Genomic DNA, 144,179 nt, shown 5'->3' on the forward strand with positions numbered 1-144,179 from the left:
TTCGATCTGGTCGAGCAACGCCCTAGAGTGAAGCCTAGGTTGCCCGGAACGTAGAAATGACCATAACTTCCACACTGGTTGCAATTATTCGCTTTATACGATGGAAAAGCTGTTGTATTTATATCGTATTTTATGCATCTGGCGTTGACTTCTAAGGACCTAACTATTCGATCTGGTGGAGCAACGCACTGGGGTGAAGCCTAGGTTGCGCGGAATGTAGAAATGACCATAACGTTCACACTGGTAGCAATTATTCGTTTTATACGATGGAAAAACAGTTTTATTTATTTTGTATTTTATGCTTCTGGCGTTGACTTCTAAGGCCCTAACTATTCGATCTGATGGAGCAACGCCCTAGAGTGAAGACTTGGTTGCCCGGAACGTAGAAATGACCATTACATTCACACTGGTTGCAATTATTCGTCTTATACGATGGAAATGCTGTTGTATTTATATCGTATTTTATGCTTCTGGCGTTGACTTCTTAGGCCCTAACTATTCCATCTGGTCGAACAACGCCCTTGGGTGAAGCCTAGGTTGCGTGGAACGTAGCAATGGCCATAACTTTCACACTGGTAGCAATTATTCGTTTTATACGATGGAAAAACAGTTTTATTTATTCTGTATTTTATGCTTCTGGCGTTGACTTCTAAGGCCCTAACTATTCGACCTGGTGGAGCAGCGCCCTAGAGTGAAGCCTTTGTTGCCCGGAACGGAGAAATGACCATAACTTTCACACCGGTAGCAATTATTCGTTTTATACGATGGAAAAACTGTTCTATTTATTTTGTATTTTATGCTTCGGGCGTTGATTTCTAAGGCCCTAACTATTCAATCTGTTGGTGCAACGAACAAAGGTGAAGCCTATGTTGCCCGGAAAGTAGAAATGACGTTAACTTTCATACTGGTTGCAATTATTCGTTTTATACGATGGAAATACTGTTTTATTTATTTTGTATTTTATGCTTCGGGCGTTGACTCCTAAGGCCCTAACTATTCGATCTGGTGGCGCAACGCCCTAGAGTGACGCCTAGGTTGCCCGGAACGTAGAAATGACCATTACTTTCACAATGTTTGCAATTATTCATTTTATACGATGGAAAAGCTTTTGTACTTATATTGTATTTTATTCTTCTGGCGTTGACTTCTTAGGCCCTAATTATTCGATCTGGTGGAACAACGCCCTAGAGTGAAGACTAGGTTGCCCGGAACAAGGAAATGACCATTACTTTCACACTGTTTGGAAATATACATTATATACGATGGAAAATCTGTTGTATTTATGTCGTATTTTTCGCTTCTGGCGTTGACTTCTTAGGCCCTAACCATTTGATCTGGTGGAGCACCGCCCTAGAGTGAAGCCTAGGTTGCCCGGAACGTAGAAAAGACCATTACCTTCACACTGGTTGCAATTATTCGTTTTATACGATGGAAAAGCTGTTCCATTTATTTTGTATTTTATGCTTCGGGCGTTGACTCTTAAGGCCCTAACTATTCCATCTGGTGGAACAACGCTCTAGGGTGAAGCCTAGGTTGCCTGGAACGTAGAAATGACCATCACTTTCACACGGGTTGCAATTATTCCTGTTATAGGATGGAAAGACTGTTGTATTTTTATTGTATTTTATACTTCAGGCGTTGACTTCTAAGGCCCTAGCTATTCGATCTGGTCGAGCAACGCCCTAGAGTGAAGCCTAGGTTGCCCGGAACGTAGAAATGACCATAACTTCCACACTGGTTGCAATTATTCGTCTTATACGATGGAAAAGCTGTTGTATTTATTTTGTATTTTATGCTTCTGGCGTTGACTTCTAAGGCCCTAACTATTCGATCTGGTGGAGCAACGCCCTAGAGTGAAGACTTGGTTGCCCGGAACGTAGAAATGACCATTACATTCACACTGGTTGCAATTATTCGTCTTATACGATGGAAAAGCTGTTGTATTTATATCGTATTTTATGCTTCTGGCGTTGACTTCTTAGGCCCTAATTATTCCATCTGGTCGAACAACGCCCTTGGGTGAAGCCTAGGTTGCGTGGAACGTAGCAATGGCCATAACTTTCACACTGGTAGCAATTATTCGTTTTATACGATGGAAAAACTGTTCTATTTATCTTGTATTTTATGCTTCGCGTGTTGTCTTCTAAGGCCCTAGCTATTCGATCTGGTCGAGCAACGCCCTAGAGTGAAGCCTAGGTTGCCCGGAACGTAGAAATGACCATAACTTCCACACTGGTTGCAATTATTCGCTTTATACGATGGAAAAGCTGTTGTATTTATATCGTATTTTATGCATCTGGCGTTGACTTCTAAGGACCTAACTATTCGATCTGGTGGAGCAACGCACTGGGGTGAAGCCTAGGTTGCGCAGAATGTAGAAATGACCATAACGTTCACACTGGTAGCAATTATTCGTTTTATACGATGGAAAAACAGTTTTATTTATTTTGTATTTTATGCTTCTGGCGTTGACTTCTAAGGCCCTAACTATTCGATCTGATGGAGCAACGCCCTAGAGTGAAGACTTGGTTGCCCGGAACGTAGAAATGACCATTACATTCACACTGGTTGCAATTATTCGTCTTATACGATGGAAAAGCTGTTGTATTTATATCGTATTTTATGCTTCTGGCGTTGACTTCTTAGGCCCTAACTATTCCATCTGGTCGAACAACGCCCTTGGGTGAAGCCTAGGTTGCGTGGAACGTAGCAATGGCCATAACTTTCACACTGGTAGCAATTATTCGTTTTATACGATGGAAAAACAGTTTTATTTATTCTGTATTTTATGCTTCTGGCGTTGACTTCTAAGGCCCTAACTATTCGACCTGGTGGAGCAGCGCCCTAGAGTGAAGCCTTTGTTGCCCGGAACGGAGAAATGACCATAACTTTCACACCGGTAGCAATTATTCGTTTTATACGATGGAAAAACTGTTCTATTTATTTTGTATTTTATGCTTCGGGCGTTGATTTCTAAGGCCCTAACTATTCAATCTGTTGGTGCAACGAACAAAGGTGAAGCCTATGTTGCCCGGAAAGTAGAAATGACGTTAACTTTCATACTGGTTGCAATTATTCGTTTTATACGATGGAAATACTGTTTTATTTATTTTGTATTTTATGCTTCGGGCGTTGACTTCTAAGGCCCTAACTATTCGATCTGGTGGCGCAACGCCCTAGAGTGACGCCTAGGTTGCCCGGAACGTAGAAATGACCATTACTTTCACAATGTTTGCAATTATTCATTTTATACGATGGAAAAGCTTTTGTACTTATATTGTATTTTATTCTTCTGGCGTTGACTTCTTAGGCCCTAATTATTCGATCTGGTGGAACAACGCCCTAGAGTGAAGACTAGGTTGCCCGGAACAAGGAAATGACCATTACTTTCACACTGTTTGGAAATATACATTATATACGATGGAAAATCTGTTGTATTTATGTCGTATTTTTCGCTTCTGGCGTTGACTTCTTAGGCCCTAACCATTTGATCTGGTGGAGCACCGCCCTAGAGTGAAGCCTAGGTTGCCCGGAACGTAGAAAAGACCATTACCTTCACACTGGTTGCAATTATTCGTTTTATACGATGGAAAAACTGTTCTATTTATTTTGTATTTTATGCTTCGGGCGTTGACTTCTAAGGCCCTAACTATTCAATCTGTTGGTCCAACGCCCAAGGGTGAAGCCTATGTTGCCCGGAAAGTAGAAATGACGTTAACTTTCATACTGGTTGCAATTATTCGTTTTATACGATGGAAAAACTGTTTTAGTTGTTTTGTATTTTGTGCTTCGGGCGTTGACTTCTAAGGCCCTAACTATTCGATCTGGTGGCGCAACGCACTAGAGTGAAGCTTAGGTTGCCCGGAACGTAGAAATGACCATAACTTTCACACTGGTTGCTATCATTCGTTTTATACGATGGAAAAACTGTTATATTTATATTGTATTTTATGCTTCTGGCATTGACTTCTTAGGCCCTAACTATTCCATCTGGTGGAACAACGCCCTAGGGTGAAGCCTAGGTTGCCTGGAGCGTAGAAATGACCATCACTTTCACACGGGTTGCAATTATTCCTGTTATAGGATGGAAAGACTGTTGTATTTTTATTGTATTTTATACTTCAGGCGTTGACTTCTAAGGCCCTAGCTATTCGATCTGGTCGAGCAACGCCCTAGAGTGAAGCCTAGGTTGCCCGGAACGTAGAAATGACCATAACTTCCACACTGATTGCAATTATTCGTTTTATACGATGGAAAAGCTGTTGTATTTATATCGTATTTTATGCTTCTGGCGTTGACCTCTTAGGTCCTAACTATTCCATCTGGTGGAACAACGCCGTCGGGTGAAGCCTAGGTTGCGTGGAACGTAGAAATGACCTTAACTTTCACACTGGTAGCAATTATACATTATATACGTTGGAAAATCTGTTGTATTTATGTTGTATTTTATGCTTCTGGCGTTGACTTCTTAGGCCCTAACTATTTGATCTGGTGGAGCACCGCCCTAGGGTGAAGCCTATGTTGCCCGGAATGTAGAAATGACGTTAACTTTCATACTGGTTCCAATTATTCGTTTTATTCGATGGAAAAGCTGTTTTATTTATTTTGTATTTTATGCTTCTGGCGTTGACTTCTTATGCCCTAACTATTCCCTCTGGCGGATCAACGCCCTAGAGTGAAGACTTGGTTGCCCGGAACGTAGAAATGACCATTACATTCACACTGGTTGCAATTATTCGTCTTATACGATGGAAAAGCTGTTGTATTTATATCGTATTTTATGCTTCTGGCGTTGACTTCTTAGGCCCTAACTATTCCATCTGGTCGAACAACGCCCTTGGGTGAAGCCTAGGTTGCGTGGAACGTAGCAATGGCCATAACTTTCACACTGGTAGCAATTATTCGTTTTATACGATGGAAAAACAGTTTTATTTATTCTGTATTTTATGCTTCTGGCGTTGACTTCTAAGGCCCTAACTATTCGACCTGGTGGAGCAGCGCCCTAGAGTGAAGCCTAGGTTGCCCGGAACGGAGAAATGACCATAACTTTCACACCGGTAGCAATTATTCGTTTTATACGATGGAAAAACTGTTCTATTTATTTTGTATTTTATGCTTCGGGCGTTGATTTCTAAGGCCCTAACTATTCAATCTGTTGGTGCAACGAACAAAGGTGAAGCCTATGTTGCCCGGAAAGTAGAAATGACGTTAACTTTCATACTGGTTGCAATTATTCGTTTTATACGATGGAAATACTGTTTTATTTATTTTGTATTTTATGCTTCGGGCGTTGACTTCTAAGGCCCTAACTATTCGACCTGGTGGAGCAGCGCCCTAGAGTGAAGCCTAGGTTGCCCGGAACGGAGAAATGACCATAACTTTCACACCGGTAGCAATTATTCGTTTTATACGATGGAAAAACTGTTCTATTTATTTTGTATTTTATGCTTCGGGCGTTGATTTCTAAGGCCCTAACTATTCAATCTGTTGGTGCAACGAACAAAGGTGAAGCCTATGTTGCCCGGAAAGTAGAAATGACGTTAACTTTCATACTGGTTGCAATTATTCGTTTTATACGATGGAAATACTGTTTTATTTATTTTGTATTTTATGCTTCGGGCGTTGACTTCTAAGGCCCTAACTATTCGATCTGGTGGCGCAACGCCCTAGAGTGAAGACTAGGTTGCCCGGAACAAGGAAATGACCATTACTTTCACACTGTTTGGAAATATACATTATATACGATGGAAAATCTGTTGTATTTATGTCGTATTTTTCGCTTCTGGCGTTGACTTCTTAGGCCCTAACCATTTGATCTGGTGGAGCACCGCCCTAGAGTGAAGCCTAGGTTGCCCGGAACGTAGAAAAGACCATTACCTTCACACTGGTTGCAATTATTCGTTTTATACGATGGAAAAACTGTTCTATTTATTTTGTATTTTATGCTTCGGGCGTTGACTTCTAAGGCCCTAACTATTCAATCTGTTGGTCCAACGCCCAAGGGTGAAGCCTATGTTGCCCGGAAAGTAGAAATGACGTTAACTTTCATACTGGTTGCAATTATTCGTTTTATACGATGGAAAAACTGTTTTAGTTGTTTTGTATTTTGTGCTGCGGGCGTTGACTTCTAAGGCCCTAACTATTCGATCTGGTGGCGCAACGCACTAGAGTGAAGCTTAGGTTGCCCGGAACGTAGAAATGTCCATAACTTTCACACTGGTTGCTATCATTCGTTTTATACGATGGAAAAACTGTTATATTTATATTGTATTTTATGCTTCTGGCATTGACTTCTTAGGCCCTAACTATTCCATCTGGTGGAACAACGCCCTAGGGTGAAGCCTAGGTTGCCTGGAGCGTAGAAATGACCATCACTTTCACACGGGTTGCAATTATTCCTGTTATAGGATGGAAAGACTGTTGTATTTTTATTGTATTTTATACTTCAGGCGTTGACTTCTAAGGCCCTAGCTATTCGATCTGGTCGAGCAACGCCCTAGAGTGAAGCCTAGGTTGCCCGGAACGTAGAAATGACCATAACTTCCACACTGATTACAATTATTCGTTTTATACGATGGAAAAGCTGTTGTATTTATATCGTATTTTATGCTTCTGGCGTTGACCTCTTAGGCCCTAACTATTCCATCTGGTGGAACAACGCCGTCGGGTGAAGGCTAGGTTGCGTGGAACGTAGAAATGACCTTAACTTTCACACTGGTAGCAATTATACATTATATACGTTGGAAAATCTGTTGTATTTATGTTGTATTTTATGCTTCTGGCGTTGACTTCTTAGGCCCTAACTATTTGATCTGGTGGAGCACCGCCCTAGGGTGAAGCCTATGTTGCCCGGAATGTAGAAATGACGTTAACTTTCATACTGGTTCCAATTATTCGTTTTATTCGATGGAAAAGCTGTTTTATTTATTTTGTATTTTATGCTTCTGGCGTTGACTTCTTATGCCCTAACTATTCCCTCTGGCGGATCAACGCCCTAGAGTGAAACCTACGTTGCCCGGAACGTAGAAATGACTACTACTTTCACACTGGTTGCAATTATTCGTTTTATACGATGGAAAAGCTGTTCCATTTATTTTGCGTTTTATGCATCGGGCGTTGACTTCTAAGGCCCTAACTATTCCATCTGGTGGAACAACGCCCTAGGGTGAAGCCTAGGTTGCCTGGAGCGTAGAAATGACCATCACTTTCACACGGGTTGCAATTATTCCTGTTATAGGATGGAAAGACTGTTGTATTTTTATTGTATTTTATACTTCAGGCGTTGACTTCTAAGGCCCTAGCTATTCGTTCTGGTCGAGCAACGCCCTAGAGTGAAGCCTAGGTTGCCCGGAACGTAGAAATGACCATAACTTCCACACTGATTGCAATTATTCGTTTTATACGATGGAAAAGCTGTTGTATTTATATCGTATTTTATGCTTCTGGCGTTGACCTCATAGGCCCTAACTATTCCATCTGGTGGAACAACGCCGTCGGGTGAAGCCTAGGTTGCGCGGAACGTAGAAAGGACCTTAACTTTCACACTGGTAGCAATTATTCGTTTTATACGATGGAAAAACTGTTCTATTTATATCGTATTTTATGCATCTGGCGTTGACTTCTAAGGACCTAACTATTCGATCTGGTTGAGCAACGCACTGGGGAGAAGCCTAGGTTGCGCGGAATGTAGAAATGACCAGAACGTTCACACTGGTAGCAATTATTCGTTTTATACGTTGGAAAAACTGTTCCATTTATTTTGTATTTTGTGCTTCTGGCGTTGACTTCTTAGGCCCTAACTATTCGATCTGGTGGAGCATCGCCCTAGAATGAAGCCTACGTTGCGCGGAACGTAGAAATGACCTTAGCCTTCACACTGGTAGCAATTATTCGTTCTATACGATGGAAAAACTGTTCTATTTATTTTGTATGTTATGCTACGGGCGTTGACTCCTAAGGCCATAACTATTCCATCTGGTGGAACAACGCCGTCGGGTGAAGCCTAGGTTGCGCGGAACGTAGAAATGACCTTAACTTTCACACTGGTAGCAATTATTCGTTTTATACGATGGAAAAACTGTTCTATTTATATCGTATTTTATGCATCTGGCGTTGACTTCTAAGGACCTAACTATTCGATCTGGTTGAGCAACGCACTGGGGAGAAGCCTAGGTTGCGCGGAACGTAGAAATGACCATAAGTTTCACACTGGTAGCAATTATTCGTTTAATACGATGGAAAAACTGTTCTATTTATTTTGTATTTTATGCTTCTGGCGTTGACTTCATATGCCCTAACTATTCCCTCTGGCGGATCAACGCCCTAGAGTGAAACCTACGTTGCCCGGAACGTAGAAATGACTATTACCTTCACACTGGTTGCAATTATTCGTTTTATACGATGGAAAAGCTGTTCCATTTATTTTGTATTTTATGCTTCGGGCGTTGACTCCTAAGGCCCTAACTATTCCATCTGGTGGAACAACGCTCTAGGGTGAAGCCTAGGTTGCCTGGAACGTAGAAATGACCATCACTTTCACACGGGTTGCAATTATTCCTGTTATAGGATGGAAAGACTGTTGTATTTTTGTTGTATTTTATACTTCAGGCGTTGACTTCTAAGGCCCTAGCTATTCGATCTGGTCGAGCAACGCCCTAGAGTGAAGCCTAGGTTGCCCGGAACGTAGAAATGACCATAACTTCCACACTGGTTGCAATTATTCGTCTTATACGATAGAAAAGCTGTTGTATTTATTCTGTATTTTATGCTTCTGGCGTTGACTTCTAAGGCCCTAACTATTCCATCTGGTAGAACAACGCCCTAGGGTGAAGCCTAGGTTGCCTGGAGCGTAGAAATGACTATCACTTTCACACGGGTTGCAATTATTCCTGTTATAGGATGGAAAGACTGTTGTATTTTTATTGTATTTTATACTTCAGGCGTTGACTTCTAAGGCCCTAGCTATTCGATCTGGTCGAGCAACGCCCTAGAGTGAAGCCTAGGTTGCCCGGAACGTAGAAATGACCATAACTTCCACACTGATTGCAATTATTCGTTTTATACGACGGAAAAGCTGTTGTATTTATATCGTATTTTATGCTTCTGGCGTTGACCTCTTAGGCCCTAACTGTTCCATCTGGCGGAACAACGCCGTCGGGTGAAGCCTAGGTTGCGCGGAACGTAGAAATGACCTTAACTTTCACACTGGTTGCTATCATTCGTTTTATACGATGGAAAAACTGTTATATTTATATTGTATTTTATGCTTCTGGCGTTGACTTCTTAGGCCCTAACTGTTCGATCTGGCGGAACAACGTCCTAGGGTGAAGCCTAGGTTGCCCGGAAGGTAGAAAAGACCATTGCCTTCACACTGGTTGCAATTATTCCTGTTATAGGATGGAAAGACTGTTGTATTTTTATTGTATTTTATACTTCAGGCGTTGACTTCTAAGGCCCTAGCTATTCGATCTGGTCGAGCAACGCCCTAGAGTGAAGCCTAGGTTGACCAGAGCGTAGAAATGACCATAACTTCCACACTGGTTGCAATTATTCGTTTTATACGATGGAATAGCTGGTCTATTTATATCGTATTTTATGCTTCTGGCGTTGACTTCTTAGGCACTAACTATTCTATCTGGTGGAACAACGCCCTCGGGTGAAGCCTTGGTTGCGGGGAACGTAGAAATGACCTTAACTTTCACACTGGTAGCAATTATTCGTTTTAAACGATGGAAAAACTGTTCTATTTATTTTGTATTTTCTGCTACGGGCATTGACTCCTAAGGCCATAGCTATTCAATCTGTTGGTGCAACGCCCAAGGGTGAAGCCTATGTTGCCCGGAATGTAGAAATGACGTTAACTTTCATACTGGTTCCAATTATTCGTTTTATACGATGGAAAAGCTGTTTTATTTATTTTGTATTTTATGCTTCTGGCGTTGACTTCTTATGCCCTAACTATTCCCTCTGGCGGATCAACGCCCTAGAGTGAAACCTACGTTGCCCGGAACGTAGAAATGACTATTACCTTCACACTGGTTGCAATTATTCGTTTTATACGATGGAAAAGCTGTTCCATTTATTTTGCATTTTATGCTTCGGGCGTTGACTCCTAAGGCCCTAACTATTCGATCTGGTGAAACAACGCCCTAGGGTCAAGCCTAGGTTGCGCGGAACGTAGAAATGACCATAAGTTTCACACTGGTAGCAATTACTCGTTTAATATGATGGAAAAACTGTTTTATTTATTTTGTATTTTATGCTTCTGGCGTTGACTTCTTATGCCCTAACTATTTCCTCTGGCGGATCAACGCCCTAGAGTGAAACCTACGTTGTCCGGAACGTAGAAATGACTATTACTTTCACACTGGTTGCAATTATTCGTTTTATACGATGGAAAAGCTGTTCCATTTACTTTGTATTTTATACTTCAGGCGTTGACTTCTAAGGCCCTAGCTATTCGATCTGGTCGAGCAACGCCCTAGAGTGAAGCCTAGGTTGCCCGGAACGTAGAAATGACCATAACTTCCACACTGGTTGCAATTATTCGTTTTATACGATGGAAAAGCTGTTGTATTTATATCGTATTTTATGCATCTGGCGTTGACTTCTAAGGACCTAACTATTCGATCTGGTGGAGCAACGCACTGGGGTGAAGCCTAGGTTGCGCGGAATGTAGAAATGACCATAACGTTCACACTGGTAGCAATTATTCGTTTTATACGATGGAAAAACAGTTTTATTTATTTTGTATTTTATGCTTCTGGCGTTGACTTCTAAGGCCCTAACCATTCGATCTGGTGGAGCAACGCCCTAGAGTGAAGACTTGGTTGCCCGGAACGTAGAAATGACCATTACATTCACACTGGTTGCAATTATTCGTCTTATACGATGGAAAAGCTGTTGTATTTATATCGTATTTTATGCTTCTGGCGTTGACTTCTTAGGCCCTAACTATTCCATCTGGTCGAACAACGCCCTTGGGTGAAGCCTAGGTTGCGTGGAACGTAGCAATGGCCATAACTTTCACACTGGTTGCAATTATTCGTTTTATACGATGGAAAAGCTGTTCCATTTATTTTGCGTTTTATGCATCGGGCGTTGACTTCTAAGGCCCTAACTATTCCATCTGGTAGAACAACGCCCTAGGGTGAAGCCTAGGTTGCCTGGAGCGTAGAAATGACCATCACTTTCACACGGGTTGCAATTATTCCTGTTATAGGATGGAAAGACTGTTGTATTTTTATTGTATTTTATACTTCAGGCGTTGACTTCTAAGGCCCTAGCTATTCGATCTGGTCGAGCAACGCCCTAGAGTGAAGCCTAGGTTGCCCGGAACGTAGAAATGACCATAACTTCCACACTGATTGCAATTATTCGTTTTATACGATGGAAAAGCTGATGTATTTATATCGTATTTTATGCTTCTGGCGTTGACCTCTTAGGCCCTAACTATTCCATCTGGTGGAACAACGCCGTCGGGTGAAGCCTAGGTTGCGCGGAACGTAGAAATGACCTTAACTTTCACACTGGTAGCAATTATACATTATATACGTTGGAAAATCTGTTGCATTTATGTTGTATTTTATGCTTCTGGCGTTGACTTCTTAGGCCCTAACTATTTGATCTGGTGCAGCACCGCCCTAGGGTCAAGCCTAGTGTGCGCGGAACGTAGAAATGACCATAAGTTCCACACTGGTAGCAATTATTCGTTTTATACGATGGAAAAACTGTTTTATTTATTTTGTATTTTATGCTTCAGGCGTTGACTTCTTATGCCCTAACTATTCCCTCTGGCGGATCAACGCCCTAGAGTGAAACCTACTTTGCCCGGAACGTAGAAATGACTATTACTTTCAAACTGGTTGCAATTAATCGTTTTATACGATGGAAAAGCTGTTCCATTTATTTTGCGTTTTATGCATCGGGCGCTGACTTCTAAGGCCCTAACTATTCCATCTGGTGGAACAACGCCCTAGGGTGAAGCCTAGGTTGCCTGGAGCGTAGAAATGACCATCACTTTCACACGGGTTGCAATTATTCCTGTTATAGGATGGAAAGACTGTTGTATTTTTATTGTATTTTATACTTCAGGCGTTGACTTCTAAGGCCCTAGCTATTCGTTCTGGTCGAGCAACGCCCTAGAGTGAAGCCTAGGTTGCCCGGAACGTAGAAATGACCATAACTTCCACACTGATTGCAATTATTCGTTTTATACGATGGAAAAGCTGTTCCATTTATTTTGTATTTTATGCTTCGGGCGTTGACTCCTAAGGCCCTAACTATTCGATCAGGTGAAACAACGCCCTAGGGTCAAGCCTAGGTTGCGCGGAACGTAGAAATGACCATAAGTTTCACACTGGTAGCAATTATTCGTTTAATACGAACGAAAAACTGTTTTATTTATTTTGTATTTTATGCTTCTGGCGTTGACTTCTTATGCCCTAACTATTCCCTCTGGCGGATCAACGCCCTAGAGTGAAACCTACGTTGTCCGGAACGTAGAAATGACTATTACTTTCACACTGGTTGCAATTACTCGTTTTATACGATGGAAAAGCTGTTCCATTTACTTTGTGTTTTATGCTTCGGGCGTTGACTTCTAAGGCCCTAACTATTCCATCTGGTGGAACAACGCCCTAGGGTGAAGCCTAGGTTGCCTGGAACGTAGAAATGACCATCACTTTCACACGGGTTGCAATTATTCCTGTTATAGGATGGAAAGACTGTTGTATTTTTATTGTATTTTATACTTCAGGCGTTGACTTCTAAGGCCCTAGCTATTCCATCTGGTGGAACAACGCCCTCGGGTGAAGCCTAGGTTGCGCGGAACGTAGCAATGACCATAACTTTCACACTGGTTGCAATTATTCGTTTTATACGATGGAAAAGCTGTTGTATTTATATCGTATTTTATGCATCTGGCGTTGACTTCTAAGGACCTAACTATTCGATCTGGTAGAGCAACGCACTGGGGTGAAGCCTAGGTTGCGCGGAATGTAGAAATGACCATAACGTTCACACTAGTAGCAATTATTCGTTTTATACGATGGAAAAACAGTTTTATTTATTTTGTATTTTATGCTTCTGGCGTTGACTTCTAAGGCCCTAACTATTCGATCTGGTGGAGCAACGCCCTAGAGTGAAGACTTGGTTGCCCGGAACGTAGAAATGACCATTACATTCACACTGGTTGCAATTATTCGTCTTATACGATGGAAAAGCTGTTGTATTTATATCGTATTTTATGCTTCTGGCGTTGACTTCTTAGGCCCTAACTATTCCATCTGGTCGAACAACGCCCTTGGGTGAAGCCTAGGTTGCGTGGAACGTAGCAATGGCCATAACTTTCACACTGGTAGCAATTATTCGTTTTATACGATGGAAAAACAGTTTTATTTATTTTGTATTTTATGCTTCTGGCGTTGACTTCTAAGGCCCTAACTATTCGACCTGGTGGAGCAGCGCCCTAGAGTGAAGCCTAGGTTGCCCGGAACGGAGAAATGACCATAACTTTCACACCGGTAGCAATTATTCGTTTTATACGATGGAAAAACTGTTCAATTTATTTTGTATTTTATGCTTCGGGCGTTGATTTCTAAGGCCCTAACTATTCAATCTGTTGGTGCAACGAACAAGGGTGAAGCCTATGTTGCCCGGAAAGTAGAAATGACGTTAACTTTCATACTGGTTGCAATTATTCGTTTTATACGATGGAAATACTGTTTTATTTATTTTGTATTTTATGCTTCGGGCGTTGACTTCTAAGGCCCTAACTATTCGATCTGGTGGCGCAACGCCCTAGAGTGACGCCTAGGTTGCCCGGAACGTAGAAATGACCATTACTTTCACAATGTTTGCAATTATTCATTTTATACGATGGAAAAGCTTTTGTACTTATATTGTATTTTATTCTTCTGGCGTTGACTTCTTAGGCCCTAATAATTCGATCTGGTGGAACAACGCCCTAGAGTGAAGACTAGGTTGCCCGGAACAAGGAAATGACCATTACTTTCACACTGTTTGGAAATATACATTATATACGATGGAAAATCTGTTGTATTTATGTCGTATTTTTCGCTCCTGGCGTTGAGTTCTTAGGCCCTAACCATTTGATCTGGTGGAGCACCGCCCTAGAGTGAAGCCTAGGTTGCCGGCAACGTAGAAAAGACCATTACCTTCACACTGGTTGCAATTATTCGTTTTATACGATGGAAAAACTGTTCTATTTATTTTGTATTTTATGCTCCGGGCGTTGACTTCTAAGGCCCTAACTCTTCAATCTGTTGGTCCAACGCCCAAGGGTGAAGCCTATGTTGCCCGGAAAGTAGAAATGACGTTAACTTTCATACTGGTTGCAATTATTCGTTTTATTCGATGGAAAAGCTGTTTTATTTATTTTGTATTTTATGCTTCAGGCGTTGACTTCTTATGCCCTAACTATTCCCTCTGGCGGATCAACGCCCTAGAGTGAAACCTACGATGCCCGGAACGTAGAAATGACTACTACTTTCACACTGGTTGCAATTATTCGTTTTATACGATGGAAAAGCTGTTCCATTTATTTTGCGTTTTATGCATCGGGCGTTGACTTCTAAGGCCCTAACTATTCCATCTGGTGGAACAACGCCCTAGGGTGAAGCCTAGGTTGCCTGGAGCGTAGAAATGACCATCACTTTCACACGGGTTGCAATTATTCCTGTTATAGGATGGAAAGACTGTTGTATTTTTATTGTATTTTATACTTCAGGCGTTGACTTCTAAGGCCCTAGCTATTCGTTCTGGTCGAGCAACGCCCTAGAGTGAAGCCTAGGTTGCCCGGAACGTAGAAATGACCATAACTTCCACACTGATTGCAATTATTCGTTTTATACGATGGAAAAGCTGTTGTATTTATATCGTATTTTATGCTTCTGGCGTTGACCTCTTAGGCCCTAACTATTCCATCTGGCGGAACAACGCCGTCGGGTGAAGCCTAGGTTGCGCGGAACGTAGAAATGACCTTAACTTTCACACTGGTTGCTATCATTCGTTTTATACGATGGAAAAACTGTTATATTTATATTGTATTTTATGCTTCTGGCGTTGACTTCTTAGGCCCTAACTGTTCGATCTGGCGGAACAACGTCCTAGGGTGAAGCCTAGGTTGCCCGGAAGGTAGAAAAGACCATTGCCTTCACACTGGTTGCAATTATTCCTGTTATAGGATGGAAAGACTGTTGTATTTTTATTGTATTTTATACTTCAGGCGTTGACTTCTAAGGCCCTAGCTATTCGATCTGGTCGAGCAACGCCCTAGAGTGAAGCCTAGGTTGACCAGAGCGTAGAAATGACCATAACTTCCACACTGGTTGCAATTATTCGTTTTATACGATGGAATAGCTGTTCTATTTATATCGTATTTTATGCTTCTGGCGTTGACTTCTTAGGCACTAACTATTCTATCTGGTGGAACAACGCCCTCGGGTGAAGCCTTGGTTGCGGGGAACGTAGAAATGACCTTAACTTTCACACTGGTAGCAATTATTCGTTTTAAACGATGGAAAAACTGTTCTATTTATTTTGTATTTTCTGCTACGGGCATTGACTCCTAAGGCCATAGCTATTCAATCTGTTGGTGCAACGCCCAAGGGTGAAGCCTATGTTGCCCGGAATGTAGAAATGACGTTAACTTTCATACTGGATCCAATTATTCGTTTTATACGATGGAAAAGCTGTTTTATTTATTTTGTATTTTATGCTTCTGGCGTTGACTTCTTATGCCCTAACTATTCCCTCTGGCGGATCAACGCCCTAGAGTGAAACCTACGTTGCCCGGAACGTAGAAATGACTATTACCTTCACACTGGTTGCAATTATTCGTTTTATACGATGGAAAAGCTGTTCCATTTATTTTGCATTTTATGCTTCGGGCGTTGACTCCTAAGGCCCTAACTATTCGATCTGGTGAAACAACGCCCTAGGGTCAAGCCTAGGTTGCGCGGAACGTAGAAATGACCATAAGTTTCACACTGGTAGCAATTACTCGTTTAATATGATGGAAAAACTGTTTTATTTATTTTGTATTTTATGCTTCTGGCGTTGACTTCTTATGCCCTAACTATTTCCTCTGGCGGATCAACGCCCTAGAGTGAAACCTACGTTGTCCGGAACGTAGAAATGACTATTACTTTCACACTGGTTGCAATTATTCGTTTTATACGATGGAAAAGCTGTTCCATTTACTTTGTGTTTTATGCTTCGGGCGTTGACTTCTAAGGCCCTAACTATTCCATCTGGTGGAACAACGCCCTAGGGTGAAGCCTAGGTTGCCTGGAACGTAGAAATGACCATCACTTTCACACGGGTTGCAATTATTCCTGCTATAGGATGGAAAGACTGTTGTATTTTTATTGTATTTTATACTTCAGGCGTTGACTTCTAAGGCCCTAGCTATTCGATCTGGTCGAGCAACGCCCTAGAGTGAAGCCTAGGTTGCCCGGAACGTAGAAATGACCATAACTTCCACACTGGTTGCAATTATCCGTTTTATACGATGGAAAAGCTGTTGTATTTATATCGTATTTTATGCTTCTGGCGTTGACCTCTTAGGCCCTAACTATTCCATCTGGTGGAACAACGCCCTCGGGTGAAGCCTAGGTTGCGCGGAACGTAGCAATGACCATAACTTTCACACTGGTAGCAATTATTCGTTTTATAGGATGGAAAAACTGTTCTATTTATTTTGTATTTTATGCTTCGCGCGTTGTCTTCTAAGGCCCTAGCTATTCGATCTGGTCGAGCAACGCCCTAGAGTGAAGCCTAGGTTGCCCGGAACGTAGAAATGACCATAACTTCCACACTGGTTGCAATTATTCGTTTTATACGATGGAAAAGCTGTTGTATTTATATCGTATTTTATGCATCTGGCGTTGACTTCTAAGGACCTAACTATTCGATCTGGTGGAGCAACGCACTGGGGTGAAGCCTAGGTTGCGCGGAATGTAGAAATGACCATAACGTTCACACTGGTAGCAATTATTCGTTTTATACGATGGAAAAACAGTTTTATTTATTTTGTATTTTATTTTTCTGGCGTTGACTTCTAAGGCCCTAACCATTCGATCTGGTGGAGCAACGCCCTAGAGTGAAGACTTGGTTGCCCGGAACGTAGAAATGACCATTACATTCACACTGGTTGCAATTATTCGTCTTATACGATGGAAAAGCTGTTGTATTTATATCGTATTTTATGCTTCTGGCGTTGACTTCTTAGGCCCTAACTATTCCATCTGGTCGAACAACGCCCTTGGGTGAAGCGTAGGTTGCGTGGAACGTAGCAATGGCCATAACTTTCACACTGGTAGCAATTATTCGTTTTATACGATGGAAAAACAGTTTTATTTATTTTGTATTTTATGCTTCTGGCGTTGACTTCTAAGGCCCTAACTATTCCACCTGGTGGAGCAGCGCCCTAGAGTGAAGCCTAGGTTGCCCGGAACGGAGAAATGACCATAACTTTCACACCGGTAGCAATTATTCGTTTTATACGATGGAAAAACTGTTTTATTTATTTTGTATTTTATGCTTCAGGCGTTGACTTCTTATGCCCTAACTATTCCCTCTGGCGGATCAACGCCCTAGAGTGAAACCTACGTTGCCCGGAACGTAGAAATGACTACTACTTTCACACTGGTTGCAATTATTCGTTTTATACGATGGAAAAGCTGTTCCATTTATTTTGCGTTTTATGCATCGGGCGTTGACTTCTAAGGCCCTAACTATTCCATCTGGTGGAACAACGCCCTAGGGTGAAGCCTAGGTTGCCTGGAGCGTAGAAATGACCATCACTTTCACACGGGTTGCAATTATTCCTGTTATAGGATGGAAAGACTGTTGTATTTTTATTGTATTTTATACTTCAGGCGTTGACTTCTAAGGCCCTAGCTATTCGATCTGGTCGATCAACGCCCTAGAGTGAAGCCTAGGTTGCCCGGAACGTAGAAATGACCATAATTTCCACACTGATTGCAATTATTCGTTTTATACGATGGAAAAGCTGTTGTATTTATATCGTATTTTATGCTTCTGGCGTTGACCTCTTAGGCCCTAACTATTCCATCTGGTGGAACAACGCCGTCGGGTGAAGCCTAGGTTGCGCGGAACGTAGAAATGACCTTAACTTTCACACTGGTAGCAATTATTCGTTTTATACGGTGGCAAAACTGTTCTATTTATTTTGTATTTTATGCTACGGGTGTTGACTCCTAAGGCCATAACTATTCAATCTGTTGGTGCATCGCCCATGGGTGAAGCCTATGTTGCCCGGAATGTAGAAATGACGTTAACTTTCATACTGGTTCCAATTATTCGTTTTATACGATGGAAAAGCTGTTTTATTTATTTTGTGTTTTATGCTTCTGGCGTTGACTTCTTATGCCCTAACTATTCCCTCTGGCGGATCAACGCCCTAGAGTGAAACCTACGTTGCCCGGAACGTAGAAATGACTATTACTTTCACACTGGTTGCAATTATTCGTTTTATACGATGGAAAAGCTGTTCCATTTATTTTGCGTTTTATGCTTCGGGCGTTGACTTCTAAGGCCCTAACTATTCCATCTGGTGAAACAACGCCCTAGGGTGAAGCCTAGGTTGCGTGGAACGTAGCAATGGCCATAACTTTCACACTGGTAGCAATTATTCGTTTTATACGATGGAAAAACAGTTTTATTTATTTTGTATTTTATGCTTCTGGCGCTGACTTCTAAGGCCCTAACTATTCGATCTGGTGGCGCAACGCCCTAGAGTGACGCCTAGGTTGCCCGGAAAGTAGAAATGACGTTAACTTTCATACTGGTTGCAATTATTCGTTTTATACGATGGAAATACTGTTTTATTTATTTTGTATTTTATGCTTCGGGCGTTGACTTCTAAGGCCCTAACTATTCGATCTGGTGGCGCAACGCCCTAGAGTGACGCCTAGGTTGCCCGGAACGTAGAAATGACCATTACTTTCACAATGTTTGCAATTATTCATTTTATACGATGGAAAAGCTTTTGTACTTATATTGTATTTTATTCTTCTGGCGTTGACTTCTTAGGCCCTAATAATTCGATCTGGTGGAACAACGCCCTAGAGTGAAGACTAGGTTGCCCGGAACAAGGAAATGACCATTACTTTCACACTGTTTGGAAATATACATTATATACGATGGAAAATCTGTTGTATTTATGTCGTATTTTTCGCTTCTGGCGTTGACTTCTTAGGCCCTAACCATTTGATCTGGTGGAGCACCGCCCTAGAGTGAAGCCTAGGTTGCCCGGAACGTAGAAAAGACCATTACCTTCACACTGGTTGCAATTATTCGTTTTATACGATGGAAAAACTGTTCTATTTATTTTGTATTTTATGCTTCGGGCGTTGACTTCTAAGGCCCTAACTCTTCAATCTGTTGGTCCAACGCCCAAGGGTGAAGCCTATGTTGCCCGGAAAGTAGAAATGACGTTAACTTTCATACTGGTTGCAATTATTCGTTTTATACGATGGAAAGGCTGTTCCATTTATTTTGTATTTTATGCTTCGGGCGTTGACTCCTAAGGCCCTAACTATTCGATCTGGTGGAACAACGCCCTAGGGTCAAGCCTAGGTTGCGCGGAACGTAGAAATGACCATAAGTTTCACACTGGTAGCAATTATTCGTTTAATACGATGGAAAAACTGTTTTATTTATTTTGTATTTTATGCTTCTGGCGTTGACTTCTTATGCCCTAACTATTCCCTCTGGCGGATCAACGCCCTAGAGTGAAGCCTACGTTGCCCGGAACGTAGAAATGACTTTTACCTTCACACTGGTTGCAATTATTCGTTTTATACGATGGAAAAGCTGTTCCATTTATTTTGTATTTTATGCTTCGGGCGTTGACTCCTAAGGCCCTAACTATTCCATCTGGTGGAACAACGCCCTAGGGTGAAGCCTAGGTTGCCTGGAACGTAGAAATGACCATCACTTTCACACGGGTTGCAATTATTCCTGTTATAGGATGGAAAGACTGTTGTATTTTTATTGTATTTTATACTTCAGGCGTTGACTTCTAAGGCCCTAGCTATTCGATCTGGTCGAGCAACGCCCTAGAGTGAAGCCTAGGTTGCCCGGAACGTAGAAATGACCATAACTTCCACACTGGTTGCAATTATTCGTTTTATACGATGGAAAAGCTGTTGTATTTATATCGTATTTTATGCTTCTGGCGTTGACCTCTTAGGCCCTAACTATTCCATCTGGTGGAACAACGCCCTCGGGTGAAGCCTAGGTTGTGCGGAACGTAGCAATGACCATAACTTTCACACTGGTAGCAATTATTCGTTTTATACGATGGAAAAACTGTTCTATTTATTTTGTATTTTATGCTTCGCGCGTTGTCTTCTAAGGCCCTAGCTATTCGATCTGGTCGAGCAACGCCCTAGAGTGAAGCCTAGGTTGCCCGGAACGTAGAAATGACCATAACTTCCACGCTGGTTGCAATTATTCGTTTTATACGATGGAAAAGCTGTTGTATTTATATCGTATTTTATGCATCTGGCGTTGACTTCTAAGGACCTAACTATTCGATCTGGTGGAGCAACGCACAGGGGTGAAGACTAGGTTGCGCGGAATGTAGAAATGACCATAACGTTCACACTGGTAGCAATTATTCGTTTTATACGATGGAAAAACAGTTTTATTTATTTTGTATTTTATGCTTCTGGCGTTGACTTCTTATGCCCTAACTATTCCCTCTGGCGGATCAACGCCCTAGAGTGAAACATACGTTGCCCGGAACGTAGAAATGACTATTACTTTCACACTGGTTGCAATTATTCGTTTTATACGATGGAAAAGCTGTTGCATCTTTATTGTATTTTATTCATCTGGGGTTGACTTCTAAGGCCGTAGCTATTAGATGTGGTGGAGCAACGCCCGAGAGTGGGGCCTAGGTTGCCCGGTACATAGAAATGACCATTACTTTCACACTGTTTGCAAATATACATTATATACGTTGGAAAATCTGTTGTATTTATGTTGTATTTTATGCTTCTGGCGTTGACTTCTTTGGCCCTAACTATTTGATCTGGTGGAGCACCGCCCTAGGGTCAAGCCTAGGGTGCGCGGAACGTAGAAATGACCATAAGTTTCACACTGGTAGCAATTATTCGTTTTATACGATGGAAAAACTGTTTTATTTATTTTTTACTTTATGCTTCAGGCGTTGACTTCTTATGCCCTAACTATTCCCTCCGGCGGATCAACGCCCTAGAGTGAAACCTACGTTGCCCGGAACGTAGAAATGACTACTACTTTCACACTGGTTGCAATTATTCGTTTTATACGATGGAAAAGCTGTTCCATTTATTTTGCGTTTTATGCATCGGGCGTTGACTTCTAAGGCCCTAACTATTCCATCTAGTGGAACAACGCCCTAGGGTGAAGCCTAGGTTGCCTGGAGCGTAGAAATGACCATCACTTTCACACGGGTTGCAATTATTCCTGTTATAGGATGGAAAGACTGTTGTATTTTTATTGTATTTTATACTTCAGGCGTTGACTTCTAAGGCCCTAGCTATTCGATCTGGTCGAGCAACGCCCTAGAGTGAAGCCTAGGTTGCCCGGAACGTAGAAATGACCATAACTTCCACACTGATTGCAATTATTCGTTTTATACGATGGAAAAGCTGTTGTATGTATATCGTATTTTATGCTTCTGGCGTTGACCTCTTAGGCCCTAACTATTCCATCTGGTGGAACAACGCCGTCGGGTGAAGCCTAGGTTGCGCGGAACGTACAAATGACCTTAACTTTCACACTGGTAGCAATTATACATTATATACGTTGGAAAATCTGTTGTATTTATGTTGTATTTTATGCTTCTGGCGTTGACTTCTTAGGCCCTAACTATTTGATCTGGTGGAGCACCGCCCTAGGGTGAAGCCTATGTTGCCCGGAATGTAGAAATGACGTTAACTTTCATACTGGTTCCAATTATTCGTTTTATTCGATGGAAAAGCTGTTTTATTTATTTTGTATTTTATGCTTCTGGCGTTGACTTCTTATGCCCTAACTATTCCCTCTGGCGGATCAACGCCCTAGAGTGAAACATACGTTGCCCGGAACGTAGAAATGACTATTACTTTCACACTGGTTGCAATTATTCGTTTTATACGATGGAAAGGCTGTTCCATTTATTTTGTATTTTATGCTTCGGGCCTTGACTCCTAAGGCCCTAACTATTCGATCTGGTGGAACAACGCCCTAGGGTCAAGCCTAGGGTGCGCGGAACGTAGAAATGACCATAAGTTTCACACTGGTAGCAATTATTCGTTTTATACGATGGAAAAACTGTTTTATTTATTTTGTATTTTATGCTTCAGGCGTTGACTTCTTATGCCCTAACTATTCCCTCTGGCGGATCAACGCCCTAGAGTGAAACCTACGATGCCCGGAACGTAGAAATGACTACTACTTTCACACTGGTTGCAATTATTCGTTTTATACGATGGAAAAGCTGTTCCATTTATTTTGCGTTTTATGCATCGGGCGTTGACTTCTAAGGCCCTAACTATTCCATCTGGTGGAACAACGCCCTAGGGTGAAGCCTAGGTTGCCTGGAGCGTAGAAATGACCATCATTTTCACACGGGTTGCAATTATTCCTGTTATAGGATGGAAAGACTGTTGTATTTTTATTGTATTTTATACTTCAGGCGTTGACTTCTAAGGCCCTAGCTATTCGTTCTGGTCGAGCAACGCCCTAGAGTGAAGCCTAGGTTGCCCGGAACATAGAAATGACCATAACTTCCACACTGATTGCAATTATTCGTTTTATACGATGGAAAAGCTGTTGTATTTATATCGTATTTTATGCTTCTGGCGTTGACCTCTTAGGCCCTAACTATTCCATCTGGTGGAACAACGCCGTCGGGTGAAGCCTAGGTTGCGCGGAACGTAGAAATGACCTTAACTTTCACACTGGTTGCTATCATTCGTTTTATACGATGGAAAAACTGTTATATTTATATTGTATTTTATGCTTCTGGCGTTGACTTCTTAGGCCCTAACTGTTCGATCTGGCGGAACAACGTCCTAGGGTGAAGCCTAGGTTGCCCGGAAGGTAGAAAAGACCATTACCTTCACACTGGTTGCAATTATTCCGGTTATAGGATGGAAAGACTGTTGTATTTTTATTGTATTTTATACTTCAGGCGTTGACTTCTAAGGCCCTAGCTATTCGATCTGGTCGAGCAACGCCCTAGAGTGAAGCCTAGGTTGACCAGAGCGTAGAAATGACCATAACTTCCACACTGGTTGCAATTATTCGTTTTATACGATGGAATAGCTGGTCTATTTATATCGTATTTTATGCTTCTGGCGTTGACTTCTTAGGCACTAACTATTCTATCTGGTGGAACAACGCCCTCGGGTGAAGCCTTGGTTGCGGGGAACGTAGAAATGACCTTAACTTTCACACTGGTAGCAATTATTCGTTTTAAACGATGGAAAAACTGTTCTATTTATTTTGTATTTTCTGCTACGGGCATTGACTCCTAAGGCCATAGCTATTCAATCTGTTGGTGCAACGCCCAAGGGTGAAGCCTATGTTGCCCGGAATGTAGAAATGACGTTAACTTTCATACTGGTTCCAATTATTCGTTTTATACGATGGAAAAGCTGTTTTATTTATTTTGTATTTTATGCTTCTGGCGTTGGCTTCTTATGCCCTAACTATTCCCTCTGGCGGGTCAACGCCCTAGAGTGAAGCCTAGGTTGCCCGGAACGTAGAAATGACCATAACTTCCACACTGGTTGCAATTATTCGTTTTATACGATGGAAAAGCTGTTGTATTTATATCGTATTTTATGCATCTGGCGTTGACTTCTAAGGACCTAACTATTCGATCTGGTGGAGCAACGCACTGGGGTGAAGCCTAGGTTGCGCGGAATGTAGAAATGACCATAACGTTCACACTGGTAGCAATTATTCGTTTAATACGATGGAAAAACAGTTTTATTTATTTTGTATTTTATGCTTCTGGCGTTGACTTCTAAGGCCCTAACTATTCGATCTGGTGGAGCAACGCCCTAGAGTGAAGACTTGGTTGCCCGGAACGTAGAAATGACCATCACTTTCACACGGGTTGCAATTATTCCTGTTATAGGATGGAAAGACTGTTGTATTTTTATTGTATTTTCTACTTCAGTCGTTGACTTCTAAGGCCCTAGCTATTCGATCTGGTCGAGCAACGCCCTAGAGTGAAGGCTAGGTTGCCCGGAACGTAGAAATGACCATAACTTCCACACTGGTTGCAATTATTCGTTTTATACGATGGAAAAGCTGTTGTATTTATATCGTATTTTATGCTTCTGGCGTTGACCTCTTAGGCCCTAACTATTCCATCTGGTGGAACAACGCCCTCGGGTGAAGCCTAGGTTGCGCGGAACGTAGCAATGACCATAACTTTCACACTGGTAGCAATTATTCGTTTTATACGATGGAAAAACAGTTCTATTTATTTTGTATTTTATGCTTCGCGCGTTGTCTTCTAAGGCCCTAGCTATTCGATCTGGTCGAGCAACGCCCTAGAGTGAAGCCTAGGTTGCCCGGAACGTAGAAATGACCATAACTTCCACACTGGTTGCAATTATTCGTTTTATACGATGGAAAAGCTGTTGTATTTATATCGTATTTTATGCATCTGGCGTTGACTTCTAAGGACCTAACTATTCGATCTGGTGGAGCAACGCACTGGGGTGAAGCCTAGGTTGCGCGGAATGTAGAAATGACCATAACGTTCACACTGGTAGCAATTATTCGTATTATACGATGGAAAAACAGTTTTATTTATTTTGTATTTTATGCTTCTGGCGTTGACTTCTAAGGCCCTAACCATTCGATCTGGTGGAGCAACGCCCTAGAGTGAAGACTTGGTTGACCGGAACGTAGAAATGACCATTACATTCACACTGGTTGCAATTATTCGTCTTATACGATGGAAAAGCTGTTGTATTTATATCGTATTTTATGCTTCTGGCGTTGACTTCTTAGGCCCTAACTATTCCATCTGGTCGAACAACGCCCTTGGGTGAAGCCTAGGTTGCGTGGAACGTAGCAATGGCCATAACTTTCACACTGGTAGCAATTATTCGTTTTATACGATGGAAAAACTGTTCTATTTATTTTGTATTTTATGCTACGGGTGTTGACTCCTAAGGCCATAACTATTCAATCTGTTGGTGCATCGCCCATGGGTGAGGCCTATGTTGCCCGGAATGTAGAAATGACGTTAACTTTCATACTGGTTCCAATTATTCGTTTTATACGATGCAAAAGCTGTTTTATTTATTTTGTGTTTTATGCTTCTGGCGTTGACTTCTTATGCCCTAACTATTCCCTCTGGCGGATCAACGCCCTAGAGTGAAACCTACGTTGCCCGGAACGTAGAAATGACTATTACTTTCACACTGGTTGCAATTATTCGTTTTATACGATGGAAAAGCTGATCCATTTATTTTGTATTTTATGCTTCGGGCGTTGACTCCTAAGGCCCTAACTATTCGATCTGGTGGAACAACGCCCTAGGGTCAAGCCTAGGGTGCGCGGAACGTAGAAATGACCATAAGTTTCACACTGGTAGCAATTATTCGTTTTATACGATGGAAAAACTGTTTTATTTATTTTGTATTTTATGCTTCTGGCGTTGACTTCTTATGCCCTAACTATTCCCTCTGGCGGATCAACGCCCTAGAGTGAAACCTACGTTGCCCGGAACGTAGAAATGACTATTACTTTCACACTGGTTGCAATTATTCGTTTTATACGATGGAAAAGCTGTTCCATTTATTTTGCGTTTTATGCTTCGGGCGTTGACTTCTAAGGCCCTAACTATTCCATCTGGTGGAACAACGCCCTAGGGTGAAGCCTAGGTTGCGTGGAACGTAGCAATGGCCATAACTTTCACACTGGTAGCAATTATTCGTTTTATACGATGGAAAAACAGTTTTATTTATTTTGTATTTTATGCTTCTGGCGCTGACTTCTAAGGCCCTAACTATTCGACCTGGTGGAGCAGCGCCCTAGAGTGAAGCCTAGGTTGCCCGGAACGGAGAAATGACCATAACTTTCACACCGGTAGCAATTATTCGTTTTATACGATGGAAAAACTGTTCTATTTATTTTGTATTTTATGCTTCGGGCGTTGATTTCTAAGGCCCTAACTATTCAATCTGTTGGTGCAACGAACAAGGGTGAAGCCTATGTTGCCCGGAAAGTAGAAATGACGTTAACTTTCATACTGGTTGCAATTATTCGTTTTATACGATGGAAAAACTGTTCTATTTATTTTGTATTTTATGCTTCGGGCGTTGACTTCTAAGGCCCTAGCTATTCGATCTGGTCGAGCAACGCCCTAGTGTGAAGCCTAGGTTGCCCGGAACGTAGAAATGACGATAACTTCCACACTGGTTGCAATTATTCGTTTTATACGATGGAAAAGCTGTTGTATTTATATCGCAAGTTAAGCTTCTGGCATTGACTTCTTAGTCCCTAACTATTCCATCTGTTGCAACAACGCCCTAGCGTGAAGCCTAGGTTGCGCGGAACGTAGAAATGACCATAACTTTCACAGTGGTAGCAATTATTCGTTTTATACGATGGAAAAGCTGTTTTATTTACTTTGTATTTTATGCTTCTGGCGTTGACTTCTTATGCCCTAACTATTCCCTCTGGCGGATCAACGCCCTAGAGTGAAACCTACGTTGCCCGGAACGTAGAAATGACTATTACTTTCACACTGGTTGCAATTATTCGTTTTATACGATGGAAAAGCTGTTCCATTTATTTTGTATTTTATGCTTCGGGCGTTGACTTCTTAGGCCCTAACTATTCCATCTGGTGGAACAACGCCGTCGGGTGAAGCCTAGGTTGCGCTGAACGTAGAAATGACCATAACTTTCACACTGGTAGCAATTATTCGTTTTATACGATGGTAAAACTGTTTTATTTATTTGGGATTTTATGCTTCCGGTGTTGACTTCTAAGGCCCTACCTATTTGATCTGGTGGAGCACCGCCCTAGAGTGAAGCCTAGGTTGCCCGGAACGTAGAAAAGACCATTACCTTTACACTGGTTGCAATTATTCGTTTTATACGATGGAAAAACTGATCTATTTATTTTGTATTTTATGCTTCTGGCGTTGACTTCTTAGGCCCTAACTGTTCGATCTGGTGGAACAACGCCCTAGAGCGAAGCCTAGGCTGCCCGGAAAGTAGAAATGACCATAACTTTCATCCTGGTTGCAATTATTCGTTTTATATGATGGAAAAACTGTTGTATTTATATAGGGTTTTATGCTTCTGGCGTTAACTTCTTAGGCCCTACCTATTCCATCTGGCGGATCAACGCCCTAGAGTGAAACATACGTTGCCCGGAACGTAGAAATGACTATTACTTTCACACTGGTTGCAATTATTCGTTTTATACGATGGAAAAGCTGTTCCATTTATTTTGTATTTTATGCTTCGGGCCTTGACTCCTAAGGCCCTAACTATTCGATCTGGTGGAACAACGCACTAGGGTCAAGCCTAGGGTGCGCGGAACGTAGAAATGACCATAAGTTTCACACTGGTAGCAATTATTCGTTTTATACGATGGAAAAACTGTTTTATTTATTTTGTATTTTATGCTTCAGGCGTTGACTTCTTATGCCCTAACTATTCCCTCTGGCGGATCAACGCCCTAGAGTGAAACCTACGTTGCCCGGAACGTAGAAGTGACTACTACTTTCACACTGGTTGCAATTATTCGTTTTATACGATGGAAAAGCTGTTCCATTTATTTTGCGTTTTATGCATCGGGCGTTGACTTCTAAGGCCCTAACTATTCCATCTGGTGGATCAACGCCCTAGAGTGAAGCCTAGGTTGCCCGGAACGTGGAAATGACCATAACTTTCACACTGGTTGCTATTATTCCTTTTATGCGATGGAAAAGCTGTTAAATTTATATTGCATTTTATGCTTCTGGCATTGAATTCTCAGTCCCTACCAATTCCATCTGGTGGAGCAACACCCTAGAGTGAAGCCTAGGTTGCCCGGAACGTAGAAGTGACCATTACTTCCACACTGTTTGCAAATATACATTATATACGATGGAAAAGCTGTTGTACTTATATTGTAATTTATGCTTCTGGCGTTGACTTCTTAGGCCCTAACTATTTGATCTGGTGGAGCACCGCCCTAGAGTGAAGCCGAGGTTGCCCGGAACATAGAACATACCATTACCTTCACACTGGTTGCAATTATTTCTGTTATACGATGGAAAAACTGTTGCACCTTTATTGTATTTTAGCTTCTGGCGTTGACTTCATAGGCCCTGACTATTCGATCTGGTGGATCAACGTCCTAGAGTGAAGCCTAGGTTGACCGGAACGTAGAAATGACCATAACTTTCCCACTGTTCACCATTATTCGTTTTATACGATGGAAAAGCTGTTGTACTTATATTGTAATTTATGCTTCTGGCGTTGACTTCTTAGGCCCTAACTATTTGATCTGGTGGAGCACCGCCCTAGAGTGAAGCCTAGGTTGTCCGGAACGTAGAACATACCATTACCTTCACACTGGTTGCAATTATTCCTGTTATACGATGGAAAAACTGTTGCACCTTTATTGTACTTTAGCTTCTGGCGTTGACTTCATAGGCCCTAACTATTCGATCTGGTGCAGCAACGTCCTAGAGTGAAGCCTAGATTGACCGGAACGTAGAAATGACCATAACTTTCACACTGGTTACCATTATTCGTTTTATACGATGGAAAAGCTGTTGTATTTATATCGTATTTTATGCTTCTGGCGTTGACTTCTTAGGCCCTAACTATTCCATCTGGTGGAACAACGCTCTATGGTGAAGCCTAGGTTGCCCGTATCGCAGAAATGACCAGTACTTTCACACTGGTTGCAGTTAATCGTTTTATACAATGGAAAAACTGTTCTATGTATTTTGCATTTTATGCTTCGGGCGTTGACTTCTAAGGCTCTAACTATTCGATCTGGTGGAGCAACGCCCTAGAGTGAAGCCTAGGTTGCCCGGGAAGCAGAAATGACCATAACTTTCACACTGGTTGCTATTATTCGTTTTATACGATGGAAAAGCTGTTATATTTATATTGCATATTATGCTTCTGGCATTGAATTCTAAGTCCCTAGCTATTCGACCTGGTGGAACAACGCCCTAGAGTGAAGCCTAGGTTGCTCGGTACGTAGAAATGACCATTACCTTCACACTGTTTGCAATTATTCATTTTATACGATGGCAAAGCTGTTGTATTTATATTGTATTTTATGCTTCCGGCGTTAACTTCTAAGGCCCTAGCTATCAGATGTGGAGCAGCAACGCCCTAGAGAGACGCGTAGGTTGCAGGCACGTAGAAATGACCATTACTTTCACAATGTTCGCAATCATTCATTTTATACGATGGAAAAACTGTTGTACTTATATTGTATTTTATGCTTCGGGCGTTGACTTCTAAGGCCCTACCTATTCCATCTGGCGGATCAACGCCCTAGAGTGAAACATACGTTGCCCGGAACGTAGAAATGACTATTACTTTCACACTGGTTGCAATTATTCGTTTTATACGATGGAAAAGCTGTTCCATTTATTTTGTATTTTATGCTTCGGGCCTTGACTCCTAAGGCCCTAACTATTCGATCTGGTGGAACAACGCACTAGGGTCAAGCCTAGGGTGCGCGGAACGTAGAAATGTCCATAAGTTTCACACTGGTAGCAATTATTCGTTTTATACGATGGAAAAACTGTTTTATTTATTTTGTATTTTATGCTTCAGGCGTTGACTTCTTATGCCCTAACTATTCCCTCTGGCGGATCAACGCCCTAGAGTGAAACCTACGTTGCCCGGAACGTAGAAATGACTACTACTTTCACACTGGTTGCAATTATTCGTTTTATACGATGGAAAAGCTGTTCCATTTATTTTGCGTTTTATGCATCGGGCGTTGACTTCTAAGGCCCTAACTATTCCATCTGGTGGATCAACGCCCTAGGGTGAAGCCTAGGTTGCCTGGAGCGTAGAAATGACCATCACTTTCACACGGGTTCCAATTATTCCTGTTATAGGATGGAAAGACTGTTGTATTTTTATTGTATTTTATACTTCAGGCGTTGACTTCTAAGGCCCTAGCTATTCGATTTGGTGGAGCAACGCCCGACAGAGAAGCCTAGGTTGCCAGGAACGTAGAAATGACCATTACATTCACACTGGTTGCAATTATTCGTCTTATACGATGGAAAAGCTGTTGTATTTATATCGTATTTTATGCTTCTCGCGATGACTTCGTAGGCCCTAACTATTCCATCTGGTGGAACAACGCCCTTGGGTGAAGCCTAGGTTGCGCGGAACGAAGAAATGACCTTAACTTTCACACTGGTAGCAATTATTCGTTTCATACGATGGAAAAACTGTTTCCTTTATTTTGTATTTTATGCTTCTGACGTTGACTTCTAGGGCCCTAACTATTCAATCTGTTGGTGCAACTCCCTAGGGTGAAGCCTAGGTTGCCCGGAAAGTAGAAATGACGTTAACTTTCTTACTGGTTGCAATTATTCGTTTTGCACGATGGAAAAACTGTTCTATTTATTTTGTATTTTATGCTTCGGGCGTTGACTTCTAAGGCCCTAGCTATTCGATCTGGTCGAGCAACGCCCTAGTGTGAAGCCTAGGTTGCCCGGAACGTAGAAATGACGATAACTTCCACACTGGTTGCAATTATTCGTTTTATACGATGGAAAAGCTGTTGTATTTATATCGCAAGTTAAGCTTCTGGCATTGACTTCTTAGTCCCTAACTATTCCATCTGTTGCAACAACGCCCTAGCGTGAAGCCTAGGTTGCGCGGAACGTAGAAATGACCATAACTTTCACAGTGGTAGCAATTATTCGTTTTATACGATGGAAAAGCTGTTTTATTTACTTTGTATTTTATGCTTCTGGCGTTGACTTCTTATGCCCTAACTATTCCCTCTGGCGGATCAACGCCCTAGAGTGAAACCTACGTTGCCCGGAACGTAGAAATGACTATTACTTTCACACTGGTTGCAATTATTCGTTTTATACGATGGAAAAGCTGTTCCATTTATTTTGTATTTTATGCTTCGGGCGTTGACTTCTTAGGCCCTAACTATTCCATCTGGTGGAACAACGCCGTCGGGTGAAGCCTAGGTTGCGCTGAACGTAGAAATGACCATAACTTTCACACTGGTAGCAATTATTCGTTTTATACGATGGTAAAACTGTTTTATTTATTTGGGATTTTATGCTTCCGGTGTTGACTTCTAAGGCCCTACCTATTTGATCTGGTGGAGCACCGCCCTAGAGTGAAGCCTAGGTTGCCCGGAACGTAGAAAAGACCATTACCTTTACACTGGTTGCAATTATTCGTTTTATACGATGGAAAAACTGATCTATTTATTTTGTATTTTATGCTTCTGGCGTTGACTTCTTAGGCCCTAACTGTTCGATCTGGTGGAACAACGCCCTAGAGCGAAGCCTAGGCTGCCCGGAAAGTAGAAATGACCATAACTTTCATCCTGGTTGCAATTATTCGTTTTATATGATGGAAAAACTGTTGTATTTATATAGGGTTTTATGCTTCTGGCGTTAACTTCTTAGGCCCTACCTATTCCATCTGGCGGATCAACGCCCTAGAGTGAAACATACGTTGCCCGGAACGTAGAAATGACTATTACTTTCACACTGGTTGCAATTATTCGTTTTATACGATGGAAAAGCTGTTCCATTTATTTTGTATTTTATGCTTCGGGCCTTGACTCCTAAGGCCCTAACTATTCGATCTGGTGGAACAACGCACTAGGGTCAAGCCTAGGGTGCGCGGAACGTAGAAATGACCATAAGTTTCACACTGGTAGCAATTATTCGTTTTATACGATGGAAAAACTGTTTTATTTATTTTGTATTTTATGCTTCAGGCGTTGACTTCTCATGCCCTAACTATTCCCTCTGGCGGATCAACGCCCTAGAGTGAAACCTACGTTGCCCGGAACGTAGAAGTGACTACTACTTTCACACTGGTTGCAATTATTCGTTTTATACGATGGAAAAGCTGTTCCATTTATTTTGCGTTTTATGCATCGGGCGTTGACTTCTAAGGCCCTAACTATTCCATCTGGTGGATCAACGCCCTAGAGTGAAGCCTAGGTTGCCCGGAACGTGGAAATGACCATAACTTTCACACTGGTTGCTATTATTCCTTTTATGCGATGGAAAAGCTGTTAAATTTATATTGCATTTTATGCTTCTGGCATTGAATTCTCAGTCCCTACCAATTCCATCTGGTGGAGCAACACCCTAGAGTGAAGCCTAGGTTGCCCGGAACGTAGAAGTGACCATTACTTCCACACTGTTTGCAAATATACATTATATACGATGGAAAAGCTGTTGTACTTATATTGTAATTTATGCTTCTGGCGTTGACTTCTTAGGCCCTAACTATTTGATCTGGTGGAGCACCGCCCTAGAGTGAAGCCTAGGTTGCCCGGAACATAGAACATACCATTACCTTCACACTGGTTGCAATTATTTCTGTTATACGATGGAAAAACTGTTGCACCTTTATTGTATTTTAGCTTCTGGCGTTGACTTCATAGGCCCTGACTATTCGATCTGGTGGATCAACGTCCTAGAGTGAAGCCTAGGTTGACCGGAACGTAGAAATGACCATAACTTTCCCACTGTTCACCATTATTCGTTTTATACGATGGAAAAGCTGTTGTACTTATATTGTAATTTATGCTTCTGGCGTTGACTTCTTAGGCCCTAACTATTTGATCTGGTGGAGCACCGCCCTAGAGTGAAGCCTAGGTTGTCCGGAACGTAGAACATACCATTACCTTCACACTGGTTGCAATTATTCCTGTTATACGATGGAAAAACTGTTGCACCTTTATTGTACTTTAGCTTCTGGCGTTGACTTCATAGGCCCTAACTATTCGATCTGGTGCAGCAACGTCCTAGAGTGAAGCCTAGATTGACCGGAACGTAGAAATGACCATAACTTTCACACTGGTTACCATTATTCGTTTTATACGATGGAAAAGCTGTTGTATTTATATCGTATTTTATGCTTCTGGCGTTGACTTCTTAGGCCCTAACTATTCCATCTGGTGGAACAACGCTCTATGGTGAAGCCTAGGTTGCCCGTATCGCAGAAATGACCAGTACTTTCACACTGGTTGCAGTTAATCGTTTTATACAATGGAAAAACTGTTCTATGTATTTTGCATTTTATGCTTCGGGCGTTGACTTCTAAGGCTCTAACTATTCGATCTGGTGGAGCAACGCCCTAGAGTGAAGCCTAGGTTGCCCGGGAAGCAGAAATGACCATAACTTTCACACTGGTTGCTATTATTCGTTTTATACGATGGAAAAGCTGTTATATTTATATTGCATATTATGCTTCTGGCATTGAATTCTAAGTCCCTAGCTATTCGACCTGGTGGAACAACGCCCTAGAGTGAAGCCTAGGTTGCTCGGTACGTAGAAATGACCATTACCTTCACACTGTTTGCAATTATTCATTTTATACGATGGCAAAGCTGTTGTATTTATATTGTATTTTATGCTTCCGGCGTTAACTTCTAAGGCCCTAGCTATCAGATGTGGAGCAGCAACGCCCTAGAGAGACGCGTAGGTTGCAGGCACGTAGAAATGACCATTACTTTCACAATGTTCGCAATCATTCATTTTATACGATGGAAAAACTGTTGTACTTATATTGTATTTTATGCTTCGGGCGTTGACTTCTAAGGCCCTACCTATTCCATCTGGCGGATCAACGCCCTAGAGTGAAACATACGTTGCCCGGAACGTAGAAATGACTATTACTTTCACACTGGTTGCAATTATTCGTTTTATACGATGGAAAAGCTGTTCCATTTATTTTGTATTTTATGCTTCGGGCCTTGACTCCTAAGGCCCTAACTATTCGATCTGGTGGAACAACGCACTAGGGTCAAGCCTAGGGTGCGCGGAACGTAGAAATGACCATAAGTTTCACACTGGTAGCAATTATTCGTTTTATACGATGGAAAAACTGTTTTATTTATTTTGTATTTTATGCTTCAGGCGTTGACTTCTTATGCCCTAACTATTCCCTCTGGCGGATCAACGCCCTAGAGTGAAACCTACGTTGCCCGGAACGTAGAAATGACTACTACTTTCACACTGGTTGCAATTATTCGTTTTATACGATGGAAAAGCTGTTCCATTTATTTTGCGTTTTATGCATCGGGCGTTGACTTCTAAGGCCCTAACTATTCCATCTGGTGGATCAACGCCCTAGGGTGAAGCCTAGGTTGCCTGGAGCGTAGAAATGACCATCACTTTCACACGGGTTCCAATTATTCCTGTTATAGGATGGAAAGACTGTTGTATTTTTATTGTATTTTATACTTCAGGCGTTGACTTCTAAGGCCCTAGCTATTCGATCTGGTCGAGCAACGCCCTAGACTGAAGCCTAGGTTGCCCGGAACGTAGAAATGACCATAACTTCCACACTGATTGCAATTATTCGTTTTATACGATGGAAAAGCTGTTGTATTTATATCGTATTTTATGCTTCTGGCGTTGACCTCTTAGGCCCTAACTATTCCATCTGGTGGAACAACGCCGTCGGGTGAAGCCTAGGTTGCGCGGAACGTAGAAATGACCTTAACTTTCACACTGGTAGCAATTATTCGTTTTATACGATGGAAAAACTGTTCTATTTATTTTGTATTTTATGCTACGGGTGTTGACTCCTAAGGCCATAACTATTCAATCTGTTGGTGCATCGCCCATGGGTGAAGCCTATGTTGCCCGGAATGTAGAAATGACGTTAACTTTCATACTGGTTCCAATTATTCGTTTTATACGATGGAAAAGCTGTTTTATTTATTTTGTGTTTTATGCTTCTGGCGTTGACTTCTTATGCCCTAACTATTCCCTCTGGCGGATCAACGCCCTAGAGTGAAATCTACGTTGCCCGGAACGTAGAAATGACTATTACTTTCACACTGGTTGCAATTATTCGTTTTATACGATGGAAAAGCTGATCCATTTATTTTGTATTTTATGCTTCGGGCGTTGACTCCTAAGGCCCTAACTATTCGATCTGGTGGAACAACGCCCTAGGGTCAAGCCTAGGGTGCGCGGAACGTAGAAATGACCATAAGTTTCACACTGGTAGCAATTATTCGTTTTATACGATGGAAAAACTATTTTATTTATTTTGTATTTTATGCTTCTGGCGTTGACTTCTTATGCCCTAACTATTCCCTCTGGCGGATCAACGCCCTAGAGTGAAACCTACGTTGCCCGGAACGTAGAAATGACTATTACTTTCACACTGGTTGCAATTATTCGTTTTATACGATGGAAAAGCTGTTCCATTTATTTTGCGTTTTATGCTTCGGGCGTTGACTTCTAAGGCCCTAACTATTCCATCTGGTGGAGCAACGCCCTAGGGTGAAGCCTAGGTTGCCTGGAACGTAGAAATGACCATCACTTTCACACGTGTTGCAATTATTCCTGTTATAGCATGGAAAGACTGTTGTATTTTTATTGTATTTTATACTTCAGGCGTTGACTTCTAAGGCCCTAGCTATTCGATCTGGTCGAGCAACGCCCTAGAGTGAAGCCTAGGTTGCCCGGAACGTAGAAATGACCATAACTTCCACACTGGTTGCAATGATTCGTTTTATACGATGGAAAAGCTGTTGTATTTATATCGTATTTTATGCTTCTGGCGTTGACCTCTTAGGCCCTAACTATTCCATCTGGTGGAACAACGCCGTCGGGTGAAGCCTAGGTTGCGCGGAACGTAGAAATGACCTTAACTTTCACACTGGTAGCAATTATTCGTTTTACACGATGGAAAAACTGTTCTATTTATTTTGTATTTTATGATACGGGCGTTGACTCCTAAGGCCATAACTATTCAATCTGTTGGTGCAACGCCCATGGGTGAAGCCTATGTTGCCCGGAACGTAGAAATGACTATTACTTTCACACTGGTTGCAATTATTCGTTTTATACGATGGAAAAGCTGATCCATTTATTTTGTATTTTATGCTTCGGGCGTTGACTCCTAAGGCCCTAACTATTCGATCTGGTGGAGCAACGCCCTAGGGTCAAGCCTAGGGTGCGCGGAACATAGAAATGACCATAAGTTTCACACTGGTAGCAATTATTCGTTTTATACGATGGAAAAACTGTTTTATTTATTTTGTATTTTATGCTTCTGGCGTTGACTTCTTATGCCCTAACTATTCCCTCCGGCGGATCAACGCCCTAGAGTGAAACCTACGTTGCCCGGAACGTAGAAATGACTATTACTTTCACACTGGTTGCAATTATTCGTTTTATAGGATGGAAAAGCTGTTCCATTTATTTTGCGTTTTATGCTTCGGGCGTTGACTTCTAAGGCCCTAACTATTCCATCTGGTGGAACAACGCCCTAGGGTGAAGCCTAGGTTGCCTGGAACGTAGAAATGACCATCACTTTCACACGGGTTGCAATTATTCCTGTTATAGGATGGAAAGACTGTTGTATTTTTATTGTACTTTATACTTCAGGCGTTGACTTCTAAGGCCCTAGCTATTCGATCTGGTCGAGCAACGCCCTAGAGCGAAGCCTAGGTTGCCCGGAACGTAGAAATGACCATAACTTCCACACTGGTTGCAATTATTCGTTTTATACGATGGAAAAGCTGTTGTATTTATATCGTATTTTATGCTTCTGGCGTTGACCTCATAGGCCCTAACTATTCCATCTGGTGGAACAACGCCGTCGGGTGAAGCCTAGGTTGCGCGGAACGTAGCAATGACCATAACTTTCACACTGGTAGCAATTATTCGTTTTATACGATGGAAAAACAGTTTTATTTATTTTGTATTTTATGCTTCTGGCGTTGACTTCTAAGGCCCTAACTATTCGATCTGGTGGAGCAACGCCCTAGAGTGAAGCCTAAGTTGCCCGGAACGGAGAAATGACCATAACTTTCACACCGGTAGCAATTATTCGTTTTATACGATGGAAAAACTGTTCTATTTATTTTGTATTTTGTGCTTCGGGCGTTGACTTCTAAGGCCCTAACTATTCAATCTGTTGGTGCAACGCCCAAGGGTGTAGCCTATGTTGCCCGGAAAGTAGAAATGACGTAAACTTTCATACTGGTTGCATTTATTCGTTTTATACGATGGAAAAACTGTTTTAGTTATTTTGTATTTTGTCCCTCGGGCGTTGACTTCTAAGGCCCTAACTATTCGATCTGGTGGCGCAACGCCCTAGAGTGAGGCCTAGGTTGCCCGGAACGTAGAAATGACCATAACTTTCACACTGGTTGCTATCATTCGTTTTATACGATGGAAAGACTGTTATATTTATATTGTATTTTATGCTTCTGGCGTTGACTTCCTAGGCCCTAACTGTTCAATCTGGTGGAACCACGTCCTACGGTGAAGCCTAGAATGCCCGGAAAGTAGAAATGACCATAGCTTTCACACTGGTTGCAATTATTCGTTTTATACGATGGAAAAGCTGTTGCATCTTAATTGTATTTTACTCATCTGGGGTTGACTTCTAAGGCCGTAGCTATTAGATGTGGTGGAGTAACGCCCTAGAGTGACGCCTAGGTTGCCCGGAACGTAGAAATGACCATTACATTCACACTGGTTGCAATTATTCGTCTTATACGATGGAAAAGCTGTTGTATTTATATCGTATTTTATGCTTCTGGCGTTGACTTCTTAGGCCCTAACTATTCCATCTGGTGGAACAACGCGCTTGGGTGAAGCCAAGGTAGCGGGGAACGTAGAAATGTCCATAACTTTCACACTGGTAGCAATTATTCGTTTTATACGATTGAAAGACTATTTTATTTATTTTGTATTTTATGCTTCTGGCGTTGACTTCTAGGGCCCTAACTATTCGATCTGGTGGAGCAACGCCCTAGAGTGAAGCCTAGGTTGCCCGGAACGCAGAAATGACCATAACTTTCACACCGGTAGCAATTATTCGTTTTATACGATGGTAAAACTGTTCTGTTTATTTTGTATTTTATGCTTCGGGCGTTGACTTCTAAGGCCCTAACTATTCAATCTGTTGGTGCAACGCCCTAGGGTGAAGCCTACGTTGCCCGGAAAGTAGAAACGATGTTAACTTTCATACTGGTTGCAATTATTCGTTTTATACGATGGAAAAGCTGTTGTATTTATATCGTATTTTATGCTTCTGGCGTTGACCTCTTAGGCCCTAACTATTCCATCTGGTGGAACAACGCCGTCGGGTGAAGCCTAGGTTGCGCGGAACGTAGAAATGACCATTACTTTCACAATGTTTGCAATTATTCATTTTATACGATGGAAAAGCTTTTGTACTTATATTGCATTTTATTCTCTGGAGTCGACTTCTTAGGCCCTAACTATTCGATCTAGTGGAACAACGCCCTAGAGTGAAGACTTGGTTTCCCGGAACATGGAAATGGCCATTACTTTCACACTGTTTGCAGTTATTCCTGTTATACGATGGAAAGACTTTTGCATCTTTATTGTATTTTATGCTTCTGGCGTTGACTTCTAAGGCCCTAGCTATTCGATTTGGTGGAGCAACGCCCGACAGAGAAGCCTAGGTTGCCCGGAACGTAGAAATGACCATTACATTCACACTGGTTGCAATTATTCGTCTTATATGATGGAAAAGCTGTTGTATTTATATCGTATTTTATGCTTCTCGCGATGACTTCGTAGGCCCTAACTATTCCATCTGGTGGAACAACGCCCTTGGGTGAAGCCTAGGTTGCGCGGAACGAAGAAATGACCTTAACTTTCACACTGGTAGCAATTATTCGTTTCATACGATGGAAAAACTGTTTCCTTTATTTTGTATTTTATGCTTTTGACGTTGACTTCTAGGGCCCTAACTATTCAATCTGTTGGTGCAACTCCCTAGGGTGAAGCCTAGGTTGCCCGGAAAGTAGAAATGACGTTAACTTTCTTACTGGTTGCAATTATTCGTTTTGCACGATGGAAAAACTGTTCTATTTATTTTGTATTTTATGCTTCGGGCGTTGACTTCTAAGGCCCTAGCTATTCGATCTGGTCGAGCAACGCCCTAGTGTGAAGCCTAGGTTGCCCGGAACGTAGAAATGACGATAACTTCCACACTGGTTGCAATTATTCGTTTTATACGATGGAAAAGCTGTTGTATTTATATCGCAAGTTAAGCTTCTGGCATTGACTTCTTAGTCCCTAACTATTCCATCTGTTGCAACAACGCCCTAGCGTGAAGCCTAGGTTGCGCGGAACGTAGAAATGACCATAACTTTCACAGTGGTAGCAATTATTCGTTTTATACGATGGAAAAGCTGTTTTATTTACTTTGTATTTTATGCTTCTGGCGTTGACTTCTTATGCCCTAACTATTCCCTCTGGCGGATCAACGCCCTAGAGTGAAACCTACGTTGCCCGGAACGTAGAAATGACTATTACTTTCACACTGGTTGCAATTATTCGTTTTATACGATGGAAAAGCTGTTCCATTTATTTTGCGTTTTATGCATCGGGCGTTGACTTCTAAGGCCCTAACTATTCCATCTGGTGGATCAACGCCCTAGAGTGAAGCCTAGGTTGCCCGGAACGTGGAAATGACCATAACTTTCACACTGGCTGCTATTATTCCTTTTATGCGATGGAAAAGCTGTTAAATTTATATTGCATTTTATGCTTCTGGCATTGAATTCTCAGTCCCTAGCAATTCCATCTGGTGGAGCAACACCCTAGAGTGAAGCCTAGGTTGCCCGGAACGTAGAAGTGACCATTACTTCCACACTGTTTGCAAATATACATTATATACGATGGAAAAGCTGTTGTACTTATATTGTAATTTATGCTTCTGGCGTTGACTTCTTAGGCCCTAACTATTTGATCTGGTGGAGCACCGCCCTAGAGTGAAGCCTAGGTTGCCCGGAACATAGAACATACCATTACCTTCACACTGGTTGCAATTATTTCTGTTATACGATGGAAAAACTGTTGCACCTTTATTGTATTTTAGCTTCTGGCGTTGACTTCATAGGCCCTGACTATTCGATCTGGTGGATCAACGTCCTAGAGTGAAGCCTAGGTTGACCGGAACGTAGAAATGACCATAACTTTCCCACTGTTCACCATTATTCGTTTTATACGATGGAAAAGCTGTTGTACTTATATTGTAATTTATGCTTCTGGCGTTGACTTCTTAGGCCCTAACTATTTGATCTGGTGGAGCACCGCCCTAGAGTGAAGCCTAGGTTGTCCGGAACGTAGAACATACCATTACCTTCACACTGGTTGCAATTATTCCTGTTATACGATGGAAAAACTGTTGCACCTTTATTGTACTTTAGCTTCTGGCGTTGACTTCATAGGCCCTAACTATTCGATCTGGTGCAGCAACGTCCTAGAGTGAAGCCTAGATTGACCGGAACGTAGAAATGACCATAACTTTCACACTGGTTACCATTATTCGTTTTATACGATGGAAAAGCTGTTGTATTTATATCGTATTTTATGCTTCTGGCGTTGACTTCTTAGGCCCTAACTATTCCATCTGGTGGAACAACGCTCTATGGTGAAGCCTAGGTTGCCCGTATCGCAGAAATGACCAGTACTTTCACACTGGTTGCAGTTAATCGTTTTATACAATGGAAAAACTGTTCTATGTATTTTGCATTTTATGCTTCGGGCGTTGACTTCTAAGGCTCTAACTATTCGATCTGGTGGAGCAACGCCCTAGAGTGAAGCCTAGGTTGCCCGGGAAGCAGAAATGACCATAACTTTCACACTGGTTGCTATTATTCGTTTTATACGATGGAAAAGCTGTTATATTTATATTGCATATTATGCTTCTGGCATTGAATTCTAAGTCCCTAGCTATTCGACCTGGTGGAACAACGCCCTAGAGTGAAGCCTAGGTTGCTCGGTACGTAGAAATGACCATTACCTTCACACTGTTTGCAATTATTCATTTTATACGATGGCAAAGCTGTTGTATTTATATTGTATTTTATGCTTCCGGCGTTAACTTCTAAGGCCCTAGCTATCAGATGTGGAGCAGCAACGCCCTAGAGAGACGCGTAGGTTGCAGGCACGTAGAAATGACCATTACTTTCACAATGTTCGCAATCATTCATTTTATACGATGGAAAAACTGTTGTACTTATATTGTATTTTATGCTTCGGGCGTTGACTTCTAAGGCCCTACCTATTCCATCTGGCGGATCAACGCCCTAGAGTGAAACATACGTTGCCCGGAACGTAGAAATGACTATTACTTTCACACTGGTTGCAATTATTCGTTTTATACGATGGAAAAGCTGTTCCATTTATTTTGTATTTTATGCTTCGGGCCTTGACTCCTAAGGCCCTAACTATTCGATCTGGTGGAACAACGCACTAGGGTCAAGCCTAGGGTGCGCGGAACGTAGAAATGACCATAAGTTTCACACTGGTAGCAATTATTCGTTTTATACGATGGAAAAACTGTTTTATTTATTTTGTATTTTATGCTTCAGGCGTTGACTTCTTATGCCCTAACTATTCCCTCTGGCGGATCAACGCCCTAGAGTGAAACCTACGTTGCCCGGAACGTAGAAATGACTACTACTTTCACACTGGTTGCAATTATTCGTTTTATACGATGGAAAAGCTGTTCCATTTATTTTGCGTTTTATGCATCGGGCGTTGACTTCTAAGGCCCTAACTATTCCATCTGGTGGATCAACGCCCTAGGGTGAAGCCTAGGTTGCCTGGAGCGTAGAAATGACCATCACTTTCACACGGGTTCCAATTATTCCTGTTATAGGATGGAAAGACTGTTGTATTTTTATTGTATTTTATACTTCAGGCGTTGACTTCTAAGGCCCTAGCTATTCGATCTGGTCGAGCAACGCCCTAGACTGAAGCCTAGGTTGCCCGGAACGTAGAAATGACCATAACTTCCACACTGATTGCAATTATTCGTTTGATACGATGGAAAAGCTGTTGTATTTATATCGTATTTTATGCTTCTGGCGTTGACCTCTTAGGCCCTAACTATTCCATCTGGTGGAACAACGCCGTCGGGTGAAGCCTAGGTTGCGCGGAACGTAGAAATGACCTTAACTTTCACACTGGTAGCAATTATTCGTTTTATACGATGGAAAAACTGTTCTATTTATTTTGTATTTTATGCTACGGGTGTTGACTCCTAAGGCCATAACTATTCAATCTGTTGGTGCATCGCCCATGGGTGAAGCCTATGTTGCCCGGAATGTAGAAATGACGTTAACTTTCATACTGGTTCCAATTATTCGTTTTATACGATGGAAAAGCTGTTTTATTTATTTTGTGTTTTATGCTTCTGGCGTTGACTTCTTATGCCCTAACTATTCCCTCTGGCGGATCAACGCCCTAGAGTGAAATCTACGTTGCCCGGAACGTAGAAATGACTATTACTTTCACACTGGTTGCAATTATTCGTTTTATACGATGGAAAAGCTGATCCATTTATTTTGTATTTTATGCTTCGGGCGTTGACTCCTAAGGCCCTAACTATTCGATCTGGTGGAACAACGCCCTAGGGTCAAGCCTAGGGTGCGCGGAACGTAGAAATGACCATAAGTTTCACACTGGTAGCAATTATTCGTTTTATACGATGGAAAAACTATTTTATTTATTTTGTATTTTATGCTTCTGGCGTTGACTTCTTATGCCCTAACTATTCCCTCTGGCGGATCAACGCCCTAGAGTGAAACTTACGTTGCCCGGAACGTAGAAATGACTATTACTTTCACACTGGTTGCAATTATTCGTTTTATACGATGGAAAAGCTGTTCCATTTATTTTGCGTTTTATGCTTCGGGCGTTGACTTCTAAGGCCCTAACTATTCCATCTGGTGGAGCAACGCCCTAGGGTGAAGCCTAGGTTGCCTGGAACGTAGAAATGACCATCACTTTCACACGGGTTGCAATTATTCCTGTCATAGCATGGAAAGACTGTTGTATTTTTATTGTATTTTATACTTCAGGCGTTGACTTCTAAGGCCCTAGCTATTCGATCTGGTCGAGCAACGCCCTAGAGTGAAGCCTAGGTTGCCCGGAACGTAGAAATGACCATAACTTCCACACTGGTTGCAATGATTCGTTTTATACGATGGAAAAGCTGTTGTATTTATATCGTATTTTATGCTTCTGGCGTTGACCTCTTAGGCCCTAACTATTCCATCTGGTGGAACAACGCCGTCGGGTGAAGCCTAGGTTGCGCGGAACGTAGAAATGACCTTAACTTTCACACTGGTAGCAATTATTCGTTTTACACGATGGAAAAACTGTTCTATTTATTTTGTATTTTATGATACGGGCGTTGACTCCTAAGGCCATAACTATTCAATCTGTTGGTGCAACGCCCATGGGTGAAGCCTATGTTGCCCGGAACGTAGAAATGACTATTACTTTCACACTGGTTGCAATTATTCGTTTTATACGATGGAAAAGCTGATCCATTTATTTTGTATTTTATGCTTCGGGCGTTGACTCCTAAGGCCCTAACTATTCGATCTGGTGGAGCAACGCCCTAGGGTCAAGCTTAGGGTGCGCGGAACATAGAAATGACCATAAGTTTCACACTGGTAGCAATTATTCGTTTTATACGATGGAAAAACTGTTTTATTTATTTTGTATTTTATGCTTCTGGCGTTGACTTCTTATGCCCTAACTATTCCCTCCGGCGGATCAACGCCCTAGAGTGAAACCTACGTTGCCCGGAACGTAGAAATGACTATTACTTTCACACTGGTTGCAATTATTCGTTTTATAGGATGGAAAAGCTGTTCCATTTATTTTGCGTTTTATGCTTCGGGCGTTGACTTCTAAGGCCCTAACTATTCCATCTGGTGGAACAACGCCCTAGGGTGAAGCCTAGGTTGCCTGGAACGTAGAAATGACCATCACTTTCACACGGGTTGCAATTATTCCTGTTATAGGATGGAAAGACTGTTGTATATTTATTGTACTTTATACTTCAGGCGTTGACTTCTAAGGCCCTAGCTATTCGATCTGGTCGAGCAACGCCCTAGAGCGAAGCCTAGGTTGCCCGGAACGTAGAAATGACCATAACTTCCACACTGGTTGCAATTATTCGTTTTATACGATGGAAAAGCTGTTGTATTTATATCGTATTTTATGCTTCTGGCGTTGACCTCATAGGCCCTAACTATTCCATCTGGTGGAACAACGCCGTCGGGTGAAGCCTAGGTTGCGCGGAACGTAGCAATGACCATAACTTTCACACTGGTAGCAATTATTCGTTTTATACGATGGAAAAACAGTTTTATTTATTTTGTATTTTATGCTTCTGGCGTTGACTTCTAAGGCCCTAACTATTCGATCTGGTGGAGCAACGCCCTAGAGTGAAGCCTAAGTTGCCCGGAACGGAGAAATGACCATAACTTTCACACCGGTAGCAATTATTCGTTTTATACGATGGAAAAACTGTTCTATTTATTTTGTATTTTATGCTTCGGGCGTTGATTTCTAAGGCCATAACTATTCAATCTGTTGGTGCAACGACCAAGGGTGAAGCCTATGTCGCCCGGAAAGTAGAAATGACGTTAACTTTCATACTGGTTGCAATTATTCGTTTTATACGATGGAAAAACTGTTTTATTTATTTTGTATTTTATGCTTCGGGCGTTGACTTCTAAGGCCCTAACTATTCGATCTGGTGGCGCAACGCCCTAGAGTGACGCCTAGGTTGCCCGGAACGTAGAAATGACCATTACTTTCACAATGTTTGCAATTATTCATTTTATACGATGGAAAAGCTTTTGTACTTATATTGTATTTTATTCTTCTGGCGTTGACTTCTTAGGCCCTAATTATTCGATCTGGTGGAACAACGCCCTAGAGTGAAGACTAGGTTGCCCGGAACAAGGAAATGACGATTACTTTCACACTGTTTGCAGTTATTCCTGTTATACGATGGAAAAACTTTTGCATCTTTATTGTATTTTATGCTTCTGGCGTTGACTTCTAAGGCCCTAGCTATTCGATTTGGTGGAGCAACGGCCGAGAGTGAAGCCTAGGTTGCCCGGAACGTAGAAAAGACCATTACCTTCACACTGGTTGCAATTATTCGTTTTATACGATGGAAAAACTGTTCTATTTATTTTGTATTTTATGCTTCGGGCGTTGACTTCTAAGGCCCTAACTATTCAATCTGTTGGTGCAACGCCCAAGGGTGAAGCCTATGTTTCCCGGAAAGTAGAAATGACGTTAACTTTCATACTGGTTGCAATTATTCGTTTTATACGATGGAAAAACTGTTTTAGTTGTTTTGTATTTTGTGCTTCGGGCGTTGACTTCTAAGGCCCTAACTATTCGATCTGGTGGCGCAACGCCCTAGAGTGAAGCCTAGGTTGCCCGGAACGTAGAAATGACCATAACTTTCACACCGGTTGCTATCATTCGTTTTATACGATGGAAAAGCTGTTATATTTATATTGTATTTTATGCTTCTGGCATTGACCTCTTAGGCCCTAACTATTCCATCTGGTGGAACAACGCCGTCGGGTGAAGCCTAGGTTGCGCGGAACGTAGAAATGACCTTAACTTTCACACTGGTAGCAATTATTCGTTTTATACGATGGAAAAACTGTTGCACCTTTATTGTATTTTATTCATCTGGGGTTGACTGCTAAGGCCGTAGCTATTAGATGTGGTGGAGCAACGCCCTAGAGTGACGCCTAGGTTGCCCGGGACGTAGAAATGACCATTACTTTCACAATGTTTGCAATTATTCATTTTATACGATGGAAAAGCTTTTGTACTTATATTGCATTTTATTCTCTGGAGTCGACTTCTTAGGCCCTAACTATTCGATCTAGTGGAACAACGCCCTAGAGTGAAGACTTGGTTTCCCGGAACATGGAAATGGCCATTACTTTCACACTGTTTGCAGTTATTCCTGTTATACGATGGTAAGACTTTTGCATCTTTATTGTATTTTATGCTTCTGGCGTTGACTTCTAAGGCCCTAGCTATTCGATTTGGTGGAGCAACGCCCGACAGAGAAGCCTAGGTTGCCCGGAACGTAGAAATGACCATTACATTCACACTGGTTGCAATTATTCGTCTTATACGATGGAAAAGCTGTTGTATTTATATCGTATTTTATGCTTCTGGCGTTGACTTCTTAGGCCCTAACTATTCCATCTGGTGGAGCAACGTCCTCGGGTGAAGCCTACGTTGCGCGGAACGTAGAAATGACCTTAACTTTCACACTGGTAGCAATTATTCGTTTTACACGATGGAAAAACTGTTCTATTTATTTTGTATTTTATGATACGGGCGTTGACTCCTAAGGCCATAACTATTCAATCTGTTGGTGCAACGCCCATGGGTGAAGCCTATGTTGCCCGGAACGTAGAAATGACTATTACTTTCACACTGGTTGCAATTATTCGTTTTATACGATGGAAAAGCTGATCCATTTATTTTGTATTTTATGCTTCGGGCGTTGACTCCTAAGGCCCTAACTATTCGATCTGGTGGAGCAACGCCCTAGGGTCAAGCCTAGGGTGCGCGGAACATAGAAATGACCATAAGTTTCACACTGGTAGCAATTATTCGTTTTATACGATGGAAAAACTGTTTTATTTATTTTGTATTTTATGCTTCTGGCGTTGACTTCTTATGCCCTAACTATTCCCTCCGGCGGATCAACGCCCTAGAGTGAAACCTACGTTGCCCGGAACGTAGAAATGACTATTACGTTCACACTGGTTGCAATTATTCGTTTTATAGGATGGAAAAGCTGTTCCATTTATTTTGCGTTTTATGCTTCGGGCGTTGACTTCTAAGGCCCTAACTATTCCATCAGGTGGAACAACGCCCTAGGGTGAAGCCTAGGTTGCCTGGAACGTAGAAATGACCATCACTTTCACACGGGTTGCAATTATTCCTGTTATAGGATGGAAAGACTGTTGTATTTTTATTGTACTTTATACTTCAGGCGTTGACTTCTAAGGCCCTAGCTATTCGATCTGGTCGAGCAACGCCCTAGAGCGAAGCCTAGGTTGCCCGGAACGTAGAAATGACCATAACTTCCACACTGGTTGCAATTATTCGTTTTATACGATGGAAAAACTGTTTTATTTATTTTGTATTTTATGCTTCGGGCGTTGACTTCTAAGGCCCTAACTATTCGATCTGGTGGCGCAACGCCCTAGAGTGACGCCTAGGTTGCCCGGAACGTAGAAATGACCATTACTTTCACAATGTTTGCAATTATTCATTTTATACGATGGAAAAGCTTTTGTACTTATATTGTATTTTATTCTTCTGGCGTTGACTTCTTAGGCCCTAATTATTCGATCTGGTGGAACAACGCCCTAGAGTGAAGACTAGGTTGCCCGGAACAAGGAAATGACGATTACTTTCACACTGTTTGCAGTTATTCCTGTTATACGATGGAAAAACTTTTGCATCTTTATTGTATTTTATGCTTCTGGCGTTGACTTCTAAGGCCCTAGCTATTCGATTTGGTGGAGCAACGGCCGAGAGTGAAGCCTAGGTTGCCCGGAACGTAGAAAAGACCATTACCTTCACACTGGTTGCAATTATTCGTTTTATACGATGGAAAAACTGTTCTATTTATTTTGTATTTTATGCTTCGGGCGTTGACTTCTAAGGCCCTAACTATTCAATCTGTTGGTGCAACGCCCAAGGGTGAAGCCTATGTTTCCCGGAAAGTAGAAATGACGTTAACTTTCATACTGGTTGCAATTATTCGTTTTATACGATGGAAAAACTGTTTTAGTTGTTTTGTATTTTGTGCTTCGGGCGTTGACTTCTAAGGCCCTAACTATTCGATCTGGTGGCGCAACGCCCTAGAGTGAAGCCTAGGTTGCCCGGAACGTAGAAATGACCATAACTTTCACACCGGTTGCTATCATTCGTTTTATACGATGGAAAAGCTGTTATATTTATATTGTATTTTATGCTTCTGGCATTGACCTCTTAGGCCCTAACTATTCCATCTGGTGGAACAACGCCGTCGGGTGAAGCCTAGGTTGCGCGGAACGTAGAAATGACCTTAACTTTCACACTGGTAGCAATTATTCGTTTTATACGATGGAAAAACTGTTGCACCTTTATTGTATTTTATTCATCTGGGGTTGACTGCTAAGGCCGTAGCTATTAGATGTGGTGGAGCAACGCCCTAGAGTGACGCCTAGGTTGCCCGGGACGTAGAAATGACCATTACTTTCACAATGTTTGCAATTATTCATTTTATACGATGGAAAAGCTTTTGTACTTATATTGCATTTTATTCTCTGGAGTCGACTTCTTAGGCCCTAACTATTCGATCTAGTGGAACAACGCCCTAGAGTGAAGACTTGGTTTCCCGGAACATGGAAATGGCCATTACTTTCACACTGTTTGCAGTTATTCCTGTTATACGATGGTAAGACTTTTGCATCTTTATTGTATTTTATGCTTCTGGCGTTGACTTCTAAGGCCCTAGCTATTCGATTTGGTGGAGCAACGCCCGACAGAGAAGCCTAGGTTGCCCGGAACGTAGAAATGACCATTACATTCACACTGGTTGCAATTATTCGTCTTATACGATGGAAAAGCTGTTGTATTTATATCGTATTTTATGCTTCTGGCGTTGACTTCTTAGGCCCTAACTATTCCATCTGGTGGAGCAACGTCCTCGGGTGAAGCCTACGTTGCGCGGAACGTAGAAATGACCTTAACTTTCACACTGGTAGCAATTATTCGTTTTACACGATGGAAAAACTGTTCTATTTATTTTGTATTTTATGATACGGGCGTTGACTCCTAAGGCCATAACTATTCAATCTGTTGGTGCAACGCCCATGGGTGAAGCCTATGTTGCCCGGAACGTAGAAATGACTATTACTTTCACACTGGTTGCAATTATTCGTTTTATACGATGGAAAAGCTGATCCATTTATTTTGTATTTTATGCTTCGGGCGTTGACTCCTAAGGCCCTAACTATTCGATCTGGTGGAGCAACGCCCTAGGGTCAAGCCTAGGGTGCGCGGAACATAGAAATGACCATAAGTTTCACACTGGTAGCAATTATTCGTTTTATACGATGGAAAAACTGTTTTATTTATTTTGTATTTTATGCTTCTGGCGTTGACTTCTTATGCCCTAACTATTCCCTCCGGCGGATCAACGCCCTAGAGTGAAACCTACGTTGCCCGGAACGTAGAAATGACTATTACGTTCACACTGGTTGCAATTATTCGTTTTATAGGATGGAAAAGCTGTTCCATTTATTTTGCGTTTTATGCTTCGGGCGTTGACTTCTAAGGCCCTAACTATTCCATCAGGTGGAACAACGCCCTAGGGTGAAGCCTAGGTTGCCTGGAACGTAGAAATGACCATCACTTTCACACGGGTTGCAATTATTCCTGTTATAGGATGGAAAGACTGTTGTATTTTTATTGTACTTTATACTTCAGGCGTTGACTTCTAAGGCCCTAGCTATTCGATCTGGTCGAGCAACGCCCTAGAGCGAAGCCTAGGTTGCCCGGAACGTAGAAATGACCATAACTTCCACACTGGTTGCAATTATTCGTTTTATACGATGGAAAAGCTGTTGTATTTATATCGTATTTTATGCTTCTGGCGTTGACCTCATAGGCCCTAACTATTCCATCTGGTGGAACAACGCCGTCGGGTGAAGCCTAGGTTGCGCGGAACGTAGCAATGACCATAACTTTCACACTGGTAGCAATTATTCGTTTTATACGATGGAAAAACAGTTTTATTTATTTTGTATTTTATGCTTCTGGCGTTGACTTCTAAGGCCCTAACTATTCGATCTGGTGGAGCAACGCCCTAGAGTGAAGCCTAAGTTGCCCGGAACGGAGAAATGACCATAACTTTCACACCGGTAGCAATTATTCGTTTTATACGATGGAAAAACTGTTCTATTTATTTTGTATTTTATGCTTCGGGCGTTGATTTCTAAGGCCATAACTATTCAATCTGTTGGTGCAACGACCAAGGGTGAAGCCTATGTTGCCCGGAAAGTAGAAATGACGTTAACTTTCATACTGGTTGCAATTATTCGTTTTATACGATGGAAAAACTGTTTTATTTATTTTGTATTTTATGCTTCGGGCGTTGACTTCTAAGGCCCTAACTATTCGATCTGGTGGCGCAACGCCCTAGAGTGACGCCTAGGTTGCCCGGAACGTAGAAATGACCATTACTTTCACAATGTTTGCAATTATTCATTTTATACGATGGAAAAGCTTTTGTACTTATATTGTATTTTATTCTTCTGGCGTTGACTTCTTAGGCCCTAGCTATTCGATTTGGTGGAGCAACGCCCGAGAGTGAAGCCTAGGTTGCCCGGAACGTAGAAAAGACCATTACCTTCACACTGGTTGCAATTATTCGTTTTATACGATGGAAAAACTGTTCTATTTATTTTGTATTTTATGCTTCGGGCGTTGACTTCTAAGGCCCTAACTATTCAATCTGTTGGTGCAACGCCCAAGGGTGAAGCCTATGTTTCCCGGAAAGTAGAAATGACGTTAACTTTCATACTGGTTGCAATTATTCGTTTTATACGATGGAAAAACTGTTTTAGTTGTTTTGTATTTTGTGCTTCGGGCGTTGACTTCTAAGGCCCTAACTATTCGATCTGGTGGCGCAACGCCCTAGAGTGAAGCCTAGGTTGCCCGGAACGTAGAAATGACCATAACTTTCACACCGGTTGCTATCATTCGTTTTATACGATGGAAAAGCTGTTATATTTATATTGTATTTTATGCTTCTGGCATTGACCTCTTAGGCCCTAACTATTCCATCTGGTGGAACAACGCCGTCGGGTGAAGCCTAGGTTGCGCGGAACGCAGAAATGACCTTAACTTTCACACTGGTAGCAATTATTCGTTTTATACGATGGAAAAACTGTTGCACCTTTATTGTATTTTATTCATCTGGGGTTGACTGCTAAGGCCGTAGCTATTAGATGTGGTGGAGCAACGCCCTAGAGTGACGCCTAGGTTGCCCGGGACGTAGAAATGACCATTACTTTCACAATGTTTGCAATTATTCATTTTATACGATGGAAAAGCTTTTGTACTTATATTGCATTTTATTCTCTGGAGTCGACTTCTTAGGCCCTAACTATTCGATCTAGTGGAACAACGCCCTAGAGTGAAGACTTGGTTTCCCGGAACATGGAAATGGCCATTACTTTCACACTGTTTGCAGTTATTCCTGTTATACGATGGTAAGACTTTTGCATCTTTATTGTATTTTATGCTTCTGGCGTTGACTTCTAAGGCCCTAGCTATTCGATTTGGTGGAGCAACGCCCGACAGAGAAGCCTAGGTTGCCCGGAACGTAGAAATGACCATTACATTCACACTGGTTGCAATTATTCGTCTTATACGATGGAAAAGCTGTTGTATTTATATCGTATTTTATGCTTCTGGCGTTGACTTCTTAGGCCCTAACTATTCCATCTGGTGGAGCAACGCCCTCGGGTGAAGCCTACGTTGCGCGGAACGTAGAAATGACCTTAACTTTCACACTGGTAGCAATTATTCGTTTTATACGATGGAAAACTGTTCTATTTATTTTGTATGTTATGCTACGGGCGTTGACTCCTAAGGCCATAACTATTCAATCTGTTGGTGCAACGCCCAAGGGTGAAGCCTATGTTGCCCGGAATGTAGAAATGACGTTAACTTTCATACTGGTTCCAATTATTCGTTTTATACGATGGAAAAGCTGTTTTATTTATTTTGTATTTTATGCTTCTGGCGTTGACTTCTTATGCCCTAACTATTCCCTCTGGCGGATCAACGCCCTAGAGTGAAACCTACGTTGCCCGGAACGTAGAAATGACTATTACTTTCACACTGGTTGCAATTATTCGTTTTATACGATGGAAAAGCTGTTCCATTTATTTTGTGTTTTATGCTTCGGGCGTTGACTTCTAAGGCCCTAAGTATTCCATCTGGTGGAACAGCGCCCTAGGGTGAAGCCTAGGTTGCCTGGAACGTAGAAATGACCATCACTTTCACACGGGTTGCAATTATTCCTGTTATAGGATGGAAAGACTGTTGTATTTTTATTGTATTTTATACTTCAGGCGTTGACTTCTAAGGCCCTAGCTATTCGATCTGGTCGAGCAACGCCCTAGAGTGAAGCCTAGGTTGCCCGGAACGTAGAAATGACCATAACTTCCACACTGGTTGCAATTATTCGTTTTATACGATGGAAAAACTGTTTTAGTTGTTTTGTATTTTGTGCTTCGGGCGTTGACTTCTAAGGCCCTAACTATTCGATATGGTGGCGCAACGCCCTAGAGTGAAGCCTAGGTTGCCCGGAACGTAGAAATGACCATAACTTTCACACTGGTTGCTATCATTCGTTTTATACGATGGAAAAACTGTTATATTTATATTGTATTTTATGCTTCTGGCATTGGCTTCTTAGGCCCTAACTGTTCGATCGGGTGGAACAACGTCCTAGGGTGAAGCCTAGGATGCCCGGAAAGTAGAAATGACCATAACTTTCACACTGGTTGCAATTATTCGTTTTATACGGTGGAAAAGCTGTTGCATCTTTATTGTATTTTATTCATCTGGGGTTGACTTCTAAGGCCGTAGCTATTAGATGTGGTGGAACAACGCCCGAGAGTGGGGCCTAGGTTGCCCGGTACATAGAAATGACCATTACTTTCACACTGTTTGCAAATATACATTATATACGATGGAAAATCTGTTGTATTTATGTTGTATTTTATGCTTCTGGCGTTGACTTCTTAGGCCCTAACTATTTGATCTGGTGGCGCACCGCCCTAGGGTGAAGCCTAGGTTGCCCGGAACGTAGAAAAGACCATTACCTTCACACTGGTTGCAATTATTCCGGTTATAGGATGGAAAGACTGTTGTATTTTTATTGTATTTTATACTTCAGGCGTTGACTTCTTATGCCCTACCTATTCCCTCTGGCGGATCAACGCCCTAGAGTGAAACCTACGTTGCCCGGAACGTAGAAATGACTATTACTTTCACACACGTTGCAATTATTCGTTTTATACGATGGAAAAGCTGTTCCATTTACTTTGTGTTTTATGCTTCGGGTGTTGACTTCTAAGGCCCTAACTATTCCATCTGGTGGAACAACGCCCTAGGGTGAAGCCTAGGTTGACGGAAAGTAGAAATGATGTTAACTTTCATACTGGTTGCAATTATTCGTTTTATACGATGGAAAGACTGTTGTACTTTTATTGTATTTTATACTTCAGGCGTTGGCTTCTAAGGCCCTAGCTATTCGATCTGGTCGGGCAACGCCCTAGAGTGAAGCCTAGGTAGCCCGGAACGTGGAAATGACCATAACTTTCACACTGGTTGCTATTATTCCTTTTATGCGATGGAAAAGCTGTTAAATTTATATTGCATTTTATGCTTCTGGCATTGAATTCTCAGTCCCTAGCAATTCCATCTGGTGGAGCAACGCCCTAGAGTGAAGCCTAGGTTGCCCGGAACGTAGAAGTGACCATTACTTCCACACTGTTTGCAAATATACATTATATACGATGGAAAAGCTGTTGTACTTATATTGTAATTTATGCTTCTGGCGTTGACTTCTTAGTCCCTAACTATTTGATCTGGTGGAGCACCGCCCTAGAGTGAAGCCTAGGTTGCCCGGAACATAGAACATACCATTACCTTCACACTGGTTGCAATTATTTCTGTTATACGATGGAAAAACTGTTGCACCTTTATTGTATTTTAGCTTCTGGCGTTGACTTCATAGGCCCTGACTATTCGATCTGGTGGATCAACGTCCTAGAGTGAAGCCTAGGTTGACCGGAACGTAGAAATGACCATAACTTTCACACTGTTCACCATTATTCGTTTTATACGATGGAAAAGCTGTTGTACTTATATTGTAATTTATGCTTCTGGCGTTGACTTCTTAGGCCCTAACTATTTGATCTGGTGGAGCACCGCCCTAGAGTGAAGCCTAGGTTGCCCGGAACGTAGAACATACCATTACCTTCACACTGGTTGCAATTATTCCTGTTATACGATGGAAAAACTGTTGCACCTTTATTGTACTTTAGCTTCTGGCGTTGACTTCATAGGCCCTAACTATTCGATCTGGTGGAGCAACGTCGTAGAGTGAAGCCTAGGTTGACCGGAACGTAGAAATGACCATAACTTTTACACTGGTTGCAATTATTCGTTTTATACGATGGAAAAGCTGTTGCATCTTAATTGTATTTTACTCATCTGGGGTTGACTTCTAAGGCCGTAGCTATTAGATGTGGTGGAGCAACGCCCTAGAGTGACGCCTAGGTTGCCCGGAACGTAGAAATGACCATTACATTCACACTGGTTGCAATTATTCGTCTTATACGATGGAAAAGCTGTTGTATTTATATCGTATTTTATGCTTCTGGCGTTGACTTCTTAGGCCCTAACTATTCCATCTGGTGGAACAACGCGCTTGGGTGAAGCCAAGGTAGCGGGGAACGTAGAAATGTCCATAACTTTCACACTGGTAGCAATTATTCGTTTTATACGATTGAAAGACTATTTTATTTATTTTGTATTTTATGCTTCTGGCGTTGACTTCTAGGGCCCTAACTATTCAATCTGGTGGAGCAACGCCCTAGAGTGAAGCCTAGGTTGCCCGGAACGCAGAAATGACCATAACTTTCACACCGGTAGCAATTATTCGTTTTATACGATGGTAAAACTGTTCTGTTTATGTTGTATTTTATGCTTCGGGCGTTGACTTCTAAGGCCCTAACTATTCAATCTGTTGGTGCAACGCCCTAGGGTGAAGCCTAGGTTGCCCGGAAAGTAGAAAGGATGTTAACTTTCATACTGGTTGCAATTATTCGTTTTATACGATGGAAAAGCTGTTGTATTTATATCGTATTTTATGCTTCTGGCGTTGACCTCTTAGGCCCTAACTATTCCATCTGGTGGAACAACGCCGTCGGATGAAGCCTAGGTTGCGCGGAACGTAGAAATGACCTTAACCTTCACACTGGTAGCAATTATTCGTTTTATACGATGGAAAAACTGTTGCACCTTTATTGTATTTTATTCATCTGGGGTTGACTGCTAAGGCCGTAGCTATTAGATGTGGTGGAGTAACGCCCTAGAGTGACGCCTAGGTTGCCCGGGACGTAGAAATGACCATTACTTTCACAATGTTTGCAATTATTCATTTTATACGATGGAAAAGCTTTTGTACTTATATTGCATTTTATTCTCTGGAGTCGACTTCTTAGGCCCTAACTATTCGATCTAGTGGAACAACGCCCTAGAGTGAAGACTTGGTTTCCCGGAACATGGAAATGGCCATTACTTTCACACTGTTTGCAGTTATTCCTGTTATACGATGGAAAGACTTTTGCATCTTTATTGTATTTTATGCTTCTGGCGTTGACTTCTAAGGCCCTAGCTATTCGATTTGGTGGAGCAACGCCCGACAGAGAAGCCTAGGTTGCCCGGAACGTAGAAATGACCATTACATTCACACTGGTTGCAATTATTCGTCTTATACGATGGAAAAGCTATTGTATTTATATCGTATTTTATGCTTCTCGCGATGACTTCGTAGGCCCTAACTATTCCATCTGGTGGAACAACGCCCTTGGGTGAAGCCTAGGTTGCGCGGAACGAAGAAATGACCTTAACTTTCACACTGGTAGCAATTATTCGTTTCATACGATGGAAAAACTGTTTCCTTTATTTTGTATTTTATGCTTCTGACGTTGACTTCTAGGGCCCTAACTATTCAATCTGTTGGTGCAACGCCCTAGGGTGAAGCCTAGGTTGCCCGGAAAGTAGAAATGACGTTAACTTTCTTACTGGTTGTAATTATTCGTTTTGCACGATGGAAAAACTGTTCTATTTATTTTGTATTTTATGCTTCGGGCGTTGACTTCTAAGGCCCTAGCTATTCGATCTGGTCGAGCAACGCCCTAGTGTGAAGCCTAGGTTGCCCGGAACGTAGAAGTGACCATTACTTCCACACTGTTTGCAAATATACATTATATACGATGGAAAAGCTGTTGTACTTATATTGTAATTTATGCTTCTGGCGTTGACTTCTTAGGCCCTAACTATTTGATCTGGTGGAGCACCGCCCTAGAGTGAAGCCTAGGTTGCCCGGAACATAGATCATACCAATACCTTCACACTGGTTGCAATTATTTCTGTTATACGATGGAAAAACTGTTGCACCTTTATTGTATTTTAGCTTCTGGCGTTGACTTCATAGGCCCTGACTATTCGATCTGGTGGATCAACGTCCTAGAGTGAAGCCTAGGTTGACCGGAACGTAGAAATGACCATAACTTTCACACTGTTCACCATTATTCGTTTTATACGATGGAAAAGCTGTTGTACTTATATTGTAATTTATGCTTCTGGCGTTGACTTCTTAGGCCCTAACTATTTGATCTGGTGGAGCACCGCCCTAGAGTGAAGCCTAGGTTGCCCGGAACGTAGAACATACCATTACCTTCACACTGGTTGCAATTATTCCTGTTATACGATGGAAAATCTGTTGCACCTTTATTGTACTTTAGCTTCTGGCGTTGACTTCATAGGCCCTAACTATTCGATCTGGTGGAGCAACGTCCTAGAGTGAAGCCTAGGTTGACCGGAACGTAGAAATGACCATTACTTTCACAATGTTTGCAATTATTCATTTTATACGATGGAAAAGCTTTTGTACTTATATTGTATTTTATTCTTCTGGCGTTGACTTCTTAGGCCCTCACTATTCCATCTGGTGGAACAACGCTCTATGGTGAAGCCTAGGTTGCCCGGATCGCAGAAATGACCAGTACTTTCACACTGGTTGCAGTTAATCGTTTTATACAATGGAAAAACTGTTCTATGTATTTTGCATTTTATGCTTCGGGCGTTGACTTCTAAGGCTCTAACTATTCGATCTGGTGGAGCAACGCCCTAGAGTGAAGCCTAGGTTGCCCGGGAAGCAGAAATGACCATAACTTTCACACTGGTTGCTATTATTCGTTTTATACGATGGAAAAGCTGTTATATTTATATTGTATTTTATGCTTCCGGCGTTAACTTCTAAGGCCCTAGCTATCAGATGTGGAGCAGCAACGCCCTAGAGAGACGCGTAGGTTGCAGGCACGTAGAAATGACCATTACTTTCACAATGTTCGCAATCATTCATTTTATACGATGGAAAAACTGTTGTACTTATATTGTATTTTATGCTTCGGGCGTTGACTTCTAAGGCCCTACCTATTCCATCTGGTGGAGCAACACCCTAGCGTGAAGCCTAGGTTGCCCGGAACGTAGAAATGACCATTACTTTCACAATGTTTGCAGTTATTCATTTTATACGATGGAAAAGCTTTTGTACTTATATTGTATTTTATTCTTCTGGCGTTGACTTCTTAGGCCCTAATTATTCGATCTGGTGGAACAACGCCCTAGAGTGAAGACTAGGTTGCCCGGAACAAGGAAATGACCATTACTTTCACACTGTTTGCAGTTATTCCTGTTATACGATGGAAAAACTTTTGCATCTTTATTGTATTTTATGCTTCTGGCGTTGACTTCTAAGGCCCTAGCTATTCGATTTGGTGGAGCAACGCCCGAGAGTGAAGCCTAGGTTACCCGGAACGTAGAAAAGACCATTACCTTCACACTGGTTGCAATTATTCGTTTTATACGATGGAAAAACTGTTCTATTTATTTTGTATTTTATGCTTCGGGCGTTGACTTCTAAGGCCCTAACTATTCAATCTGTTGGTGCAACGCCCAAGGGTGAAGCCTATGTTTCCCGGAAAGTAGAAATGACGTTAACTTTCATACTGGTTGCAATTATTCGTTTTATACGATGGAAAAACTGTTTTAGTTGCTTTGTATTTTGTGCTTCGGGCGTTGACTTCTAAGGCCCTAACTATTCGATCTGGTGGCGCAACGCCCTAGAGTGAAGCCTAGGTTGCCCGGAACGTAGAAATGACCATAACTTTCACACCGGTTGCTATCATTCGTTTTATACGATGGAAAAACTGTTATATTTATATTGTATTTTATGCTTCTGGCATTGACTTCTTAGGCCCTAACTGTTCGATCTGGTGGAACAACGTCATAGGGTGAAGCCTAGGATGCCCGGAAAGTAGAAATGACCATAACTTTCACACTGGTTGCAATTATTCGTTTTATACGATGGAAAAACTGTTTTATTTATTTAGTATTTTATGCTTCTGGCGTTGACTTCTTATGCCCTAACTATTCCCTCTGGCGGATCAACGCCCTAGAGTGAAACCTACGTTGCCCGGAACGTAGAAATGACTATTACTTTCACACTGGTTGCAATTATTCGTTTTATACGATGGAAAAGCTGTTCCATTTATTTTGTGTTTTATGCTTCGGGCGTTGACTTCTAAGGCCCTCACTATTCCATCTGGTGGAACAGCGCCCTAGGGTGAAGCCTAGGTTGCCTGGAACGTAGAAATGACCATCACTTTCACACGGGTTGCAATTATTCCTGTTATAGGATGGAAAGACTGTTGTATTTTTATTGTATTTTATACTTCAGGCGTTGACTTCTAAGGCCCTAGCTATTCGATCTGGTCGAGCAACGCCCTAGAGTGAAGCCTAGGTTGCCCGGAACGTAGAAATGACCATAACTTTCACACTGGTTGCTATCATTCGTTTTATACGATGGAAAAACTGTTATATTTATATTGTATTTTATGCTTCTGGCATTGACTTCTTAGGCCCTAACTGTTCGATCTGGTGGAACAACGTCCTAGGGTGAAGCCTAGGATGCCCGGAAAGTAGAAATGACCATAACTTTCACACTGGTTGCAATTATTCGTTTTATACGGTGGAAAAGCTGTTGCATCTTTATTGTATTTTATTCATCTGGGGTTGACTTCTAAGGCCGTAGCTATTAGATGTGGTGGAACAACGCCCGAGAGTGGGGCCTAGGTTGCCCGGTACATAGAAATGACCATTACTTTCACACTGTTTGCAGTTATTCCTGTTATACGATGGAAAAACTTTTGCATCTTTATTGTATTTTATGCTTCTGGCGTTGACTTCTAAGGCCCTAGCTATTCGATTTGGTGGAGCAACGCCCGAGAGTGAAGCCTAGGTTGCCCGGAACGTAGAAAAGACCATTACCTTCACACTGGTTGCAATTATTCGTTTTATACGATGGAAAAACTGTTCTATTTATTTTGTATTTTATGCTTCGGGCGTTGACTTCTAAGGCCCTAACTATTCAATCTGTTGGTGCAACGCCCAAGGGTGAAGCCTATGTTTCCCGGAAAGTAGAAATGACGTTAACTTTCATACTGGTTGCATTTATTCGTTTTATACGATGGAAAAACTGTTTTAGTTGCTTTGTATTTTGTGCTTCGGGCGTTGACTTCTAAGGCCCTAACTATTCGATCTGGTGGCGCAACGCCCTAGAGTGAAGCCTAGGTTGCCCGGAACGTAGAAATGACCATAACTTTCACACCGGTTGCTATCATTCGTTTTATACGATGGAAAAACTGTTATATTTATATTGTATTTTATGCTTCTGGCATTGACTTCTTAGGCCCTAACTGTTCGATCTGGTGGAACAACGTCATAGGGTGAAGCCTAGGATGCCCGGAAAGTAGAAATGACCATAACTTTCACACTGGTTGCAATTATTCGTTTTATACGATGGAAAAGCTGTTGCATCTTTATTGTATTTTATTCATCTGGGGTTGACTTCTAAGGCCGTAGCTATTAGATGTGGTGGAGCAACGCCCGAGAGTGGGGCCTAGGTTGCCCGGTACATAGAAATGACCATTACTTTCACACTGTTTGCAAATATACATTATGTACGATGGAAAATCTGTTGTATTTATGTTGTATTTTATGCTTCTGGCGTTGACTTCTTAGGCCCTAACTGTTTGATCTGGTGGAGCACCGCCCTAGGGTGAAGCGTAGGTTGCCCGGAACGTAGAAAAGACCATTACCTTCACACTGGTTGCAATTATTCGTTTTATACGATGGAAAAACTGTTTTATTTATTTTGTATTTTATGCTTCGGGCGTTGACTTCTAAGGCCCTAACTATTCAATCTGTTGGTGCAACGCCCAAGGGTGTAGCCTATGTTGCCCGGAAAGTAGAAACGATGTTAACTTTCATACTGGTTGCAATTATTCGTTTTATACGATGGAAAAGCTGTTGTATTTATATCGTATTTTATGCTTCTGGCGTTGACCTCTTAGGCCCTAACTATTCCATCTGGTGGAACAACGCCGTCGGGTGAAGCCTAGGTTGCGCGGAACGTAGAAATGACCTTAACTTTCACACTGGTAGCAATTATTCGTTTTATACGATGGAAAAACTGTTGCACCTTTATTGTATTTTATTCATCTGGGGTTGACTGCTAAGGCCGTAGCTATTAGATGTGGTGGAGCAACGCTCTAGAGTGACGCCTAGGTTGCCCGGGACGTAGAAATGACCATTACATTCACAATGTTTGCAATTATTCATTTTATACGATGGAAAAGCTTTTGTACTTATATTGCATTTTATACTCTGGAGTCGACTTCTTAGGCCCTAACTATTCGATCTAGTGGAACAACGCCCTAGAGTGAAGACTTGGTTTCCCGGAACATGGAAATGGCCATTACTTTCACACTGTTTGCAGTTATTCCTGTTATACGATGGAAAGACTGTTGTATTTTTATTGTATTTTATACTTCAGGCGTTGACTTCTAAGGCCCTAGCTATTCGATCTGGTCGAGCAACGCCCTAGAGTGAAGCCTAGGTTGCCCGGAACGTAGCAATGACCATAACTTCCACACTGGTTGCAATTATTCGTTTTATACGATGGAAAAACTGTTTTAGTTGTTTTGTATTTTGTGCTTCGGGCGTTGACTTCTAAGGCCCTAACTATTCGATATGGTGGCGCAACGCCCTAGAGTGAAGCCTAGGTTGCCCGGAACGTAGAAATGACCATAACTTTCACACTGGTTGCTATCATTCGTTTTATACGATGGAAAAACTGTTATATTTATATTGTATTTTATGCTTCTGGCATTGACTTCTTAGGACCTAACTGTTCGATCTGGTGGAACAACGTCCTAGGGTGAAGCCTAGGTTGACGGAAAGTAGAAATGATGTTAACCTTCATACTGGTTGCAATTATTCGTTTTATACGATGGAAAGACTGTTGTACTTTTATTGTATTTTATACTTCAGGCGTTGGCTTCTAAGGCCCTAGCTATTCGATCTGGTCGGGCAACGCCCTAGAGTGAAGCCTAGGTTGCCCGGAACGTGGAAATGACCATAACTTTCACACTGGTTGCTATTATTCCTTTTATGCGATGGAAAAGCTGTTAAATTTATATTGCATTTTATGCTTCTGGTATTGAATTCTCAGTCCCTAGCAATTCCATCTGGTGGAGCAACACCCTAGAGTGAAGCCTAGGTTGCCCGGAACGTAGAAGTGACCATTACTTCCACACTGTTTGCAAATATACATTATATACGATGGAAAAGCTGTTGTACTTATATTGTAATTTATGCTTCTGGCGTTGACTTCTTAGGCCCTAACTATTTGATCTGGTGGAGCACCGCCCTAGAGTGAAGCCTAGGTTGCCCGGAACATAGAACATACCATTACCTTCACACTGGTTGCAATTATTTCTGTTATACGATGGAAAAACTGTTGCACCTTTATTGTATTTTAGCTTCTGGCGTTGACTTCATAGGCCCTGACTATTCGATCTGGTGGATCAACGTCCTAGAGTGAAGCCTAGGTTGACCGGAACGTAGAAATGACCATAACTTTCACACTGTTCACCATTATTCGTTTTATACGATGGAAAAGCTGTTGTACTTATATTGTAATTTATGCTTCTGGCGTTGACTTCTTAGGCCCTAACTATTTGATCTGGTGGAGCACCGCCCTAGAGTGAAGCCTAGGTTGCCCGGAACGTAGAACATACCATTACCTTCACACTGGTTGCAATTATTCCTGTTATACGATGGAAAAACTGTTGCACCTTTATTGTACATTAGCTTCTGGCGTTGACTTCATAGGCCCTAACTATTCGATCTGGTGGAGCAACGTCCTAGAGTGAAGCCTAGGTTGACCGGAACGTAGAAATGACCATTACTTTCACAATGTTTGCAATTATTCATTTTATACGATGGAAAAGCTTTTGTACTTATATTGTATTTTATTCTTCTGGCGTTGACTTCTTAGGCCCTCACTATTCCATCTGGTGGAACAACGCTCTAAGGTGAAGCCTAGGTTGCCCGGATCGCAGAAATGACCAGTACTTTCACACTGGTTGCAGTTAATCGTTTTATACAATGGAAAAACTGTTCTATGTATTTTGCATTTTATGCTTCGGGCGTTGACTTCTAAGGCTCTAACTATTCGATCTGGTGGAGCAACGCCCTAGAGTGAAGCCTAGGTTGCCCGGGAAGCAGAAATGACCATAACTTTCACACTGGTTGCTATTATTCGTTTTATACGATGGAAAAGCTGTTATATTTATATTGCATATTATGCTTCTGGCATTGAATTCTAAGTCCCTAGCTATTCGACCTGGTGGAACAACGCCCTAGAGAGACGCGTAGGTTGCAGGCACGTAGAAATGACCATTACTTTCACAATGTTCGCAATCATTCATTTTATACGATGGAAAAACTGTTGTACTTATATTGTATTTTATGCTTCGGGCGTTGACTTCCAAGGCCCTACCTATTCCATCTGGTGGAGCAACACCCTAGCGTGAAGCCTAGGTTGCCCGGAACGTAGAAATGACCATTACTTTCACAATGTTTGCAATTATTCATTTTATACGATGGAAAAGCTTTTGTACTTATATTGTATTTTATTCTTCTGGCGTTGACTTCTTAGGCCCTAATTATTCGATCTGGTGGAACAACGCCCTAGAGTGAAGACTAGGTTGCCCGGAACAAGGAAATGACCATTACTTTCACACTGTTTGCAGTTATTCCTGTTATACGATGGAAAAACTTTTGCATCTTTATTGTATTTTATGCTTCTGGCGTTGACTTCTAAGGCCCTAGCTATTCGATTTGGTGGAGCAACGCCCGAGAGTGAAGCCTAGGTTGCCCGGAACGTAGAAAAGACCATTACCTTCACACTGGTTGCAATTATTCGTTTTATACGATGGAAAAACTGTTCTATTTATTTTGTATTTTATGCTTCGGGCGTTGACTTCTAAGGCCCTAACTATTCAATCTGTTGGTGCAACGCCCAAGGGTGAAGCCTATGTTTCCCGGAAAGTAGAAATGACGTTAACTTTCATACTGGTTGCAATTATTCGTTTTATACGATGGAAAAACTGTTTTAGTTGCTTTGTATTTTGTGCTTCGGGCGTTGACTTCTAAGGCCCTAACTATTCGATCTGGTGGCGCAACGCCCTAGAGTGAAGCCTAGGTTGCCCGGAACGTAGAAATGACCATAACTTTCACACCGGTTGCTATCATTCGTTTTATACGATGGAAAAGCTGTTATATTTATATTGTATTTTATGCTTCTGGCATTGACTTCTTAGGCCCTACCTGTTCGATCTGGTGGAACAACGTCATAGGGTGAAGCCTAGGATGCCCGGAAAGTAGAAATGACCATAACTTTCGCACTGGTTGCAATTATTCGTTTTATACGATGGAAAAGCTGTTGCATCTTTATTGTATTTTATTCATCTGGGGTTGACTTCTAAGGCCGTAGCTATTAGATGTGGTGGAACAACGCCCGAGAGTGGGGCCTAGGTTGCCCGGTATATAGAAATGACCATTACTTTCACACTGTTTGCAAATATACATTATATACGATGGAAAATCTGTTGTATTTATGTTGTATTTTATGCTTCTGGCGTTGACTTCTTAGGCCCTAACTATTTGATCTGGTGGAGCACCGCCCTAGGGTGAAGCCTAGGTTGCCCGGAACGTAGAAAAGACCATTACCTTCACACTGGTTGCAATTATTCGTTTTATACGTTGGAAAAACTGTTTTATTTATTTTGTATTTTATGCTTCGGGCGTTGACTTCTAAGGCCCTAACTATTCAATCTGTTGGTGCAACGCCCAAGGGTGAAGCCTATGTTGCCCGGAAAGTAGAAATGACGTTAACTTTCATACTGGTTGCAATTATTCGTTTTATACGATGGAAAAACTGTTTTAGTTATTTTTTATTTTGTGCTTCGGGCGTTGACTTCTAAGGCCCTAACTATTCGATCTGGTGGCGCAACGCCCTAGTGTGAAGCCTAGGTTGCCCGGAACGTAGAAATGACCATAACTTTCACACTGGTTGCTATCATTCGTTTTATACGATGGAAAAACTGTTATATTTATATTGTATTTTATGCTTCTGGCGTTGACTTCTTAGGCCCTAACTGTTCGATCTGGCGGAACAACGTCCTAGGGTGAAGCCTAGGTTGCCCGGAACGTAGAAAAGACCATTACCTTCACACTGGTTGCAATTATTCCGGTTATAGGATGGAAAGACTGTTGTATTTTTATTGTATTTTATACTTCAGGCGTTGACTTCTAAGGCCCTAGCTATTCGATCTGGTCGAGCAACGCCCTAGGGTTAAGCCTAGGTTGTGCGGAACGTAGAAATGACCATAAGTGTCACACTGGTAGCAATTATTCGTTTAATACGATGGAAAAACTGTTTTATTTATTTTGTATTTTATGCTTCTGGCGTTGACTTCTTATGCCCTAACTATTCCCTCTGGCGGATCAACGCCGTAGAGTGAAACCTACGTTGCCCGGAACGTAGAAATGACTATTACTTTCACACTGGTTGCAATTATCCGTTTTATACGATGGAAAAGCTGTTCCATTTACTTTGTGTTTTATGCTTCGGGTGTTGACTTCTAAGGCCCTAACTATTCCATCTGGTGGAACAACGCCCTAGGGTGAAGCCTAGGTTGCCCGGAAAGTAGAAATGATGTTAACTTTCATACTGGTTGCAATTATTCGTTTTATACGATGGAAAGACTGTTGTACTTTTATTGTATTTTATACTTCAGGCGTTGGCTTCTAAGGCCCTAGCTATTCGATCTGGTCGGGCAACGCCCTAGAGTGAAGCCTAGGTTGCACGGAACGTGGAAATGACCATAACTTTCACACTGGTTGCTATTATTCCTTTTATGCGATGGAAAAGCTGTTAAATTTATATTGCATTTTATGCTTCTCGCATTGAATTCTCAGTCCCTAGCAATTCCATCTGGTGGAGCAACACCCTAGAGTGAAGCCTAGGTTGCCCGGAACGTAGAAGTGACCATTACTTCCACACTGTTTGCAAATATACATTATATACGATGGAAAAGCTGTTGTACTTATATTGTAATTTATGCTTCTGGCGTTGACTTCTTAGGCCCTAACTATTTGATCTGGTGGAGCACCGCCCTAGAGTGAAGCCTAGGTTGCCCGGAACGTAGAACATACCATTACCTTCACACTGGTTGCAATTATTTCTGTTATACGATGGAAAAACTGTTGCACCTTTATTGTATTTTAGCTTCTGGCGTTGACTTCATAGGCCCTAACTATTCGATCTGGTGGAGCAACGTCCTAGAGTGAAGCCTAGGTTGACCGGAACGTAGAAATGACCATAACTTTCACACTGTTCACCATTATTCGTTTTATACGATGGAAAAGCTGTTGTACTTATATTGTAATTTATGCTTCTGGCGTTGACTTCTTAGGCCCTAACTATTTGATCTGGTGGAGCACCGCCCTAGAGTGAAGCCTAGGTTGCCCGGAACGTAGAACATACCATTACCTTCACACTGGTTGCAATTATTCCTGTTATACGATGGAAAAACTGTTGCACCTTTATTGTACTTTAGCTTCTGGCGTTGACTTCATAGGCCCTAACTATTCGATCTGGTGGAGCAACGTCCTAGAGTGAAGCCTAGGTTGACCGGAACGTAGAAATGACCATAACTTTCACACTGGTTACCATTATTCGTTTTATACGATGGAAAAGCTGTTGTATTTATATCGTATTTTATGATTCTGGCGTTGACTTCTTAGGCCCTAACTATTCCATCTGGTGGAACAACGCTCTATGGTGAAGCCTAGGTTGCCCGGATCGCAGAAATGACCAGTACTTTCACACTGGTTGCAGTTAATCGTTTTATACAGTGGAAAAACTGTTCTATGTATTTTGCATTTTATGCTTCGGGCGTTGACTTCTAAGGCTCTAACTATTCGATCTGGTGGAGCAACGCCCTAGAGTGAAGCCTAGGTTGCCCGGGAAGTAGAAATGACCATAACTTTCACACTGGTTGCTATTATTCGTTTTATACGATGGAAAAGCTGTTATGTTTATATTGCATATTATGCTTCTGGCATTGAATTCTAAGTCCCTAGCTACTCGACCTGGTGGAACAACGCCCTAGAGTGAAGCCTAGGTTGCTCGGTACGTAGAAATGACCATTACCTTCACACTGTTTGCAATTATTCATTTTATACGATGGCAAAGCTGTTGTATTTATATTGTATTTTATGCTTCCGGCTTTAACTTCTAAGGCCCTAGCTATCAGATGTGGAGCAGCAACGCCCTAGAGAGACGCGTAGGTTGCAGGCACGTAGAAATGACCATTACTTTCACAATGTTCGCAATCATTCATTTTATACGATGGAAAAACTGTTGTACTTATATTGTATTTTATGCTTCGGGCGTTGACTTCTAAGGCCCTAACTATTCGATTTGGTGGAGCAACGCCCTGCAGTGAAGCCTAGGTTGCCCGGAACGTAGACCATGCCATTACCTTCACACTGGTGGAAATTATTCCTGTTATGCGATGGAAAAACTCTTTCATCTTTATTGTATTTTATGCTTCGGGCATTGACTTCTAAAGCCCTAACTATTCGATCTGGTGGAGCACGCCCTAGAGTGAAGCCTAGGTTGCCCGGAACGTAGAAATAACCATAACTTTCACACTGGTTGCTATTATTCGTTTTAAACGATGGAAAAGCTGTTCTATTTATATTGCATTTTATGCTTCTGGCATTGAATTCTAAGTCCCTAGCTATTCGGTCTGGTGGAGCAACGCCCTAGAGTGAAGCCTAGGTTGCCCGGAACGTAGAAATGACCATTACTTGCACAGTGTTTGCAGTTATTCATTTTATACGATGGAAAAGCTGTTGTATTTATATTGTATTTTATGCTCCTGGCGTTGACTTCTAAGGCCGTAGCTATTAGACGTGGTGGAGCAGCGCCCTAGAGTGACGCCAAGGTTGCCCGGAACGTAGAAATGACAATTACTTCCACACTGTTTGCAAATATACATTATATACGATGGAAAAGCTGTTGTACTTATATTGTAAGTTATGCTTCTGGCGTTGACTTCTTAGGCCGTAACTATTTGATCTGGTGGAGCACCGCCCTAGAGTGAAGCCTAGGTTGACCGGAACGTAGAACATACCATTACCTTCACACTGGTTGCAATTATTCCTGTTATACGATGGAAAAACTGTTGCACCTTTATTGTATTTTATGCTTCTGGCGTTGACTTCACAGGCCCTAACTATTCGATCTGGTGGAGCAACGTCCTAGAGTGAAGTCTAGGTTGCCCGGAACGTAGAACATACCATTACCTTCACACTGGTTGCAATTATTCCTTCTATACGTTGGAAAAACTGTTGCACCTTTATTGTATTTTATGCTTCTGGCGTTGACTTCTTAGGCCCTAACTATTCCATCTGGTGGAACAACGCCCTAGGGTGAAGCCTAGGTTGCCCGGAACGTAGAAATGATCAGTACTTTCACACTGGTTGCAGTTATTCGTTTTATACGATGGAAAAACTGTTCTATTTATTTTGCATTTTATGCTTGTGGCATTGACTTCTAAGGACCTAACTATTTGACCTGGTGGAGCAACGCCCTAGAGTGAAGCCTATGTTGCCCGGAACGTAGACCATACCATTACCTTCACACTGTTTGCAATTATTCCGGTTATACGATGGAAAAACTGTTGTACTTATATCGTATTTTATTCTTCTGGCGTTGACTTCTTAGGCCCTAACTATTTGACCTGGTGGAGCACCGCCCTAGAGTGAAGCCTAGGTTGCCCGGAACGTAGACCATACCATTACCTTCACACTGGTGGAAATTATTCCTGTTATGCGATGGAAAAACTCTTTCATCTTTATTGTATTTTATGCTTCGGGCATTGACTTCTAAAGCCCTAACTAGTCGATCTGGTGGAGCACGCCCTAGAGTGAAGGCTAGGTTTCTCGGAACGTAGAAATGACCATAACTTTCACACTGGTTGCTATTATTCTTTTTAAACGATGGAAAAGCTGTTCTATTTATATTGCATTTGATGCTTCTGGCATTGAATTCTAAGTCCCTAGCTATTCGGTCTGGTGGAGCAACGCCCTAGAGTGAAGCCTAGGTTGCCCGGAACGTAGAAATGACCATTACTTGCACAGTGTTTGCAGTTATTCATTTTTTACGATGGAAAAGCTATTGTATTTATAATGTATTTTATGCTCCTGGCGTTGACTTCTAAGGCCGTAGCTATTAGACGTGGTGGAGCAACGCCCTAGAGTGACGCCTAGGTTGACCGGAACGTAGAAATGACCATTACTTTCACAATGTCTGCAATTACTCATTTTATACGATGAAAAAACTGTTGTACTTATATTGTATTTTATCCTTCTGGCGTTAAATTCTAAGTCCCTAGCTATTCGATCTGGTGGAGCAACGCCCTAGAGTGAAACATAGGTTACCCGGAACGTAGAAATGACCATTACTTTCACAATGTCTGCAATTATTCATTTTATACGATGAAAAAACTGTTGTACTTATATTGCATTTTATCCTTCTGGCGTTAAATTCTAAGTCCCTAGCTATTCGATCTGGTGGAGCAACGCCCTAGAATGAAACATAGGTTACCCGGAACGTAGAAATGACCAGTACTTTCACACTGGTTGCATTTATTCGTTTTATACAATTGAAAAACTGTTCTATTTATTTTGCATTTTATGCTTCGGGCGTTGACTTCCAAGGCCCTAGCTATTCCATCTGGTGGAGCAACACTCTAGCGTGAAGCCTAGGTTAACCGGAACGTAGAAATGACAATTACTTCCACACTTTTTGCAAATATACATTATATACGATGGAAAAGCTGTTGTACTTATATTGTAAGTTATGCTTCTGGCGTTGACTTCTTAGGCCGTAACTATTTGATCTGGTGGAGCTCCGCCCTAGAGTGAAGCCTAGGTTGACCGGAACGTAGAACATACGATTACCTTCACACTGGTTGCAATTATTCCTGTTATACGATGGAAAAATTGTTGCACCTTTATTGTATTTTATGCTTCTGGCGTTGACTTCATAGGCCCTAACTATTCGATCTGGTGGAGCAACGTCCTAGAGTGAAGTCTAGGTTGACCGGAACGTAGAAATGACCATAACTTTCACACTGGTTACCATTATTCGTTTTATACGATGGAAAAGCTGTTGAATTTATATCGTATTTTATGCTTCTGGCGTTGACTTCTTAGGCCCTAACTATTCCATCTGGTGGAACAACGCCCTAGGGTGAAGCCTAGGTTGACCGGAACGTAGAAATGACCAGTACTTTCACACTGGTTGCAGTTATTCGTTTTATACGATGGAAAAACTGTTCTATTTATTTTGCATTTTATGCTTCGGGCGTTGACTTCCAAGGCCCTAGCTATTCCATCTGGTGGAGCAACACTCTAGCGTGAAGCCTAGGTTAACCGGAACGTAGAAATGACAATTACTTCCACACTTTTTGCAAATATACATTATATACGATGGAAAAGCTGTTGTACTTATATTGTAAGTTATGCTTCTGGCGTTGACTTCTTAGGCCGTAACTATTTGATCTGGTGGAGCTCCGCCCTAGAGTGAAGCCTAGGTTGACCGGAACGTAGAACATACCATTACCTTCACACTGGTTGCAATTATTCCTGTTATACGATTGAAAAACTGTTGCACCTTTATTGTATTTTATGCTTCTGGCGTTGACTTCATAGGCCCTAACTATTCGATCTGGTGGAGCAACGTCCTAGAGTGAAGTCTAGGTTGACCGGAACGTAGAAATGACCATAACTTTCACACTGGTTACCATTATTCGTTTTATACGATGGAAAAGCTGTTGAATTTATATCGTATTTTATGCTTCTGGCGTTGACTTCTTAGGCTCTAACTATTCCATCTGGTGGAACAACGCCCTAGGGTGAAGCCTAGGTTGACCGGAACGTAGAAATGACCAGTACTTTCACACTGGTTGCAGTTATTCGTTTTATACGATGGAAAAACTGTTCTATTTATTTTGCATTTTATGCTTCGCGCGTTGACTTCTAAGGCGCTAACTATTCAATCTGTTGGAGCAACGCCATAGGGTGTATCCTAGGTTGCGCGGAAAGTAGAAATGACCATAACTTTCATACTGGTTGCAATTATTCGTTTTATATGATGGAAAAACTGTTGTATTTATATTGTATTTTATGCTTCTGGCGTTCACTTCTTAGGCCCTAACTATTCGATCTGGTGGAACAACGGCCTAAGGTGAAGCCTAGGTTGCCCGCAACGTAGAAATGGCCATAACTTTTACACTGGTAGCAATTATTCGTTTTATACAATGGAAAATCTGTTCTATTTATTTTGTATTTAATGCTTCGGGCGTTGGCTTCTAAGGCCCTAACTGTTTGATCTGGTGGAGCAACGCCCTAGAGTGAAGCCTAGGTTGCCCGGAACGTAGAAATGACCATAACTTTCACACTGGTTGCTATTATTCGGTTTGTACGATGGAAAAACTGTTATATTTATATTGTATTTTATGCTTCAGGCGTTGACTTCTGAGGCCGTAGCTATTCGATGTGGTGGAAGAACGTCATAGAGTGAAGCCTAGGTTGCCCGGAACGTAGAAATGTCCATATCTTTCACACTGTTTGCAATTATTCATTTTATACGGTGGCAAAGCTGTTGCATTTATATTGTATTTTATGCTTCTGGCGTTGACTCCTTAGGCCCTAACTATTCAATCTGATGGAGCAATGCCTCAGAGTTAAGTCTAGTATGCCCGAAACGCCGAAATGATCATTACTTTCACGCATGTTGCTATTATTCCGGTTATACGATGAAAAGACTGTTGTATTTTTATTGTATTTTATGCTTCAGGCGTAGGCTTCTAAGGCCGTAGCTATTCGATATGGTGCAGCACGGCCCTAGAGTGAAGCCTAGGTTGCTCGGAACGCAGAAATGAACACTACTTTCACACAGTTTGCAATTACTTATTTAATGCGATGGAAAAGCTGTTGTATTTATATCGTATTTTATGCTTCAGGCGTTGACTTCTTAGGCCCTAACACTTCGATCTCGTGGAGCAACGCCCTACAGTGAAGCCTAGGTTGCCCGGAACGTAGATATGACCATAAGCTTCACACAGGTTGCAATTATTCGTTTTATACTGTGTAAAGGCTGTTGTATTTATTTTGTATTTTATTCTTCTGGTGTTGACTTCTTAGGCCCTAACTATTCGATCTGAAGGAACAACGCCGTAGAGTGAAGCCTAGCTTGCCCGGAACGTATAAATGACCATTACTTTCACACTGCTTGCAGTTATTCGTTTTATACAATGGAAAGACTGTTCTATTTATTTTGCATTTTATGCTTCGGGCGTTGACTTCTAAGGCCCTACCTATTCCATCTGGTGGAGCAACACCCTAGCGTGAAGCCTAGGTTGCCCGGAACGTAGAAATGACCATAACTTTCACACTGGTTGCTATTATTCGTTTTAAACGATGGAAAAGCTATTCTATTTATATTGCATTTTATGCTTCTGGCATTGAATTCTAAGTCCCTAGGTATTCGGTCTGGTGGAGCAACGCCCTAGAGTGAAGCCTAGGTTGCCCGGAACGTAGAAATGACCATTACTTGCACAGTGTTTGCAGTTATTCATTTTATACGATGGAAAAGCTGTTGTATTTATATTGTATTTTATGCTCCTGGCGTAGACTTCTAAGGCCGTAGCTATTAGACGTGGTGGAGCAACGCCCTAGAGTGACGCCTAGGTTGACCGGAACGTAGAAATGACCATTACTTTCACAATGTCTGCAATTATTCATTTTATACCATGAAAAAACTGTTGTGTTTATATTGTATTTTATCCTTCTGGCGTTAAATTCTAAGTCCCTAGCTATTCGATCTGGTGGAGCAACGCCCTAGAGTGAAACATAGGTTACCCGGAACGTAGAAATGACCAGTACTTTCACACTGGTTGCAGTTATTCGTTTTATACAATGGAAAAACTGTTCTATTTATTTTGCATTTTATGCTTCGGGCGTTGACCTCCAAGGCCCTAGCTATTCCATCTGGTGGAGCAACACTCTAGCGTGAAGCCTAGGTTGCCCGGAACGTAGAAATGACAATTACTTCCACACTGTTTGCAAATATACATTATATACGATGGAAAAGCTGTTGTACTTATATTGTAATTTATGCTTCTGGCGTTGACTTCTTAGGCCGTAACTATTTGATCTGGTGGAGCTCCGCCCTAGAGTGAAGCCTAGGTTGCCCGGAACGTAGAACATACCATTACCTTCACACTGGTTGCGATTATTCCTGTTATACGTTGGAAAAACTGTTGCACCTTTATTGTATTTTATGCTTCTGGCGTTGACTTCATAGGCCCTAACTATTCGATCTGAAGGAACAACGCCGTAGAGTGAAGCCTAGCTTGCCCGGAACGTAGAAATGACCATCACTTTCAAACTGGTTGCAATTAATCCTATTATACGATGGAAAAACTGTTGTATTTTTATTGCATTTTATGCTTCGTGCGTTGACTTCTAAGGCCCTAACTATTCAATCTGTTGGAGCAACGCCCTAGAGTGAAGCCTATGTTGCTCGGAATGTAGAAATGACCATAACTTTCACACTGGCTGCAATTATTCCTTTTATACGATGGAAAAGCTGTTGTATTTATATTGCATTTTATGCCTCTGGCGTTCACTTCTTAGGCCCTAACTATTCGATCTGGTGGAACAATGCCCTAGGGTGAAGCCTAGGTTGCCCGGAACGTAGAAATGACCATAAGTTTCATAATGGTTGCAATTATTCGTTTTATACGATGGAAAAACTGTTGTATTTCTATTGTATTTTATTCTTCGTGCGTTGACTTCTTAGGCCCTAACACTTCGATCTGGTGGAGCAACGCCCTACAGTGAAGCCTAGTTTGCCCGGAACGTAGATATGACCATAACCTTCACACAGGTTGCAATTATTCGTTTTATACGGTGTAAAGGCTGTTGTATTTATTTTGTATTTTATTCTTCTGGCGGTGACTTCTAAGGACCTAACTATTCGATCTGGTGGAGCACTGCCCTACAGTGAAGCCTAGGTTGCCCGGAACGTAGAAATGACCATAACTTTTACACTGGTAGCAATTATTCGTTTTATACAATGGAAAAACTGTTGTATTTATATTGTATTTTATGCTTCTGACGTTCACATCTTAGGCCCTAACTATTCGATCTGGTGGAACAACGCCCTAGGGTGAAGCCTAGGTTGCCCGGAACGTAGAAATGACCATAACTTTTACACTGGTAGCAATTATTCGTTTTATACAATGGAAAAACTGTTGTATTTATATTGTATTTTATGCTTCTGGCGTTGACTTCTTAGGCCCTAACTATTCGATCTGGTGGAGCAATGCCTCAGAGTTAAGTCTAGGATGCCCGAAACGCCGAAATGATCATTACCTTCACGCTTGTTGCAATTATTCCTGTTATACGATGAAAAGACCGTTGTATTTTTATTGTATTTTATGCTTCAGGCGTAGGCTTCTAAGGCCGTTGCTAGTCGATATGGTGGAGCACCGCCCTAGAGTGAAGCCTAGGTTGCCCGGAACGTAGAAATGACCATAACTTTTACACTGGTAGCAATTATTCGTTTGATACAATGGAAAAACTGTTCTATTTATTTCGTATTTTATGCTTCGGGCGTTCACTTCTTAGGGCCTATCTGTTCGATCTGATGGAACAATGCCCTAGGATGAAGCCTAGGTTGCCCGGAACGTAGAAATGACCATAACTTTTACACTGGTAGCATTATTCGTTTTATACAATTGAAAAACTGTTCTATTTATTTTGTATTTTATGCTTCGGGCGTTGACTTCTTTGGCCCTAATAATTCGATCTGGTGGAGCAACGCCCTAGAGTGAAGCCTAGGTTGCCCGGAACGTAGAAATGACCATAACTTTTACACTGGTAGCAATTATTCGTTTTATACAATGGGAAAACTGTTCTATTTATTTTGTATTTTATGCTTCGGGCGTTGACTTCTAATTACCTAACTGTTTGATCTGGTGGAGCAACGCCCTACAGTGAAGCCTAGGCTTCCCGGAACGTATATATGACCATAACCTTCACACAGGTTGCAATTATTCGTTTGATACGGTGTAAAGGCTGTTGTATTTATTTTGTATTTTATTCTTCTGGCGGTGACTTCTAAGGACCTAACTATTCGATCTGGTGGAGCAACGCCCTAGAGTGAAGCCTAGGTTGCACGCAATGTAGAAATAACCATAACTTTCACACTGGTTGCAATTATTCGTTTTTTACGATGGAAAAGCTGTTGTATTTATATTGTATTTTATGACTCTGGCGTTGACTTCTAAGGCCCTAGCTGTTCGATCTAGTGGAACAACGCCCTAGAGTGAAGCCTAGGTTGCCCGGAACGTAGAAATGACCATCACTTTCAAACTGGTTGCAATTAATCCTGTTATACGATGGAAAAACTGTTGTATTTTTATTGCATTTTATGCTTCGGGCGTTGACTTCTAAGGCCCTGACTATTCAATCTGTTGGAGCAACGCCCTAGAGTGAAGCCTAGGTTGCTCGGAATGTACAAATGACCATAGCTTTCACACTGGTTGCAATTATTCGTTTTATACGATGGAAAAACTGTTGTATTTATATTGTATTTTATGCTTCGGGCGTTGACTTCTAAGGATCTAACTATTCCATCTGGAGAGCAACACCCTAGCGTGAAGCCTAGGTTGCCCGGAACGTAGAAATGACCATTACTTCCACACTGTTTGCAAATATACTTTATATACGATGGAAAAGCTGTTGTACTTATATTGTAATTTATGCTTCTGGCGTTGACTTCTTAGGCCGTAACTATTTGATCTGGTGGAGCACCGCCCTAGAGTGAAGCCTAGGTTGCCCGGAACGTAGAACATACCATTACCTTCACACTGGTTGCAATTATTCCTTCTATACGTTGGAAAAACTGTTGCACCTTTATTGTATTTTATGCTTCTGGCGTTTACTTCTTAGGCCCTAACTATTCCATCTGGTGGAACAACGCCCTAGGGTGAAGCCTAGGTTGCCCGGAACGTAGAAATGATCAGTACTTTCACACTGGCTGCAGTTATTCGTTTTATACGATGGAAAAACTGTTCAATTTATTTTGCATTTTATGCTTGGGGCATTGACTTCTAAGGACCTAACTATTTGACCTGGTGGAGCAACGCCCTAGAGTGAAGCCTATGTTGCCCGGAACGTAGACCATACCATTACCTTCACACTGTTTGCAATTATTCCGGTTATACGATGGAAAAACTGTTGTACTTATATCGTATTTTATTCTTCTGGCGTTGACTTCTTAGGCCCTAACTATTTGATCTGGTGGAGCACCGCCCTAGAGTGAAGCCTAGGTTGCCCGGAACGTAGACCATACCATTACCTTCACACTGGTGGAAATTATTCCTGTTATGCGATGGAAAAACTCTTTCATCTTTATTGTATTTTATGCTTCGGGCATTGACTTCTAAAGCCCTAACTATTCGATCTGGTGGAGCACGCCCTAGAGTGAAGGCTAGGTTGCTCGGAACGTAGAAATGACCATTACTTTCACACTGTTTGCAATTACTCATTTTATACCATGGAAAAGCTGTTCTATTTATTTTGCATTTTATGCTTCGGGCGTTGACTTCCAAGGCCCTAGCTATTCCATCTGGTGGAGCAACACTCTAGCGTGAAGCCTAGGTTGCCCGGAACGTAGAAATGACAATTACTTCCACACTTTTTGCAAATATACATTATATACGATGGAAAAGCTGTTGTACTTATATTGTAATTTATGCTTCTGGCGTTGACTTCTTAGGCCGTAACTATTTGATCTGGTGGAGCACCGCCCTAGAGTGAAGCCTAGGTTGCCCGGAACGTAGAACATACCATTACCTAAACACTGGTTGCAATTATTCCTGTTATACGATGGAAAAACTGTTGCACCTTTATTGTATTTTATGCTTCTGGCGTTGACTTCATAGGCCCTAACTATTCGATCTGGTGGAGCAACGTCCTAGAGTGAAGCCTAGGTTGACCGGAACGTAGATATGACCATAACCTTCACACAGGTTGCAATTATTCGTTTTATACGTTGTAAAGGCTGTTGTATTTATTTTGTATTTTATTCTTCTGGTGTTGACTTCTTAGGCCCTAACTATTCGATCTGGTGGAACAACGCCGTAGAGTGAAGCCTAGGTTGCCCGGAACGTAGAAATGACCATTACTTTCACACTGTTTGCAATTACTCATTTTATACCATGGAAAAGCTGTTGTATTTATATCGTATTTTATGCTTCTGGCGTTGACTTCTAAGGACCTAACTATTCGATCTGGTGGTGCAACGCCCTAGAGTGAAGCCTAGGTTGCCCGGAACGTAGAAATGACCATAACTTTTACACTGGTAGCAATTATTCGTTTTATACAATGGAAAAACTGTTCTATTTATTTTGTATTTTATGCTTCGGGCGTTGATTTCTTTGGTCCTAACAATTCGATCTGGTGGAGCAACGCCCTAGAGTGAAGCCTAGGTTCCCTGGAACGTACAAATGACCATCACTTTCACACGGGTTGCAATTATTCCTGTTATAGGATGGAAAGACTGTTGTATTTTTATTGCATTTTATGCTTCTGGCGTTCACTTCTTAGGCCCTGACTATTCGATCTGGTGGAACAACGCCCTATGGTGAAGCCTAGGTTGCCCGGAACGTAGAAATGACAATTACTTTCACACTGTTTGCAATAATTCCTTTTATACGATGCAAAAGTTGTTGTATTTATAACGTATTTTATGCTTCTGGCGTTGACTTCTAAGGACCTAACTATTCGATATGGTGGAGCAACGCCCTAGAGTGAAGCCTAGGTTGCTCGGAATGTAGAAATAACCATAACTTTCACACTGGTTGCAATTCTTCGTTTTTTACAATGGAAGAGCTGTTGTATTTATATTGTATTTTAAGACTCTGGCGTTGACTCCTAAGGCCCTAGCTATTCGATCTAGTAGAGCAACGCCCTAGAGTGAAGCCTAGGTTGCCCGGAACGTAGAAATGACCATCACTTTCAAACTGGTTGCAATTAATCCTGTTATACGATGGAAAAACTGTTGTATTTTTATTGTATTTTATGCTTCTGGCGTTCACTTCTTAGGCCCTAACTATTCGATCTGGTGGAACAACGCCCTAGAGTGAAGCCTAGGTTGCCCGGAACGTAGAAATGACCATAACTTTCACACTGGTTACCATTATTCGTTTTATACGATGGAAAAGCTGTTGAATTTATATCGTATTTTATGCTTCTGGCGTTGACTTCTTAGGCCCTAACTATTCCATCTGGTGGAACAACGCCCTAGGGTGAAGCCTAGGTTGACCGGAACGTAGAAATGACCAGTACTTTCACACTGGTTGCAGTTATTCGTTTTATACGATGGAAAAACTGTTCTATTTATTTTGCATTTTATGCTTCGGGCGTTGACTTCCAAGGCCCTAGCTATTCCATCTGGTGGAGCAACACTCTAGCGTGAAGCCTAGGTTAACCGGAACGTAGAAATGACAATTACTTCCACACTTTTTGCAAATATACATTATATACGATGGAAAAGCTGTTGTACTTATATTGTAAGTTATGCTTCTGGCGTTGACTTCTTAGGCCGTAACTATTTGATCTGGTGGAGCTCCGCCCTAGAGTGAAGCCTAGGTTGACCGGAACGTAGAACATACCATTACCTTCACACTGGTTGCAATTATTCCTGTTATACGATGGATAAACTGTTGCACCTTTATTGTATTTTATGCTTCTGGCGTTGACTTCATAGGCCCTAACTATTCGATCTGGTGGAGCAACGTCCTAGAGTGAAGTCTAGGTTGCCCGGAACGTAGAAATGTCCATATCTTTCACACTGTTTGCAATTATTCATTTTATACGGTGGCAAAGCTGTTGCATTTATATTGTATTTTATGCTTCTGGCGTTGACTCCTTAGGCCCTAACTATTCAATCTGGTGGAGCAATGCCTCAGAGTTAAGTCTAGTATGCCCGAAACGCCGAAATGATCATTACTTTCACGCATGTTGCTATTATTCCGGTTATATGATGAAAAGACTGTTGTATTTTTATTGTATTTTATGCTTCAGGCGTAGGCTTCTAAGGCCGTAGCTATTCGATATGGTGCAGCACGGCCCTAGAGTGAAGCCTAGGTTGCTCGGAACGCAGAAATGACCACTACTTTCACACAGTTTGCAATTACTTATTTAATGCGATGGAAAAGCTGTTGTATTTATATCGTATTTTATGCTTCAGGCGTTGACTTCTTAGGCCCTAACACTTCGATCTCGTGGAGCAACGCCCTACAGTGAAGCCTAGGTTGCCCGGAACGTAGATATGACCATAAGCTTCACACAGGTTGCAATTATTCGTTTTATACGGTGTAAAGGCTGTTGTATTTATTTTGTATTTTATTCTTCTGGTGTTGACTTCTTAGGCCCTAACTATTCGATCTGAAGGAACAACGCCGTAGAGTGAAGCCTAGCTTGCCCGGAACGTATAAATGACCATTACTTTCACACTGTTTGCAATTACTCACTTTATACCATGGAAAAGCTGTTGTATTTATATCGTATTTTATGCTTCTGGCGGTGACTTCTAAGGACCTAACTATTCGATCTGGTGGAGCAACGCCCTAGAGTGAAGCCTAGGTTGCTCGGAATGTAGAAATAACCATAACTTTCACACTGGTTGCAATTATTCGTTTTTTACAATGGAAAAGCTGTTGTATTTATATTGTATTTTATGCTCCTGGCGTAGACTTCTAAGGCCGTAGCTATTAGACGTGGTGGAGCAACGCCCTAGAGTGACGCCTAGGTTGACCGGAACGTAGAAATGACCATTACTTTCACAATGTCTGCAATTATTCATTTTATACCATGAAAAAACTGTTGTGTTTATATTGTATTTTATCCTTCTGGCGTTAAATTCTAAGTCCCTAGCTATTCGATCTGGTGGAGCAACGCCCTAGAGTGAAACATAGGTTACCCGGAACGTAGAAATGACCAGTACTTTCACACTGGTTGCAGTTATTCGTTTTATACAATGGAAAAACTGTTCTATTTATTTTGCATTTTATGCTTCGGGCGTTGACCTCCAAGGCCCTAGCTATTCCATCTGGTGGAGCAACACTCTAGCGTGAAGCCTAGGTTGCCCGGAACGTAGAAATGACAATTACTTCCACACTGTTTGCAAATATACATTATATACGATGGAAAAGCTGTTGTACTTATATTGTAATTTATGCTTCTGGCGTTGACTTCTTAGGCCGTAACTATTTGATCTGGTGGAGCTCCGCCCTAGAGTGAAGCCTAGGTTGCCCGGAACGTAGAACATACCATTACCTTCACACTGGTTGCGATTATTCCTGTTATACGTTGGAAAAACTGTTGCACCTTTATTGTATTTTATGCTTCTGGCGTTGACTTCATAGGCCCTAACTATTCGATCTGAAGGAACAACGCCGTAGAGTGAAGCCTAGCTTGCCCGGAACGTAGAAATGACCATCACTTTCAAACTGGTTGCAATTAATCCTATTATACGATGGAAAAACTGTTGTATTTTTATTGCATTTTATGCTTCGTGCGTTGACTTCTAAGGCCCTAACTATTCAATCTGTTGGAGCAACGCCCTAGAGTGAAGCCTATGTTGCTCGGAATGTAGAAATGACCATAACTTTCACACTGGCTGCAATTATTCCTTTTATACGATGGAAAAGCTGTTGTATTTATATTGCATTTTATGCCTCTGGCGTTCACTTCTTAGGCCCTAACTATTCGATCTGGTGGAACAATGCCCTAGGGTGAAGCCTAGGTTGCCCGGAACGTAGAAATGACCATAAGTTTCATAATGGTTGCAATTATTCGTTTTATACGATGGAAAAACTGTTGTATTTCTATTGTATTTTATTCTTCGTGCGTTGACTTCTTAGGCCCTAACACTTCGATCTGGTGGAGCAACGCCCTACAGTGAAGCCTAGTTTGCCCGGAACGTAGATATGACCATAACCTTCACACAGGTTGCAATTATTCGTTTTATACGGTGTAAAGGCTGTTGTATTTATTTTGTATTTTATTCTTCTGGCGGTGACTTCTAAGGACCTAACTATTCGATCTGGTGGAGCACTGCCCTACAGTGAAGCCTAGGTTGCCCGGAACGTAGAAATGACCATAACTTTTACACTGGTAGCAATTATTCGTTTTATACAATGGAAAAACTGTTGTATTTATATTGTATTTTATGCTTCTGACGTTCACATCTTAGGCCCTAACTATTCGATCTGGTGGAACAACGCCCTAGGGTGAAGCCTAGGTTGCCCGGAACGTAGAAATGACCATAACTTTTACACTGGTAGCAATTATTCGTTTTATACAATGGAAAAACTGTTGTATTTATATTGTATTTTATGCTTCTGGCGTTGACTTCTTAGGCCCTAACTATTCGATCTGGTGGAGCAATGCCTCAGAGTTAAGTCTAGGATGCCCGAAACGCCGAAATGATCATTACCTTCACGCTTGTTGCAATTATTCCTGTTATACGATGAAAAGACCGTTGTATTTTTATTGTATTTTATGCTTCAGGCGTAGGCTTCTAAGGCCGTTGCTAGTCGATATGGTGGAGCACCGCCCTAGAGTGAAGCCTAGGTTGCCCGGAACGTAGAAATGACCATAACTTTTACACTGGTAGCAATTATTCGTTTGATACAATGGAAAAACTGTTCTATTTATTTCGTATTTTATGCTTCGGGCGTTCACTTCTTAGGGCCTATCTGTTCGATCTGATGGAACAATGCCCTAGGATGAAGCCTAGGTTGCCCGGAACGTAGAAATGACCATAACTTTTACACTGGTAGCATTATTCGTTTTATACAATTGAAAAACTGTTCTATTTATTTTGTATTTTATGCTTCGGGCGTTGACTTCTTTGGCCCTAATAATTCGATCTGGTGGAGCAACGCCCTAGAGTGAAGCCTAGGTTGCCCGGAACGTAGAAATGACCATAACTTTTACACTGGTAGCAATTATTCGTTTTATACAATGGGAAAACTGTTCTATTTATTTTGTATTTTATGCTTCGGGCGTTGACTTCTAATTACCTAACTGTTTGATCTGGTGGAGCAACGCCCTACAGTGAAGCCTAGGCTTCCCGGAACGTATATATGACCATAACCTTCACACAGGTTGCAATTATTCGTTTGATACGGTGTAAAGGCTGTTGTATTTATTTTGTATTTTATTCTTCTGGCGGTGACTTCTAAGGACCTAACTATTCGATCTGGTGGAGCAACGCCCTAGAGTGAAGCCTAGGTTGCACGCAATGTAGAAATAACCATAACTTTCACACTGGTTGCAATTATTCGTTTTTTACGATGGAAAAGCTGTTGTATTTATATTGTATTTTATGACTCTGGCGTTGACTTCTAAGGCCCTAGCTGTTCGATCTAGTGGAACAACGCCCTGGAGTGAAGCCTAGGTTGCCCGGAACGTAGAAATGACCATCACTTTCAAACTGGTTGCAATTAATCCTGTTATACGATGGAAAAACTGTTGTATTTTTATTGCATTTTATGCTTCGGGCGTTGACTTCTAAGGCCCTGACTATTCAATCTGTTGGAGCAACGCCCTAGAGTGAAGCCTAGGTTGCTCGGAATGTACAAATGACCATAGCTTTCACACTGGTTGCAATTATTCGTTTTATACGATGGAAAAACTGTTGTATTTATATTGTATTTTATGCTTCGGGCGTTGACTTCTAAGGATCTAACTATTCCATCTGGAGAGCAACACCCTAGCGTGAAGCCTAGGTTGCCCGGAACGTAGAAATGACCATTACTTCCACACTGTTTGCAAATATACTTTATATACGATGGAAAAGCTGTTGTACTTATATTGTAATTTATGCTTCTGGCGTTGACTTCTTAGGCCGTAACTATTTGATCTGGTGGAGCACCGCCCTAGAGTGAAGCCTAGGTTGCCCGGAACGTAGAACATACCATTACCTTCACACTGGTTGCAATTATTCCTTCTATACGTTGGAAAAACTGTTGCACCTTTATTGTATTTTATGCTTCTGGCGTTTACTTCTTAGGCCCTAACTATTCCATCTGGTGGAACAACGCCCTAGGGTGAAGCCTAGGTTGCCCGGAACGTAGAAATGATCAGTACTTTCACACTGGCTGCAGTTATTCGTTTTATACGATGGAAAAACTGTTCAATTTATTTTGCATTTTATGCTTGGGGCATTGACTTCTAAGGACCTAACTATTTGACCTGGTGGAGCAACGCCCTAGAGTGAAGCCTATGTTGCCCGGAACGTAGACCATACCATTACCTTCACACTGTTTGCAATTATTCCGGTTATACGATGGAAAAACTGTTGTACTTATATCGTATTTTATTCTTCTGGCGTTGACTTCTTAGGCCCTAACTATTTGATCTGGTGGAGCACCGCCCTAGAGTGAAGCCTAGGTTGCCCGGAACGTAGACCATACCATTACCTTCACACTGGTGGAAATTATTCCTGTTATGCGATGGAAAAACTCTTTCATCTTTATTGTATTTTATGCTTCGGGCATTGACTTCTAAAGCCCTAACTATTCGATCTGGTGGAGCACGCCCTAGAGTGAAGGCTAGGTTGCTCGGAACGTAGAAATGACCATTACTTTCACACTGTTTGCAATTACTCATTTTATACCATGGAAAAGCTGTTCTATTTATTTTGCATTTTATGCTTCGGGCGTTGACTTCCAAGGCCCTAGCTATTCCATCTGGTGGAGCAACACTCTAGCGTGAAGCCTAGGTTGCCCGGAACGTAGAAATGACAATTACTTCCACACTTTTTGCAAATATACATTATATACGATGGAAAAGCTGTTGTACTTATATTGTAATTTATGCTTCTGGCGTTGACTTCTTAGGCCGTAACTATTTGATCTGGTGGAGCACCGCCCTAGAGTGAAGCCTAGGTTGCCCGGAACGTAGAACATACCATTACCTAAACACTGGTTGCAATTATTCCTGTTATACGATGGAAAAACTGTTGCACCTTTATTGTATTTTATGCTTCTGGCGTTGACTTCATAGGCCCTAACTATTCGATCTGGTGGAGCAACGTCCTAGAGTGAAGCCTAGGTTGACCGGAACGTAGATATGACCATAACCTTCACACAGGTTGCAATTATTCGTTTTATACGTTGTAAAGGCTGTTGTATTTATTTTGTATTTTATTCTTCTGGTGTTGACTTCTTAGGCCCTAACTATTCGATCTGGTGGAACAACGCCGTAGAGTGAAGCCTAGGTTGCCCGGAACGTAGAAATGACCATTACTTTCACACTGTTTGCAATTACTCATTTTATACCATGGAAAAGCTGTTGTATTTATATCGTATTTTATGCTTCTGGCGTTGACTTCTAAGGACCTAACTATTCGATCTGGTGGTGCAACGCCCTAGAGTGAAGCCTAGGTTGCCCGGAACGTAGAAATGACCATAACTTTTACACTGGTAGCAATTATTCGTTTTATACAATGGAAAAACTGTTCTATTTATTTTGTATTTTATGCTTCGGGCGTTGATTTCTTTGGTCCTAACAATTCGATCTGGTGGAGCAACGCCCTAGAGTGAAGCCTAGGTTCCCTGGAACGTACAAATGACCATCACTTTCACACGGGTTGCAATTATTCCTGTTATAGGATGGAAAGACTGTTGTATTTTTATTGCATTTTATGCTTCTGGCGTTCACTTCTTAGGCCCTGACTATTCGATCTGGTGGAACAACGCCCTATGGTGAAGCCTAGGTTGCCCGGAACGTAGAAATGACAATTACTTTCACACTGTTTGCAATAATTCCTTTTATACGATGCAAAAGTTGTTGTATTTATAACGTATTTTATGCTTCTGGCGTTGACTTCTAAGGACCTAACTATTCGATATGGTGGAGCAACGCCCTAGAGTGAAGCCTAGGTTGCTCGGAATGTAGAAATAACCATAACTTTCACACTGGTTGCAATTATTCGTTTTTTACAATGGAAGAGCTGTTGTATTTATATTGTATTTTAAGACTCTGGCGTTGACTCCTAAGGCCCTAGCTATTCGATCTAGTAGAGCAACGCCCTAGAGTGAAGCCTAGGTTGCCCGGAACGTAGAAATGACCATCACTTTCAAACTGGTTGCAATTAATCCTGTTATACGATGGAAAAACTGTTGTATTTTTATTGTATTTTATGCTTCTGGCGTTCACTTCTTAGGCCCTAACTATTCGATCTGGTGGAACAACGCCCTAGAGTGAAGCCTAGGTTGCCCGGAACGTAGAAATGACCATAACTTTCACACTGGTTACCATTATTCGTTTTATACGATGGAAAAGCTGTTGAATTTATATCGTATTTTATGCTTCTGGCGTTGACTTCTTAGGCCCTAACTATTCCATCTGGTGGAACAACGCCCTAGGGTGAAGCCTAGGTTGACCGGAACGTAGAAATGACCAGTACTTTCACACTGGTTGCAGTTATTCGTTTTATACGATGGAAAAACTGTTCTATTTATTTTGCATTTTATGCTTCGGGCGTTGACTTCCAAGGCCCTAGCTATTCCATCTGGTGGAGCAACACTCTAGCGTGAAGCCTAGGTTAACCGGAACGTAGAAATGACAATTACTTCCACACTTTTTGCAAATATACATTATATACGATGGAAAAGCTGTTGTACTTATATTGTAAGTTATGCTTCTGGCGTTGACTTCTTAGGCCGTAACTATTTGATCTGGTGGAGCTCCGCCCTAGAGTGAAGCCTAGGTTGACCGGAACGTAGAACATACCATTACCTTCACACTGGTTGCAATTATTCCTGTTATACGATGGATAAACTGTTGCACCTTTATTGTATTTTATGCTTCTGGCGTTGACTTCATAGGCCCTAACTATTCGATCTGGTGGAGCAACGTCCTAGAGTGAAGTCTAGGTTGCCCGGAACGTAGAAATGTCCATATCTTTCACACTGTTTGCAATTATTCATTTTATACGGTGGCAAAGCTGTTGCATTTATATTGTATTTTATGCTTCTGGCGTTGACTCCTTAGGCCCTAACTATTCAATCTGGTGGAGCAATGCCTCAGAGTTAAGTCTAGTATGCCCGAAACGCCGAAATGATCATTACTTTCACGCATGTTGCTATTATTCCGGTTATATGATGAAAAGACTGTTGTATTTTTATTGTATTTTATGCTTCAGGCGTAGGCTTCTAAGGCCGTAGCTATTCGATATGGTGCAGCACGGCCCTAGAGTGAAGCCTAGGTTGCTCGGAACGCAGAAATGACCACTACTTTCACACAGTTTGCAATTACTTATTTAATGCGATGGAAAAGCTGTTGTATTTATATCGTATTTTATGCTTCAGGCGTTGACTTCTTAGGCCCTAACACTTCGATCTCGTGGAGCAACGCCCTACAGTGAAGCCTAGGTTGCCCGGAACGTAGATATGACCATAAGCTTCACACAGGTTGCAATTATTCGTTTTATACGGTGTAAAGGCTGTTGTATTTATTTTGTATTTTATTCTTCTGGTGTTGACTTCTTAGGCCCTAACTATTCGATCTGAAGGAACAACGCCGTAGAGTGAAGCCTAGCTTGCCCGGAACGTATAAATGACCATTACTTTCACACTGTTTGCAATTACTCATTTTATACCATGGAAAAGCTGTTGTATTTATATCGTATTTTATGCTTCTGGCGGTGACTTCTAAGGACCTAACTATTCGATCTGGTGGAGCAACGCCCTAGAGTGAAGCCTAGGTTGCTCGGAATGTAGAAATAACCATAACTTTCACACTGGTTGCAATTATTCGTTTTTTACAATGGAAAAGCTGTTGTATTTATATTGTATTTTATGCCTCTGGCGTTGTCTTCTAAGGCCCTAGCTATTCGATCTGGTGGAGCAACGCCCTAGAGTGAAGTCTAGGATGCACGGAACGTCGAAATGACCATCACTTTCAAACTGGTTGCAATTAATCCTGTTATACCATGGAAAAGCTGTTGTATTTATATCGTATTGTATGCTTCTGGCGTTGACATCTAAGGACCTATCTGTTTGATCTGGTGGAGCAACGCCCTAGCGTGAAGCCTAGGTTGCACGGAACGTAGAAATGACCATTACCTTCACACTGGTTGCAGTTATTCGTTTTATACAATGGAAAGACTGTTCTATTTATTTTGCATTTTATGCTTCGGGCGTTGACTTCTAAGGCCCTACCTATTCCATCTGGTGGAGCAACACCCTAGCGTGAAGCCTAGGTTGCCCGGAACGTAGAAATGACCATTACTTCCACACTGTTTGCAAATATACATTATATACGATGGAAAAGCTGTTGTACTTATATTGTAATTTATGCTTCTGGCGTTGACTTCTTAGGCCGTAACTATTTGATCTGGTGGAGCACCGCCCTAGAGTGAAGCCTAGGTTGCCCGGAACGTAGAACATTCCATTACCTTCACACTGGTTGCAATTATTCCTTTTATACGTTGGAAAAACTGTTGTACTTATATCGTATTTTATTCTTCTGGCGTTGACTTCTTAGGCCCTAACTATTTGATCTGGTGGAGCACCGCCCTAGAGTGAAGCCTAGGTTGCCCGGAACGTAGACCATACCATTACCTTCACACTGGTGGAAATTATTCCTGTTATGCGATGGAAAAACTCTTTCATCTTTATTGTATTTTATGCTTCGGGCATTGACTTCTAAAGCCCTAACTATTCGATCTGGTGGAGCACGCCCTAGAGTGAAGGCTAGGTTGCCCGGAACGTAGAAATGACCATAACTTTCACACTGGTTGCTATTATTCGTTTTAAACGATGGAAAAGCTATTCTATTTATATTGCATTTTATGCTTCTGGCATTGAATTCTAAGTCCCTAGCTATTCGGTCTGGTGGAGCAACGCCCTAGAGTGAAGCCTAGGTTGCCCGGAACGTAGAAATGACCATTACTTGCACAGTGTTTGCAGTTAATCATTTTATACGATGGAAAAGCTGTTGTATTTATATTGTATTTTATGCTCCTGGCGTAGACTTCTAAGGCCGTAGCTATTAGACGTGGTGGAGCAACGCCCTAGAGTGACGCCTAGGTTGACCGGAACGTAGAAATGACCATTACTTTCACAATGTATGCAATTATTCATTTTATACCATGAAAAAACTGTTGTATTTATATTGTATTTTATCCTTCTGGCGTTAAATTCTAAGTCCCTAGCTATTCGATCTGGTGGAGCAACGCCCTAGAGTGAAACATAGGTTACCCGGAACGTAGAAATGACCAGTACTTTCACACTGGTTGCAGTTATTCGTTTTATACAATGGAAAAACTGTTCTATTTATTTTGCATTTTATGCTTCGGGCGTTGACTTCCAAGGCCCTAGCTATTCCATCTGGTGGAGCAACACTCTAGCGTGAAGCCTAGGTTGCCCGGAACGTAGAAATGACAATTACTTCCACACTGTTTGCAAATATACATTATATACGATGGAAAAGCTGTTGTACTTATATTGTAATTTATGCTTCTGGCGTTGACTTCTTAGGCCGTAACTATTTGATCTGGTGGAGCACCGCCCTAGAGTGAAGCCTAGGTTGCCCGGAACGTAGAACATACCATTAACTTCACACTGGCTGCAATTATTCGTTTTATACGATGGAAAAGCTGTTGTATTTATATTGTATTTTATGCTTCTGACGTTCACTTCTTAGGCCCTAACTATTCGATCTGGTGGAACAACGCCCTAGGGTGAAGCCTAGGTTGCCCGGAACGTAGAAATAACCATAACTTTTACACTGGTAGCAATTATTCGTTTTATACAATGGAAAAACTGTTGTATTTATATTGTATTTTATGCTTCTGGCGTTGACTTCTTAGGCCCTAACTATTCGATCTGGTGGAGCAATGCCTCAGAGTTAAGTCTAGGAAGCCCGAAACGCCGAAATGATCATTACTTTCACGCTTGCTGCAATTATTCCTGTTATACGATGAAAAGACCGTTGTATTTTTATTGTATTTTATGCTTCAGGCGTCGGCTTCTAAGGCCGTAGCTATTCGATATGGTGGAGCACCGCCCTAGAGTGAAGACTAGGTTGCTCGGAATATACAAATGACCATAACTTTCACACTGGTTGCAATTATTCGTTTTCTACGATGGAAAAACTGTTGTATTTATATTGTATTTTATGCTTCTGGCTTTCACTTCTTAGGGCCTATCTGTTCGATCTGATGGAACAATGCCTTAGGGTGAAGCCTAGGTTGCCCGGAACGTAGAAATGACCATAACTTTTACACTGGTAGCATTATTCATTTTATACAATGGAAAATCTGTTCTATTTATTTTGTATTTTATGCTTCGGGCGTTGACTTCTTTGGCCCTAACAATTCGATCTGGTGGAGCAACGCCCTAGAGTGAAGCCTAGGTTCCCTGGAACGTACAAATGACCATCACTTTCACACGTGTTGCAATTATTCCTGTTATAGGATGGAAAGACTGTTGTATTTTTATTGCATTTTATGCTTCTGGCGTTCACTTCTTAGGCCCTGACTATTCGATCTGGTGGAACAACGCCCTAGGGTGAAGCCTAGGTTGCCCGGAACGTAGAAATAACCATAACTTTCACACTGGTTGCAATTATTCGTTTTTAGCAATGGAAAAGCTGGTGTATTTATATTGTATTTTATGCCTATGGCGTTGTCTTCTAAGGCCCTAGCTATTCGATCTAGTGGAGCAGCGCCCTAGAGTGAAGTCTAGGTTGCCCGGAACGTCGAAATGACCATCACTTTCAAACTGGTTGCAATTAATCCTGTTATACCATGGAAAAGCTGTTGTATTTATATCGTATTGTATGCTGCTGGCGTTGACATCTAAGGACCTATCTGTTTGATCTGGTGGCGCAACGCCCTAGTGTGAAGCCTAGGTTGCTCAGAATATAGAAATGACAATTACTTTCACACTGTTTGCAATTATTCCTTTTATACGATGCAAAAGCTGTTGTATTTATAACGTATTTTATGCTTCTGGCGTTGACTTCTAAGGTCCTAACTATTCAATCTGTTGGAGCAACGCCCTAGAGTGAAGCCTAGGTTGCTCGGAATGTAGAAATGACCATAACTTTCACACTGGCTGCAATTATTCGTTTTATACGATGGAAAAGCTGTTGTATTTATATTGTATTTTATGCTTCTGACGTTCACTTCTTAGGCCCTAACTATTCGATCTGGTGGAACAACGCCCTAGGGTGAAGCCTAGGTTGCCCGGAACGTAGAAATGACCATAACTTTTACACTGGTAGCAATTATTCGTTTTATACAATGGAAAAACTGTTCTATTTATTTTGCATTTTATGCTTCGGGCGTTGACTTCTAAGGCCCTAACTGTTTAATCTGGTGAAGCAACGCCCTAGGGTGAAGCCTAGTTTGCCCGGAACGTAGAAATGACCATTACTTTCACACTGTTTGCAATTATTCCTTTTATACGATGGAAAAGCTGTTGTATTTATATTGCATTTTATGCCTCTGGCGTTCACTTCTTAGGCCCTAACTATTCGATCTGGTGGAACAATGCCCTAGGGTGAAGCCTAGGTTGCCCGGAACGTAGAAATGACCATAAGTTTCATAATGGTTGCAATTATTCGTTTTATACGATGGAAAAACTGTTGTATTTCTATTGTATTTTATGCTTCGTGCGTTGACTTCTTAGGCCCTAACTATTCGATCTGGTGGAGCAACGCCCTAGAGTGAAGCCTAGGTTGCACGCAATGTAGAAATAACCATAACTTTCACACTGGTTGCAATTATTCGTTTTTTACGATGGAAAAGCTGTTGTATTTATATTGTATTTTATGACTCTGGCGTTGACTTCTAAGGCCCTAGCTGTTCGATCTAGTGGAACAACGCCCTAGAGTGAAGCCTAGGTTGCCCGGAACGTAGAAATGACCATCACTTTCAAACTGGTTGCAATTAATCCTGTTATACGATGGAAAAACTGTTGTATTTTTATTGCATTTTATGCTTCGGGCGTTGACTTCTAAGGCCCTGACTATTCAATCTGTTGGAGCAACGCCCTAGAGTGAAGCCTAGGTTGCTCGGAATGTACAAATGACCATAGCTTTCACACTGGTTGCAATTATTCGTTTTATACGATGGAAAAACTGTTGTATTTATATTGTATTTTATGCTTCGGGCGTTGACTTCTAAGGATCTAACTATTCCATCTGGAGAGCAACACCCTAGCGTGAAGCCTAGGTTGCCCGGAACGTAGAAATGACCATTACTTCCACACTGTTTGCAAATATACTTTATATACGATGGAAAAGCTGTTGTACTTATATTGTAATTTATGCTTCTGGCGTTGACTTCTTAGGCCGTAACTATTTGATCTGGTGGAGCACCGCCCTAGAGTGAAGCCTAGGTTGCCCGGAACGTAGAACATACCATTACCTTCACACTGGTTGCAATTATTCCTTCTATACGTTGGAAAAACTGTTGCACCTTTATTGTATTTTATGCTTCTGGCGTTTACTTCTTAGGCCCTAACTATTCCATCTGGTGGAACAACGCCCTAGGGTGAAGCCTAGGTTGCCCGGAACGTAGAAATGATCAGTACTTTCACACTGGCTGCAGTTATTCGTTTTATACGATGGAAAAACTGTTCAATTTATTTTGCATTTTATGCTTGGGGCATTGACTTCTAAGGACCTAACTATTTGACCTGGTGGAGCAACGCCCTAGAGTGAAGCCTATGTTGCCCGGAACGTAGACCATACCATTACCTTCACACTGTTTGCAATTATTCCGGTTATACGATGGAAAAACTGTTGTACTTATATCGTATTTTATTCTTCTGGCGTTGACTTCTTAGGCCCTAACTATTTGATCTGGTGGAGCACCGCCCTAGAGTGAAGCCTAGGTTGCCCGGAACGTAGACCATACCATTACCTTCACACTGGTGGAAATTATTCCTGTTATGCGATGGAAAAACTCTTTCATCTTTATTGTATTTTATGCTTCGGGCATTGACTTCTAAAGCCCTAACTATTCGATCTGGTGGAGCACGCCCTAGAGTGAAGGCTAGGTTGCTCGGAACGTAGAAATGACCATTACTTTCACACTGTTTGCAATTACTCATTTTATACCATGGAAAAGCTGTTCTATTTATTTTGCATTTTATGCTTCGGGCGTTGACTTCCAAGGCCCTAGCTATTCCATCTGGTGGAGCAACACTCTAGCGTGAAGCCTAGGTTGCCCGGAACGTAGAAATGACAATTACTTCCACACTTTTTGCAAATATACATTATATACGATGGAAAAGCTGTTGTACTTATATTGTAATTTATGCTTCTGGCGTTGACTTCTTAGGCCGTAACTATTTGATCTGGTGGAGCACCGCCCTAGAGTGAAGCCTAGGTTGCCCGGAACGTAGAACATACCATTACCTAAACACTGGTTGCAATTATTCCTGTTATACGATGGAAAAACTGTTGCACCTTTATTGTATTTTATGCTTCTGGCGTTGACTTCATAGGCCCTAACTATTCGATCTGGTGGAGCAACGTCCTAGAGTGAAGCCTAGGTTGACCGGAACGTAGATATGACCATAACCTTCACACAGGTTGCAATTATTCGTTTTATACGTTGTAAAGGCTGTTGTATTTATTTTGTATTTTATTCTTCTGGTGTTGACTTCTTAGGCCCTAACTATTCGATCTGGTGGAACAACGCCGTAGAGTGAAGCCTAGGTTGCCCGGAACGTAGAAATGACCATTACTTTCACACTGTTTGCAATTACTCATTTTATACCATGGAAAAGCTGTTGTATTTATATCGTATTTTATGCTTCTGGCGTTGACTTCTAAGGACCTAACTATTCGATCTGGTGGTGCAACGCCCTAGAGTGAAGCCTAGGTTGCCCGGAACGTAGAAATGACCATAACTTTTACACTGGTAGCAATTATTCGTTTTATACAATGGAAAAACTGTTCTATTTATTTTGTATTTTATGCTTCGGGCGTTGATTTCTTTGGTCCTAACAATTCGATCTGGTGGAGCAACGCCCTAGAGTGAAGCCTAGGTTCCCTGGAACGTACAAATGACCATCACTTTCACACGGGTTGCAATTATTCCTGTTATAGGATGGAAAGACTGTTGTATTTTTATTGCATTTTATGCTTCTGGCGTTCACTTCTTAGGCCCTGACTATTCGATCTGGTGGAACAACGCCCTATGGTGAAGCCTAGGTTGCCCGGAACGTAGAAATGACAATTACTTTCACACTGTTTGCAATAATTCCTTTTATACGATGCAAAAGTTGTTGTATTTATAACGTATTTTATGCTTCTGGCGTTGACTTCTAAGGACCTAACTATTCGATATGGTGGAGCAACGCCCTAGAGTGAAGCCTAGGTTGCTCGGAATGTAGAAATAACCATAACTTTCACACTGGTTGCAATTATTCGTTTTTTACAATGGAAGAGCTGTTGTATTTATATTGTATTTTAAGACTCTGGCGTTGACTCCTAAGGCCCTAGCTATTCGATCTAGTAGAGCAACGCCCTAGAGTGAAGCCTAGGTTGCCCGGAACGTAGAAATGACCATCACTTTCAAACTGGTTGCAATTAATCCTGTTATACGATGGAAAAACTGTTGTATTTTTATTGTATTTTATGCTTCTGGCGTTCACTTCTTAGGCCCTAACTATTCGATCTGGTGGAACAACGCCCTAGAGTGAAGCCTAGGTTGCCCGGAACGTAGAAATGACCATAACTTTCACACTGGTTACCATTATTCGTTTTATACGATGGAAAAGCTGTTGAATTTATATCGTATTTTATGCTTCTGGCGTTGACTTCTTAGGCCCTAACTATTCCATCTGGTGGAACAACGCCCTAGGGTGAAGCCTAGGTTGACCGGAACGTAGAAATGACCAGTACTTTCACACTGGTTGCAGTTATTCGTTTTATACGATGGAAAAACTGTTCTATTTATTTTGCATTTTATGCTTCGGGCGTTGACTTCCAAGGCCCTAGCTATTCCATCTGGTGGAGCAACACTCTAGCGTGAAGCCTAGGTTAACCGGAACGTAGAAATGACAATTACTTCCACACTTTTTGCAAATATACATTATATACGATGGAAAAGCTGTTGTACTTATATTGTAAGTTATGCTTCTGGCGTTGACTTCTTAGGCCGTAACTATTTGATCTGGTGGAGCTCCGCCCTAGAGTGAAGCCTAGGTTGACCGGAACGTAGAACATACCATTACCTTCACACTGGTTGCAATTATTCCTGTTATACGATGGATAAACTGTTGCACCTTTATTGTATTTTATGCTTCTGGCGTTGACTTCATAGGCCCTAACTATTCGATCTGGTGGAGCAACGTCCTAGAGTGAAGTCTAGGTTGCCCGGAACGTAGAAATGTCCATATCTTTCACACTGTTTGCAATTATTCATTTTATACGGTGGCAAAGCTGTTGCATTTATATTGTATTTTATGCTTCTGGCGTTGACTCCTTAGGCCCTAACTATTCAATCTGGTGGAGCAATGCCTCAGAGTTAAGTCTAGTATGCCCGAAACGCCGAAATGATCATTACTTTCACGCATGTTGCTATTATTCCGGTTATATGATGAAAAGACTGTTGTATTTTTATTGTATTTTATGCTTCAGGCGTAGGCTTCTAAGGCCGTAGCTATTCGATATGGTGCAGCACGGCCCTAGAGTGAAGCCTAGGTTGCTCGGAACGCAGAAATGACCACTACTTTCACACAGTTTGCAATTACTTATTTAATGCGATGGAAAAGCTGTTGTATTTATATCGTATTTTATGCTTCAGGCGTTGACTTCTTAGGCCCTAACACTTCGATCTCGTGGAGCAACGCCCTACAGTGAAGCCTAGGTTGCCCGGAACGTAGATATGACCATAAGCTTCACACAGGTTGCAATTATTCGTTTTATACGGTGTAAAGGCTGTTGTATTTATTTTGTATTTTATTCTTCTGGTGTTGACTTCTTAGGCCCTAACTATTCGATCTGAAGGAACAACGCCGTAGAGTGAAGCCTAGCTTGCCCGGAACGTATAAATGACCATTACTTTCACACTGTTTGCAATTACTCATTTTATACCATGGAAAAGCTGTTGTATTTATATCGTATTTTATGCTTCTGGCGGTGACTTCTAAGGACCTAACTATTCGATCTGGTGGAGCAACGCCCTAGAGTGAAGCCTAGGTTGCTCGGAATGTAGAAATAACCATAACTTTCACACTGGTTGCAATTATTCGTTTTTTACAATGGAAAAGCTGTTGTATTTATATTGTATTTTATGCCTCTGGCGTTGTCTTCTAAGGCCCTAGCTATTCGATCTGGTGGAGCAACGCCCTAGAGTGAAGTCTAGGATGCACGGAACGTCGAAATGACCATCACTTTCAAACTGGTTGCAATTAATCCTGTTATACCATGGAAAAGCTGTTGTATTTATATCGTATTGTATGCTTCTGGCGTTGACATCTAAGGACCTATCTGTTTGATCTGGTGGAGCAACGCCCTAGCGTGAAGCCTAGGTTGCACGGAACGTAGAAATGACCATTACCTTCACACTGGTTGCAGTTATTCGTTTTATACAATGGAAAGACTGTTCTATTTATTTTGCATTTTATGCTTCGGGCGTTGACTTCTAAGGCCCTACCTATTCCATCTGGTGGAGCAACACCCTAGCGTGAAGCCTAGGTTGCCCGGAACGTAGAAATGACCATTACTTCCACACTGTTTGCAAATATACATTATATACGATGGAAAAGCTGTTGTACTTATATTGTAATTTATGCTTCTGGCGTTGACTTCTTAGGCCGTAACTATTTGATCTGGTGGAGCACCGCCCTAGAGTGAAGCCTAGGTTGCCCGGAACGTAGAACATTCCATTACCTTCACACTGGTTGCAATTATTCCTTTTATACGTTGGAAAAACTGTTGTACTTATATCGTATTTTATTCTTCTGGCGTTGACTTCTTAGGCCCTAACTATTTGATCTGGTGGAGCACCGCCCTAGAGTGAAGCCTAGGTTGCCCGGAACGTAGACCATACCATTACCTTCACACTGGTGGAAATTATTCCTGTTATGCGATGGAAAAACTCTTTCATCTTTATTGTATTTTATGCTTCGGGCATTGACTTCTAAAGCCCTAACTATTCGATCTGGTGGAGCACGCCCTAGAGTGAAGGCTAGGTTGCCCGGAACGTAGAAATGACCATAACTTTCACACTGGTTGCTATTATTCGTTTTAAACGATGGAAAAGCTATTCTATTTATATTGCATTTTATGCTTCTGGCATTGAATTCTAAGTCCCTAGCTATTCGGTCTGGTGGAGCAACGCCCTAGAGTGAAGCCTAGGTTGCCCGGAACGTAGAAATGACCATTACTTGCACAGTGTTTGCAGTTAATCATTTTATACGATGGAAAAGCTGTTGTATTTATATTGTATTTTATGCTCCTGGCGTAGACTTCTAAGGCCGTAGCTATTAGACGTGGTGGAGCAACGCCCTAGAGTGACGCCTAGGTTGACCGGAACGTAGAAATGACCATTACTTTCACAATGTATGCAATTATTCATTTTATACCATGAAAAAACTGTTGTATTTATATTGTATTTTATCCTTCTGGCGTTAAATTCTAAGTCCCTAGCTATTCGATCTGGTGGAGCAACGCCCTAGAGTGAAACATAGGTTACCCGGAACGTAGAAATGACCAGTACTTTCACACTGGTTGCAGTTATTCGTTTTATACAATGGAAAAACTGTTCTATTTATTTTGCATTTTATGCTTCGGGCGTTGACTTCCAAGGCCCTAGCTATTCCATCTGGTGGAGCAACACTCTAGCGTGAAGCCTAGGTTGCCCGGAACGTAGAAATGACAATTACTTCCACACTGTTTGCAAATATACATTATATACGATGGAAAAGCTGTTGTACTTATATTGTAATTTATGCTTCTGGCGTTGACTTCTTAGGCCGTAACTATTTGATCTGGTGGAGCACCGCCCTAGAGTGAAGCCTAGGTTGCCCGGAACGTAGAACATACCATTAACTTCACACTGGCTGCAATTATTCGTTTTATACGATGGAAAAGCTGTTGTATTTATATTGTGTTTTATGCTTCTGACGTTCACTTCTTAGGCCCTAACTATTCGATCTGGTGGAACAACGCCCTAGGGTGAAGCCTAGGTTGCCCGGAACGTAGAAATAACCATAACTTTTACACTGGTAGCAATTATTCGTTTTATACAATGGAAAAACTGTTGTATTTATATTGTATTTTATGCTTCTGGCGTTGACTTCTTAGGCCCTAACTATTCGATCTGGTGGAGCAATGCCTCAGAGTTAAGTCTAGGAAGCCCGAAACGCCGAAATGATCATTACTTTCACGCTTGCTGCAATTATTCCTGTTATACGATGAAAAGACCGTTGTATTTTTATTGTATTTTATGCTTCAGGCGTCGGCTTCTAAGGCCGTAGCTATTCGATATGGTGGAGCACCGCCCTAGAGTGAAGACTAGGTTGCTCGGAATATACAAATGACCATAACTTTCACACTGGTTGCAATTATTCGTTTTCTACGATGGAAAAACTGTTGTATTTATATTGTATTTTATGCTTCTGGCTTTCACTTCTTAGGGCCTATCTGTTCGATCTGATGGAACAATGCCTTAGGGTGAAGCCTAGGTTGCCCGGAACGTAGAAATGACCATAACTTTTACACTGGTAGCATTATTCATTTTATACAATGGAAAATCTGTTCTATTTATTTTGTATTTTATGCTTCGGGCGTTGACTTCTTTGGCCCTAACAATTCGATCTGGTGGAGCAACGCCCTAGAGTGAAGCCTAGGTTCCCTGGAACGTACAAATGACCATCACTTTCACACGTGTTGCAATTATTCCTGTTATAGGATGGAAAGACTGTTGTATTTTTATTGCATTTTATGCTTCTGGCGTTCACTTCTTAGGCCCTGACTATTCGATCTGGTGGAACAACGCCCTAGGGTGAAGCCTAGGTTGCCCGGAACGTAGAAATGACAATTACTTTCACACTGTTTGCAATAATTCCTTTTATACGATGCAAAAGCTGTTGTATTTATAACGTATTTTATGCTTCTGGCGTTGACTTCTAAGGACCTAACTATTCGATCTGGTGGAGCAACGCCCTAGAGTGAAGCCTAGGTTGCTCGGAATGTAGAAATAACCATAACTTTCACACTGGTTGCAATTATTCGTTTTTAGCAATGGAAAAGCTGGTGTATTTATATTGTATTTTATGCCTATGGCGTTGTCTTCTAAGGCCCTAGCTATTCGATCTAGTGGAGCAGCGCCCTAGAGTGAAGTCTAGGTTGCCCGGAACGTCGAAATGACCATCACTTTCAAACTGGTTGCAATTAATCCTGTTATACCATGGAAAAGCTGTTGTATTTATATCGTATTGTATGCTGCTGGCGTTGACATCTAAGGACCTATCTGTTTGATCTGGTGGCGCAACGCCCTAGTGTGAAGCCTAGGTTGCTCAGAATATAGAAATGACAATTACTTTCACACTGTTTGCAATTATTCCTTTTATACGATGCAAAAGCTGTTGTATTTATAACGTATTTTATGCTTCTGGCGTTGACTTCTAAGGTCCTAACTATTCAATCTGTTGGAGCAACGCCCTAGAGTGAAGCCTAGGTTGCTCGGAATGTAGAAATGACCATAACTTTCACACTGGCTGCAATTATTCGTTTTATACGATGGAAAAGCTGTTGTATTTATATTGTATTTTATGCTTCTGACGTTCACTTCTTAGGCCCTAACTATTCGATCTGGTGGAACAACGCCCTAGGGTGAAGCCTAGGTTGCCCGGAACGTAGAAATGACCATAACTTTTACACTGGTAGCAATTATTCGTTTTATACAATGGAAAAACTGTTCTATTTATTTTGCATTTTATGCTTCGGGCGTTGACTTCTAAGGCCCTAACTGTTTAATCTGGTGAAGCAACGCCCTAGGGTGAAGCCTAGTTTGCCCGGAACGTAGAAATGACCATTACTTTCACACTGTTTGCAATTATTCCTTTTATACGATGGAAAAGCTGTTGTATTTATATTGCATTTTATGCCTCTGGCGTTCACTTCTTAGGCCCTAACTATTCGATCTGGTGGAACAATGCCCTAGGGTGAAGCCTAGGTTGCCCGGAACGTAGAAATGACCATAAGTTTCATAATGGTTGCAATTATTCGTTTTATACGATGGAAAAACTGTTGTATTTCTATTGTATTTTATGCTTCGTGCGTTGACTTCTTAGGCCCTAACTATTCGATCTGGTGGAGCAATGCCTCAGAGTTAAGTCTAGGATGCCCGAAACGCCGAAATGATCATTACCTTCACGCTTGTTGCAATTATTCCTGTTATACGATGAAAAGACCGTTGTATTTTTATTGTATTTTATGCTTCAGGCGTAGGCTTCTAAGGCCGTTGCTAGTCGATATGGTGGAGCACCGCCCTAGAGTGAAGCCTAGGTTGCCCGGAACGTAGAAATGACCATAACTTTTACACTGGTAGCAATTATTCGTTTGATACAATGGAAAAACTGTTCTATTTATTTCGTATTTTATGCTTCGGGCGTTCACTTCTTAGGGCCTATCTGTTCGATCTGATGGAACAATGCCCTAGGATGAAGCCTAGGTTGCCCGGAACGTAGAAATGACCATAACTTTTACACTGGTAGCATTATTCGTTTTATACAATTGAAAAACTGTTCTATTTATTTTGTATTTTATGCTTCGGGCGTTGACTTCTTTGGCCCTAATAATTCGATCTGGTGGAGCAACGACCTAGAGTGAAGCCTAGGTTGCCCGGAACGTAGAAATGACCATAACTTTTACACTGGTAGCAATTATTCGTTTTATACAATGGGAAAACTGTTCTATTTATTTTGTATTTTATGCTTCGGGCGTTGACTTCTAAGGACCTAACTGCTTGATCTGGTGGAGCAACGCCCTACAGTGAAGCCTAGGCTTCCCGGAACGTATATATGACCATAACCTTCACACAGGTTGCAATTATTCGTTTTATACGGTGTAAAGGCTGTTGTATTTATTTTGTATTTTATTCTTCTGGCGGTGACTTCTAAGGAGCTAACTATTCGATCTGGTGGAGCAACGCCCTAGAGTGAAGCCTAGGTTGCTCGCAATGTAGAAATAACCATAACTTTCACACTGGTTGCAATTATTCGTTTTTTACGATGGAAAAGCTGTTGTATTTATATTGTATTTTATGACTCTGGCGTTGACTTCTAAGGCCCTAGCTATTCGATCTAGTGGAACAACGCCCTAGAGTGAAGCCTAGGTTGCCCGGAACGTAGAAATGACCATCACTTTCAAACTGGTTGCAATTAATCCTGTTATACGATGGAAAAACTGTTGTATTTTTATTGCATTTTATGCTTCGGGCGTTGACTTCTAAGGCCCTGACTATTCAATCTGTTGGAGCAACGCCCTAGAGTGAAGCCTAGGTTGCTCGGAATGTACAAATGACCATAGCTTTCACACTGGTTGCAATTATTCGTTTTATACGATGGAAAAACTGTTGTATTTATATTGTATTTTATGCTTCGGGCGTTGACTTCTAAGGCCCTAACTATTCCATCTGGAGAGCAACACCCTAGCGTGAAGCCTAGGTTGCCCGGAACGTAGAAATGACCATTACTTCCACACTGTTTGCAAATATACTTTATATACGATGGAAAAGCTGTTGTACTTATATTGTAGTTTATGCTTCTGGCGTTGACTTCTTAGGCCGTAACTATTTGATCTGGTGGAGCACCGCCCTAGAGTGAAGCCTAGGTTGCCCGGAACGTAGAACATACCATTACCTTCACACTGGTTGCAATTATTCCTTCTATACGTTGGAAAAACTGTTGCACCTTTATTGTATTTTATGCTTCTGGCGTTGACTTCTTAGGCCCTAACTATTCCATCTGGTGGAACAACGCCCTAGGGTGAAGCCTAGGTTGCCCGGAACGTAGAAATGATCAGTACTTTCACACTGGTTGCAGTTATTCGTTTTATACGATGGAAAAACTGTTCTATTTATTTTGCATTTTATGCTTGGGGCATTGACTTCTAAGGACCTAACTATTTGACCTGGTGGAGCAACGCCCTAGAGTGAAGCCTATGTTGCCCGGAACGTAGACCATACCATTACCTTCACACTGTTTGCAATTATTCCGGTTATACGATGGAAAAACTGTTGTACTTATATCGTATTTTATTCTTCTGGCGTTGACTTCTTAGGCCCTAACTATTTGATCTGGTGGAGCACCGCCCTAGAGTGAAGCCTAGGTTGCCCGGAACGTAGACCATACCATTACCTTCACACTGGTGGAAATTATTCCTGTTATGCGAAGGAAAAACTCTTTCATCTTTATTGTATTTTATGCTTCGGGCATTGACTTCTAAAGCCCTAACTATTCGATCTGGTGGAGCACGCCCTAGAGTGAAGGCTAGGTTGCTCGGAACGTAGAAATGACCATAACTTTCACACTGGTTGCTATTATTCTTTTTAAACGATGGAAAAGCTGTTCTATTTATATTGCATTTTATGCTTCTGGCATTGAATTCTAAGTCCCTAGCTATTCGGTCTGGTGGAGCAACGCCCTAGAGTGAAGACTAGGTTGCCCGGAACGTAGAAATGACCATTACTGGCACAGTGTTTGCAGTTATTCATTTTATACGATGGAAAATCTATTGTATTTATAATGTATTTTATGCTCCTGGCGTTGACTTCTAAGGCCGTAGCTATTAGACGTGGTGGAGCAACGCCCTAGAGTGACGCCTAGGTTGACCGGAACGTAGAAATGACCATTACTTTCACAATGTCTGCAATTATTCATTTTATACGATGAAAAAACTGTTGTACTTATATTGTATTTTATCCTTCTGGCGTTAAATTCTAAGTCCCTAGCTATTCGATCTGGTGGAGCAACGCCCTAGAGTGAAACATAGGTTACCCGGAACGTAGAAATGACCATTACTTTCACAATGTCTGCAATTATTCATTTTATACGATGAAAAAACTGTTGTACTTATATTGTATTTTATCCTTCTGGCGTTAAATTCTAAGTCCCTAGTTATTCGATCTGGTGGAGCAACGCCCTAGAGTGAAACATAGGTTACCCGGAACGTAGAAATGACCAGTACTTTCACACTGGTTGCAATTATTCGTTTTATACAATGGAAAAACTGTTCTATTTATTTTGCATTTTATGCTTCGGGCGTTGACTTCCAAGGCCCTAGCTATTCCATCTGGTGGAGCAACACTCTAGCGTGAAGCCTAGGTTAACCGGAACGTAGAAATGACAATTACTTCCACACTTTTTGCAAATATACATTATATACGATGGAAAAGCTGTTGTACTTATATTGTAATTTATGCTTCTGGCGTTGACTTCTTAGGCCGTAACTATTTGATCTGGTGGAGCACCGCCCTAGAGTGAAGCCTAGGTTGCCCGGAACGTAGAACATACCATTACCTAAACACTGGTTGCAATTATTCCTGTTATACGATGGAAAAACTGTTGCACCTTTATTGTATTTTATGCTTCTGGCGTTGACTTCATAGGCCCTAACTATTCGATCTGGTGGAGCAACGCCCTAGAGTGAAGCCTAGGATGCTGGGAATGTAGAAATAACCATAACTTTCACACTGGTTGCAATTATTCGTTTTTTACAATGGAAAAGCTGTTGTATTTATATTGTATTTTATGCCTCTGGCGTTGTCTTCTAAGGCCCTAGCTATTCGATCTAGTGGAGCAACGCCCTAGAGTGAAGTCTAGGTTGCCCGGAACGTCGAAATGACCATCACTTTCAAACTGGTTGCAATTAATCCTGTTATGCCATGGAAAAGCTGTTGTATTTATATCATATTGTATGCTTCTGGCGTTGACATCTAAGGACCTATCTGTTTGATCTGGTGGAGCAACGGCCTAGCGTGAAGCCTAGGTTGACCGGAACGTAGAAATGACCATAACCTTCACACAGGTTGCAATTATTCGTTTTATACGGTGTAAAGGCTGTTGTATTTATTTTGTATTTTATTCTTCTGGTGTTGACTTCTTAGGCCCTAACTATTCGATCTGGTGGTACAACGCCGTAGAGTGAAGCCTAGGTTGCCCGGAACGTAGAACATACCATTACCTTCACACTGGTTGCAATTATTTCCTGTTATACGATGGAAAAACTGTTGCACCTTTATTGTATTTTAGCTTCTGGCGATGACTTCTAAGGCCCTAACTATTCGACCTCGTGGAGCCACGCCCTTGGGTGAAGCCTAGGTTGCTCGGAAAGTAGAAATGACCATAACTTTCATACTGGTTGCAATTATTCGTTTTATATGATGGAAAAACTGTTGTATTTATATTGTATTTTATGCTTCTGGCGTTCACTTCTTAGGCCCTAACTATTCGATCTGGTGGAACAACGGCCTAAGGTGAAGCCTAGGTTGCCCGCAACGTAGAAATGGCCATAACTTTTACACTGGTTGCAATTATTCGTTTGTTACAATGGAAAATCTGTTCTATTTATTTTGTATTTAATGCTTCGGGCGTTGGCTTCTAAGGCCCTAACTGTTTGATCTGGTGGAGCAACGCCCTAGAGTGAAGCCTAGGTTGCCCGGAACGTAGAAATGACCATAACTTTCACACTGGTTGCTATTATCCCTTTTATACGATGGAAAAGCTGTTAAATTTATATTGCATTTTATGCTTCTGGCGTTGACTTCTTAGGCCCTAACTAATCCATCTGGTGGAACAACGCCCTAGGGTGAAGCCTAGGTTGCCCGGAACGCAGAAATGACCAGTACTTTCACACTGGTTGCAGTTATCCGTTTTATACAATGGAATAACTGTACTATGTATTTTGCATTTTATGCTTCGGGCGTTGACTTCTAAGGACATAACTATTCGATCTGGTGGAGCAACGCCCTAGAGTGAAGCCTAGGTTGCCCGGGAAGTAGAAATGACCATAACTTTCACAGTGGTTGCTATTATTCGTTTTATACGATGGAAAAGCTGTTATATTTATATTGCATATTATGCTTCTGGCATTGAATTCTAAGTCCCTAGCTATTCCATCTGGTGGAGCAACACCCTAGCGTGATGCCTAGGTTGCCCGGAACGTTGAAATGACCATAACTTTCACACTGGTTGCTATTATTCCTTTTATACGATGGAAAAGCTGTTAAATTTATATTGCATTTTATGCTTCTGGCATTGAATTCTCAGTCCCTAGCAATTCCATCTGGTGGAGCAACACCCTAGAGTGAAGCCTAGGTTGCCCGGAACGTAGAAGTGACCATTACTTCCACAATGTTTGCAAATATACATTATATACGATGGAAAAGCTGTTGTACTTATATTGTAATTTATGCTTCTGGCGTTGACTTCTTAGGCCCTAACTATTTGATCTGGTGGAGCACCGCCCTAGAGTGAAGCCTAGGTTGCCCGGAACGCAGAACATACCATTACCTTGACACTGGTTGCAATTATTCCTGTTATACGATGGAAATACTGTTGCACCTTTATTGTATTTTAGCTTCTGGCGTTGACTTCATAGGCCCTAACTATTCGATCTGGTGGAGCAACGTCCTAGAGTGAAGCCTAGGTTGCCCGGAACGTAGAAATGACCATAACTTTCACACTGGTTGCTATTATTCCTTTTATACGATGGAAAAGCTGTTAAATTTATATTGCATTTTATGCTTCTGGCGTTGACTTCTTAGGCCCTAACTAATCCATCTGGTGGAACAACGCCCTAGGGTGAAGCCTAGGTTGCCCGGAACGCAGAAATGACCAGTACTTTCACACTGGTTGCAGTTATTCGTTTTATACAATGGAATAACTGTTCTATGTATTTTGCATTTTATGCTTCGGGCGTTGACTTCTAAGGACATAACTATTCGATCTAGTGGAGCAACGCCCTAGAGTGAAGCCTAGGTTGCCCGGAACGTAGACCATACCATTACCTTCACACTGTTTGCAATTATTCCGGTTATACGATGGAAAAACTGTTGTACTTATATCGTGTTTTATTCTTCTGGCGTTGACTTCTTAGGCCCTAACTATTTGACCTGGTGGAGCACCGCCCTAGAGTGAAGCCTAGGTTGCCCGGAACGTAGAACATACCATTACCTTCACACTGGTTGCAATTATTCCTTCTATACGTTGGAAAAACTGTTGCACCTTTATTGTATTTTATGCTTCTGGCGTTGGCTTCTTAGGCCCTAACTATTCCATCTGGTGCAACAACGCCCTAGGGTGAAGCCTAGGTTGCCCGGAACGTAGAAATGATCAGTACTTTCACACTGGTTGCAGTTATTCGTTTTATACGATGGAAAAACTGTTCTATTTATTTTGCATTTTATGCTTGGGGCATTGACTTCTAAGGAACTAACTATTTGACCTGGTGGAGCAACGCCCTAGAGTGAAGCCTATGTTGCCCGGAACGTAGACCATACCATTACCTTCACACTGTTTGCAACTATTCCGGTTATACGATGGAAAAACTGTTGTACTTATATCGTATTTTATTCTTCTGGCGTTGACTTCTTAGGCCCTAACTATTTGACCTGGTGGAGCACCGCCCTAGAGTGAAGCCTAGGTTGCCCGGAACGTAGACCATACCATTACCTTCACACTGGTGGAAATTATTCCTGTTATGCGATGGAAAAACTCTTTCATCTTTATTGTATTTTATGCTTCGGGCATTGACTTCTAAAGCCCTAACTATTCGATCTGGTGGAGCACGCCCTAGAGTGAAGGCTAGGTTGATCGGAACGGAGAAATGACCATAACTTTCACACTGGTTGCTATTATTCTTTTTAAACGATGGAAAAGCTGTTCTATTTATATTGCATTTTATGCTTCTGGCATTGAATTCTAAGTCCCTAGCTATTCGGTCTGGTGGATCAACGCCCTAGAGTGAAGCCTAGGTTGCCCGGAACGTAGAAATGATCATTACTTGCACAGTGTTTGCAGTTATTCATTTTATACGATGGAAAAGCTATTGTATTTATAATGTATTTTATGCTCCTGGCGTTGACTTCTAAGGCCGTAGCTATTAGACGTGGTGGAGCAACGCCCTAGAGTGACGCCTAGGTTGACCGGTACGTAGAAATGACCATTACTTTCACAATGTCTGCAATTATTCATTTTATACGATGAAAAAACTGTTGTACTTATATTGTATTTTATCCTTCTGGCGTTAAATTCTAAGTCCCTAGCTATTCGATCTGGTGGAGCAACGCCCTAGAGTGAAACATAGGTTACCCGGAACGTAGAAATGACCATTACTTTCACAATGTCTGCAATTATTCATTTTATACGATGAAAAAAGTATTGTACTTATATTGTATTTTATCCTTCTGGCGTTAAATTCTAAGTCCCTAGCTATTCGATCTGGTGGAGCAACGCCCTAGAGTGAAACATAGGTTACCCGGAACGTAGAAATGACCAGTACTTTCACACTGGTTGCAGTTATTCGTTTTATACAATGGAAAAACTGTTCTATTTATGTTGCATTTTATGCTTCGGGCGTTGACTTCCAAGGCCCTAGCTATTCCATCTGGTGGAGCAACACTCTAGCGTGAAGCCTAGGTTAACCGGGACGTAGAAATGACCATCACTTTCACACGGGTTGCAATTATTCCTGTTATAGGATGGAAAGACTGTTGTATTTTTATTGCATTTTATGCTTCTGGCGTTCACTTCTTAGGCCCTGACTATTCGATCTGGTGGAACAACGCCCTATGGTGAAGCCTAGGTTGCCCGGAACGTAGAAATGACAATTACTTTCACACTGTTTGCAATAATTACTTTTATACGATGCAAAAGTTGTTGTATTTATAACGTATTTTATGCTTCTGGCGTTGACTTCTAAGGCCCTAGCTATTCGATCTAGTGGAGCAACGCCCTAGAGTGAAGCCTAGGTTGCCCGGAACGTAGAAATGACCATCACTTTCAAACTGGTTGCAATTAATCCTGTTATACGATGGAAAAACTGTTGTATTTTTATTGTATTTTATGCTTCTGGCGTTCACTTCTTAGGCCCTAACTATTCGATCTGGTGGAACAACGCCCTAGAGTGAAGCCTAGGTTGCCCGGAACGTAGAAATGACCATAACTTTTACACTGGTAGCAATTATTCGTTTTATACAATGGAAAAACTGTTCTCTTTATTTTGTATTTTATGCTTCTGGCGTTGACTTCTATGGCCCTAGCTATTCGATCTAGTGGAGCAACGCCCTAGAGTGAAGCCTAGGTTGCCCGGAACGTAGAAATGACCATCACTTTCAAACTGGTTGCAATTAATCCTGTTTTACGATGGAAAAACTATTGTATTTTTATTGCATTTTATGCTTCGTGCGTTGACTTCTAAGGCCCTAACTATTCAATCTGTTGGAGCAACGCCCTAGAGTGAAGCCTAGGTTGCTGGGAATGTAGAAATGACCATAACTTTCACACTGGCTGCAATTATTCGTTTTATACGATGGAAAAGCTGTTGTATTTATATCGTATTTTATGCTTCTGGCGGTGACTTCTAAGGACCTAACTATTCGATCTGGTGGAGCAACGCCCTAGAGTGAAGCCTAGGATGCTCGGAATGTAGAAATAACCATAACTTTCACACTGGTTGCAATTATTCGTTTTTTACAATGGAAAAGCTGTTGTATTTATATTGTATTTTATGCCTCTGGCGTTGTCTTCTAAGGCCCTAGCTATTCGATCTAGTGGAGCAACGCCCTAGAGTGAAGTCTAGGTTGACCGGAACGTAGAAATGACCATAACTTTCATACTGGTTGCAATTATTCGTTTTATACGATGGAAAAGCTGTTGAATTTATATCGTATTTTATGCTTCTGGCGTTGATTTCTTAGGCCCTAACTATTCCATCTGGTGGAACAACGCCCTAGGGTGAAGCCTAGGTTGACCGGAACGTAGAAATGACCAGTACTTTCACACTGGTTGCAGTTATTCCTTTTATACGATGGAAAATCTGTTAAATTTATATTGCATTTTATGCTTCTGGCATTGAATTCTCAGTCCCTAGCAATTGCATCTGGTGGAGCAACGTCCTAGAGTGAAGCCTAGGTTGTCCGGAACGTAGAAATGACCATAACTTTCACACTGTTCACCATTATTCGTTTTATACGATGGAAAAGCTGTTGTATTTATATCGCATTTTATGCTTCTGGCGTTGACTTCTTAGGCCCTAACTAATCCATCTGGTGGAACAACGCCCTAGGGTGAAGCCTAGGTTGCCCGGAACGCAGAAATGACCAGTACTTTCACACTGGTTGCAGTTATTCGTTTTATACAATGGAATAACTGTTCTATGTATTTTGCATTTTATGCTTCGGGCGTTGACTTCTAAGGACATAACTATTCGATCTGGTGGAGCAACGCCCTAGAGTGAAGCCTAGGTTGCCCGGGAAGTAGAAATGACCATAACTTTCTCAGTGGTTGCTATTATTCGTTTTATACGATGGAAAAGCTGTTATATTTATATTGCATATTATGCTTCTGGCATTGAATTCTAAGTCCCTAGCTATTCCATCTGGTGGAGCAACACCCTAGCGTGATGCCTAGGTTGCCCGGAACGTTGAAATGACCATAACTTTCACACTGGTTGCTATTATTCCTTTTATACGATGGAAAAGCTGTTAAATTTATATTGCATTTTATGCTTCTGGCATTGAATTCTCAGTCCCTAGCAATTCCATCTGGTGGAGCAACACCCTAGAGTGAAGCCTAGGTTGCCCGGAACGTAGAAGTGACCATTACTTCCACACTTTTTGCAAATATACATTATATACGATGGAAAAGCTGTTGTACTTATATTGTAATTTATGCTTCTGGCGTTGACTTCTTAGGCCGTAACTATTTGATCTGGTGGAGCACCGCCCTAGAGTGAAGCCTAGGTTGCCCGGAACGTAGAACATACCATTACCTAAACACTGGTTGCAATTATTCCTGTTATACGATGGAAAAACTGTTGCACCTTTATTGTATTTTATGCTTCTGGAGCTGACTTCATAGGCCCTAACTATTCGATCTGGTGGAGCAACGTCCTAGAGTGAAGCCTAGGTTGACCGGAACGTAGATATGACCATAACCTTCACACAGGTTGCAATTATTCGTTTTATACGTTGTAAAGGCTGTTGTATTTATTTTGTATTTTATTCTTCTGGTGTTGACTTCTTAGGCCCTAACTATTCGATCTGGTGGAACAACGCCCTAGGGTGAAGCCTAGGTTGCCCGGAACGTAGAAATGACCATAACTTTTACACTGGTAGCAATTATTCGTTTTATACAATGGAAAAACTGTTCTATTTATTTTGTATTTTATGCTTCGGGCGTTGACTTCTAAGGCCCTAACTGTTTGATCTGGTGGAGCAACGCCCTAGAGTGAAGCCTAGGTTGCCCGGAACGTAGAAATGACCATTACTTTCACACTGTTTGCAATTATTCCGTTTATACGATGGAAAAGCTGTTGTATTTATATCGTATTTTATGCTTCTGGCGTTGACTTCTATGGCCCTAGCTATTCGATCTAGTGGAGCAACGCCCTAGAGTGAAGCCTAGGTTGCCCGGAACGTAGAAATGACCATCACTTTCAAACTGGTTGCAATTAATCCTGTTATACGATGGAAAAACTGTTGTATTTTTATTGCATTTTATGCTTCGGGCGTTGACTTATAAGGCCCTGACTATTCAATCTGTTGGAGCAACGCCCTAGAGTGAAGCCTAGGTTGCTCGGAATGTAGAAATGACCATAGCTTTCACACTGGTTGCAATTATTCGTTTTATACGATGGAAAAACTGTTGTATTTATATTGTATTTTATGCTTCTGGCGTTCACTTCTTAGGCCCTAACTATTCGATCTGGTGGAACAATGCCCTAGGGTGAAGCCTAGGTTGCCCGGAACGTAGAAATGACCATAACTTTTACACTGGTAGCAATTATTCGTTTTATACAATGGAAAAACTGTTCTATTTATTTTGTATTTTATGCTTCGGGCGTTGATTTCTTTGGTCCTAACAATTCGATCTGGTGGAGCAACGCCCTAGAGTGAAGCCTAGGTTCCCTGGAACGTACAAATGACCATCACTTTCACACGGGTTGCAATTATTCCTGTTATAGGATGGAAAGACTGTTGTATTTTTATTGCATTTTATGCTTCTGGCGTTCACTTCTTAGGCCCTGACTATTCGATCTGGTGGAACAACGCCCTATGGTGAAGCCTAGGTTGCCCGGAACGTAGAATTGACAATTACTTTCACACTGTTTGCAATAATTACTTTTATACGATGCAAAAGTTGTTGTATTTATAACGTATTTTATGCTTCTGGCGTTGACTTCTAAGGCCCTAGCTTTCGATCTAGTGGAGCAACGCCCTAGAGTGAAGCCTAGGTTGCCCGGAACGTAGAAATGACCATCACTTTCAAACTGGTTGCAATTAATCCTGTTATACGATGGAAAAACTGTTGTATTTTTATTGTATTTTATGCTTCTGGCGTTCACTTCTTAGGCCCTAACTATTCGATCTGGTGGAACAACGCCCTAGAGTGAAGCCTAGGTTGCCCGGAACGTAGAAATGACCATAACTTTTACACTGGTAGCAATTATTCGTTTTATACAATGGAAAAACTGTTCTATTTATTTTGTATTTTATGCTTCGGGCGTTGACTTCTAAGGCCCTAACTGTTTGATCTGGTGGAGCAACGCCCTAGGGTGAAGCCTAGGTTGCCCGGAACGTAGAAATGACCATTACTTTCACACTGTTTGCAATTATTCCGTTTATACGATGGAAAAGCTGTTGTATTTATATCGTATTTTATGCTTCTGGCGTTGACTTCTATGGCCCTAGCTATTCCATCTAGTGGAGCAACGCCCTAGAGTGAAGCCTAGGTTGCCCGGAACGTAGAAATGACCATCACTTTCAAACTGGTTGCAATTAATCCTGTTATACGATGGAAAAACTGTTGTATTTTTATTGCATTTTATGCTTCGGGCGTTGTCTTATAAGGCCCTGACTATTCAATCTGTTGGAGCAACGCCATAGAGTGAAGCCTAGGTTGCTCGGAATGTAGAAATGACCATAGCTTTCACACTGGTTGCAATTATTCGTTTTATACGATGGAAAAACTGTTGTATTTATATTGTATTTTATGCTTCTGGCGTTCACTTCTTAGGCCCTAACTATTCGATCAGGTGGAACAACGCCCTAGGGTGAAGCCTAGGTTGCCCGGAACGTAGAAATGACCATAACTTTTACACTGGTAGCAATTATTCGTTTTATACAGTGGAAAAACTGTTCTATTTATTTTGTATTTTATGATTCGGGCGTTGACTTCTAAGGCCCTAACTGTTTGATCTGGTGGAGCAACGCCCTAGAGTGAAGCCTAGGTTGCCCGGAACATAGAAATGACCATTACTTTCACACTGTTTGCAATTATTCCTTTTATACGATGGAAAAGCTGTTGTATTTATATCGTATTTTGTGCTTCTGGCGTTGACTTCTATGGCCCTAGCTATTCGATCTAGTGGAGCAACGCCCTAGAGTGAAGCCTAGGTTGCCCGGAACGTAGAAATGACCATCACTTTCAAACTGGTTGCAATTAATCCTATTATACGATGGAAAAACTGTTGTATTTTTATTGCATTTTATGCTTCTGACGTTCACTTCTTAGGCCCTAACTATTCGATCTGGTGGAACAACGCCCTAGGGTGAAGCCTAGGATGCCCGGAACGTAGAAATGACCATAACATTTACACTGGTAGCAATTATTCGTTTTATACAATGGAAAAACTGTTGTATTTATATTGTATTTTATGCTTCTGGCGTTGACTTCTTAGGCCCTAACTATTCGATCTGGTGGAGCAATGCCTCAGAGTTAAGTCTAGGAAGCCCGAAACGCCGAAATGATCATTACTTTCACGCTTGCTGCAATTATTCCTGTTATACGATGATAAGACCGTTGTATTTTTATTGTACTTTATGCTTCAGGCGTAGGCTTCTAAGGCCGTAGCTATTCGATATGGTGGAGCACCGCCCTAGAGTGAAGACTAGGTTGCTCGGAATATACAAATGACCATAACTTTCACACTGGTTGCAATTATTCGTTTTCTACGATGGAAAAACTGTTGTATTTATATTGTATTTTATGCTTCTGGCGTTCACTTCTTAGGGCCTATCTGTTCGATCTGATGGAACAATGCCCTAGGATGAAGCCTAGGTTGCCCGGAACGTAGAAATGACGATAACTTTTACACTGGTAGCAATTATTCGTTTTATACAATGGGAAAACTGTTCTATTTATTTTGTATTTTATGCTTCGGGCGTTGACTTCTTTGGCCCTAACAATTCGATCTGGTGGAGCAACGCCCTAGAGTGAAGCCTAGGTTGCCCGGAACGTAGAAATGACCATAACTTTTACACTGGTAGCAATTATTCGTTTTATACAATGGGAAAACTGTTCTATTTATTTTGTATTTTATGCTTCGGGCGTTGACTTCTAAGGACCTAACTGTTTGATATGGTGGAGCAACGCCCTAGAGTGAAGCCTAGGTTGCCCGGAACGTAGAAATGACAATTACTTTCACACTGTTTGCAATTATTCCTTTTATACGATTCAAAAGCTGTTGTATTTATATTGTATTTTATGCTTCTGGCGTTCACTTCTTAGGGCCTAACTATTCGATCTGATGGAACAATGCCCTAGGGTGAAGCCTAGGTTGCCCGGAACGTAGAAATGACCATAACTTTTACACTGGTAGCAATTATTCGTTTTATACAATAGAAAATCTGTTCTATTTATTTTGTATTTTATGCTTCGGGCGTTGACTTCTTTGGCCCTAACAATTCGATCTGGTGGAGCAACGCCCTAGAGTGAAGCCTAGGTTCCCTGGAACGTACAAATGACCATCACTTTCACACGTGTTGCAATTATTCCTGTTATAGGATGGAAAGACTGTTGTATTTTTATTGCATTTTATGCTTCTGGCGTTCACTTCTTAGGCCCTGACTATTCGATCTGGTGGAACAACGCCCTAGGGTGAAGCCTAGGTTGCCCGGAACGTAGAAATGACAATTACTTTCACACTGTTTGCAATAATTCCTTTTAAACGATGCAAAAGTTGTTGTATTTATATCGTATTTTATGCTTCTGGCGTTGACTTCTAAGGACCTAACTGTTTGATCTGGTGGAGCAACGCCCTAGAGTGAAGCCTAGGTTGCTCGGAATGTAGAAATGACCATCACTTTCAAACTGGTTGCAATTAATCCTGTTATACGATGGAAAAACTGTTGTATTTTTATTGTATTTTATGCTTCTGGCGTTCACTTCTTAGGCCCTAACTATTCGATCTGGTGGAACAACGCCCTAGAGTGAAGCCTAGGTTGCCCGGAACGTAGAAATGACCATAACTTTTACACTGGTAGCAATTATTCGTTTTATACAATGGAAAAACTGTTCTATTTATTTTGTATTTTATGCTTCGGGCGTTGACTTCTAAGGCCCTAACTGTTTGATCTGGTGGAGCAACGCCCTAGAGTGAAGCCTAGGTTGCCCGGAACGTAGAAATGACCATTACTTTCACACTGTTTGCAATTATTCCCTTTATACGATGGAAAAGCTGTTGTATTTATATCGTATTTTATGCTTCTGGCGTTGACTTCTATGGCCCTAGCTATTCGATCTAGTGGAGCAACGCCCTAGAGTGAAGCCTAGGTTGCCCGGAACGTAGAAATGACCATCACTTTCAAACTGGTTGCAATTAATCCTGTTTTACGATGGAAAAACTATTGTATTTTTATTGCATTTTATGCTTCGTGCGTTGACTTCTAAGGCGCTAACTATTCAATCTGTTGGAACAACGCCCTAGGGTGTATCCCAGGTTGCGCGGAAAGTAGAAATGACCATAACTTTCATACTGGTTGCAATTATTCGTTTTATATGATGGAAAAACTGTTGTATTTATATTGTATTTTATGCTTCTGGCGTTCACTTCTTAGGCCCTAACTATTCGATCTGGTGGAACAACGGCCTAAGGTGAAGCCTAGGTTGCCCGCAACGTAGAAATGGCCATAACTTTTACACTGGTAGCAATTATTCGTTTTATACAATGGAAAATCTGTTCAATTTATTTTGTATTTAATGCTTCGGGCGTTGGCTTCTAAGGCCCTAACTGTTTGATCTGGTGGAGCAACGCCCTAGAGTGAGGCCTAGGTTGCCCGGAACGTAGAAATGACCATAACTTTCACACTGGTTGCTATTATTCCTTTTATACGATGGAAAATCTGTTAAATTTATATTGCATTTTATGCTTCTGGCATTGAATTCTCAGTCCCTAGCAATTCCATCTGGTGGAGCAACGTCCTAGAGTGAAGCCTAGGTTGTCCGGAACGTAGAAATGACCATAACTTTCACACTGTTCACCATTATTCGTTTTATACGATGGAAAAGCTGTTGTATTTATATCGCATTTTATGCTTCTGGCGTTGACTTCTTAGGCCCTAACTAATCCATCTGGTGGAAGAACGCCCTAGGGTGAAGCCTAGGTTGCCCGGAACGCAGAAATGACCAGTACTTTCACACTGGTTGCAGTTATTCGTTTTATACAATGGAATAACTGTTCTATGTATTTTGCATTTTATGCTTCGGGCGTTGACTTCTAAGGACATAACTATTCGATCTGGTGGAGCAACGCCCTAGAGTGAAGCCTAGGTTGCCCGGGAAGTAGAAATGACCATAACTTTCACAGTGGTTGCTATTATTCGTTTTATACGATGGAAAAGCTGTTATATTTATATTGCATATTATGCTTCTGGCATTGAATTCTAAGTCCCTAGCTATTCCATCTGGTGGAGCAACACCCTAGCGTGATGCCTAGGTTGCCCGGAACGTTGAAATGACCATAACTTTCACACTGGTTGCTATTATTCCTTTTATACGATGGAAAAGCTGTTAAATTTATATTGCATTTTATGCTTCTGGCATTGAATTCTCAGTCCCTAGCAATTCCATCTGGTGGAGCAACACCCTAGAGTGAAGCCTAGGTTGCCCGGAACGTAGAAGTGACCATTACTTCCACACTGTTTGCAAATATACATTATATACGATGGAAAAGCTGTTGTACTTATATTGTAATTTATGCTTCTGGCGTTGACATCTTAGGCCCTAACTATTTGATCTGGTGGAGCACCGCCCTAGAGTGAAGCCTAGGTTGCCCGGAACGCAGAACATATAATTACCTTCACACTGGTTGCAATTATTCCTGTTATACGATGGCAATACTGTTGCACCTTTATTGTATTTTAGCTTCTGGCGTTGACTTCATAGGCCCTAACTATTCGATCTGGTGGAGCAACGTCCTAGAGTGAAGCCTAGGTTGACCGGAACGTAGAAATGACCATAACTTTCACACTGGTTACCATTATTCGTTTTATACGATGGAAAAGCTGTCGTATTTATATCGTATTTTATGCTTCTGGAGTTGACTTCTAAGGCCGTAGCTATCAGATGTGGAGCAGCAACGCCCTAGAGAGACGCGTAGGTTGCCAGGCACGTAGAAATGACCATTACTTTCACAATGTTCGCAATCATTCATTTTATACGATGGAAAAACTGTTGTACTTATATTGTATTTTATGCTTCGGGCGTTGACTTCTAAGGCCCTAACTATTCGATTTGGTGGAGCAACGCCCTGCAGTGAAGCCTAGGTTGCCCGGAACGTAGATATGTCCATAACCATCACACAGGTTGCAATTATTCGTTTTATACGATGGAAAGACTGTTGTATTTATTTTGTAGTTTATGCTTCTGGCGTTGACTTCTAAGGCCCTAACTATTCCATCTGGTGGAACGACGCCGTAGGGTGAAGCCTAGGTTGCCCGGAAGGTAGAAATGACCAGTACTTTCACACTGGTTGCAGTTATTCGTTTTATACAATGGAAAGACTGTTCTATTTATTTTGCATTTTATGCTTCGGGCGTTGACTTCTAAGGCCCTAGCTATTCCATTTGGTGGAGCAACACTCTAGCGTGAAGCCTAGGTTAACCGGAACGTAGAAATGACAATTACTTCCACACTTTTTGCAAATATACATTATATACGATGGAAAAGCTGTTGTACTTATATTGTAATTTATGCTTCTGGCGTTGAATTCTTAGGCCGTAACTATTTGATCCGGTGGAGCACCGCCCTAGAGTGAAGCCTAGGTTGCCCGGAACGTAGAACATACCATTACCTAAACACTGGTTGCAATTATTCCTGTTATACGATGGAAAAACTGTTGCACCTTTATTGTATTTTATGCTTCTGGAGTTGACTTCATAGGCCCTAACTATTCGATCTGGTGGAGCAACGTCCTAGAGTGAAGCCTAGGTTGACCGCAACGTAGATATGACCATAACCTTCACACAGGTTGCAATTATTCGTTTTATACGTTGTAAAGGCTGTTGTATTTATTTTGTATTTTATTCTTCTGGTGTTGACTTCTTAGGCCCTAACTATTCGATGTGGTGGAACAACGCCGTAGAGTGAAGCCTAGGTTGCCCGGAACGCAGAAATGACCAGTACTTTCACACTGGTTGCAGTTATTCGTTTTATACAATGGAATAACTGTTCTATGTATTTTGCATTTTATGCTTCGGGCGTTGACCTCTAAGGACATAACTAATCGATCTGGTGTAGCAACGCCCTAGAGTGAAGCCTAGGTTGCCCGGGAATTAGAAATGACCATAACTTTCACACTGGTTGCTATTATTCGTTTTATAAGATGGAAAAGCTGTTATATTTATATTGCATATTATGCCTCTGGCATTGAATTCTAAGTCCCTAGCTACTCCATCTGGTGGAGCAACACCCTAGCGTGATGCCTAGGTTGCCCGGAACGTTGAAGTGACCATAACTTTCACACTGGTTGCTATTATTCCTTTTTTGCGATGGAAAAGCTGTTAAATTTATATTGCATTTTATGCTTCTGGCATTGAATTCTCAGTCTCTAGCAATTCCATCTGGTGGAGCAACACCCTAGAGTGAAGCCTAGGTTTCCCGGAACGTAGAAGTGACCATTACTTCCACACTGCTTGCAAATATACATTATATACGATGGAAAAGCTGTTGTACTTATATTGTAATTTATGCTTCTGGCGTTGACTTCTTAGGCCCTAACTATTTGATCTGGTGGAGCACTGCCCTAGAGTGAAGCCTAGGTTGCCCGGAACGTAGAACATACCATTACCTTCACACTGGTTGCAATTATTCCTGTTATACGATGGAAAAACTGTTGCACCTTTATTGTACTTTAGCTTCTGGCGTTGTCTTCATAGGCCCTAACTATTAGATCTGGTGGAGCAACGCCCTAGAGTGAAGGCTAGGTTGCTCGGAACGTAGAAATGACCATAACTTTCACACTGGTTGCATTTATTCTTTTTAAACGATGGAAAAGCTGTTCTATTTATATTGCATTTGATGCTTCTGGCATTGAATTCTAAGTCCCTAGCTATTCGGTCTGGTGGAGCAACGCCCTAGAGTGAAGCCTAGGTTGCCCGGAACGTAGAAATGACCATTACTTGCACAGTGTTTGCAGTTATTCATTTTATACGATGGAAAAGCTATTGTATTTATAATGTATTTTATGCTCCTGGCGTTGACTTCTAAGGCCGTAGCTATTAGACGTGGTGGAGCAACGCCCTAGAGTGACGCCTAGGTTGACCGGAACGTAGAAATGACCATTACTTTCACAATGTCTGCAATTATTCATTTTATACGATGAAAAAACTGTTGTACTTATATTGTATTTTATCCTTCTGGCGTTAAATTCTAATTCCCTAGCTATTCGATCTGGTGGAGCAACGCCCTAGAGTGAAACATAGGTTACCCGGAACGTAGAAATGACCATTACTTTCACAATGTCTGCAATTATTCATTTTATACGATGAAAAAACTGTTGTACTTATATTGTATTTTATCCTTCTGGCGTTAAATTCTAAGTCCCTAGCTATTCGATCTGGTGGAGCAACGCCCTAGAGTGAAACATAGGTTACCCGGAACGTAGAAATGACCAGTACTTTCACACTGGTTGCATTTATACGTTTTATACAATGGAAAAACTGTTCTATTTATTTTGCATTTTATGCTTCGGGCGTTGACTTCCAAGGCCCTAGCTATTCCATTTGGTGGAGCAACACTCTAGCGTGAAGCCTAGGTTAACCGGAACGTAGAAATGACAATTACTTCCACACTTTTTGCAAATATACATTATATACGATGGAAAAGCTGTTGTACTTATATTGTAATTTATGCTTCTGGCGTTGAATTCTTAGGCCGTAACTATTTGATCCGGTGGAGCACCGCCCTAGAGTGAAGCCTAGGTTGCCCGGAACGTAGAACATACCATTACCTAAACACTGGTTGCAATTATTCCTGTTATACGATGGAAAAACTGTTGCACCTTTATTGTATTTTATGCTTCTGGAGTTGACTTCATAGGCCCTAACTATTCGATCTGGTGGAGCAACGTCCTAGAGTGAAGCCTAGGTTGACCGCAACGTAGATATGACCATAACCTTCACACAGGTTGCAATTATTCGTTTTATACGTTGTAAAGGCTGTTGTATTTATTTTGTATTTTATTCTTCTGGTGTTGACTTCTTAGGCCCTAACTATTCGATGTGGTGGAACAACGCCGTAGAGTGAAGCCTAGGTTGCCCGGAACGCAGAAATGACCAGTACTTTCACACTGGTAGCAGTTATTCGTTTTATACAATGGAATAACTGTTCTATGTATTTTGCATTTTATGCTTCGGGCGTTGACCTCTAAGGACATAACTAATCGATCTGGTGTAGCAACGCCCTAGAGTGAAGCCTAGGTTGCCCGGGAATTAGAAATGACCATAACTTTCACACTGGTTGCTATTATTCGTTTTATAAGATGGAAAAGCTGTTATATTTATATTGCATATTATGCCTCTGGCATTGAATTCTAAGTCCCTAGCTACTCCATCTGGTGGAGCAACACCCTAGCGTGATGCCTAGGTTGCCCGGAACGTTGAAGTGACCATAACTTTCACACTGGTTGCTATTATTCCTTTTATGCGATGGAAAAGCTGTTAAATTTATATTGCATTTTATGCTTCTGGCATTGAATTCTCAGTCTCTAGCAATTCCATCTGGTGGAGCAACACCCTAGAGTGAAGCCTAGGTTTCCCGGAACGTAGAAGTGACCATTACTTCCACACTGCTTGCAAATATACATTATATACGATGGAAAAGCTGTTGTACTTATATTGTAATTTATGCTTCTGGCGTTGACTTCTTAGGCCCTAACTATTTGATCTGGTGGAGCACTGCCCTAGAGTGAAGCCTAGGTTGCCCGGAACGTAGAACATACCATTACCTTCACACTGGTTGCAATTATTCCTGTTATACGATGGAAAAACTGTTGCACCTTTATTGTACTTTAGCTTCTGGCGTTGTCTTCATAGGCCCTAACTATTAGATCTGGTGGAGCAACGTCCTAGAGTGAAGCCTAGGTTGACCGGAACGTAGAAATGACCATAACTTTCACACTGGTTACCATTATTCGTTTTATACGATGGAAAAGCTGTTGTATTTATATCGTATTTTATGCTTCTGGCGTTGACTTCTAAGGACCTAACTATTCGATCTGGTGGAGCAACGCCCTAGAGTGAAGCCTAGGTTGCTCGGAATGTAGAAATAGCCATAACTTTCACACTGGTTGCAATTATTCGTTTTTTACAATGGAAGAGCTGTTGTATTAATATTGTATTTTATGCCTCTGGCGTTGACTTCTAAGGCCCTAGCTATTCGATCTAGTGGAGCAACGCCCTAGAGTGAAGCCTAGGTTGCCCGAAACGTAGAAACGACCATCACTTTCAAACTGGTTGCAATTAATCCTGTTATACGATGGAAAAACTGTTGTATTTTTATTGTATTTTATGCTTCTGGCGTTCACTTCTTAGGCCCTAACTATTCGATCTGGTGGAACAACGCCCTAGGGTGAAGCCTAGGTTGCCCGGAACGTAGAAATGACCATAACTTTTACACTGGTAGCAATTATTCGTTTTATACAATGGAAAAACTGTTCTATTTATTTTGTATTTTATGCTTCGGGCGTTGACTTCTAAGGCCCTAACTGTTTGATCTGGTGGAGCAACGCCCTAGAGTGAAGCCTAGGTTGCCCGGAACGTAGAAATGACCATTACTTTCACACTGTTTGCAATTATTCCGTTTATACGATGGAAAAGCTGTTGTATTTATATCGTATTTTATGCTTCTGGCGTTGACTTCTATGGCCCTAGCTATTCGATCTAGTGGAGCAACGCCCTAGAGTGAAGCCTAGGCTGCCCGGAACGTAGAAATGACCATCACTTTCAAACTGGTTGCAATTAATCCTGTTATACGATGGAAAAACTGTTGTATTTTTATTGCATTTTATGCTTCGGGCGTTGACTTATAAGGCCCTGACTATTCAATCTGTTGGAGCAACGCCCTAGAGTGAAGCCTAGGTTGCTCGGAATGTAGAAATGACCATAGCTTTCACACTGGTTGCAATTATTCGTTTTATACGATGGAAAAACTGTTGTATTTATATTGTATTTTATGCTTCTGGCGTTCACTTCTTAGGCCCTAACTATTCGATCTGGTGGAACAACGCCCTAGGGTGAAGCCTAGGTTGCCCGGAACGTAGAAATGACCATAACTTTTACACTGGTAGCAATTATTCGTTTTATACAGTGGAAAAACTGTTCTATTTATTTTGTATTTTATGATTCGGGCGTTGACTTCTAAGGCCCTAACTGTTTGATCTGGTGGAGCAACGCCCTAGAGTGAAGCCTAGGTTGCCCCGAACATAGAAATGACCATTACTTTCACACTGTTTGCAATTATTCCTATTATACGATGGAAAGACTGTTGTATTTTTATTGCATTTTATGCTTCTGACGTTCACTTCTTAGGCCCTAACTATTCGATCTGGTGGAACAACGCCCTAGGGTGAAGCCTAGGATGCCCGGAACGTAGAAATGACCATAACTTTTACACTGGTAGCAATTATTCGTTTTATACAATGGAAAAACTGTTGTATTTATATTGTATTTTATGCTTCTGGCGTTGACTTCTTAGGCCCTAACTATTCGATCTGGTGGAGCAATGCCTCAGAGTTAAGTCTAGGAAGCCCGAAACGCCGAAATGATCATTACTTTCACGCTTGCTGCAATTATTCCTGTTATACGATGAAAAGACCGTTGTATTTTTATTGTATTTTATGCTTCAGGCGTAGGCTTCTAAGGCCGTAGCTATTCGATATGGTGGAGCACCGCCCTAGAGTGAAGACTAGGTTGCTCGGAATATACAAATGACCATAACTTTCACACTGGTTGCAATTATTCGTTTTCTACGATGGAAAAACTGTTGTATTTATATTGTATTTTATGCTTCTGGCGTTCACTTCTTAGGGCCTATCTGTTCGATCTGATGGAACAATGCCCTAGGATGAAGCCTAGGTTGCCCGGAACGTAGAAATGACGATAACTTTTGCACTGGTAGCATTATTCATTTTATACAATGGAAAAACTGTTCTATTTATTTTGTATTTTATGCTTCGGGCGTTGACTTCCTTGGCCCTAACAATTCGATCTGGTGGAGCAACGCCCTAGAGTGAAGCCTAGGTTGCCCCGAACGTAGAAATGACCATAACTTTTACACTGGTAGCAATTATTCGTTTTATACAATGGGAAAACTGTTCTATTTATTTTGTATTTTATGCTTCGGGCGTTGACTTCTAAGGACCTAACTGTTTGATCTGGTGGAGCAACGCCCTAGAGTGAAGCCTAGGTTGCCCGGAACGTAGAAATGACAATTACTTTCACACTGTTTGCAATTATTCCTTTTATACGATTCAAAAGCTGTTGTATTTATATTGTATTTTATGCTTCTGGCGTTCACTTCTTAGGGCCTAACAATTCGATCTGATGGAACAATGCCCTAGGGTGAAGCCTAGGTTGCCCGGAACGTAGAAATGACCATAACTTTTACACTGGTAGCAATTATTCGTTTTATACAATAGAAAATCTGTTCTATTTATTTTGTATTTTATGCTTCGGGCGTTGACTTCTTTGGCCCTAACAATTCGATCTGGTGGAGCAACGCCCTAGAGTGAAGCCTAGGTTCCCTGGAACGTACAAATGACCATCACTTTCACACGTGTTGCAATTATTCCTGTTATAGGATGGAAAGACTGTTGTATTTTTATTGCATTTTATGCTTCTGGCGTTCACTTCTTAGGCCCTGACTATTCGATCTGGTGGAACAACGCCCTAGGGTGAAGCCTAGGTTGCCCGGAACGTAGAAATGACAATTACTTTCACACTGTTTGCAATAATTCCTTTTAAACGATGCAAAAGTTGTTGTATTTATATCGTATTTTATGCTTCTGGCGTTGACTTCTAAGGACCTAACTATTCGATCTGGTGGAGCAACGCCCTAGAGTGAAGCCTAGGTTGCTCGGAATGTAGAAATAACCATAACTTTCACACTGGTTGCAATTATTCGTTTTTTGCAATGGAAAAGCTGTTGTATTTATATTGTATTTTATGCCTATGGCGTTGTCTTCTAAGGCCCTAGTTATTCGATCTAGTGGAGCAGCACCCTAGAGTGAAGTCTAGGTTGCCCGGAACGTCGAAATGACCATCACTTTCAAACTGGTTGCAATTAATCCTTTTATACGATGGAAAAGCTGTTGTATTTATATCGTATTTTATGCTTCTGGCGTTGACTTCTATGGCCCTAGCTATTCGATCTAGTGGAGCAACGCCCTAGTGTGAAGCCTAGGATGCCCGGAACGTAGAAATGACCATCACTTTCAAGCTGGTTGCAATTAATCGTGTTATACGATGGAAAAACTGTTGTATTTTTATTGCATTTTATGCTTCGGGCGTTTATTTCTAAGGCCCTAACTATTCAATCTGTTGGAGCAACGCCCTAGAGTGAAGACTAGGTTGCTCGGAATGTAGAAATGACCATAACTTTCACACTGGTTGCAATTATTCGTTTTATACGATGGAAAAACTGTTGTATTTATATTGTGTTTAATGGTTCTGGCGTTCACTTCTTAGGCCCTAACTATTCGATCTGGTGGAGCAATGCCTCAGAGTTAAGTCTAGGATGCCCGAAACACCGAAATGATCATTACTTTCACGCTTGTTGCAATTATTCCTGTTATACGATGAAAAGACCGTTGTATTTTTATTGTATTTTATGCTTCAGGCGTAGGCTTCTAAGGCCGTTGCTATTCGATATGGTGGAGCACCGCCCTAGAGTGAAGCCTAGGTTGCCCGGAACGTAGAAATGACCATAACTTTTACACTGGTAGCAATTATTCGTTTTATGCAATGGAAAAACTGTTCTATTTATTTTGTATTTTATGCTTCGGGCGCTGACTTCTAAGGCCCTAACTGTTTGATCTGGTGGAGCAACGCCCTAGAGTGAAGCCTAGGTTGCCCAGAACGAAGAAATGACAATTACTTTCACACTGTTTGCAATTATTCATCTTTTACGATGGAAAAGCTGTTGTATTTATATTGTATTTTATGCCTCTGGCGTTGACTTCTAAGGCCCTAGCTATTCGATCTGGTGGAACAATGCCCTAGGGTGAAGCCTAGGTTGCCCGGAATGTAGAAATAACCATAACTTTCACACTGGTTGCAATTATTCGTTCTTTACGATGGAAAAGCTGTTGTATTTATATTGTATTTTATGCCTCTGGCGTTGACTTCTAAGGCCCTAGCTATTCGATCTAGTGGGGCAACGCCCTAGAGTGAAGCCTAGGTTGCCCGGAACGTAAAAATGACCATCACTTTCAAACTGGTTGCAATTAATCCTGTTATTCGATGGAAAAACTGTTGTATTTTTATTGCATTTTATGTTTCGGGCGTTGACATATAAGGCCCTGACTATTCAATCTGTTGGAGCATCGCCCTAGAGTGAATCCTAGGTTGCTCGGAATGTAGAAATGACCATAACTTTCATACTGGTAGCAATTATTCGTTTTATATGATGGAAAAACTGTTGTATTTATATTGTATTTTATGCTTCTGGCATTCACTTCTTAGGCCCTAACTATTCGATCTGGTGGAACAACGGCCTAAGGTGAAGCCTAAGTTGCCCGCAACGTAGAAATGGCCATAACTTTTACACTGGTAGCAATTATTCGTTTTATACAATGGAAAAACTGTTCTATTTGTTTTGTATTTAATGCATCGGGCCTTGGCTTCTAAGGCCCTAACTGTTTGATTTGGTGGAGCAACGCCCTAGAGTGAAGCCTAGGTTGCCCGGAACGTAGAAATGACCATAACTTTCACACTGGTTGCTATTATTCGTTTTATACGATGGAAAAACTGTTATATTTATATTGCATTTTATGCTTCAGGCGTTGACTTCTGAGGCCGTAGCTATTCGATGTGGTGGAAGAACGCCATAGAGTGAAGCCTAGGTTGCCCGGAACGTTGAAATGTCCATACCTTTCACACTGTTTGCAATTATTCATTTTATACGGTGGCAAAGCTGTTCCATTCATATTGTATTTTATGCTTCGGGCGTTGACTTCTTAGGCCCTAAGACTTCGATCTGGTGGAGCAACGTCCTAGAGTGAAGCCTAGGTTGACCGGAACGTAGAAATGACCATAACTTTCACACTGGTTACCATTATTCGTTTTATACGATGGAAAAGCTGTTGTATTTATATCGTATTTTATGCTTCTGGCGTTGACTTCTAAGGACCTAACTATTCGATCTGGTGGAGCAACGCCCTAGAGTGAAGCCTAGGTTGCTCGGAATGTAGAAATAGCCATAACTTTCACACTGGTTGCAATTATTCGTTTTTTACAATGGAAGAGCTGTTGTATTAATATTGTATTTTATGCCTCTGGCGTTGACTTCTAAGGCCCTAGCTATTCGATCTAGTGGAGCAACGCCCTAGAGTGAAGCCTAGGTTGCCCGAAACGTAGAAACGACCATCACTTTCAAACTGGTTGCAATTAATCCTGTTATACGATGGAAAAACTGTTGTATTTTTATTGTATTTTATGCTTCTGGCGTTCACTTCTTAGGCCCTAACTATTCGATCTGGTGGAACAACGCCCTAGGGTGAAGCCTAGGTTGCCCGGAACGTAGAAATGACCATAACTTTTACACTGGTAGCAATTATTCGTTTTATACAATGGAAAAACTGTTCTATTTATTTTGTATTTTATGCTTCGGGCGTTGACTTCTAAGGCCCTAACTGTTTGATCTGGTGGAGCAACGCCCTAGAGTGAAGCCTAGGTTGCCCGGAACGTGGAAATGACCATTACTTTCACACTGTTTGCAATTATTCCGTTTATACGATGGAAAAGCTGTTGTATTTATATCGTATTTTATGCTTCTGGCGTTGACTTCTATGGCCCTAGCTATTCGATCTAGTGGAGCAACGCCCTAGAGTGAAGCCTAGGCTGCCCGGAACGTAGAAATGACCATCACTTTCAAACTGGTTGCAATTAATCCTGTTATACGATGGAAAAACTGTTGTATTTTTATTGCATTTTATGCTTCGGGCGTTGACTTATAAGGCCCTGACTATTCAATCTGTTGGAGCAACGCCCTAGAGTGAAGCCTAGGTTGCTCGGAATGTAGAAATGACCATAGCTTTCACACTGGTTGCAATTATTCGTTTTATACGATGGAAAAACTGTTGTATTTATATTGTATTTTATGCTTCTGGCGTTGACTTCTAAGGCCCTAACTATTCGATCTGGTGGAACAACGCCCTAGGGTGAAGCCTAGGTTGCCCGGAACGTAGAAATGACCATAACTTTTACACTGGTAGCAATTATTCGTTTTATACAGTGGAAAAACTGTTCTATTTATTTTGTATTTTATGATTCGGGCGTTGACTTCTAAGGTCCTAACTGTTTGATCTGGTGGAGCAACGCCCTAGAGTGAAGCCTAGGTTGCCCGGAACATAGAAATGACCATTACTTTCACACTGTTTGCAATTATTCCTTTTATACGATGGAAAAGCTGTTGTATTTATATCGTATTTTGTGCTTCTGGCGTTGACTTCTATGGCCCTAGCTGTTCGATCTAGTGGAGCAACGCCCTAGAGTGAAGCCTAGGTTGCCCGGAACGTAGAAATGACCATCACTTTCAAACTGGTTGCAATTAATCGTATTATACGATGGAAAAACTGTTGTATTTTTATTGCATTTTATGCTTCTGACGTTCACTTCTTAGGCCCTAACTATTCGATCTGGTGGAACAACGCCCTAGGGTGAAGCCTAGGATGCCCGGAACGTAGAAATGACCATAACTTTTACACTGGTAGCAATTATTCGTCTTATACAATGGAAAAACTGTTGTATTTATATTGTATTTTATGCTTCTGGCGTTGACTTCTTAGGCCCTAACTATTCGATCTGGTGGAGCAATGCCTCAGAGTTAAGTCTAGGAAGCCCGAAACGCCGAAATGATCATTACTTTCACGCTTGCTGCAATTATTCCTGTTATACGATGAAAAGACCGTTGTATTTTTATTGTATTTTATGCTTCAGGCGTAGGCTTCTAAGGCCGTAGCTATTCGATATGGTGGAGCACCGCCCTAGAGTGAAGACTAGGTTGCTCGGAATATACAAATGACCATAACTTTCACACTGGTTGCAATTATTCGTTTTCTACGATGGAAAAACTGTTGTATTTATATTGTATTTTATGCTTCTGGCGTTCACTTCTTAGGGCCTATCTGTTCGATCTGATGGAACAATGCCCTAGGATGAAGCCTAGGTTGCCCGGAACGTAGAAATGACGATAACTTTTGCACTGGTAGCATTATTCATTTTATACAATGGAAAAACTGTTCTATTTATTTTGTATTTTATGCTTCGGGCGTTGACTTCTTTGGCCCTAACAATTCGATCTGGTGGAGCAACGCCCTAGAGTGAAGCCTAGGTTGCCCCGAACGTAGAAATGACCATAACTTTTACACTGGTAGCAATTATTCGTTTTATACAATGGGAAAACTGTTCTATTTATTTTGTATTTTATGCTTCGGGCGTTGACTTCTAAGGACCTAACTGTTTGATCTGGTGGAGCAACGCCCTAGAGTGAAGCCTAGGTTGCCCGGAACGTAGAAATGACAATTACTTTCACACTGTTTGCAATTATTCCTTTTATACGATTCAAAAGCTGTTGTATTTATATTGTATTTTATGCTTCTGGCGTTCACTTCTTAGGGCCTAACTATTCGATCTGATGGAACAATGCCCTAGGGTGAAGCCTAGGTTGCCCGGAACGTAGAAATGACCATAACTTTTACACTGGTAGCAATTATTCGTTTTATACAATAGAAAATCTGTTCTATTTATTTTGTATTTTATGCTTCGGGCGTTGACTTCTTTGGCCCTAACAATTCGATCTGGTGGAGCAACGCCCTAGAGTGAAGCCTAGGTTCCCTGGAACGTACAAATGACCATCACTTTCACACGTGTTGCAATTATTCCTGTTATAGGATGGAAAGACTGTTGTATTTTTATTGCATTTTATGCTTCTGGCGTTCACTTCTTAGGCCCTGACTATTCGATCTGGTGGAACAACGCCCTAGGGTGAAGCCTAGGTTGCCCGGAACGTAGAAATGACAATTACTTTCACACTGTTTGCAATAATTCCTTTTAAACGATGCAAAAGTTGTTGTATTTATATCGTATTTTATGCTTCTGGCGTTGACTTCTAAGGACCTAACTATTCGATCTGGTGGAGCAACGCCCTAGAGTGAAGCCTAGGTTGCTCGGAATGTAGAAATAACCATAACTTTCACACTGGTTGCAATTATTCGTTTTTTGCAATGGAAAAGCTGTTGTATTTATATTGTATTTTATGCCTATGGCGTTGTCTTCTAAGGCCCTAGCTATTCGATCTAGTGGAGCAGCGCCCTAGAGTGAAGTCTAGGTTGCCCGGAACGTCGAAATGACCATCACTTTCAAACTGGTTGCAATTAATCCTTTTATACGATGGAAAAGCTGTTGTATTTATATCGTATTTTATGCTTCTGGCGTTGACTTCTATGGCCCTAGCTTTTCGATCTAGTGGAGCAACGCCCTAGTGTGAAGCCTAGGATGCCCGGAACGTAGAAATGACCATCACTTTCAAACTGGTTGCAATTAATCGTGTTATACGATGGAAAAACTGTTGTATTTTTATTGCATTTTATGCTTCGGGCGTTTATTTCTAAGGCCCTAACTATTCAATCTGTTGGAGCAACGCCCTAGAGTGAAGACTAGGTTGCTCGGAATGTAGAAATGACCATAACTTTCACACTGGTTGCAATTATTCGTTTTATACGATGGAAAAACTGTTGTATTTATATTGTGTTTAATGGTTCTGGCGTTCACTTCTTAGGCCCTAACTATTCGATCTGGTGGAGCAATGCCTCAGAGTTAAGTCTAGGATGCCCGAAACGCCGAAATGATCATTACTTTCACGCTTGTTGCAATTATTCCTGTTATACGATGAAAAGACCGTTGTATTTTTATTGTATTTTATGCTTCAGGCGTAGGCTTCTAAGGCCGTTGCTATTCGATATGGTGGAGCACCGCCCTAGAGTGAAGCCTAGGTTGCCCGGAACGTAGAAATGACCATAACTTTTACACTGGTAGCAATTATTCGTTTTATGCAATGGAAAAACTGTTCTATTTATTTTGTATTTTATGCTTCGGGCGCTGACTTCTAAGGCCCTAACTGTTTGATCTGGTGGAGCAACGCCCAAGAGTGAAGCCTAGGTTGCCCGGAACGAAGAAATGACAATTACTTTCACACTGTTTGCAATTATTCATCTTTTACGATGGAAAAGCTGTTGTATTTATATTGTATTTTATGCCTCTGGCGTTGACTTCTAAGGCCCTAGCTATTCGATCTGGTGGAACAATGCCCTAGGGTGAAGCCTAGGTTGCCCGGAACGTAGACATGACCATAACTTTTACACTGGTAGCAATTATTTGTTTTATACAATGGAAAAACTGTTCTATTTATTTTGTATTTTATGCTTCGGGCGTTGACTTCTAAGGCCCTAACTGTTTGATCTGGTGGAGCAACGCCCTAGGGTGTAGCCTTGGTTGCCCGGAACGTAGAAATGACAATTACTTTCACACTGTTTGCAATTATTCCTTTTATACGATGCAAAAGCTTTTGTATTTATATCGTATTTTATGCTTCTGGCGTTGACTTCTAAGGACCTAGCTATCCGATCTGGTGGAGCAACGCCCTAGAGTGAAGCCTAGGTTGCTCGGAATGTAGAAATAACCATAACTTTCACACTGGTTGCAATTATTCGTTCTTTACGATGGAAAAGCTGTTGTATTTATATTGTATTTTATGCCTCTGGCGTTGACTTCTAAGGCCCTAGCTATTCGATCTAGTGGGGCAACGCCCTAGAGTGAAGCCTAGGTTGCCCGGAACGTAAAAATGACCATCACTTTCAAACTGGTTGCAATTAATCCTGTTATTCGATGGAAAAACTGTTGTATTTTTATTGCATTTTATGTTTCGGGCGTTGACATATAAGGCCCTGACTATTCAATCTGTTGGAGCATCGCCCTAGAGTGAAGCCTAGGTTGCTCGGAATGTAGAAATGACCATAACTTTCATACTGGTAGCAATTATTCGTTTTATATGATGGAAAAACTGTTGTATTTATATTGTATTTTATGCTTCTGGCATTCACTTCTTAGGCCCTAACTATTCGATCTGGTGGAACAACGGCCTAAGGTGAAGCCTAAGTTGCCCGCAACGTAGAAATGGCCATAACTTTTACACTGGTAGCAATTATTCGTTTTATACAATGGAAAAACTGTTCTATTTGTTTTGTATTTAATGCATCGGGCCTTGGCTTCTAAGGCCCTAACAGTTTGATTTGGTGGAGCAACGCCCTAGAGTGAAGCCTAGGTTGCCCGGAACGTAGAAATGACCATAACTTTCACACTGGTTGCTATTATTCGTTTTATACGATGGAAAAACTGTTGTATTTATATTGTATTTTATGCCTATGGCGTTGTCTTCTAAGGCCCTAGCTATTCGATCTAGTGGAGCAGCGCCCTAGAGTGAAGTCTAGGTTGCCCGGAACGTCGAAATGACCATCACTTTCAAACTGGTTGCAATTAATCCTTTTATACGATGGAAAAGCTGTTGTATTTATATCGTATTTTATGCTTCTGGCGTTGACTTCTATGGCCCTAGCTATTCGATCTAGTGGAGCAACGCCCTAGTGTGAAGCCTAGGATGCCCGGAACGTAGAAATGACCATCACTTTCAAACTGGTTGCAATTAATCGTGTTATACGATGGAAAAACTGTTGTATTTTTATTGCATTTTATGCTTCGGGCGTTTATTTCTAAGGCCCTAACTATTCAATCTGTTGGAGTAACGCCCTAGAGTGAAGACTAGGTTGCTCGGAATGTAGAAATGACCATAACTTTCACACTGGTTGCAATTATTCGTTTTATACGATGGAAAAACTGTTGTATTTATATTGTGTTTAATGGTTCTGGCGTTCACTTCTTAGGCCCTAACTATTCGATCTGGTGGAGCAATGCCTCAGAGTTAAGTCTAGGATGCCCGAAACGCCGAAATGATCATTACTTTCACGCTTGTTGCAATTATTCCTGTTATACGATGAAAAGACCGTTGTATTTTTATTGTATTTTATGCTTCAGGCGTAGGCTTCTAAGGCCGTTGCTATTCGATATGGTGGAGCACCGCCCTAGAGTGAAGCCTAGGTTGCCCGGAACGTAGAAATGACCATAACTTTTACACTGGTAGCAATTATTCGTTTTATGCAATGGAAAAACTGTTCTATTTATTTTGTATTTTATGCTTCGGGCGCTGACTTCTAAGGCCCTAACTGTTTGATCTGGTGGAGCAACGCCCTAGAGTGAAGCCTAGGTTGCCCGGAACGAAGAAATGACAATTACTTTCACACTGTTTGCAATTATTCATCTTTTACGATGGAAAAGCTGTTGTATTTATATTGTATTTTATGCCTCTGGCGTTGACTTCTAAGGCCCTAGCTATTCGATCTGGTGGAACAATGCCCTAGGGTGAAGCCTAGGTTGCCCGGAATGTAGAAATAACCATAACTTTCACACTGGTTGCAATTATTCGTTCTTTACGATGGAAAAGCTGTTGTATTTATATTGTATTTTATGCCTCTGGCGTTGACTTCTAAGGCCCTAGCTATTCGATCTAGTGGGGCAACGCCCTAGAGTGAAGCCTAGGTTGCCCGGAACGTAAAAATGACCATCACTTTCAAACTGGTTGCAATTAATCCTGTTATTCGATGGAAAAACTGTTGTATTTTTATTGCATTTTATGTTTCGGGCGTTGACATATAAGGCCCTGACTATTCAATCTGTTGGAGCATCGCCCTAGAGTGAAGCCTAGGTTGCTCGGAATGTAGAAATGACCATAACTTTCATACTGGTAGCAATTATTCGTTTTATATGATGGAAAAACTGTTGTATTTATATTGTATTTTATGCTTCTGGCATTCACTTCTTAGGCCCTAACTATTCGATCTGGTGGAACAACGGCCTAAGGTGAAGCCTAAGTTGCCCGCAACGTAGAAATGGCCATAACTTTTACACTGGTAGCAATTATTCGTTTTATACAATGGAAAAACTGTTCTATTTGTTTTGTATTTAATGCATCGGGCCTTGGCTTCTAAGGCCCTAACTGTTTGATTTGGTGGAGCAACGCCCTAGAGTGAAGCCTAGGTTGCCCGGAACGTAGAAATGACCATAACTTTCACACTGGTTGCTATTATTCGTTTTATACGATGGAAAAACTGTTATATTTATATTGTATTTTATGCTTCAGGCGTTGACTTCTGAGGCCGTAGCTATTCGATGTGGTGGAAGAACGCCATAGAGTGAAGCCTAGGTTGCCCGGAACGTTGAAATGTCCATACCTTTCACACTGTTTGCAATTATTCATTTTATACGGTGGCAAAGCTGTTGCATTCATATTGTATTTTATGCTTCGGGCGTTGACTTCTTAGGCCCTAAGACTTCGATCTGGTGGAGCAACGTCCTAGAGTGAAGCCTAGGTTGACCGGAACGTAGAAATGACCATAACTTTCACACTGGTTACCATTATTCGTTTTATACGATGGAAAAGCTGTTGTATTTATATCGTATTTTATGCTTCTGGCGTTGACTTCTAAGGACCTAACTATTCGATCTGGTGGAGCAACGCCCTAGAGTGAAGCCTAGGTTGCTCGGAATGTAGAAATAGCCATAACTTTCACACTGGTTGCAATTATTCGTTTTTTACAATGGAAGAGCTGTTGTATTAATATTGTATTTTATGCCTCTGGCGTTGACTTCTAAGGCCCTAGCTATTCGATCTAGTGGAGCAACGCCCTAGAGTGAAGCCTAGGTTGCCCGAAACGTAGAAACGACCATCACTTTCAAACTGGTTGCAATTAATCCTGTTATACGATGGAAAAACTGTTGTATTTTTATTGTATTTTATGCTTCTGGCGTTCACTTCTTAGGCCCTAACTATTCGATCTGGTGGAACAACGCCCTAGGGTGAAGCCTAGGTTGCCCGGAACGTAGAAATGACCATAACTTTTACACTGGTAGCAATTATTCGTTTTATACAATGGAAAAACTGTTCCATTTATTTTGTATTTTATGCTTCGGGCGTTGACTTCTAAGGCCCTAACTGTTTGATCTGGTGGAGCAACGCCCTAGAGTGAAGCCTAGGTTGCCCGGAACGTAGAAATGACCATTACTTTAACACTGTTTGCAATTATTCCGTTTATACGATGGAAAAGCTGTTGTATTTATATCGTATTTTATGCTTCTGGCGTTGACTTCTATGGCCCTAGCTATTCGATCTAGTGGAGCAACGCCCTAGAGTGAAGCCTAGGCTGCCCGGAACGTAGAAATGACCATCACTTTCAAACTGGTTGCAATTAATCCTGTTATACGATGGAAAAACTGTTGTATTTTTATTGCATTTTATGCTTCGGGCGTTGACTTATAAGGCCCTGACTATTCAATCTGTTGGAGCAACGCCCTAGAGTGAAGCCTAGGTTGCTCGGAATGTAGAAATGACCATAGCTTTCACACTGGTTGCAATTATTCGTTTTATACGATGGAAAAACTGTTGTATTTATATTGTATTTTATGCTTCTGGCGTTCACTTCTTAGGCCCTAACTATTCGATCTGGTGGAACAACGCCCTAGGGTGAAGCCTAGGTTGCCCGGAACGTAGAAATGACCATAACTTTTACACTGGTAGCAATTATTCGTTTTATACAGTGGAAAAACTGTTCTATTTATTTTGTATTTTATGATTCGGGCGTTGACTTCTAAGGCCCTAACTGTTTGATCTGGTGGAGCAACGCCCTAGAGTGAAGCCTAGGTTGCCCGGAACATAGAAATGACCATTACTTTCACACTGTTTGCAATTATTCCTTTTATACGATGGAAAAGCTGTTGTATTTATATCGTATTTTGTGCTTCTGGCGTTGACTTCTATGGCCCTAGCTGTTCGATCTAGTGGAGCAACGCCCTAGAGTGAAGCCTAGGTTGCCCGGAACGTAGAAATGACCATAACTTTTACACTGGTAGCAATTATTCGTTTTATACAATGGAAAAACTGTTCTATTTATTTTGTATTTTATGCTTCGGGCGTTGACTTCTAAGGCCCTAACTGTTTGATCTGGTGGAGCAACGCCCTAGAGTGAAGCCTAGGTTGCCCGGAACGTAGAAATGACCATTACTTTCACACTGTTTGCAATTATTCCGTTTATACGATGGAAAAGCTGTTGTATTTATATCGTATTTTATGCTTCTGGCGTTGACTTCTATGGCCCTAGCTATTCGATCTAGTGGAGCAACGCCCTAGAGTGAAGCCTAGGTTGCCCGGAACGTAGAAATGACCATAACTTTTACACTGGTAGCAATTATTCGTTTTATACAATGGAAAAACTGTTGTATTTATATTGTATTTTATGCTTCTGGCGTTGACTTCTTAGGCCCTAACTATTCGATCTGGTGGAGCAGTGCCTCAGAGTTAAGTCTAGGAAGCCCGAAACGCCGAAATGATCATTACTTTCACGCTTGCTGCAATTATTCCTGTTATACGATGAAAAGACCGTTGTATTTTTATTGTATTTTATGCTTCAGGCGTAGGCTTCTAAGGCCGTAGCTATTCGATATGGTGGAGCACCGCCCTAGAGTGAAGACTAGGTTGCTCGGAATATACAAATGACCATAACTTTCACACTGGTTGCAATTATTCGTTTTCTACGATGGAAAAACTGTTGTATTTATATTGTATTTTATGCTTCTGGCGTTCACTTCTTAGGGCCTATCTGTTCGATCTGATGGAACAATGCCCTAGGATGAAGCCTAGGTTGCCCGGAACGTAGAAATGACGATAACTTTTGCACTGGTAGCATTATTCATTTTATACAATGGAAAAACTGTTCTATTTATTTTGTATTTTATGCTTCGGGCGTTGACTTCTTTGGCCCTAACAATTCGATCTGGTGGAGCAACGCCCTAGAGTGAAGCCTAGGTTGCCCCGAACGTAGAAATGACCATAACTTTTACACTGGTAGCAATTATTCGTTTTATACAATGGGAAAACTGTTCTATTTATTTTGTATTTTATGCTTCGGGCGTTGACTTCTAAGGACCTAACTGTTTGATCTGGTGGAGCAACGCCCTAGAGTGAAGCCTAGGTTGCCCGGAACGTAGAAATGACAATTACTTTCACACTGTTTGCAATTATTCCTTTTATACGATTCAAAAGCTGTTGTATTTATATTGTATTTTATGCTTCTGGCGTTCACTTCTTAGGGCCTAACTATTCGATCTGATGGAACAATGCCCTAGGGTGAAGCCTAGGTTGCCCGGAACGTAGAAATGACCATAACTTTTACACTGGTAGCAATTATTCGTTTTATACAATAGAAAATCTGTTCTATTTATTTTGTATTTTATGCTTCGGGCGTTGACTTCTTTGGCCCTAACAATTCGATCTGGTGGAGCAACGCCCTAGAGTGAAGCCTAGGTTCCCTGGAACGTACAAATGACCATCACTTTCACACGTGTTGCAATTATTCCTGTTATAGGATGGAAAGACTGTTGTATTTTTATTGCATTTTATGCTTCTGGCGTTCACTTCTTAGGCCCTGACTATTCGATCTGGTGGAACAACGCCCTAGGGTGAAGCCTAGGTTGCCCGGAACGTAGAAATGACAATTACTTTCACACTGTTTGCAATAATTCCTTTTAAACGATGCAAAAGTTGTTGTATTTATATCGTATTTTATGCTTCTGGCGTTGACTTCTAAGGACCTAACTATTCGATCTGGTGGAGCAACGCCCTAGAGTGAAGCCTAGGTTGCTCGGAATGTAGAAATAACCATAACTTTCACACTGGTTGCAATTATTCGTTTTTTGCAATGGAAAAGCTGTTGTATTTATATTGTATTTTATGCCTATGGCGTTGTCTTCTAAGGCCCTAGCTATTCGATCTAGTGGAGCAGCGCCCTAGAGTGAAGTCTAGGTTGCCCGGAACGTCGAAATGACCATCACTTTCAAACTGGTTGCAATTAATCCTTTTATACGATGGAAAAGCTGTTGTATTTATATCGTATTTTATGCTTCTGGCGTTGACTTCTATGGCCCTAGCTATTCGATCTAGTGGAGCAACGCCCTAGTGTGAAGCCTAGGATGCCCGGAACGTAGAAATGACCATCACTTTCAAACTGGTTGCAATTAATCGTGTTATACGATGGAAAAACTGTTGTATTTTTATTGCATTTTATGCTTCGGGCGTTTATTTCTAAGGCCCTAACTATTCAATCTGTTGGAGCAACGCCCTAGAGTGAAGCCTAGGTTGCCCGGAACGTAGAAATGTCCATATCTTTCACACTGTTTGCAATTATTCATTTTATACGGTGGCAAAGCTGTTGCATTTATGTTGTATTTTATGCTTCTGGCGTTGACTCCTTAAGCCCTAACTATTCAATCTGGTGCAGCAATGCCTCAGAGTTAAGTCTAGGATGCCCGAAACGCCGAAATGATCATTACTTTCACGCATGTTGCAATTATTCCGGTTATACGATGAAAAGACTGTTGTATTTTTATTGTATTTTATGCTTCAGGCGTAGGCTTCTAAGGCCGTAGCTATTCGATATGGTGGAGCACCGCCCTAGAGTGATGCCTAGGTTGCTCGGAACGCAGAAATGACCACTACTTTCACACAGTTTGCAATTATTCATTTAATACGATGGAAAAGCTGTTGTATTTATATCGTATTTTATTCTTTTGGTGTTGACTTCTTAGGCCCTAACTATTCGATCTGGTGGAACAACGCCGTAGAGTGAAGCCTAGGTTGCCCGGAATATAGAAATGACCATAACCTTGACACTGGTTGCAATTATTCGTTTTCTGCGATGGAAAAACTGTTGTATTTATATTGTATTTTATGCTTCTGGCGTTCTCTTCTTAGGGCCTAACTATTCGATCTGATGGAACAATGCCCTAGGGTGAAGCCTAGGTTGCCCGGAACGTAGACATGACCATAACTTTTACACTGGTAGCAATTATTCGTTTTATACAATGGAAAAACTGTTCTATTTATTTTGTATTTTATGCTTCGGGCGTTGACTTCTAAGGCCCTAACTGTTTGATCTGGTGGAGCAACGCCCTAGGGTGTAACCTAGGTTGCCCGGAACGTAGAAATGACAATTAATTTCACACTGTTTGCAATTATTCCTTTTATACGATGCAAAAGCTGTTGTATTTATATCGTATGTTATGCTTCTGGCGTTGACTTCTAAGGACCTAACTATTCGATCTGGTGGAGCAACGCCCTAGAGTGAAGCCTAGGTTGCTCGGAATGTATAAATAACCATAACTTTCACACTGGTTGCAATTATTCGTTCTTTACGATGGAAAAGCTGTTGTATTTATATTGTATTTTATGCCTCTGGCGTTGACTTCTAAGGCCCTGGCTATTCGATCTAGTGGAGCAACGCCCTAGAGTGAAGCCTAGGTTGCCCGGAACGTAGAAATGACCATCACTTTCAAACTAGTTGCAATTAATCCTGTTATACGATGGAAAAACTGTTGTATTTTTATTGCATTTTATGATTCGGGCGTTGACTTCCAAGGCCCTAACTATTCGATCTGGTGGATCAACGCCCTAGAGTGAAGCCAAGGTTGCCCTGAACGTAGAAATGACCATCACATTCACACTGGTTGCAATTATTCCTGTTATACGGTGGAAAAACAGTTGTATTTTTATTGTATCTTATGCGTCTGGCGTTGAATTCTAATGCGCTAGCTATTCAATCTGGAGGAGCAACGCCCTAGTGTGAAGCATAGGTTGCCCGGAACGTAGAAATGACCGTTAGCTTCACACTGTTTGCAATTATTCATTTTAACCGATGGAAAAACTGTTTTACTTATATTGCATTTTATGTTTCTGGCGTTGACTTCTAAGGCCACAGCTATTCGATGTGGTGGCGCGCCGACCTAGGGTGAAGCCTAGGGTGCCCGGGACGTAGAAATGACCTTTACCGTCACACTTGATGCAATTATTCCTGTTATACGACTGAAACATTGTGCATTTTTACTTTATTTTATGCTTCTGGCGTTGGGTTCAAAGGCCCTAGGTATTGCATCTGGTGGAGCAACGCCCTAGAGTGAAGCCTTGGTTGCCCGAAACCTAGAAATGACCATTACTTTCACTCTGGTTGCAATTATTCCTGCTTTACGATGGAAAACCGGTTGGATTTTTATTGTTTTTTATGCTTCGGGCGTTGACTTCTAAGGCCCTATCTATTCGGTCTGGTGGAACAACGCCCTAGAGTGAGGCCTAGGTTGCCCGGAACGTAGAAATGACCTTAACTGTCATACTGGTTGCAATTATTTGTTTTATACGATGGAAAAACTGTTGTATTTATATTGTATTATATGCTTCTGGCGATGACTTCTTAGGCCCTAACTATTCGGTCTGGTGTAGCAACGCCCTAGAGTGATGCCTAGGTTGCCCGGAACGTAGGAATGTCCATTACTTTCACAATGTTTGCAATTATTCATTTCATACGATGAAAGATCAGTTGCATTTTTATTGTATTTTATGCTTCTGGCGTTGACTTCTAAGGCCGTAGCTATTAGCTGTGGCGGTGCAATGCCCTAGAGTGACGCCTAGGTTGCCCGAAACGTGGAAATGACCATTACTTTCACACTGTTTGCAATTATTCATTTTATACGGTGGCAAAGCTGTTGCATTTATATTGTATTTTATGCTTCTGGCGTTGACTCCTTAGGCCCTAACTATTCAATCTGGTGCAGCAATGCCTCAGAGTTAAGTCTAGGATACCCGAAACGCCGAAATGATCATTACTTTCACGCATGTTGCAATTATTCCGGTTATACGATGAAAAGACTGTTGTATTTTTATTGTATTTTATGCTTCAGGCGTAGGCTTCTAAGGCCGTAGCTATTCGATATGGTGGAGCAACGCCCTAGAGTGAAGCCTAGGTTGCTCGGAACGCAGAAATGACCACTACTTTCACACAGTTTGCAATTATTCATTTAATACGATGGAAAAGCTGTTGTATTTATATCGTATTTTATGCTTCAGGCGTTGACTTCTGAGGCCGTAGCTATTCGATGTGGTGGAAGAACGCCATAGAGTGAAGCCTAGGTTGCCCGGAACGTTGAAATGTCCATATCTTTCACACTGTTTGCAATTATTCATTTTATACGGTGGCAAAGCTGTTGCATTTATATTGTATTTTATGCTTCGGGCGTTGACTTCTTAGGCCCTAACACTTCGATCTGGTGGAGCAACGCCCTACAGTGAAGCCTAGGTTGCCCGGAACGTAGATATGACCATAACCTTCACACAGGTTGCAATTATTCGTTTTCTGCGATGGAAAAACTGTTGTATTTATATTGTATTTTATGCTTCTGGCGTTCACTTCTTAGGGCCTAACTATTCGATCTGATGGAACAATGCCCTAGGGTGAAGCCTAGGTTGCCCGGAACGTAGACATGACCATAACTCTTACACTGGTAGCAATTATTCGTTTTATACAATGAAAAACTGTTCTATTTATTTTGTATTTTATGCTTCGGGCGTTGAGTTCTAAGGCCCTAACTGTTTGATCTGGTGGAGCAACGCCCTAGAGTGTAGCCTAGGTTGCCCGGAACGTAGAAATGACAATTACTTTCACACTGTTTGCAATTATTCCTTCTATACGATGCAAAAGCTGTTGTATTTATATCGTATTTTATGCTTCTGGTGTTGACGTCTAAGGACCTAACTATTTGATCTGGTGGAGCAACGCCCTAGAGTGAAGCCTAGGTTGCTCGGAATGTAGAAATAACCATAACTTTCACACTGGTTGCAATTATTCGTTCTTTACGATGGAAAAGCTGTTGTATTTATATTGTATTTTATGCCTCTGGCGTTGACTTCTAAGGCCCTAGCTATTCGATCTAGTGGAGCAACGCCCTAGAGTGAAGCCTAGGTTGCCCGGAACGTAGAACTGACCATCACTTTCAAACTAGTTGCAATTAATCCTGTTATACGGTGGAAAAACTGTTGTATTTTTATTGCATTTTATGCTTCGGGCGTTGACTTATAAGGCCCTGACTATTCAATCTGTTGGAGCAACGCCCTAGAGTGAAGCCTAGGTTGCTCGGAATGTAGAAATGACCATAGCTTTCACACTGGTTGCAATTATTCGTTTTATACGATAGAAAAACTGTTGTATTTATATTGTATTTTATGCTTCTGGCGTTCACTTCTTAGGCCCTAACTATTCGATCTGGTGGAACAGCGCCCTAGGGTGAAGCCTAGGTTGCCCGGAACGTAGAAATGACCATAACTTTTACACTGGTAGCAACTATTCGTTTTATACAATGAAAAACTGTTCTATTTATTTTGTATTTTTAGCTTCGGGCGTTGACTTCTAAGGCCCTAACAGTTTCATCTGGTGGAGCATCGCCCTAGGGTGAAGCCTAGGTTGCCCGGAACGTAGAAATGACCATAACCTTCACACAGGTTGCAATTATTCGTTTTATACGGTGTAAAGGCTGTTGTATTTATTTTGTATTTTATTCTTCTGGTGTTGACTTCTTAGGCCCTAACTATTCGATCTGGTGGAACAACGCCGTAGAGTGAAGCCTAGGTTGCCCGGAACGTAGAAATGACCATTACTTTCACACTGTTTGCAATTATTCCTTTTATACGATGGAAAAGCTGCTGAATTTATATCGTATTTTATCCTTCTGGCGTTGAATTCTAAGGACCTAACTATTCGATCTGGTGGAGCAACGCCCTCGAGTGAAGCCTAGGTTGCTCGGAATGTAGAAATGACCATAACTTTCACACTGGTTGCAATTATTCGTTTTATACGATGGAAAAACTGTTGTATTTATATTGTATTTTATGCTTCTGGCGTTCACTTCTTAGGGCCTAACTATTCGATCTGATGGAACAATGCCCTAGGGTGAAGCCTAGGTTGCCCGGAACGTAGAAATGACCATAACTTTTACACTGGTAGCAATTATTCGTTTTATACGATGGAAAAACTGTTCTATTTATTTTGTATTTTATGCTTCGGGCGTTGACTTCTAAGGCCCTAACTGTTTCATCTGGTGGAGCAACGCCCTAGAGTGAAGCCTAGGTTGCCCGGAACGTAGAAATGACCATAACTTTCACACTGTTTGCAATTATTCCTTTTATACGATGGAAAAACTGTTCAATTTATTTTGTATATTATGCTTCGGTCGTTGACTTCTTTGGCCCTAACAATTCGATCTGGTGGAGCAACGCCCTAGAGGGAAGCCTAGGTTGCCTGGAACGTAGAAATGACCATAACTTTCACACGGGTTGCAATTATTCGTTTTATACGATGGAAAATCTGTTGTATTTATATCGTATTTTATGCTTCTGGCGTTGACTTCTTAGGCCCTAACTATTCCATCTGGTGGAACAACGCCCTAGGGTGAACCCTAGGTTGCCCGGAACGTAGAAATGACCATAACTTTCACACTGGTTGCTATTATTCGTTTTATACGATGGAAAAACTGTTATTTTTATATTGTATTTTATGCTTCTGGCGTTGACTTCTTAGGCCCTAACTATTCGATCTGGTGGAAGAACGCCCTTGAGTGAAGCCTAGGTTGCCTGGAACGTAGAAATGGCCATCACTTTCACACGGGTTGCAATTATTCCTGTTATAGGATGGAAAGACTGTTGCATTTTTATTGTATTTTATGCTTCAGGCGTTGACTTCTGAGGCCATAGCTATTCGATGTGGTGGAAGAACGCCATAGAGTGAAGCCTAGGTTGCCCGGAACGTAGAAATGACCATAAGTTTCATAATGGTTGCAATTATTCCTGTTATGGGATGGAAAGACTGTTGTATTTTTATTGCATTTTATGCTTCTGGCGTTCACTTCTTAGGCCCTAACTATTCGATCTGGTGGAGCAACGCCCTAGGGTGATGCCTAGGTTGCCCGGAACGTAGAAATGACCATAACTTTTACACTGGTAGCAATCATTCGTTTTATACAATGGAAAAACTGTTCTATTTATTTTGTATTTTATGCTTCGGGCGTTGACTTCTAAGGCCCTAACTGTTGGATCTGGTGGAGCAACGCCCTAGAGTGAAGCCTAGGTTGCCCTGAACGTAGAAATGACCATAACTTTCACACTGGTTGCTATTATTCGTTTTATACGATGGAAAAACTGTTATATTTATATTGTACTTTATGCTTCTGGCGTTGACGTCTTAGGCCCTAATTATTCGATCTGGTGGAACAACGCCCTTGAGTGAAGCCTAGGTTGCATGGAACGTAGAAATGACCATCACTTTCACACGGGTTGCAATTATTCCTGTTATAGGATGGGAAGACTGTTGCATTTTTATTGTATTTTGTGCTTCAGGCGTTGACTACTGAGGCCGTAGCTATTCGATGTGGTGGAAGAACGCCATAGAGTGAAGCCTAGGTTGCCCGGAACGTAGAAATGACCATAAGTTTCATAATGGTTGCAATTATTCCTGATATAGTATGGAAAGACTGTTGTATTTTTATTGCATTTTATGCTTCTGGCGTTCACTTCTTAGGCCCTAACTATTCGATCTGGTGGAACAACGCCCTAGGGTGAAGCCTAGGTTGCCCGGAACGTAGAAATGACCATAACTTTTACACTGGTAGCAATTATTCGTTTTATAGAATGGAAAAACTGTTCTATTTATTTTGTATTTTATGCTTCGGGCGTTGACTTCTAAGGCCCTAACTGTTTGATCTGGTGGAGCAACGCCCTAGAGTGAAGCCTAGGTTGCCCGGAACGTAGAAATGACCATAACTTTCACACTGGTTGCTATTATTCGTTTTATACGGTGGAAAAACTGTTATATTTATATTGTATTTTATGCTTCAGGCGTTGACTTCTGAGGCCGTAGCTATTCGATGTGGTGGAAGAACGCCATAGAGTGAAGCCTAGGTTGCCCGGAACGTAGAAATGACCACAAGTTTCATAATGGTTGCAATTATTCGTTTTATACGATGGAAAAACTGTTGTATTTCTATTGTATTTTATGCTTCGGGCGTTGACTTCTTAGGCCCTAACACTTCGATCTGGTGGAGCAACGCCCTACAGTGAAGCCTAGGTTGCCCGGAACGTAGATATGACCATAACCTTCACACAGGTTGCAATTATTCGTTTTATACGGTGTAAAGGCTGTTGTATTTATTTTGTATTTTATTCTTCTGGTGTTGACTTCTTAGGCCCTAACTATTCGATCTGGTGGGACAACGCCGTAGAGTGAAGCCTAGGTTGCCCGGAACGTAGAAATGACCATTACTTTCACACTGTTTGCAATTATTCCTTTTATACGATGGAAAAGCTGCTGTATTTATATCGTATTTTATGCTTCTGGCGTTGAATTCTAAGGACCTAACTATTCGATCTGGTGGAGCAACGCCCTAGAGTGAAGCCTAGGTTGCTCGGAATGTAGAAATGACCATAACTTTCACACTGGTTGCAATTATTCGTTTTATACGATGGAAAAACTGTTGTATTTAAAATGTATTTTATGCTTCTGGCGTTCACTTCTTAGGCCCTAACTATTCGATCTGGAGGAACAACGCCCTAGGCTGAAGCCTAGGTTGCCCGGAACGTAGAAATGACCATAACTTTTACACTGGTAGCAATTATTCGATTTATACAATGGAAAAACTGTTCTTTTTATTTTGTATTTTATGCTTCGGGCGTTGACTTCTATGGCCCTAACTATGCAATCTGTTGGAGCTACGCCCTGGGGGGAAGCCTAGGTTGCCCGGAACGTAGAAATGACCATAACTTTCACACTGGTTGCAATTACTCGTTTTATACGATCGAAAAGCTGTTGCATTTATATCGTATTTTATGCTTCTGGCGTTGACTTCTAAGGCCCTATCTATTCGATCTGGTAGAGCAACGCCCTAGAGTGAAGCCTAGGTTGCCCGGTACGTAGAAATGACCATCACTATCAAACTGGTTGCAATTATTTGTTTTATACGATGGAAAAGCTCTTGTATTTATATCGTATTTTATGCTTCTGGCGTTGACTTCTTAGGCCCTAACTATTCCATCTGGTGGAACAACGCCCTAGGGTGAAGCCTAGGTTGCCGGGAAAGCAGAAATGGCCATAACTTTCATACTGGTTGCAATTATTCGTTTTTAATGGTGGAAAAACTGTTGTATTTATATTGTATTTTATGCTTCTGGCGTTGACTTCTAAGGCCCTAACTATTCGATCAGGTGGAGCAACGCCCTAGAGTGAAGCCTAGGTTGCTCGAAATGTAGAAATGACCATAACTTTCACACTGGTTGCAATTATTCGTTTTATACGATGGAAAAGCTGTTGTATTTACATCGTATTTTATGCTTCTGGCGTTGACTTCTTAGGCCCTAACTATTCCATCTGGTGGAACAACGCCCTAGGGTAAAGCCAAGATTGCGCGGAACGTAGAAAGGACCATAACTTTCACACTGGTTGCTATCATTCGTTTTATATGATGGAAAAGCTGTTGTATTTATATTGTAATTTATGCTTCGGGCGTTGACTTCTTAGGCCCTAACACTTCAATCTGGTGGAGCAACGCCCTACAGTGAGGCCTAGGTTGCCCGGAACGTAGATATGACCATAACCTTCACACAGGTTGCAATTATTCGTTTTATACGGTGTAAAGGCTGTTGTATTTATTTTGTATTTTATTCTTCTGGTGTTGACTTCTTAGGCCCTAACTATTCGATCTGGTGGAACAACGCCGTAGAGTGAAGCCTAGGTTGCTCGGAATGTAGAAATGACCATAACTTTCACACTGGTTGCAATTATTCGTTTTATACGATGGAAAAACTGTTGTATTTATACTGTATTTTATGCTTCTGGCGTTCAC

The sequence above is a fragment of the Calliopsis andreniformis genome, unplaced genomic scaffold, assembly GCF_051401765.1.
Source record: "Calliopsis andreniformis isolate RMS-2024a unplaced genomic scaffold, iyCalAndr_principal scaffold0017, whole genome shotgun sequence".
Classification (NCBI taxonomy): Eukaryota; Metazoa; Arthropoda; class Insecta; order Hymenoptera; family Andrenidae; genus Calliopsis; species Calliopsis andreniformis.